Raw genomic sequence first — 144,179 nt, 5'->3', positions numbered from 1 at the left:
AGCTGAGAGGGATGGGAAAACCCTCTTTTTGAGTTGCTTGGCACCGGGCGTGACATCTTTGGTTTCAGATATTGGGGAGGAACCTATACATTAGCACTTTGTGACAAGATTCAACTACCCTGCTGGCTTCCCCAGAAAATAGGGGTCACAGAGCCAGCCTGTACTCAGAGCTGGGGAATTTTTCCTAATTTTCTTCCTGACTCTACTAAGTAATCTTGTAGCAAAGCCTCTCTTGGTATAACTGCTCTTCTTTTAACTCCTGAAGCCCCAAAATGGGATGAATTTGTGGAGGCGGAGATTTTTGGTCCTTAAGGTTTAAAACTTGTTCCCCACTCCAGGAGAAAGTGTGTGGGTTAAGGTAAAGGCAGCAGGATGCTGAGGAGGAGCCAAGAGGTCTTCTGCCTTATCCTTCTGCAAAGGTTTCACAAGTGCTTTTGAGAGGTCTGCTGAAGAGCCAGGAAAATGTAACTTCTTAAAATCTGAGCTTTTAGCATCGCTGAATGGTAAAATAGACTCAAGAGTTTGGGTTACATCAGCAAAAAACCTCCCATCAAGCAGATGTTTGGTGCTGAAGGTGAAGGAGTGTAGCCAGTTCGGGTCAGTTTGGTTTTTTTTTTTTCCCCAAATTAAACAGCTGTGAGGAAATGATCCCCTACTGAAAGCACCACACTGCCAGGTGTGACACAAGTAGTTTGATTTACGGCTCAAAAGTAGAATCATGGAATCATCATTAAGGTTGGAAAAGACCTTTAAGATCATTGAGTCCTAACACCACCATGGACATTAAACCATATCCAAAAATGCCATGGCCACACTTTTTGAACACCTCCAGGGACGGTGACTCCACCACCTCCATGGGCAGACTGTTCCAGTGCTCCTCACAATACTTCCTCACAATGAGAAAAGTTTTTCCTTACGTTCACATCTTCGTATCATCAGAAATCAAGTACCACCAAGCACAGGGTAACCCTTGAAGTAAATGTTTTCATCATATTTTGATGGAAAAGAGCAAAGTAGAAGAAAACACTAAAGAAAAGGAGATGATCAGATTAAAGAAGCTCCTGTTTCCAGCCTTCTCCTCTCACACATTTACACCAGCCCTTATCCACCTCTGAATCCTGGGCTTTAATTAAGCCACATATACTACACCAGGGCCCTTAGTAGGCTCCAAAGAGTCACATTAAATCCAATAAGTCTGAAAAAAAAATAAAAAACAAACCCAACTTGAGTCTTTGCATCAAATCTGATACCCGGATGATCCCTATGGAATGTCAAGATAAAAGACAACAAAGCAAGATGTGTATGAAGTTATCTAATAATAAACCATTCTCCTTTATCCCTTTGTTTCATAGCAAACCCACAGTCACTCTTCACACTGCAGGGCTTTTTAGATGATGAAGTCTTGTGAGGAGTGGCTGAGGGAACTGAGGTTGTTTATTCTGAAGAAGAGGAGGTTGAGGGGAGACCTTACTGCTCTCCACACCTACCTGAAAGGAGGTTGTAGTGAGGTGGGAATCAGCCTCTTCCACATAACTAGCGACAGGACAAGAGGAAATGGCCTCACGTTGCACCAGGGGAGGTTTAGATTGGATATTACAAGAATGTGTTTACTGAAAGAGTGTTCAGGCAATGGAACAGGCTGCCCAGGGAGGTGGTGGAGTCACCATCCCTGGAGGTGTTCAAAACCCATGTGGACATGGCCCTTCTGGACATGGTTTAATGTCCATGGTAATGTTAGTTGGACTTGATGACAGAAGTCTTTTCCAGCAGAAACAGTTCTGTGATTCTGTGCAGTAAATACTGCTCCATCCATCCTTCACAGGAAAAAAAACATGGACCTGTGATTTTCATGGGGGTTTATTTGCAATGCTCTGACCCTAACCTGCCTTGGAAAGAATTTCTTTTCTAAATTATACCTATATACCTATTGCTCCCTACATAATTAAAAAGGACACAATTGATGGATATCTATTCCTGGTCGATGATCTCACTTTATTTACGTAGGAAAATTTCCAGAGGCTTCCAAATACACACACAGACAAAAAAAAAAAAAAAAAAAAAAAAAAAAAAAAAAAAAGGTACTCCCCCCTCAACCGAAATTATTCCCAGACCTCTCCAGTCTGAATGTATTTATTTGCAATAATGATTGCGGCTTTATGCGAGCAGATGGGCAGTCCCTGAGAGGATGATTTGTTTCCCCTCTTTTCTTACTTCATGATGTATTTTATGATTTCAGCAGGTCAGTGGCTGCCATGTGTTTCTTTCTAATCTGCGAGCGCTTTTCGTTTGCCTCATTCTTGGCAGCCGTCGTATTTACCAAAGAGATCAGACACGGACAGATGATGGCAGAGATCCAGGCTCCTTGAGAGTTCAGCACTTGGATGTTGGCAGCAAATAAAGATCTATGGGTTGCTGTTGTTGGTTCAGAGTTGAACAGGGGCTTATTGCCTGGCTGCATCTCAGTTTGTATGTGCACATATATGTATCTACACCCACCCAGCAAGGCGTGCCTGTGCTCACACACATGTGCTCTTAAATTCTTTTTTTAATACCCTCATCCAGGTAGAATACAGATGAGCTGGTGTACAAAGAACAATAGATGTCAACTAGATTACTGCCCCCTCCTTTTTCTTCTGGTTTTTGGTTTTTTGGATGGGTTTTTTTATTTTGGGTGGTGTTTTTTTTTTTTATTCTGTTCTTTCCCCTTCATTTTTTTACAGGCTTGGTTTGTTATAAATCTTCCATGCCCATTAACCTCTGAACCTTAGTGATGATATCTCTTCCAAGCTAAATTGCCTGTATTTCCAGACATTTGTTTGTTCACTTAGAGGTCTGTTGGCAGCAGGGGGGGAGGGAAGGACAACCCACTGCTGAATAGGACTCCTGGATTATAAATGAAAATTCTTCCTCTTCTGGTAAGACGATGCTTTGAGACCTGTAGCACACTAACAGCTCCAGTTTATGGAAACCAACAGCAGAAAGTTAATCACACCAGTACCAAAAATATCCCAGCAGCATAGGGGGATTACTGGATCCATCCCTATCACTGCATCCTGCCCAGTGAAATCTCTGTGCCAATGCATGAGGTCACTTGCTGCCACCACACTCTTGCTGCAGCAACAGCAGCATGCTGGCCCACAGACAGCATGCCCCACAGATATCAAGGTGGAGTAGGACAAAACTTGGACATGCTCTTGTCCCATGGGCAGTGCCAGAGACAGGGCTGGCCCTGTGCACCCAGAAATGGGAAAACTGCAGGTCTGCTTATTTCTCCTATAACTTTTAGCCATTATCACCTAGAAGAGCACAGCCTGCTCATCCCTCAAGGATGCAGAGCTAGCTGGATGCAACAGCAAGCAGCATTGTCACCCCTTGCCCCTGCCTGGGACCCTTCCCTGGACACAGCCTGCTACCAAGTTCCTGGGAGACCTCTGCTCCAGCTTTCCCTGCTGCCCACACTTTGTGAGGTTACACAAGATCCTCTGATCAGACAGCGACCTTTTTCTTCTACCAGGAGGAATAATACCTTGGCAGCTGCATTGACTGGTTGGTTGGTTGGTCTTTTTCCAAAACAAAAAGAACAAAATGTCCATCAGGATCACAGAACTGAGAAGCAGCATTAGATGTAAATTTGCTGTTCCTTCCTTATAGCACAGTATGTCCCTGCTGAACTACAGGCTTGGTGCAGACTTGGGTGGCTTTGCACAGGGTTTGGCCGCCGAGCTATCAAAGATAAACCCCCTGCAGCTGTCAGTAGCTCCCAAACAGCCTCAAACAGGACCTACTGTGGAGTTCCTTAGTAAACATGCCCTTAGCACTTGCAGGAGGCATTTCAGCTCATTGGAAACACACTGAAGAGCATTTCCAGTATCCTGACTTTAAAAGAAACTCTTGGAAGCAGCAAGTCTGCTGGCATTTCCAAGGCAGACCTCCTGCCTTCATTGCTGTTATATATATTTAATCTTATGGTTCCAAAATAACATTTTCCTTCCATACATCATTTCACCCATTTAAGAACAGTTTCCATCTGATCTGTTCTGGAGCCAATTTCTCAGTCTCTACTGCTTGCCATGGGTGGGGGTCCCTCAATGCTGCTGGTGGTAGGAGCAGGAGCAGTTCTTTGAGATCTTCCAGCATGCTGCAACCCTTCTCACAACCCCCAGGCTTTGCATCAGGGACATCCTCCACCAGCCACTGCTGACTTATGGAGACCACCCTCAGCTTTCTGCCCCTGCCTCCTGATTCACTCTGTTCCCTGGGAAGAGATCAGAAAAAGCCTTTTAGGTGGGCTACTCATGAATAATTTGGGACCTTCGTTGCCTAGGGTTTGTCATACTCTGCTCTGACTCATGTCAGGAGCCTCCCAGCTAATTTTCATGTCCCACTTATAGTTCATAGCTCTTCTGAACTAGCCAGTGAACCAAAGCAAGAGCTGCAAGGAAGAGTGTGGGTTAGGTGCAGCCCACAAATCTATGTACAACTGCATACCCACTTTTCCATGCCACAGCATCAGTACCACACACAAACATCTTACCAGCAAGGAATTCAACAAGCTGGGGTGGGGTTTTTGCACAGCAGAGGGTAGGAAGCTATAACAATCCATGGTGTTTCAGACCATTCATGTTTTCCCTGCTCTCTCAGTAACAACTCCTGATTTCCATGGCAACCCTTGCATGCTTTGATACGTGGTACTATTTGCTTATGTGGAGCACTGTTCCCACATACCAGGATGACCAAGCTCCCCAAACAGCCAGAAGAAAGCTCTGGAGGCAAACACTCCACCATCCCCATCCTGCTGTCTTGGTCATGCATCTGCACATTTCCCAGTGCCTGGGAGAGCACAGTATCACCAGGGATGTACACTACTGTCTGCTCCCCATCCAAGAGCTCATTTTAAACTTGGCTGTGGTTTCTATTTTAATCCCACACACACGTTTCTGGAAATGCTTACTAAACCATTAACACATTTATATGAAAGGGAAGATGGTGATTAGCATTCCCCCACCCCCACCCCCCATCATTTCTCTTTTTTCTGTCAATTTTTTGGCTCGCACGCTGCAGCAGGACGTGGTTACAGCCGTGCATACGATGCTGGAGGGTGTGAATTCCTTCACAGCATAAACTTGATTTACCTCTGCCTCATTTTGCTTTGCCTCCAGTTCTCTACACACCGTTTCACCAAGTATTCTGAGCTTGCGATAGGATGAACATCACGAGCTCTACCCAAAGCTAACGTGAGCACTTCACCTGGATCAGCATAGGTTTTTAATAGGCTTGTGTTAATTGTTCATTAAGACAGCTGATTTGCCTGCTCTGGCCCTCATATATCTGCTTTCTGCACCCATTGAGATGTTTTCACAAGTAAGAATGATTTCCAATATAAAGAAGCAGCAATTAGTACATTTATTTGTTTTAGTGTAATTCACACCACAGCACTAGCAAGCTCTGATGGCCAAAGCACAGAATAAATAAACAAAGTCCACTTGAACTATCTTAAATTTCTCCCATATGATGGGTCAAAAGAAAATCAAGGCTGCTGTGGGATCTCTGACCAGATGAGATCATGCACACAAACGGCTGCAAATTAGTGCAGAGGAGAGTGGTGCTAATGGAGCAGAGCAGCTCAGAGCTGAGGAGGCAACCCAGCTACAAAAAGCTCTGGCAGAGCCTTCTTTCTGGGTAGAAAGCTTTCCTGATTTAATTTCCAGTTGCATTTTTGCTTCACTGCATTGAGTCCTCATTTGACACTTCTAGTGGAGGAGCTACATTCATCATGGAGATAGTACCTGTAGCTAAGGGATTGCAGAAGTAAGAGATATAAAGCTAAGGACCACACAAGAAACAATCCACTTCCTCAAGTTGGAGGGGTTGAGAGATAGTCTAGCTGATCGGCTGTTGATCAATTCTTTTTAGCTGAGAGAGAGAGAGTCAGTAAGGCAGCCATTAAATGTTGCTGCAGACAATGCTAACAAAGCCTGCCTTAGACACCCTTCTTAGACAGAAAGGAGTCACTCAGGTTTACATGGGCACCCAGACAATGAAATGAGGGGAGATGGGTCTGTATGGCCTCCATGCACATTTAAGGCTCCAGATCATGGGAAGAAATCTCACGAGATGGGGAACAAAGACACTGGTTGGAGTTTGGAGGCGGAAGTCCTCAGTGTGTTACCACCAGATACAGGTGGTTGCCACATGAGTGAGCAAAAACGTGCCTGTGAGCAGAGTGATGACAGATCTACAGACATGAGCAATTTTGTCTAAGATGCACTGAGGCAGCTGCTCTAGATTAACATTGGTTTACTTAAAATTAGCATTTTGGAGATATTTAAACAGGTAAGTGGTTGCAGCCAGGCATAAGGAGCAGGCATTGGTAAGCAGACATGGGAACACTTTACAAGTTGGGTAAAGTCAGCCTCATCACTGAGATAAACACCAGAGCATATCCTGGACTGTGTCAGGGGACACAAAGAGCAGCAATGGTTGAGATCAGTAGTACAGGATACAATCACTGCAGCAAAACACTGAGTACTTGCAGGAGTTTTGAATAACTGTGATAATGAAAATTGTTGATCTGCTTCGGATAGAAACTGCGAAGCTCAGCCTTTATGACCTGGAGGCAAGAGTCCTTTGGTTTTATGGCAGGAGAAGAGTGCAGATGACTTGCTCTCTGCAGTTAAAAATGAGACTTTTGCCAAGCCAGCCTGGCTGGGAAGGGGCCATGAGCTGGTGTACTCAGCCCATGATCACTTCAGTGTTCTGCATTATCCAAATTTATTTTTAAAGCTCTAAAAACCACCAAATCAAATACCTAAATTAATAACTACACCATCCAGATCCACATTACACTCAAATATAACTAATAACCATGCAGATGATTGGAGCAGGCTCAGGTACGGAAGAGAACTGCTTCAAAGGCTGAATGGTAAGATGTACACAAACACCTAATAAATATGACAAAGACCTTATTAGACCCAGAAGAAACAATCTGACCTCGAGGCTGAGGAAGCAGGAGGAAGCCACTTGCATGGTTGAGAAAAGGGATTGTAAAAGCAGGAAAGGAGCTGCCTGAGGGACAGCCCTGAACAAAGGTCAAGGCAGCTTGTGCAGGGCAGTGACACAGCTCACTCTCAAAAACCAGAGTGGGTTTGGTCCTCTGCAAGTGACCAGTCAGAAGTGACTTCTTTCTCCAGCCAGAGGTACTCCATTCCAGTGGGCAAGATAGGTTAAGCCTAAAATTTTGTCTAAGACAGAACTTCAGCCTTGTGACACCTGATGCAAGAGGAGGGTCTGGGCCCACAGAAAGTTCTCTTCAGTTTTCAGCACCAACTTGTTCACAGCAGTAACACACCACATTCCAGCTTATCCATCCACAGCACCTGACTGTCCCAGCACCTGGAGATGTTTGGCTGTATTGCACATTGCTGTGCACCTAACAAGGGAGGAGGACCCCAGCACCTCACCATCCACATTGGCTCTACAGTGTGGACAGTACACAGGGGAAATGGCCAACCATGGTGCTCATGGAGTGACAGGTCTCTGTGGCTTCACCTCTTCCCCCATATTAAGGCCATCCGAATCCACATAGTCGATGTTCCACTTGCTAACAGATCACTGCTGCATAACAGCAGGGCCATGCCAGGCTCTCCAACCAACCACCATGGTCTGGGTGTCATCAGGTGCATCAAGTCCAGCAGAAGTTCAGGTTTTAAATTCTTAACTGCACTCTTAAAAACCCAAAACAAGCACCTGTAGAGCAGGGACTGCCAGCAGACAGCTCTTGTACTGTCCCCTACTTTTAGTTCCTTCAGCCTGAACCACAGGTCATGGATGGCAGTCCCACTCTGCTCATTTTCAGAGACCAGAGCACAAGGATTTCACATACATGGTCTAGTTCAGGTTTTCCTCTCATTTCTTTAAAAGGTTTATTTCCTTCAGTGCTTGGACTCCAGGGCTGTAAGGGCTTTAGCTATTTCCCCCTTACCTGCTCTGCATCTGATACTTCAGCCCATAAATCTCTGCAAGCACACAGCACAAAAAACAGATAAGCAGAGCTGCACAGCCATAAAATATGCTGGAAAGAACCAACAGAAAACTGAGCCAATACAAGGATTGGAACCAGTGAAAGAAGATGCAGAGAAAGCCAGACTAAGTGCTGCTGTCAAAGTTCAAGCAAGTCTCAGAAAGGGTGTTGTACGATGGCTTAATTAAGCCACGGTAGGTTGCAATCAGTGTTGTATCATCCTGCTGAAGGCAAAGCTTCACAAGAGCAGATCAATACAGGATCAGCTAAGTTTGGGATGCTTTTTGCAAATATGGTGCTGTATTAATGGCTGAAGGTTCCCTCCTTCCTCTTCTCCCACATTCCTCTACACCTCCCCTTTACCAAGGACACACATTTGGAAGTGGTCTGATGGACCCATCTCCTTCAAGGAGGATGGGGATGCCCATTCCCATCTCACCAACCATCCTCTGGTACTGCATGCGTGCAAAGCCTCACACGGCATCGCTGTGCAATGATGGCCACAATTAACATTAATAACTATTTCACTCCATAGATTTAGCCTTTTTCCTCTGGGTAATTATGCTCTTTCTTCCTCTCCCCACCACTCATTACAAACCCTCATGGGTAATGTGCAGCCAGCTGATTTTTTATTTATCTCGGTTCAATTTGTTTGACACATTTCAAGCAAGCTCTGCTGAAAAACACTACAAAGCCAAAAACTCCTGCTTGTTAATAACATGCACATCACCTCCTCCTTAGCTTCTTTAACATGCTGCTTTTGTTTGGTCTAATTGCAACTCTCAGCGTGATTAATCACAACATTTTTGTGGGGAGCTGGGGAATTTGATATCCCTGTCCTCATATGGATCTGATCACATTCATGCTGAGAGTCCAGGCACGCTTCCTGCAGCCTTAATGTAAAAGCTCAGTGTCAAATGATCCTCCCTGTCTAGTACACACTAATTACTCGTGCTGTTCTGTTCACCTAGGTCCCAAACATGGACTGAAGATTGAAGCTAGATAATGTGATTCCACCTTGGAGATAAAGCATTGCTCTTACAAAGGTCTATCTTCTTGTACACAGGCTCTCCTTTTCTCAATTTCACCTTTGGACCCAGACCATTTACCAGCTAAAAGGTTAGTAGGGATGTTGGAAGTTTAAAGAATGAAAATTATATCAAGGAAGATTCTTAAGCCAAGGGGCCAATATCTTTGGAGAGACTGCAGAAATGGTAACAGGCACTATGGAAAGTTTAGAATTAGTCACAGTTAAGTTTGTCAAGTGCAGAAAGAAAGTATCACCCAAAAAAACTCTTCAAAACCAAGTTTGGTTCTTACACTAAATATAGATTTAAAATTAAAAGTTGTGAGTTTTGTTTTTTTTCTTTTTTAATTGGTAGTGTTACTGCTGAGAAGTTCTTAAATCAGTGATTTTGGAATATCCTCTTTTTCTTATAGAAGGTAGTGGCAAAGCTTCCATGGATTTTAAAGAAACATGAACAGCATCAGTATATGTTTCTTAAGCATCACCTGGAGGTCACACATTAATATTTGAGGGTGACACAACCCTGCTTCCCACTGTACTGGCAGTAGCAGCCCAACCACAGTTAGTTTCTCCAGTACAGGCTGAATCTTTCCCAGTTAAGTGATGATGTAATGGTCTTACTTTTTACCTTCCAAAACCCACCTTCCAACTCTCCAAACCAGCAGGAGAAAGAGCCCTGAAGTGAGCTTTCCTCTCCCATTTACTCCCACCAAAGCAGATTGTCAGCCTGGATTAAAACTACACGGACACCAACAAGGATCTCATACCCACTGCTCTCCCAGACTTCATATTATGCGCATCCTTTGTTTTACAAAGTCTTTTAATTAAACAAAAGAGGCCCACTGATTAGCACCTACTCCAGAAACACCATTTGAAATAAGGAAATTAACTACAGGCTCCTACTCAGTAGACACAGAGCTTCATCTTTTTCTTGTTGATGTTCTACAAGTGTGTGTCGGTGTGAGCTGAAATTCCCCCCCCACCAACAATAACCAGGCTAGCTCAGTCTGGAAGCAAATGAAAAGCTGTATTTACAAGCAGAGTCTAAAATCTACAATGAAATGCAATGAATATGTACAAATATACAAAATTCACAACATTCACAAATATATACAATCAACAGAAAAAGCACAACCGATCTCCCTTTGCTTCCCCCCAAGGGGACCCTCCCAAAGGGGGCCTCCCTCTCCCAGGAGCTTCCCCCCCAGACCCCCCTGGACAGAGAAGCACAGTTAGTTAAGCAGAAAGTTGTTAACTTAGCTGCCAAGGTCAGTGTGTTATCTTCAGCCAGAAGAGAAGAAGAAACAGCAGCCAGACAGCCCAGCAACTGCCCCCACTGCCGAACGCAGAATGTGCCGAATGCCTACTTTGTTTTGGGTAATAGTTCTTAAACATTTCTATCTATCCAATGGAAGTGTTTAGAACAATCGTTATTTTGCTTTCTTACACCCAATAGTGACTTATTTACATTCTTTCACTTTCTCTGTTTTGAACTTTGCAAGGAAAAATTAAAAAGACAGTTTCAAACCACCACAGTCCACCCCTTCTAAACAATTCCATTGGCTGCTACTATCATTTATCTAATCTAAAATAATATCTACAACAATAGGTGAATAAAGACCATAGTCCATTCCGGCTATTTCAGATGTAGATGATTCAAAAGAGTCAAATCACAGGAAAAACAGCAAACAGCTTGTTTCCTCGCAGATGGAGCGAAGGAAGGAACAGGGACTCTCAGGTGACTCAGGGCTCTCAGGGTTCGTGCACCGTAGATCTCATGAACTCTCCTCTTGGGCGCGATGCTGTATCTGCGCAACACTCTGAATTTAACCTCTCTCAGCCAAAGTTAGATTTCTTTGTGGAATACACTGAATTTCACCATTTTCTTGCATCACCCAATAGGTGTGACCAGGACCTTCAGCAGAAACCACCCCTCGGACAGGTTTGGCCTCTCCTGAAGGAGAAAATACCCAAACAGTTTTGCCTAACAGATTCTTTTCTCTGATAACAGGAACTCTATCACCTTCTTCCTTTCGCAACAAATCTGATTGGGCAGGTCCAGCTCGATTCACTGAACCTCTACTATTCACCAACCAGGTTGCTTGTGCTAAATGTTTCTCCCAGTTTTTCAATGATCCACCCCCCATGGCTTTGAGAGTGGTTTTCAGCAAACCGTTGTAGCGTTCGATCTTCCCTGCAGCTGGTGCATAGTAGGGAATGTGGAATATCCACTCGATGCCGTGCTCTTTGGCCCAGTTTTTTACAAGATTGTTCTTGAAATGAGTTCCATTGTCCGACTCAATCCTCTCTGGAGTTCCGTGTCTCCACAGGATTTGTCTCTCCAGGCCAAGAATGGTGTTACGTGCAGTTGCATGAGGAACTGGATAAGTTTCCAGCCATCCAGTGCTCGCCTCTACCGTAGTCAGCACATACTGCTTACCAGATGGAGAACGAGGTAGAGTGATGTAGTCAATCTGCCAGGCTTCACCATACTTGTACTTGGACCATCGGTCACCGTACCACAAGGGCTTGATCCTCTTTGCCTGCTTAATAGCAGCACAAATGTCACAGTCATGGATGACTTGTGTGATAGCATCCATGGAAATGTCAATGGATCTGTCACGAGCCCATCGGTAGGTTGCATCTCTGCCTTGATGTCCTGACGAGTCATGGGCCCACCGAGCTAAGAACAGCTCACCTCGGTGTTTCCAGTCAAGATCAGGATCAGGATCAGAGTTTGTGTCCACTTGGGAAACTCTTGCAGCTAGATCTGCCTGATGGTTGTGTTGTTGTTCCTCTGTAGCTTTGCTCTTAGGAATGTGAGCATCAATGTGTCTCACTTTCACTGGGATTCTCTCAATGCGAGCAGCAATGTCTTGCCACAGATCTGCAGCCCAGATTGGCTTTCCTTTCCTCTGCCAGCCATTCTTCTTCCAGTCTTTCAGCCAACCCCACAAGGCATTGGCTACCATCCACGAGTCGGTGTAGAGATAAAGCTTTGGCCATCTCTCACGTTCAGCTATGTTAAGAGCTAGCTGGACAGCTTTTACCTCTGCAAATTGACTGGATTCTCCTTCTCCATCTCTCGCTTCTGCAACTCTGCGCGTTGGACTCCACACTGCAGATTTCCATCTCCGCTTGTTCCCAACAAGACGACAGGAACCGTCTGTGAACAAAGCATATCTCTTTTCATCATCAGACAGATCACTGTAAGGAGGAGCTTCCTCAGCACGAGTTACTCTCTCCTCTGGAGGTTTAGCACAGCTTGTGCCTTCTGGCCAGTTTGTGATCACCTCCACCAAACCAGGCCTTTCGAGATTTCCCATTCGAGCTCGCTGTGTTATCAGAGCCATCCACTTAGACCAGGTAGCATCTGTTGCATGATGTGGTGAAGAACCTTTGCCTTTGAACATCCAATTCAGAACTGGCAATCTAGGAGCTAGAAGAAGTTGTGACTCAGTTCCGATCACTTCAGAAGCAGCTTTCACTCCTTCATAAGCAGCTAAAATCTCTTTCTCTGTTGGAGTGTAGTTTGCCTCTGAGCCTCTGTAGCCACGACCCCAGAAACCAAGAGGACGTCCTCGTGTCTCCCCTGGAGCTCTTTGCCATAAGCACCAGGTTGGACCATTGTCACTCGCGGCCGTGTACAGAATGTTCTTAATGTCTGGACCAGTTCGGACAGGTCCCAGACCCATCGCTTGGACTACCTCTCGCTTGATCTGGTCAAAGGCTGCTTGTTGCTCAGGACCCCATTGGAAACTGTTTCTCTTTCGAGTCACATCATAGAGAGGTTTCACAATCTGACTGTATCCAGGAATGTGCAGTCTCCAAAATCCCACTATGCCTAAGAAACGCAGAGTTTCTTTCTTGTTGGTGGGATTTGCCATGGTGGAGACTCTGTTTATCACATCCATTGGGATGTGACGGCGACCGTCTTGCCACCGCACTCCCAGAAACTGGATTTCTCTGGCAGGTCCTTTCACCTTGTCTCGCTTGATAGCGAAACCAGCTTGCAAGAGAATGTCAAGGATTTTATTACCTTTCTCGAAGACTTCTTCAGCAGTCTCACCCCAGACGATGATGTCATCGATGAACTGAATGTGTTCTGGAGCTCCACCTTTCTCCAAAGCATCATGGATCACTGCATGGCAGATGGTTGAACTGTGAATCCACCCCTGGGGCAAACGATTGAATGTGTACTGAATGCCTCTCCAGGTGAAAGCAAACTGAGGCCTGCATTCCTCTGCTATGGGAATAGAGAAGAAAGCATTAGCAATGTCTATGGTAGCATACCATTTGGCCTGCTTGGATTCCAGCTCATATTGGAGTTCCATCATGTCTGGTACAGCTGCACTCATGGGTGGAGTTACTTCATTCAAGGCACGGAAATCAACTGTCAGACGCCACTCTCCATTCTGCTTTCTCACAGGCCAGATTGGACTGTTGAAAGGTGAATGAGTTTTGCTGATGACCTTCTGACTCTCCAGCTGACGAATCAAGTTTTGAATGGGCACCAAAGAGTCACGGTTGGTTCTGTATTGTCTGTGATGCACAGTTTGAGAAGCAACCGGCAGCTTTACATCCTCTATCTCATGTTGTCCCACAACTGCAGATTCATCTGAAAGCTCAGGTCTAATGGACAACTTCAATTTTCCTCCATCAATTTCTACAGTTGCTATTCCAAAAGCCCATTTGTAACCCTTAGGGTCTTTAAAACGCCCTTCTCTCAGAAAGTCAATTCCCAAAATACAAGGTGCATTAGGACCTGTTACAATAGTATGTTTCTTCCACTGCTTCCCAGTTAAACTTATATCAGCCTCTATCTTAAACAACTCTTGAGATCCACCAGTGACTCCCTGAATAGTTATAGATTCTCCCCCTTGATAATTTGGTGGTATTATGGTGCACTGAGCTCCTGTGTCAACCAAGGCCCTGTACTTCTGAAATTTTGAAGTGCCAGGCCACTGGATGTACACATCCCAATAGATTCTGTTATCTCCATTATCCCTTACCTCCCCCTGGCGGAAGGCAGGGCACCCCTAATGGTGGGGATTACCTCCACATGTACAGCCGGCACAATGTCCAGCACCAGAATTAGGATCACTGTTGGAGCTATCAGAGTTGTTCTGGGAAACTGAGGAAGCGACAGCTACCCTCCTGGTATTGCTACCTCGGGATCTGCCTCTCTGCAGCTCCCGTAACCTCTTGAAAAGATCAGAAGTTGGTTGACCATCCCATCTGTTCATGTTCTCACCAAACTGATCACGCAGAGTTATCCAGATACTGCCACGTGATTGCCTCTGCTGTCTGTTTTGGTTTGACCTATTCTGGAATGGCCTTCTTGGAGCACGTCTGTTCCTAACAGCTGAAACTTGTATCCATCTGGAGGAAGAGGAATTAGAATCATCCCCCTTCATCAAGTTGGATATGGAGGTTTTAAGTTCCTCCTTCAGCTCTTTCATGCAATTCTTCATTTCTCCAGACAAAGTTTCAATGGCTGAAACCAAAGAAGTACGTGCAAGACTATCCTCCAATTGCCTCATTTGGTCAGTGAAATGGCCAACAGTAGGAGGTGCTCCACCATAATTTCTTGCCACAATCCTGCTTGCCAGAATAGTAGCATAATTAGGAGGAGCAAGCTTAATGAGCTTTTTGGCAAGGCCTGTTCCAACAGGAATTTCATCAGGATTCAGAGTCTTATGATCTCCATACATTACTTCTCTCACAGCAAACTCTCTCAGACGCTTGATTCCCTCAGCTATTGTGGTCCAAGGCTTAGGGTTCCATGGTAAATCATCTCTGCTGGGGTACCTCAGCGAGACTGCCAGTAGGAGGCGTGCCCACAGAGAAACTTTACCAATGCACTTGCCTAGATGCCTGTCTATGCCTGTATCCTTTGAGAGCATCCCCAACTGAGAGGCCGACTTGTCGCCTACCACCAATGCTGGGGCTCCCATATCAAAAACATCTGGCTAGCCAAGACAGGACTGGCTCATTATCTCCTCTGATGTAATCCTTCCTCACATGTCTAATTTCCTGTCTGGGTGCATTAGCTGACTGTATGTCATCCTCATCATCATCATCATCATCATCCTGAGGTCGCTGTCCCCATAATCCTATTTTAATCCTCCGTTGAATTTCTTTGAGTTCAGAGGCACTACCAGCAGTTGCTAATCTACCAGGGTCTACATCCTGACCTACATCTCCATCATCCATGTGGGGTCTCAAGAGGTCTACCAGAGTTTTAAGGCTAACCCTCTCTTCCTCATCAGAAGGATCTTTCTTAACAGAGGGACCCTGAGTAGAAGGACCCTCATCTCCATCTGCACCATCTCCTGCAGCATCTGCATCTCCTCCTGCAGCTCCTTTACGCTTTCTGGTGATAGTGGCAACCAAATTTACTGGCTTGGTTTTCACATTCACAGCAGAGTTGGAAGAGCAAGTAGCCTTATGTCTTTCTTGACACAGTGCTATCAGTAGCCATATGATTATTCCAAGAAGCAACAAAATTAAGATTAAGGCTAGTACAAGATATCTAAGGTACCACTGGTTCCAAGGACCCTCTGTAGTTGTAAGAGGAGTAACAAACTCATATGTGTCTGCTAGCAGATCCATAGTTGAGTTACCATAGCTTCTTAGCCCAATAAGACCATAACAGAATTCACCAACATCCAGTAACTTGTTCTTAACCCAAAGGAACGACTTATATGCCACATATCTCACAATCTTGTCTATCATGCAGGAAACAGCCCATCTGTAGACAATCACACTGATAACAGAGGAAATAAAATTACTCAAAATCCAAAACAGCTTCATTTTTGCTTCCTAATCTGAGCAGAAATAAATCAAACAAGCAACCGAGCCCCGAGTTGGAGCGCCAAAAATAAAAAGTGTGTCGGTGTGAGCTGAAATTCCCCCCCCACCAACAATAACCAGGCTAGCTCAGTCTGGAAGCAAATGAAAAGCTGTATTTACAAGCAGAGTCTAAAATCTACAATGAAATGCAATGAATATGTACAAATATACAAAATTCACAACATTCACAAATATATACAATCAACAGAAAAAGCACAACCGATCTCCCTTTGCTTCCCCCCCAAGGGGACCCTCCCAAAGGGGGCCTCCCTCTCCCAGGAGCTTCCCCCCCAGACCCCCCTGGACAGAGAAGCACAGTTAGTTAAGCAGAAAGTTGTTAACTTAGCTGCCAAGGTCAGTGTGTTATCTTCAGCCAGAAGAGAAGAAGAAACAGCAGCCAGACAGCCCAGCAACTGCCCCCACTGCCGAACGCAGAATGTGCCGAATGCCTACTTTGTTTTGGGTAATAGTTCTTAAACATTTCTATCTATCCAATGGAAGTGTTTAGAACAATCGTTATTTTGCTTTCTTACACCCAATAGTGACTTATTTACATTCTTTCACTTTCTCTGTTTTGAACTTTGCAAGGAAAAATTAAAAAGACAGTTTCAAACCACCACAAAGTGCTACTCCTTTTTTGGTGTTCCACCAGATGTTACCACTTCTATGCTGAAAGGTTGAAAAAAAGCAGAAAAGGTTGAAAAAGTGAAGAGCTAAATGTGGGATCCACCATGGTGTGTGCAGGGGGAAAGGACCCTTTGGCAGGAGGCTGAAGGTCATACCAGGTCAGGTCCCCCAAATTGCTGAACCTGCCAGCAGCTGCACACGTGGAGGGGTGGCTTTGCAGCATGGGCAGGGGGCTGGGATGTTGACTGGTGTCTCTCCTCACTGGGGCACTCAAAACACCATTGTGTCAAGTTCAGCTAAGTGTAGAATCCTGCACCTAGGAAGGAATAGCCCCATGCATCACCAGAAGCGAGTGGTTGACCAGATGGACCTGGCAGTGCTGATGGACAAGTTCACCATGGACCATCCGTGTCCAAGAAGGCCAATGGTCTCCCAGGGTATGTTTAGAAAAGTTGGCCATCAGGTAGGGGGAGGTTCTCCTCCCACTCTGCTCTGCCCTAGTGAGGTCACATCTGGAGTACTGGGTCCAACTCTGGGCTCCCCAGTTCAGGAGAGACAGAGGCTAGAAAGGTGAGAAGGGGACTGGAGCACCTCTGTGAGGAGGAAAGGATGAAACACCTGGGGCTGTTTAGTCTGGAGAAGAGCAGCCTGAGATGGGATCTTCTCTATGTTCAGCAAGAGCTAAAGGGCAGGTTTTCAGACCGTGGGGCCAGATTCTTTTCATTGGTGCCCAGTGACAAGACAAAGGGCAATGAGCACAAACTGGAACCCAGGAGGTTCCATCTGAACATGAGGAAAAACTTCTTTGCTGTGAGGGTGCTGAAGCCCTGGAACAGGCTGCCCAGAGAGGTTGCAGAGTCTCCTTCTCTGAAGAAATTCCAACCCGAGCTGGATAGCGTGGCCCTGGGCAAGCTGCTATGGGTGTCCCTCCAGAGGTCTCTTCCTACCTCTACCTTTCTGTAGCACATGAAGAGCTTCATGTGGGCATGAAATCTGCATTTGATGCCAATCCCTGTGCTGCAGACAGGCGCTGTGCAGAACGGCGATCCCAGCCTCCCATGTGAGCATGTGTGAAGCTGGCTGGCAGCTGGCTGGTCACTTGCTTGCCATAAATCACTGCTGCTCCAGCCAGAAATAGCTGACAAGGTGATAGCAGCACAACCACACTGCCAGAAGATGACAGTAACAGGATGTGACAGTCCCCTCTACCTAAAATCTCTGGTTGTTTACTGAGAATTTCTCACACAATGCACACCTGCATCTCTTTGTAGCCCTGACAACAGGCTGTGCATCGAATGGTATCTCTGGGGTTAAGGTATTCACCCAAGTAACAGCCCCCTCACAAAATAAAATGGAAATACAAGCTCTGAAAAGCCCTGCAGAGCACAGGATTGACCTGCCAAAATCAACACCTCACAATTTCTCACTTAGCTGGTCTCCACACCAATGCCTTTTTCCAGGTGCCCAGCTCCCTAACTTTCCCCCCAAACCAATGCTTGAGCAAGATTTGATTGTAACAAACAGCCCTGGAAAAGCATCACTGCTCTGTAATCACATCATTTTGGTTGTATTCTTCAAGAAAAAAAAAAGAAAGACTTTTCTCCACTGCATATTTTTAAACCACCCACCGCTAAGTCACCAGTGATATTCTAACCTCAGGTTAAATTGCATTTACACAGCTATGTGTCATCATGCTCTTGACCATTACATAAAGATAGAATCTGCAGGAAGAGCTTGGGTCACTTCTACTAAAATAAGTTCAAAATAACTAAAAATAAGATAACCAACATCTATCCAGCCACAAGGAATAAAAGAATTTGTGACTTAATCTCCCTAGCCCATAGTTTATTATGAAACCATAGCTCTTCTTCAGGTTCCCCCATAGAGATTTACCAAGTATAAAGGATGGCATGAGCCTTGCATCTTCCATTGGTACAAAGCAATCAGGAGGGGCTGATGGAGGTTTTCATATTCACATAGAACAGCTGCAGGTCAGTGTCTGCGTGAGCTCATTTCAATCATACCATCCTTATCACTCATGGCACAAACCAGGCTCTGATGGAGTTAAAATCAGCCAAGGCTGGGACTTCTTTCCTGCTGTATGCACAGTCAGAAAAATCTATCAAAGTACAAGGCTGAGCAGCCCATTTCAGCTTTTAATGTTACTTAATGCAGACTTCTAAGGAGTATCTTCAGTTCAGACACGGCTAACCTGAGAGCACAGCATGAGTGTTAAACACTGACAGCTTTGAAAGGCAGTGAGCAGTACAAGCAGTGAAGCAGCAGACCCCAAACCAGTGTAGGTCCCCATCAAGCTGGAGAGCTCTGTTAATCAAGTCCCTTGTCAGCCACATCTTCTGTCCCCAAAGGGCACCTTCGCTCTGCAAGGGGCAAGAAACCACCTGGAGTTACATAGTGTGACCTTGTCCTTGCTGCACACCTTACACCCCTTTCTGCTGAGTAGTTTCCCCCTTCTAATCACTCAGACAAGTGCATTTTCAGGTGAGTTCAGTTCTGGGCTCCCCAGTGCCAGAGAGAGAAGGAACTACTGGAGGCTACAAAGATGCTGAGGGGCCTGGAGCATCTCTGTGAGGAGGAAAGGCTGAGAGACCTGGGGCTGTTGAGCCTGGAGAGCAGTCTCAGAAGGGATCTGAGCAATGCTCAGCAAGAGATAAAGGATGAGGGGCAAGAGTATGGGGCCAGACTCTTTTCAGTGGTGCCCCGAGACAGGACAAAGAGCAATGGGCATAAACTGGAACACAGGAGGTTCCACCTGAACAGAAGGAGAAATTTCCTTGCTGTGAGGGTGCTGGAGCCCTGCAGTAGGCTGGCCAGAGAGGTTGTGGAGTCTCCTGTTCTAGAGAAAGTTCAAACCTGCCTGGACATTGTGATCCTTGGCAAGCTGCTGTGGGTGACCCTGCTTTAGCAGAGTGGTTGGACAAGGTGATCCCCAGAGATGTCTTCCAACCCCCTACCATGCTGGAATTCTGTCACCTGTGGCCAGAGGGGAACACAGAGGCAACAGCAGGGGGTACAGTCCCTATGGCACATTGATGGTAAACACAAAGGCACCATGAGCCCTGCATGCTTCTTGGGATAAACACAAGGGCCAGAACAGATACAGATTACTGAGAGGATATCCTCCTGGATGACGGCACAGACCGTACACCAATTTTAGCCTTCTTTCCATCAGCTCAGCATAAAAAGAATCCAAACAACACAAAACACCCCACACATCCTTCCTCCCTACCATCATCCAGCCCACAGGGCTCCTGGCAGAATTTGGATGGAAAAGCACACGAGCAGCATTTGTGTCTCTCATCAACAGAGGCAGGCACCTGCTCCAGGCTGACACCAGCATTGGACATGGTCACCTGTGAGCAGAAAGGATGCTGAGCAAGGAGGGGAACTGAGAAGGGAGCAGAGTACACCCTGAACCTCACAAAACAATGTGAGTGAAAACTGACTGTTGTCATCTCTCTCGAGGACACAGCAAGGATTCTTGGGTTTGTGTGAAATAGGAATGGAGGTTGAGCTGGTCACAAGAAGAAAGATAAAAAGAATCTCCCAAGTTGAAAAGGGTGCTCAAACCAAAACTTTCTGATTTTTCTGCAAAAATCAGAGTTATACCAATCAACATAAACACAAGCAGTTTACACCAGTTTGGCCCAGCATTCTAGAGGGAGCCCCCAGGGATCTGGGTATTGTTTGCTCCATCCTGGCACATGTTCAGACCATCCATTCACCACCCGTGCTGCTGGGCCATGACTCACCTCCTGGTTCTTCTTTTCCTGATGAGTTCAAAGGAAGTTGCATCCTCTCATGCAATTAGCACATCAAGCAGTCCTTTCTGTCCAGGCTTCTACTCTTATCAGTAGCCAGTCTCCTAAAAAAAAAAAAAAAAAAAAAAAAAAAAGTAAGAAGAAAAAAAAATGTAAATAAAAAAAAAGAAAATTAGAGAGAGTAAGAAAAAGAGGGGGAAAAAGAGAAAGAAAAGCCATCAAACTACAATCTGGTGTGTTCTCCATTCTCCTTAAAATATTAACTAGACATTGACATACTGTAGTACTTGTGCACGAAACCTGCTGCGATTGGGGATAACCGGCACGTTACAAAGGGCTATGAATCAACTCAACTGCAGAGGCTTCAAGTCCTTTCACTAGGCAGAAGTGCAATATGCTCCCCTACAACCCAGTGACCATTTCCATATTTTTTCCAGTTATCTCTGGAACATTTATTAGATTAGGAGGTTTTATTTATGGACTCCGAAACTTTGCTGTTTCCTAGCAAAGAGGGCATTCTCTGTTTAATGTTCCTTTTGTTCTTCTGGATATTTGCATTTATTTCTTTTGATTCATTGCTGCACAGGTAGCAGGCTCCAAGGACTCACAGTTTTAAATACACTCACAACACACCCACGTTGAAAATATCTTCCTTCTAACAGCTCTTTGGAGCCAGAATATCTCCATTCCCAGGTGAAGCCCAAGCATCCCAGGATCAAAACTGCTAACACAAACCTTTCCAAACCACTCATACTCTATGTCAGTTTGCTTTAGGGAAAGTCAGAGTTTGCTGTAACTGATTTATTTAAGATAAAGATTCATAGATTTGGTCTGATTCTCCAGTGCTTTACACTAGGATGTTATTTACACCCCCCCCAAAAAAGTCCATCCTGTTCAAAGCTGGCCCTGCTAGCAGGGAAAATTCACCTGCCAGTATGCCTCTGCCCATTGGCAAGGCTAAAATGTCGCCTCCGAGTGATTTCAATTTGGGACTGAAAGCAGAAAATTGGTGCCCAAATCCAAGCCTTCAAATCTGCATGCAAGTTTTAGATTAAATGATGTGTTTAACACTGATGCCAACCAAAACCCAAGCTGCAGGCTAAGGATCTGAACCATACTGCAGGACTGGGGCCTGAGCAAACAGAGAGCCCACTATGCTTCTGCCAGAAACAAAATGAGCCTGGAGCAAGTTTCCAGTGGAAACCAGGCATGAAGAGTGTCTCCACCCCAAAATATTGAATTTCAGCTTTTGCTGGACTGTGTAACGTAGCTCTGAGCATCAATCACCAATCCTGCAGCACTCAGCTGTAACTTTGCTCTGAACAAGTGTGATAGGTTCCTGTGCCTGCCTGTGTCTTGTGTTCAGATCTTCTTCATTGCCATATATACTACACCTCTTGTGAGGTATATTTTAAATTTCATGGGTATTTTTAATGCCTCTTTCAATTAGGGAAAAATCTCAAACAAAGTAATACCCAAGTAAAGGCAAGAGATACGACATGGGATTTGCAAGTTTTCCTGGAATTTGGGTGTAAACTCTGGGGACCCTTGAAATTGGAGTGGATTTAATTGATTAATGCAACCAATGGATTGGAAGTAGTCCTACAAAACAGTTGGAAAATCAATATATTAGGCTAGTTTTTGAGATGTTTTTATTATTTTTCTCTCCAGCATAGCTACCTGTGGTTCAATAGATGGTCATTTGGAGTAACAAGCAGAAAAAGGAAGACACAAAAAAGCATTTCCCCCTTCCTCCAGACCATGATAGAATGACAGAGACAATGCAAGGACAAGGATTTCCAGGAAATTGAAGATGTACTGGAGGCTGCTAATCACCATCCACACTTTGGAAGGGCATCTCAGGAAGACATTAGTTTGCAGAAGAGGTCCTTGTGGGATGAGCCACAGTGGGAAGACTCAACCCCAGGATAGCAACACAAGCTACAGCTGTGCCAGCAGCCTCTGCCTTAGCTAACGGCTCAAAGCCGTATTACCTATCAAGAATGCTACCTGGAAATCCACTAATAAAGAAAGTCAGGCTATGCCCCAGTGGGGGAACTGGAGCTAATCATTAAAAGGCTGCCTTTCGTGCCTGTTTCAGATTGTGAGCACTGGTAGAAGCTGCTCACTGGAAGTTTTAAGTTTACCATCATGTTGGCCACTGAACAGGAACTGGATTTGCTTTGATTCCTGTGCTAATGTCACCAAACCTTGCTGCACCAGGAGCTGCTGCCCTGGCATCAGCCAGCAGTGCCACCAGCACCAACTCACCACTAGCAATCAGGGCACAAGAGGACTAGAGTATTACAGCAGAGGCACATTAAACCTCAGTGCTCAGGAGCCATCATCCTGCATCACAGACAAAACACATCTCCTGCTTCTCAGGTTTTCTGTAAGAGCAATTCCTATCTCTGCAGCACACTGGGCACGCAGCAGGGCATCCTCTCCAAACAAAATCATCCTTAGCTGTGATGATACCAGTTCTGCCTTTGTGGATTCCAAATTCTGCTTTTTAAGCCAGCGAGGGAAGAAAACATGAAGATACAATCCCAGCTGCTACTCCACAACCATCCTTTTTTCCCTGCCTTATCTCATTTCACATATGTAAAGAACTACAGGCAAAACATCTCTGAAAGCAGACAACAGGAACATGCTGCATCCCCTCAAAAACCAGTGGCCACCACAGGCAGTTTTCATTCAGTCAGCAGCAAGTTTTCATCTGTGTAAAGCCTAAAGCAGGGGAGGGGTTGGGGAGCACCTCTAGCACTAAGGATCAGGAAGATCTGCTGAAAAGCTTTAGCTCTAACCTGACTGGTGTTGGAGTTGAGATGGGTGCCTGGATAGTTTTTATGTGTAACCTTCTTTAGGTAAACCTGCCTTGGGGGGGGTGAGGGGATGGACTTGAACTCCAGAAGTCTCTTCCAACCCCTACCATTCTGTGATTCTGTCATCTAAGTCCAGTCTGGGAAAGCACTGCTGGTCCTTAAACATTCCTGAGCAGGAACATCACCATCATCATTCTTACAAAAACCACAAAATGGGCATAACATCCCTGCCTTGAAAAAGAAGAAACAACAAACCACATACAAAAACCCCAATAGAAACAACAAAGATCTACTTCTGAAGCCATTTAAAGGAGGAATTGCATTTAGCACACAAATAACATGGTTGTAGTGGTGAGCTGTGTATGGAAGGATGGGACTGAGGTTGTTGGAGATGCAGGTGGTGAAGGAGAGTGCCTGGAAATGAGCTGTTCTCCATGCTCAACATTCCTCCAATCATTTTCATATTAGCATATCTCTAAGTGCATATAATTTTCACATCAAAGAGTAATTTTTTAGGTATTAAAAAAAAGAAAAAAAACCACACCTGAAAAAAAAAGAACTAGGATTGAAGTAGAGACTAATTTCTTTGCTGAAGTCTTTCATGCAGCTCCTCTCTATGGCATGACAGAAAAATTACAGAGGAGACAAGCATTTAGAAAACTCTTCCCTGGAATTCAGATTATTCTTCAATCACACAGTAAAAAAAGGTTCAGCCAAACTGAGACAGAAAATGCAAAGAGAGCCCTTGGAGCACCATCCTCCCAGCATCTTAACTCAGGAGCAGCCTTGTATCTTCTGCCCCTTGCTTAGGAGCTGAGGCTGAAGTAATCAGCATTTAGGAGCTTGTGGTAGGGAAGGAAAACTGGAGATGAGTCTGAGCTCTTCTTGACTCCCACCAGTCCTTCCCAGGCAAGGCAGTCCCCATGCAATAGCCAGGAATATCCTTTGCCCTTTCGTTCTATGCTGCTCAACCTCTGCTCTGCTTTCTACAAAGACCTTTTACTCCTCTGGGTACAGACAAGAGCAGTATGGACAAGTGCCAGGCACTTCTCTCCACCTCTAACCAGGTCCTTGCAGGGGTCTGTTTTCTCCCCTCTGCCTCTTAAATCGGCTCACAAGGTTGGCCTTTGATGCTCTGTTCCAGCAATCTCAGGAACTGGGCTCGGTCAGGAGCTCTCCTTTAATGAAATTTTATTAAAAGACTCTGTTACAAATAGCCACTTAAGCAAGTGAACCTTTGGAGCCTTTAGTCCGTGATGTCAGTACTGTGGCTGGATGTTTCCCGGGAGTATTAAACCTGATGCTAATATAGGGCTGTTCTATACGACAGCTATAAAACTGCTTAAGCACACCAGGCAGGAGGCCAGAAGGGCTTTTTGTTGCCTATCAGGGCTCAGCTAAAGGTCTCCTGCAACAAGGCAGCAGGAAGTAGGATGCTAGGCAGAGAATCAACCTTCCTTCAAAAGGCTGGAAAACCCCCTGAGGCTGGAAAAATCCATGCCTTTGCATCCATACCCATGTCTCTTTCGCTTGGTGAAATTATCCATCTCCATGCCCAGCATATGGGCCTCCATCTGGAGGTCCCCACAGCAGCACTGCATCATAGAAGCATAGAAGGGTCCAGGCCAGAAGGGACCTCCAAAGGCCATCCAGTCCGACCTCCCTGCAGTCAGCAGGGACATCCCCAAGGAGACCAAGCCAGGGCCTTGTCAAGCCTTACCTTAAAATCATCCAGGGAAGGGGCCCCCACCACCTCCCTGGGCAACCTGTTCCAGTGTTCCACCACCTTCACAGTAAAGAACTTCTTCCTGAAATCCAACCTAAATCTGCCCTGCTCTAGTTTGAAGCCACTGCCCCTGGTCCTGTCACAGGCCTTTGTTAACAGTCTCTCTCCAGCCTTCTTGCAGGCTCCCTTCAGGTACTGGCAGGCTGCTATTAGGTCTCCCCAGAGCCTGCTCTTCTCCAGGCTGAACACCCCCAGCTCCCTCAGCAGCAGAGCTGCTCCAACCCCCTGAGCATTTTCATGGCCCTCCTCTGGACCCACTCCATCAGGTCCATGTCCTTCCTGTCACCCGTAAGTTCCACACCACCTCTCCCTTCCTCACCCCAACCGCAGGCAGCAGCGATAGGAACAGTCAATGTTTATCCTGAGCCAGGTGGGTTTATCAACGCATCCAGCAGCACCATTTACACAAGCCTGGCTTTTAGGTCTGCCCTGCCCTGGGGAGCAGCTCTACCTGCCCACTCCACACACACATAGCTCCCAGGGCTGCATGTGTCCACCAGCAGCTGCCTGCCCACAGCAAACCCTCTTGTTTGCAAATCACGCCCAAGGTACAGGAGGAATGTAAACAGTGTTTGCCAAGGGTAACCGATAGCAAAACCAACAGTAGAACTGGTTTGACCCACCTGTCAGCTGGGGACTGATAAGCAGAGGGCATAATAATGCACATTAATCACGTCCTAATCTGCAGATTTCCACCAATAGGTGGCACCAGCAATTTTTGGATGTGCCACAACATGGTACTGCTGTTCCCTTCCAACCAGGCATCCAGCCCATCAGCGCGGTGCAGAAGATGGATGGACCAGCTACTGCAATGGCAACATCCAGCTCCTCTCTTTTCTGTCCGAGTTAGGGAAAGGTTAGAAATCTGGCAAGACAATTTGTCCTTCACCAGGCAAACTTATTTTCAGGAGTAAAGCTAACTTGAGCAAGTCTTTCAGGGAAAATAAATCTGGAAGTTACATGCCAAGAAATCAGAAAAAAAAACGGATAAACGGAAGCACAGACTGAGCCTCCATAGGAGGCAAACAGCAAATGTTCAAGAGCTGGAATACTTCTCCTATGAGGCTGAGAGAGTTGGGGTTGTTCAGTTTGGGGAAGAGAAGACTCTGAGGAGACCTTATTGTGGCCTTCCAATATCTGAGGGGGCCTACAAGAAAGCTGGTAAGGAAATTTTTAGGGTTCTGGGTAGTGATAGGACTAGGGGGAATGGATCCAAGCTAGAAGAAGGGAGATTTAGGTTAGACATTAGGAAGAAACTCTTCACCATAAGGGTTGCCCAGGGAGGTGGCAGAAGCCCTGTCTCGGGATATTTTTAAGGCCAGACTGGATGCAGCTCTGGGCAACCTGATCTAGTGGAGGGTGTCCCTGTCCATGGCAGGGGGGTTGGAACTAGATGATCCTTGGGGTCCCTTCCAACCCTGATAATTCTGTAAATTTAAAATGCAGCAAAAGCAAAGCTTCTTGTAACTGAGCCTGGCCACATGTGAGAAAACATTGAAGTTACAGCCTAACACACTTTAAAAACATGTGGTGTAAACATGTTGCCTTGACTAGAGCATCCTACAGAAGAAAAACTCAAATCATGTGTGCCCAAGACACGCATGCTCCATCTCCACACACACGATAAAGAAGCAGCAACTCCAGCCAGCTCAGGCCAACCCTGTGGCCAGCACAGCTCCCCAGGCAAAACCCCCTGGAGCCGAGTCAAGGCTAAAAAGAGCTTGACAAGCAAAATTCCATCAGCTGTCCCACACCCAATACAGGTGCATGGCATCTCAGGGCTTCAGCTTACAACTCCACACAGCTGAATCCAGCCTGTATAAATTATTAAAGAGTCTGTGGAACATTACACAGTTCATGTAGTTAATGATTATAGTTCAGCGTCTAGGTCAGATATAATTAGATGTTACATTAAAATAGCTTCACACAGCCATTTATTCTGATTTAATTACTTAAAATGATAGTATAATGAGTAGTGCTTTCAGAGAAAAAAAAAAAGAAATCTTTTAATGAGCTCGTTTTAAGTTAATATAAGGCAAATTAATCATTTAACAAAATGCAGCAAAAAGACAAGTTCATATTTTAAACTCTGTTGTGCCCGTGTCAGAGGAGGTTAGTTTATAGCCATGCTGGGAGAGATACACAAATGAGTGCCTCTTGAAACAACACCACAGCCCAAGAACTGTGCATCTGGAACATCTTTAAACCCTGTTTTCTTCCTTCCCCACTTATACCTTGCTAGGTCAAAGCCCTTTGAAATGCAACCTGAGCAGCAGATTTATGATGATCTAAAGGTGTCTTTATTCCAATGTGAAACGGAGCAACTGCTGTGCAAAGCAGTTACCCGGAGTAGGTGAGCTCGTGATGAAGGGTTAATCGTGGGTTGGTTCATTAATCATTCATTTGCTGGCTCAGAAAATTAGCTTTCACTTGTTTGTTTGCTCAAGAAGTGATAAGCCCATTCCCTCACTAGCTCATCTGTTTTCTTCCCTTTGCATTGTTTTAGAGATTTCAATCCTTTCCAATTTTTGTAATCAGTCATTTTGGTCTTTTAGCAGGAGCATTTCCAAGCAGGCAGCAATTACTGGAGTGAAAGCAAGCAACTCTCTGCAGGGAAGGCAGCAGGCTCTGGTTCATAACCTTGCCAGGAACTGCATCCCTCCTCTCAACCCCCCATATGGCATCCAAACTGAGGGGTTCTCCTCTTCAGAGCCAAAGCCACCCCACTTCTGCAGAAAACAGGCCTCCCTGCACCCACACAAGCATTTTAATAAACATCAGTATCAGGTTAAAGAGCAAGTCAAGACATACTGAGTGGTTAGCAGGTCACCTCCCAGCCACCACCACTCACCCTCTCCTATCCACCCCAGAAACCACCACCACACTAAACTAGAGCTGAAAAGCCTAGGGATATTTGTTAAGGAGGTAAAGGGGTCCTACTTCCACCCCTGATTTTTTTCTCTGCATAAAGGACAAACCAACAATAGCACAAACCTCTCTCAATCCAATGTTTGCAAATATTTCCACAGCATTGCCTGTGGTTTTCCAGTTCAGGCATCACTTGGGTGCCTTGGTGAGGGAGCAGAGGCTGGCTGTCAAACAGCAATTGCTCTGCTCTCACTAGGAACATAAATAATTTGGGGCTACACGTTTCTTTCCTAAGGTATCGCCTCTGTTCCCAATTAAGGTGAAGCCAATGGCTTTCAGCTGCTGTGCTTCCTCAGCAGCAGATGCAGGAGCAGGAGTTTGGTGCTATGACAACACTGTGGGTACCATCCATCTCACAGGTGGTAGAGGCAGCCTTTGGGTGCACCCACCCGTGACTTCCCATCCCCTCCCTCCCAATTAACAGGGCTTCAGTAGACTGGGACTAGGATATCATTCTCCCTTTCTCCCTTCTCTTTTTTTCTCTCTGTTTTTTTTTTTTTTTCCTCTTTCTTTTCACCAGCCCTACCCACTGAGCTTTAGAAAAGCAAAACCACCCTGGCCATTTGCCCACATATGTTCAACAGCAGTGGACCAAAGCAGGATGCGTGCAGCCGAACACAGCCCTCAAACACCACTCACCACAGCTTCCCCTCCTCTAATCCAAACCCCCTGGATTTCGAAGGAGAACCCAAACCTCTCTGAGCTGCAAGGCCCCAGCACGAGGCTCGTGTCACGCAGTCATTAATAAGGCTTTCCAGACAAATCTGACTGAAGAGATAATAGGCTTAAACAATCAGGGGGGAAAAAAAAGGCATTTTCTGTGATGAAATATTTTTTCCTCCTATTCGCTGTAATTATTTGCTAAACGTAGACCATTTTATACCATGCAGGCAGCAGTGTTCCAGAGCTAATCAAGCCATATGTTTTCACATTTGGAAAAAAAAAATCTAATTAAACAGAAATGAAAAAATATTAAAGAAAAAAATGTTTGTAAGGAGGATTGGTAGGTTTGGGTTGGAGAGGAGTGGTGAAGGAATCCTTCAGGAATGTATACATTCACTCGGCTCGGCTCTGCATTTTGTTTTCAGAATTGTTTCTGGCAGAAACCTAAAGAAAAATATGAACCAGATGTATGAGGAAATAGTTTCTTCATCAGAAAGAGAAGAATAGCTCTCTGTCTGCCAAGAGACTTTTAGCCTTTATGTTTTACCAAGGTGATGTTAAAAATACCCTTTTCAGTGATGGCTTCTCCTTCAGCACTGCTGGGAGCAGCCAAGCTGTGGGGAAAGCATCTCTTGGCACTTGGGTTCCCGAGGAGAGGCTTTGCTCATGGAGGAGGTCTGTGATATCCAAGTGCCTCCAAGTTCAGTGGCAGGTCTCTGCCATGCTGGCAAGAGCCTGTCTGCTAGTGGAGACCCCACGGTGCTGGGTGGGCAGCCAGGGCACAGGCAGGGTACTTGGCAGGTGTCTACAGTAGAGTTTTTCAAACCACTCCCAAGGGTTTAACGTGCCATGGGCTTGATCTTGAGCCATGGCCTCATGGCCCAACTTTCCTAAGGGGTTTAGGGACCAACCAGCTGGGAAGACCCCACACAGCTAACAGGTGAAGGGGCCCCCAGCCCAGTGTGCTTCCTATGCACTGCAGTGATGGGTCTGCTAGGGAGAGGGCAGGTGGCTGGGCAGGGGACAGTGATGACCTCTCCCCTGTCTTAGGCAGCTGAGAAAGAAGGGAAGAAGAACAGATAAGGAAAAACTTCTTTACTAGGAGGATGAGAGAGCACTGGAGCAGGCTGCCTAGAAATATTGTGGAGTCGTCTTCTGTGGAGTGACTCCAAACCTGCCTGGATGTGATCCACGGCAACCAGCTCTTGGTGACCCTGCTTTAAAAGGGTGGGGTAGGCTAGATGATCCCCAGAGGTCACTTCCAACCACCACTATGCTGGGAGTGAAGGAAGGTGGGAAGAGTACAGGAGCGCTCTGTCCACTCCTCTGCAAGTGGGATGGGTGTTTAACTGATTTCTCTTTCATTGTCCCTTCTCTTGCATTTGCCACATGAAGCAAATCTCCTCCAACAAGAAGGCACAGCTCCTTTCTCCTGTGCTCCAGGGCTCTGCCTGTATTGGTATCAGGAGAGGTGACAGCTGCTCTCCCAGCCCTGGCACAGACCTGCAGAGTGAGTAGCCCTTCACTGCTGGAGCTCCCCATGCCCGCTACCCCTGGGCAGGGTTGGAAACATGAACAGCATCTCTGCTGACAGAGATCATCCTCTAGCTAAGATAGAAGGTCTCAGAAATAGGTCAGCAGCTTCACCACAGCATCTTAATGGAGGAGTGAGAAGGGGAAGAACTGGAGACCAAGTGGTACAGCAAAACCAAAATACTGATTTCTGATGAAACTAGCCCCAGGCATGAGTGCAGGTGCTTCAGCTCTGACATCTCTCCATGTCTCACTGATGGAGCACATCCAAAGAATGTTGAGGCTGGTGAAGGGTCTAGATCACAAGTCCCGTGAGGATTGACTGAGGGAACTGGGCTTGGAGAAAAGGAGTCTGAGGGAAAACCTTCTTGCTCTCTACAACTCCTTCAGAAGAGGTTGGAGTGAGATGGGAGTTGGATTTTTCTCCCAAGGAAATGATTGTCAAGCACTGGCACAGGATGCCGAGAGAAAGTGTGGAGTCTCCATCCCTGGAAGGATTTAAAGGACATGTAGATGTGGTGCTGAGGGACATGCTTTAGTGGTGACCTATCAGTGCTGGGTTGTATTTGATGATCTGAAAGGTTTCTTCCAACCAAAACAATTCTATGATCTTGTGTCCATGCTGGGACCCCTGTTCCCCTCCTACACTGTGTTCTACATCCCTGGAGCACTGCAAGGTCCCGCTGGGAGAAAGGGACCCCACCACATCAGCTGACCTGCCTGTGGACACCCCACAGGCTCATACTGTCAGCCCTGGGTGCTGCAGGGGTGCAGCTATCTCTCCCTAGCTAGAGCTCCCATGGGCATCCCCAACACCTGTGGTGAGGTTGGCAGCTTCGGAGGGGAGTTCAAGTGGAAGTTAATTAAAACTGGAAGAAAGCAAGAGAGAGTGACTAGGGAACTTTAATCTCATTAAATATACCTCGAGGCTTAAACAGCCCTACCTGCTTCCTAACACTTTTGTCAAGAGGAGTCTCTTTCTCACCCTTAGCCTTGCCTCAGCCTCCATACAGTGGGAATGGGCTTCACAGAGGCATGTCCTTCTCTGCTTCAGGCAGGGAATAAACCTCTCTGATCCCTCCTACTGGCTGGATTTGGAAGGAAAAATACAATAAAATAGAAAAAGATGTCATGAGCACTGATCTATTAAAACCAACTTTGGTGGAACTGCATCATGTCCAATGAACAGACTTTCAGATGAGCATCTCCAGCAGCAGCAGCTGGTGGGTTTTCTGTAGGTGTTTGTTGTCCAGAGTGGATGTATTTCTGTCTCTCAACAGGTTTTAATTTAAAGAGAAAAAGAAGTTTCCCAGGGTTTCACAGTAAAAGGTAAGGAAACCCAAGACCTCCCTACAGCAGTATTACAGGATCTTGGTTTTCTGGCCAGATCTGCTTAAAAACAAACAAATGCTGCAAGCTCTGAAGTTGGCTCAGTAAAATCAGCTTACCCCTCCCAGGCACTAGCTAATACAAAAAGCAAGAAGTGGAGTTTTCTGCATAGAAGAAGGACAGTTTCATCTGTTTGAAAGCCAGCAGTGTCAGCTTCCCAGGCCCATCACAACTCCCTGTAAATGTCAAAAGCTCATTGTATTTCACAAAGCGTCCAAAGTAGCAGAGATTTCATGGGGGGACACCCAGAAGAGAAGTCTAGCAGTGCGTGTTTCATGATGATTGGCAAATTATCAGGTCATTGCTCCAACTTCCACAAACATCAGCAGCCAACAGCAATAAAAATACAGGTTTTGGTCTCAGGAGCCTTCAAACTGTTTTCCAGAGTTCGACTTCCTGACAAGATGCTCGCTATGACGCTACAGAAGCACTGAGCTGCTTAATTAGAGTAACACAGATGCAGTTCAGTCTGTAAGTCAATCAGAACAACAAATATAGAAGCACCAGATTTGAGAGTTGTTTTTTTTTGCAGGAATTACTCCAAAGTTTTGCTTGCTTCACATTTGTAATGCAATTTTTCTATTTTGTCAATTAGTAACCCTGAAGAATCACCTTTTTTTTTTTTTTTAAGGCAAAGTGGCCTCACTGTAGATGGCTACTCTTCAACTCAGCTGGGATTCAAAGATCTCAGCAGCAGGAAAAAACTCCAGCATACACATTTCTTTCAGCTCCCCATCTGTCAGTGGAGCCAGCATACGTACAGAGTGGATATCTCCAACCTCAACATTTCCCTGACAACCATATCAAGGAAAAAAAAAAAAAAAAACTCCAGGGGTTTTGTTAATAGAGAGGAACTTCAAACATCCTTTATTCCTGGATTTAAGCAGCCTGTAATCCTATAGGGTTGATTTCTCTCTGCTGGTGAGAACAGATACCAACGAGTTGTTTCCTGAAACACAATTGTTACTGATGCTTTTTTCCCCCCCATCCTTGCTTGAAAAACTTCAAGTTCTTCAGAATAACCAGGTCCTCTCATTCGTTTCTCCCCATGTTTTTTGGAGATCTTTGCCTACACTGGAGGTAATGGGGCAGAAACTTGTCACATAATTTCTGATCCTGGCTGCCCTATATCCACCCGACCAGTGACAGTTGAGGTTTTGCCCCAAAAGGCACAGCTCAGTGCAGCCCATCTGCTGGAGAGGCCTTCAGAGGCAGAGCATCCTCCTTTCCCCATTCAGTGGTTTGTACCCATCTCTCTAGCTCATGAATTCCTGCCCTGCTGCCTGCTCTGCCTTGTCCTCCTGGGGCTGAGTAGCACCACCAAGGGGCGAAGGGGCTGTGATTAGGTACTGCAGTTCCCTGCTCCTGTGGGCTGGCAGAAAATTACCACTCAGCCAGAGAGGAAAATAACATCTTATTTACTGTCTCTCCTGAGACTTGTCTGAGGTCTGAGCAAGTGCTGGCTCACAGGCTGTGGTGAGGTGCCGAAATGCAAAATCCAGCTGCAAGCATCGTCGCTCACTCCTCATCTTGCCTTTGCCAGAGCCCTGCACCAGTACCCGCACCAGCATCAGCTCTGCCTCCTGGCTGTCCCCGGGATGATGGGGACCTCCTGCCCCAACCACTGCAAGCAAACAAAGGTGTTCTGCTGGGAGCAGGGTGTGGCTGTCACGCAACAGACATGGGCTGGCACAGCTGGGGAGCTAGGATGGGCTGGCTGGGGCAGCAGGCACATAGCAGGATACCTCCACACACTTCTGCCCCATGGCGCTGCCAAGAGAGCCAGGAGATTTAAAAAAGGACCCTGCCTTCCCATTTCACTTTCCTGCTGAAAACATCTGGTCTGCTTGGCACCTATGCTGCAGCAAATATAGCAGAGCATCTTGCTCATGGGCGCAGTGCCACCGCGACAGATGGGTACGAGCACAGGCAGCCAAGAGACCTTGTATCAGCATCAAGTGTGTTTGCTGAGGGCAGGATTCACAGCCAGAAATGTCAAAATGGCTGAGTCTCCATGCCTATAGATATAGGGGAGGTGAGACTGTGCTGAACCAGCTCTGAGCAGGATTAGCTCTGAAATGGGGGGTGGGGAATGAATTTCTGTGGCTACAGAGCAGAAGTTTCTGGACACGTGGAGCTGGGTCAGCTTCAAGCTGGGGGATGCTCCTGCTGCCTTGTCCCACTTCCAGGTGAAAAAGCCCACAGATTGTCCTGGAATTGATGGGACAGTAGCAAGGCAAGAAACCCATGATCCCTTGGCCAAATTTCTCTGCAAAGTGAGTTCAGAGACCTGCTCTCAATTAACCTCAGGTCAGCAAAACAGGCATGGGGAGATGCCAGCAGGTCTCCTATGCTCACCCTGGCAGCCCCAGGCAGAATGATGCCTGGCTTCAGGGGGACAACTGCTGCCTTCGTTATCCATCAGGGAAAGAGTAAAGGCCTAATTGCACTAATTAGCATTGCCCTCATTTCACAGTGATTGCAGGGGCTAGGCTCTGAGCTGCGTGTTAGGTCAGGAAGTGAGGAAGGAGTAGGGAGGAGTGGATGTGCAGCGGGATCGGTGTGGGATGGGATTCCCAGCCCTGCCCATGGGTCATCCTGGGTGACACACATCCTTGGGGCAGCTACTTGGTCCTGACCATCACAGCGATGGGCTGAGCATCCTCTATGACTGCAGCCACTGCCACACAGAGCTCCCACTCTGCCATGGGGGCTCATCCAAGGGCACCTGGACAGCCACCATCACCCATCCTCCACCAGCATCAGGGGAGAGAATGGAGCTGTTCAGGGCAAAGAAAAAGTGAGCTGCCCATGCCACACAACCTGCCATGCACAGTCTGCCCTCCACCGCCCAACCCCTTGTCCCTGCCCACTGTAGTGAGCCCTCTGACAAGTGATGGACTCAGCCATTCTGTTCCTGGGTGATCAGAGAAACTAACACACCTTCATATAAAAATCTCAGCTTTCTAATCCCAAAGGTGCTTCCTGTGGGAAAACTTGGCTGGTTGCTTGGAGCAGGATGCGGCAGCATGGGATGAGCTATTCAGAGGCTGGGGAGAAATGAGGAGTGGGGCAGGGAGATTTTTTTTTCTCTTCACATTGTTACAGCCTGTCTCTCCCTTTCTTCTGCTGGTACTTTAAGAAAAAAAAAGTAATACAACTCACACCCTGAATGGGAAAGGAAGGAGAGTTGGCAGGAACCAGCATGTCTGCACTTGTTTTAAATTTTTATACTTATTAAAATACTCTGGAAGTCGCTTGCATTCCAGCAGCCTTTGGAGCAGCACTGAAATAAGTTACATCCTGGGAAATGCTCCATTTCCAAATGCATCTTCTGAAGGGACCAGTAAGGATGGGCACAGGAGTGTGAACTTTCCATATTCTCCAGTCTGAGCCTTTCTTGCAGAGCCAAGAGTCAGACACAAGCTGGCCTTGAGTCTAACCATGCAGGTGCTGGGACTGGGGTGCTTCTATATCATTTTGTAAAGATTTGAGAATGTGTGAAATGCTCCATGTACACAAATGTCCTTTCCCCCTCTTCCACAGGCTAGGCAAGTTGCATCATTATTAAACCTCCAGATTCTGAGCTTGCACTGAGAAAGAGAATTTATGATCTCTTGCAGCTGCCTCTCTGACCCATGAAGGCAGCTCTGTCTGTGAGGGAGACAGCTCTATTTTAAGTGCTGGGTACCCAGGACCACAGAGACCACCCTGTTACCAGACTCCAGCTAGCCAGGGGCAAACAGCCAGCTAACAGGCTTCTGATTCAGGACCCACAAAGCATCCACTGCCTCCAGTAGCTCTGACACTCTACAACAAACACTTGATCTAGGAAAGATCATAAAGAAAGTCGTTGAATACTAAAAGACCACCAAAAAGAGAAGAGTTGGAAACTGCTGGCAGTGCCCTGACCCTCTCAGCTGGTGCCAAAACCACAGCAAACCCTGAAAAGGAAGGCAAATGCTGACCAGACAGCCAAGATTTGGGGAAAAAAGTGCCACCAGCTTCCAACCTTGCCTATAAAACCCTGAGCAGGACACCAAGGAGGCACAGGAGAGATCTTTGATAGATCAGGAGCAAGCATGCTGCCCAGCACCATCAGTAGCTGCTGTCAGTCTCCAATGCTTTAGGGAAAAGCAGAACAAAATTCTTCTAAACTGAAAGCTAAGAGAGGAAAAAATCCATATATCCTTTCCTCAGGTAAGCAGCAAAGGATGACAGCCCCAGAGCTTACATGCAGTACAAGCCAGCACCCCTCCACCACCTCCAGCTGTGTTTCAGAGAACTCGCTGCTCGAGGGCAGCTTGTGCCACTGCTGAGGCTGGTGGCAGGCATCATGAGTCCTCAGCCTTCCCCAGTCAGGAAGGGACCCAGGGGAGCACAGCCACATCCAGCTCCACTGGCTGTGGCATGGTCTAGGGTGGGCTTTGCTCACTAGTCACAGCAACCCATGCAAGCATGTGCAGGGTCTTCCTTGAAGGGAATTCCTCATTTCATCTACTAGTCTCCAAATCTTCTCTGTATGCTCACACACTGGTGTTGCCTTTGCACTGAACCCATTTCCAGGTAAGAGAGGTGTTTGGGTTTAAGGCTCAGCTAAAATCATCTCCAGCCACACACACTGGGGAAGAGGTAACAGGGACAAAAATTGTATCTGCTCATGCCCCTCAGTGGACATACCATCCACACATCCAGCACAGTGTACACCAAAAGAAGTCCATGGAAGGGGTACAGCTTCCTTAATCCTTTCCAAAATATGCATGGAGTTCTGTCATCATTGCTCTGTGGAGGCTGAACTGGAAAGGGGTAAGAAGAGGAAATCTGCTTCTGTTTAAATAAATGAGATTTGGACTGGGGCTTTTGGATGAATCATAGAGTTACAGAACTGTTTTTGTTGGAAGAGATCTTTCAGATTATCAAGTCCAACTATCAACCCAGCACTGCTGGGTCACCACTGCACCATGTCCCTCAAGATAACATCAACACAGCTTTTAAATCTCTACAGGGACGGGGATTCACCTACTTCCCTGGACAGCCTGTGCTGGTGAAGGCATTTTCCCTAATTTTCAACTTACATCTCCCCTGGTGCAACCTGAGGCACTTGTTACTTGGGAGAACAGACTGACCCCCACCCCTTCATGAAAATAGACATTTAAAGAATAAAGATTCATTAAGGCCTAAATGTTCTTCTCTCTCCCCTTTCCCATTCAGAAAAGGGTTGGCTAAAAGCCACCAGCCAGCATGGGGATGAGGACAGCTCTGGTGGTTCTCTCCTCACAGTGATGCTGGAGAAGCCCATCTCCTTGCCAGAGTGCAAGCTGCTCCTTTCACCCCCCTGAGCACTTGAGCCTCAGACCTCCAAATCATGGTGATGTTTTTGCCTCCAGCAGCTTGGAAGCTGTTCAGAGCTGCAGTCAGTAACAGAAATCACTGCCAGCTCAAGTGGGCAGAGCCAAAGCTGGCACCAGCACCGGAGGAGCTGGCTTTGGCCATTGCCTGCAGCAGTGCAAGGGACAAGCAGGGCTGGCAGGGACCCAGAAACATTGCTTTTCAGTTGTGCTGAATGGGACTGGTGGGTGGCCGAGGATGCCAGCTTGAGATCAAAGCAATGCAATGATGTGAATTCCACTGTGAAAATAGAACCCCCTGCTACAGTCCACACACATACACCCTCCAAAAAAAAAAGTTATTTAAGAAGAAATTCAAAGTGGATCAGGGGGAAGCAGTGAAGGTGCAAGTGAGAAACAGGGAATAAAAGAGCAGGAAGTTGCTTAGGCAGCTGAAGAGGAGAAAATAGGTGGAGGGGAGAAAGCCTGTGGATACATTGTCTGAGGAAGGAATATTTGGCAGAGTAATGGGGTAAAATTGTCCATACCTGAGCACTACAGTTACCCAAGACCCTCTGATTTCCCACAGGCAGATTTAAAAAACAAAACATGTCTGATATCTGGAATGCAAATCCAGTACTGGTTTCAGAAGTGCCTGGCAGCTTTGGAGACACAAGAGCTGGAAGTACCATGGGAGATGCAGCTTTTGGCTTTCATATCAGGGTAAAGAAATGCAGGTCTGTGAGTCCATATATCTGCATCCCCCACATACACACAGCTGGTTTATATACAGCCTGCAGCACCAGCTGACTGCCAAAGCACACTGTGAATATCATGAAGAACCATAAAGTACAGAAAGCTTGTACCCAATAACCATGTCCTATGAGGAAGACACAGACATCCTTTACCCCCTTCATTACCTTCACATTGCTCTGTAGTCTCCAAACCCCCTACATTTACTTTTTTCTTTTTTTTTTCCCCCACTTGTGAATATTACAGCTTCTGAGCTAGAAAGAGGTTAAGAGGAAAGAGAGCCCTTTACCTGGGAGGAACGAACAAAAGGAATAAGAGGGCACAAAAAACCTCCTGAGTTTCTCCACATCCCTTATCTTCCCTGAGATGCAATGAAAGTGGTAAACTGAAAAACCCTGGTCCAGGATATGCTTCCACAAAACATCAGAAAAAGTCTGTGGTGCTCACGGAGCCAGCAAATTAGGAGCATCCAGGAATCCAGAATCTCTTGTTGATTACCAAAATAGACCCAAACATGTTACTGTTAAAAAATTGAAGAGACAGAGACCTGGAAATAGCTATAATCCCTCCAGCTCAGTGGAGAAGGAATCTAACTCAGCTTCCTTCTGGTGCTAATAATTAGAAGGACTTCTAAGGCCTGAGGGGGAGATTAGGTTGTTTACAGTTTTGCCTTTATCAAATAAATTAAGGTCTATCTGAAGTCAGCAGAGATTTCCCAGGAGGGTCTTGTCTCCCGCTGCGCAGGTTCACTGTGCTGCCTGCCACAGCAAGAATGCCCCTGAGACTGATACAGAAAATGGTTTTAAAAGGATAAAGAATGAGAAACTGCCCAAGAAAGAAAGAATTAGCCTAAGGGAAAAAAAAAAAAAAGAAAGATCAATATCTGTATAGCAGCACCCAAAGCCTGAATAAAAGCTATGCCTGCAAAAGAGAAGGAGGCAAGAGCATCACTCCTGTGTCGGCAGTGGGACCTCACCACGGATGGAATAATAACAGTGCCTCCAGTCTGCTAATGGCCTTTCTGAGCTGGAAGGAAGCAGAGGTGGAAACTGGATTGCCCATTTTAATTCTCCCCTCCTGGTTTTGGAGATTTGTACTGTTTTGTCCTAAATGTCTTAAATTGATAAGACAGTCCCTAAGTGAGCTTTTCCCCGAAGATGACAGTTAATGTCATCTGAAGGGCTGCCCAAAGAGGGTTCTTCTGGAAAAGCTCTTTCTCCACCTGTCCTCTCCTCCAATTTAGTACTTTACATCTGAAATTCTGAAGCCATTTTTCTTTTTGCTGAAACTTTAATGAAAGGAGCAAATGATTTATAATGGCCATCGTTACTCTGGGAAGAGGCAAGTAAAGCTCTTAAGACCTTTGCCCTGGACCTCTTGTCACTATTTTGCACTGCAATGTTTTTTACTCCAATGACTCATTTATCCCACACAAATTAACACAAAACCTTATTACAGTAATGCTCTTCCCTCCCTGCAGCATGGAGACTAGTGGGTCACCCTTGGTGAGCAGGAGGCACACGGGAGGGTCTTACACACCTCCAGATGGTCTACAAACATCACCTTTGTGACCAAGCCAAGGGTGGCCCTTGAGAGCAGGCACCCATCAGCCCAAATCCCAATGGGTTTTGCCTTCATATTGTCACAAGGTCTTGCTGTAGCTTCTGCCTCATTCCTTGAGACAGGGCACTTCTCCAGCTGGGTATCAGGAACAGTCCTGCTCCATCCTACAGCCCAGGCACCTAACACAGGTGCTAGCAGAGTGAGTGCTATTGCAGCTCTGGACCCCAGACTGTCAAAAATAACTCATTTAATCCACTTCTAAATGAAGACATCTGGGGACAGGAGCAGCTAGGACCAGGAAAACACCTATTGTTAGTGCATGAGGAGGTGACAAATGCTCCTGGGTTCACCCAGCTCAGTCTCTGGATGTGCAAGGTCAGAGTACAAACATTTCACTGCTGTGCAAAGTTGGATTATTTTTCTAAAGCAGCTCTATCTGAGCACTGTCTGGGACCTGGCAGGAGTGGCCAGGACTTGAGCATCCATCTTCTCTCTTGGTCATCACATGCAGCCACATGAGACCTTCAGTAAACAGTGGGGCTGGTGCTGCTTGGGAGAATCTGGATAGAGACAGGAAACGTGGATCTTGTGGTGAAAAAGCAGACTAAAGGAACCTGAAACTGTAATATTTTTAACTTCTGATTTTCCAGACAATCTGGTGATTTTATAAGCTGAGAAGTGACAGCAGGGTGAATATTATTTAGGTAGACTGAAATATATAGGTGAAAAATACTTCAATGACTTAGGAGAGAAGTCTGGGAAAGGAGAGGCACAGAGGTGGGAAACGACTTACTGCTTTGCAATAAAGCTTTTAAAGAAAAGAGAAAAGGGGTGGGGGGAAAAGGGAAGAAAAGAGCAGCAGGAGGCCAAATAACAAAGCTGATTCTGCCCAAATTGCCAGTGAGAGGCCCACAAGTCAGCAGGGGGCTCATGATGGGGGAAAAAAGGCTCCAGCAGCCCTGAGGATGTTGTGAGAGCTGGATAAAGCCCTTTGCAAAGTGGGAATGGCCTGCCCTACCACTGGGGTCCTTCATTTCCTCAGCTCTTCAAATCACTCTCTAGACAGTATTATGCACAGGCAGCCTTTTCCTGGCGGGCTAGGCTGCTGCTGTCCCCCTCAGCTGATGTCATACACAACCTGCATCCCCTTTTTGCTTTCTCACTTGCCCTCCATGGTTTTCCCTTGAGAGCAGATGATACCAAACAAACCCTTGGTGCAGAGACAGCATCTCAGCCAAACACTGCATCCACTTTATGAATAAGACTTTGACTAAGCCAACGCTTCTTGAAAAATCCCACAAGCTGCTCCCTGCTCGGTGCAAACCAGCAGATTGCTTCAGAGCTCACTCCATATCCTGCTATATCCTCCATGCTTGCAGACAGCACACAGCTATTGCTCTAACAGATCCATGGCTTTACAGACTCGTTTAAAAAGTCACTTGTCAAGCAGTGCCATCAGAAGCCACATCACCCACAAAAGATTGCTCCTGGCCAGGACCAGCCTCTGCAGGGCAATGTCACAAGGAGAGACTTTGAAGTCATGTCCATTCTTCTCTTTCAAGGAGGGATTTATAGCAGAGCTTGCTTCAACGAGATTGATGGACAAAAGGGCTGGATCAGCTACTGTATAGTCAGGGAGTGAAAGCCTGGATCCAGCAAGGTCAGTGGCAAACTCTCACTGAATTTAATGCGGGCAGAAATTCAGCCTTGCTCTGTGCTTCGCTGGACGCTCTTTGCTGGGAAAACCTTGTGCCAGTCAGACAGATGTGAACTTCAGCTTCTCCTTCAAAGTACATTCCACAGTGACCCACTAAACGAGGTGCTTTAGATAATCTGGGCTTGGAATCCACACACACAGACGTGCACATGCAAACACACATGCCAAAGGAGTTTAACTCTTGCAGAGCTGCAGGAAAACGCAGTACAGAAAAAGAAAGGAGCATCAGTTATCCCAGCCTTGGGACAGCAGTGGCTTGTCTTCCTGCCAACAAGCTCTGTACAGTTTGCGTGTTAGTTTACTCTGGTGATTAATAAACATTTGGTACTTAATGGGACTTGACAGCCTCTGCATCCTGGGGAGGGCACATGTCCTGGAAAACAGCAGCAATGTGCTCAATTATATGGCTGGCACCTGAGTGGGCACTCAGGACTCACAGGCAACAGGTGGAAGAAAGGGAGTCTGCCCTTCTACTATGCTAAGACCCCATCTGCAGTTCTGGGTCCTGCTCTTGAACCCCTCAGCACAAAAAGGACATGGACCTGCTGGAGTGGGGCCAGAAGAGGTGATAAAAATGATCAGAGGGCTGGAAGCCCTCTGCTGTGAAGACAGGCTGAGAGAGTTGGGGTCATTCAGCCTGGAGAAAAGAAGGCTCTGGGAAGACTTTATTCCAGACTTTCAGTGCCTATAAGGTTCTGTAGGAAAGACAGGGACAGGTGTTAGCAGGGCCTGCTGTGACAGGACAAGGGGTGATGGTTGTAAACTAAAAGAGAATGGATTTAGACTAGATGAAAGAAATTTTTTACCATGAGTGTGGTGAAACACTGGCTCAGATTGTTCAGAGAGATGGTAGATGCCCCATACCTGGAGCCGTTCCAGATCAGGTTGGATGGGACTCTGAGCAACCTGCTCTAGTTGAAGATGTCCCTGGTGACTGCAGGGGAATGGGCTAGATGACCTTTAAAGGTCCCTTCCAACCCAAACCATTCTATGTTTCCTTGACTTTACCATTGAAACAAAACATTGAGAGTACTGGATGCTGATGTGAAGCTAAGCCAGGTAAGGTTTCAACAAGGTGCTGTGATACTGGAAGCAGCCTGGTTCCAGGACAGGGACAGCTCAGCCCAGTCTGAGCTCAGGACAATGACGCTCAGCAGCCTTCAGAGCCACCTCTGCACCAAGGGCTGATCAGAGAACCCCCAGGTTAACAGAAACTTTGCTGAAGTACCTGTCCACAGTTTTTTATTGACCATATGGTTTCCAGCTACACTTCCTCCATGCAGGCATTCATCAGCCCCACATTTATCTGCATCCTGGCCCATGCTGACTTGGCATTTTTAGGATGTCAGTGAAAGACACATCACACACATGCTTCAGCATCAGCATACGCCAGAAGCTAAAGGTCCACAGATATGCTTCCCCCTTCCCTTGTGCTTTTTATGCCTTTTTACCAAGTAAGCAGTTTTGCTCTTACATTTGCCTTCACAAACACTTATTTTTGAGCTAATCTTAATACTCAGGAGAGATGCAAGTCAGACAGCGTGAGAGACTGAAATTTTCTGCTTCCAGAGGAGATAGCATGTTCCACACCAGCAGGCATGCTTGCTGGTTGCCCCTTTGATAATTGCCGCAGAAAAGCCTCCTGGAGGTAGCCTGCAGAGCAGCCAGCACTTTTTTTCTCTCACTGTCCCACTAAGCCCATGATGAGGGAGGAGGTAACTCTCCTTCACCATTCCCACTCTCTCTGAGCAATCCCTGTGTGGGCAGAAACCTCAAGTTCAGGTTTCTCAGGACACCCAGGGCAGGTGCAAGAGCAACTCCAGCCTGTGGAAGTGAGTCCTGTTCCCATTGGTGAGGAGGAAGGCAAGGAGGGGCAAGAAAGCCAGTGAAGAAGAAACAGGTAGGACTTCAAAGATGCACAAGTGTCTCCAGACCCTTCAAGTTGTACCATACAGTGATGCTCTCTGGCCAAACCCCTTTACTGCAGAGCACTTACATCCCCTTGGCACCCCAGGAACTGGCCAAGCTGTGCCCACTGGCAGCAAATTCCATTGCAGATGGCTTCAGAGGCTGGGGAGGCTTTGAAAATTAATTTACAGGCACTGATCTTTCATAGCAATTATTGCAGGGCTAAATTAAACAAGGGAACTGGATAACATTGACAGGCCACAGCTTTTCAGACAGAGCTTCATCAACCGTGCAGCCTGTGAGAAGGAAAGATCTGGGTGGATAGTCTTGCTAGCTCTGGAGTAAAGCACACTTCATCCAGCTTTTAGTTCAAATTACCTCCTCTTATGTACCACCAGAGATTTCCCCTCTGTTGTTACTGTGCAAAAGGATTTGTAATGGAATGAAGATTTAATCTCTTATTGATTATTGCATTATTAAAAAATAAAAATAAAATTAAGTCAGTCTGTTTAAAGAAGGAGGTAATAAATTTTGAGAAAGTCTTAAGTTTCATAGTAACCCTTTAAAAATCCTTTACTGCTGTTCCCTTTCCCCAGTACAAATCTTATTGCCAGAGACAAAGTTTTACTTTTGTGCTGGTTTAGATCTTGTTGTATTTAATTTGGGAGAGTCCCTGTGATCAGACTGTTCCAAATACCCCCAGCTCTTTCTCCCTTTCTCAACTTTGTCAACATTCCCTTCCCCTTGTATCTGTCTGGAGCTACACCTTTCTGGTCTTCAGATAGACACTAACTTCAGTTACTACCTGAGATTCCCTTTCCATGCCCCCAAAACACCTAAATATACATATACAGAAAAATAACTCTACTTTGATTATAAAATATGAGATCAAATGTTCTACTTTGGAGACACTTGCAATTCTTTGGGGCAAGGGCTGTATGTCCCATACCATGGTGCTACATGACATGGTTTTAGTGCTTCAGAATGGTAAAGTGATGAAGACAGGAGATGGGAATGCCAAACCAAGCCAGCTCTGATGCATTTTTGTAGGCAAGCAGAGGGTTGGAAAGAAGGTGTTGAAGCAAGATAATATCTGCCCACAAATACCTGCAGAAATGAATCTGCATGCTGGAAGAAGGGAGTGCCTCAACTCAGCAAGCACCAGGAGCTTCCTGAAATGATCTGCCAAAGCCCTGTCTCACACAAGGTGTGCAAAATGGTCAGGTCCACCACACATGGCCATGCAGGACCAGGGATACTCACGCAGCTCAGTGCTGCAGGTGCCAGCCCAGCACTCCCCTGCTGCCCTTCCAGCCAGGCTGTGTGTTACTCACATGTTATGGAATTCTTTTTTACAAGCAACCCCATATTAAACCTAGGGTTTTTGGTAAAATGTGTGTATTAGGGTTCACATCATAAAACTGCACAGGATATGCAACACTGTCAAGCTAACAGTCCTGGAACTTTACCTTTTGGTATCTTTTATATTCAGTTGTTTTAACTACAGTTTTAAGTGGACTTAAAAATCTAAGTGCTACTTCCACAGAGGTCTTTCTTTGCATCTTGTACAATCAGACTTCTCAACAGTGGTTTGGGTAAGGGTCCACTGGAGATCAAAGCCTTGCAGCTACTTTCTCCCCCATCACCTGGAAGACCACAAGGAAAACTATGCAGATGCAGATTGGTTTAGAGAAACCTCATTTAAGGTGAAAAATCCTGTTAGCTGTAATCACTAGATTCTTAACAGATGTTGTGCTGGAGCCAGCAGCTTCACACTATGGCATGTGACTGTGGAAGAGCAACATTTAGTCACCAGGCATTGCTTTCAGAGCACACTGAGGTGTTTGAACCCCAAAGTGGGGGGGAAGGATTAATTTACAATACATTTAAAAGGAACCTTGAACCTGGAGCTGCTAAGGACACCCTTGTCACAAGAGCATCTAACTAAGAGTTGTCAAACACCTCACTGCCTCTCCACTGGCTGAGAAATCCAGTCCCAGCTGGGGAAGCCAAAGTGGAAACGATGTGAGTCACAGCAGTGAGGTCACCTCCCTCTGAACGCGCAGGCAGAGGGCTGGGAATGTCTGAGGAGTAAGCCCAGAGCAGGGACAGGCAGGAGTCAAGGCACAGCTCCCAGCAAGATATGACTTCTGTATCCCAGTGTGCTGCTTGCAACAGAGCACTGGTAGCAGCTTCTGCAAATGCTGGAAGGGAGCAATCAAGATGATTTCAGAGAAATGATTGCTCTGAAGATGCTGACTCAAAAACTAATACTAATCAAGCCTGTTTCCAGAGAGATTTTAATCTCAACAGCCAGGTTGGTGCGTCAGCTGGAGAAAAATGAAAACAAACCAGAATTATGACTTTGTGTTGGGACCGTGCTTTCCAAGTCACTCCAGACAACACCGAGACTTTAGAAATTAGTAAAACTCCCAAATGTTGCAGAAGAAAAGGACCCCTGAGGAGCAAGCCCTTAGCTCCAGAGCGCTGGAGCTGAGCAGCTCTGCAAACCCTTTCCTTTTGGGTGCACAGGCAGCAGCAGTGCCATTTGCTAGCCATCAGAGGCTGCACCCTTTCTGTCTGCCTCCTGCTCTGCATGGAGCCCAGCTCCTCGGGTGCGTGCACCATGCCTCCAGCTGAATTTCCAAGCCAGCCTTGCCGCAGAGCCACGCTCCCTCCCGCGGGCACGGCGCTGAGACACGGGGCCCTTCCTATGCTCGGCAGCCGATAAGCAGCACTCGCTTGAAAGCTGCTATAAATCACAGTGTCAGGCAGCTTTTACAGTCTAATTGAGCCCGGAGCCCTTCGATAATAAGCCCTTGAGAAGTGAGGGCAGGAAAACATTTCATAACCCCGAGCTCAGCAGGGTTCTTACCCTTGCCAAATTCTGCTACCCCCCCAAGGCATTTTTTTTTCTTTTTTCTGAGCACAGCCAGCAAAGCAGCAACCACGGGCCAGCAGCGATGGAGTGTCAGGTTAAGTGTGTCAGGTAACTACATAGAAAGAAAACAACGCACATCCATGGGGAGAAAATAAGTCACCCAAAGGCCAGAGAGATAAGGCAAACTCTGCTCTGGATGTCTTCTCAACTCCCATGTCTCCAGTTTGTGAAAGCAAAATATTACAGCCTGTTAACTCCCCAAAGCCTGGAATAAGAGGAGATCTTACCCCTCAGCAGAAAAGGGACTTTACAAGAAGATTACAAGACTAAAGCTACCTAATCCAAGTTTGAAGTTCTGCCTTGAGGATGGCTAGACAGGATGGCCTCCAGAATATCTCCTCCACACTCCATTCTGGTACAATTCCATGAAGGAAAAAACAACAAACCAAACCAAAACACATTTCCACCTGACCACACTGGCCTGCAGCCACATGCTCATTCAGCAGACAGATTGCCTATCATGTCCCCAAGTACATCAGCCCCAGCAGTGACTCCTAACACCCAGGGTGAAATAGCCACCTTGACTTCTCTTTCAGCCAGGCCCAGCTATCCATCAGAAGCCATCACATTTATCCAGGAGATTACCAAACCTCTAGACATGCTCATTAAGCTCTTAGATAGATAAGGAAGATTGAACCCTTTCAGCCTTCGCAGACCTCAAATCACTTCTAGTAGTTCTGTGCACTTCTCACAGCCGATATAATTTCCATTTTAAAATCACAGACACTGGAGCTCAACAACTGATAATTGACTGACAGTTATGACAATCAACCCAGCAGCAATAACCTCTCAGAATCTTTCAAAGAGCTCTCAGTAGACACCTTGGCGAAGGCAGATTCTGGCACAGAGACCACAGTCCTGAGTGGTCCTGAATTGCTTGAAGGGATCAGGATGGGCAACACCATAAGTTTAAGGACCTTCAAGAACTCACAGAGCAGAAAGAAGCAAAGGAAGAAGACAAGCTGAATGAACACAGCCATTGTTTGCAAGCAGGCAAGTGTTAAAATAAGTAAGCAATCAGAGTGGCTAGGCTTCAAATGAACCACACCTTGAAATACTCAATCAGTTAATTGTTAACATTTGCTTCAAGCAATCTGTTAATTAGTCTGTGACTGGCTTCTTTCATCATCTTTTTAAAGGTTTTCTCAGTTCCAAGCATCTTAATTATTTGCCTTCATATTGAATCACCTCAATGTAGACAGACTAAAAGCTTTTTTAAGGAGTAATATGTGTTTTTTTTCCTTTTCCTCTTTTTCTTCTTCAGCATGTTTTTTGTCTTTCATTGTTGCTTTTCCAAGAGTGAGTGCTTACTGGAACAGTGCTGGGAATTTTAGATACAAATGAAGGAGCAGACCTTCTCAGATTTACTGGGACACTGATATGTATGGCAACATGAAACAGGAAAAGATTTCTTCTTCCATTTCATGTATGCATGTCTGGAGGTAAATTTCTTTAATTATTTGATCATTTGCCTTTGCAAAACAGCAGCATTCCTGAAGATGAAAGAGACTGCTGCAAAGAGGTACTGAAACTGGACAGTCCAAAAAGCAAGGGCATGGAAATACCATGGATGAGTTGGAAAAAGTCACTTACACCCTAATCATTCTTTCCTTGACATCAGCTCAGCACAAGAAGGCAGCACAAACATTCAGGCTCCATAATTAAATAGTTTTCTCTCCAGCTTCCCAGCTGGAACAGGTATGTCACACTGCCCAGGCCTCCTGCCAGCCCCCCTGGATGCTTTATGCGGGCTTTTGTTAGACTCCCCAAAATCAGACCCTTCTATTGACTTCAGTGAGGTCAATGCACAAGTGAGAAGAGCCTTCAGCCAAATGTCTCCAAGCCCATTGAGCAGTGGCTGGGAAGGAAAGCTCAGGTCAGCAGATCTGCTCCCACTCCAGGGAGACCAACCTTAAAAGTTCCTGCACAGCGAGGAGCGATAACATCAGTGCCTCTTCTGAGGCAGATTTAAGGCTGGCATTTGGCCCAGGGATTTTGCAATTCCCTTCTCTTCTGTACAAAAGACTGCCTTGAAGTGTGTTCCCTCAATAGATATTCGCATTTTCCTTTTATCCCAACATTAGGTACAAACACTCTGTAAGGAACACATCCCCCCTCTCCACTTCCTACCATCCTTCCTCTTTCCTGCCTGCTCCATCCCCACATTGCTCAGAGCCCTGGGTAAAGCTCTTTTCCATGCTAAATATGCATCCAACCACTGTTAATGAGCTTTGGCCAGCTCGAGAGGAGTTTTGACAGGCCTGTTGAACCGGTGCCAAGCAGAGATGAATGTTTGGCTTGGACCAGCACAATGCTCTGTTTGTCTCATTGTTGCATTGGAAGTGTTAGCAAACTAATGTGACAGGATGGAGACGCACACAACTGAAAAATGACTGAAAATATAATTCTGTGTCAGCAGTGACTCCTGAAGGATTATTTGTCTCCAGTGACTTTTAGGGAACTTTTCTTTACAGGCTCAACATAAAGACAGGTCTGTGTGCTCGGGGAGAGCCATCAATTAGTTTTAAACCTAGATATAAGGAGTTGTATTCTGCTCTTGCTTCCTAAGATTTACTTTTAACTCAACCAGGCACTCTACCACAATTATTTATTTTTTCCTTTCCAAAAAGCCATGCATTTAGCTCCTTCCACAGCCCTGTAAGAGCCTGAGCTCTGCTCTGCTCTCTGGTATCTGGCAGGGCCCCAGCAAAGCCTGTAAGAGGGACCCTCCAACTCTGCAGATACAGGAACTGCCACACTGGAGCTAATGATGTTCAACCCTGACCAGCACTTCCAGAGCAGAGCAATGGATGATTTGCTATGGACCATTCACCATGGACCATTACAGAATTAGGCAGAGCATGAGGAGTGGAGAATGATCCACTCCAAGTAACTTTTCACTTTCTAACACTCTACTGTACAGAGAGACTTGTGGAGCAGGGCACTACCTAAACCATCATGATTAATATCCTTTTTATACCTAACTCCTTACTTTTTTCTTTTGGGTTCTTTATGTGCTTCTTTAGTTTTGGATATGAGCTTCATTTTTGCGTCTGGAGCACTGATTTTCCCTTTACATCTGATGAAGAATTTTACCTTTACAAAAGCAGAGTTCTAGTCAACTTCATGTTGTTCTTTCCCATTAGGAAGGCAGAGTCACCTTGGAATCATTCTAGGCTTACCTCCCAGTGTTTGTCCTCTCCAGACAGGGAGGAGAGATCTTCCCAAGTAGCTTTGGTGTTTAGTCACAGGCTGATCTTTTGGTTAGAGAACAGACACAGGAGTCTGGTGACTGAGATTCAAATAGCTGCTCAGCTGCAGATGTCCTACAGCTTCACCCACTCACAAGATACACTTTACTTTTGGTATACAATGAAATTAATTTTCTTATATGCTTATGTTAGAAGTATTTGCAGAAACGTTACCTTAATGGCAGCTGCCAAATTCCTCCCCTTAGAAAACATCCTTCTTATCTTTTGGGCTATCAGGTTTTAGGCTGTAGGATAATAAGGCAAGGGAGGATTTGTTCCATTTTCTAAAGATGTTTAGACTTCTAGGGGTACAGGTATAAATTCAGAGAGACTTACCAAAGCTACCTAACTCCTGTTGACAGCCAAGAGGAGCTGAGAATCTCACTTAGGCTTTTCTGTAAATCCTAATAAATGCTTATCTATTCCTTTTGAGCCCTACAAGCCTTTGTAAATCTGGACCACGACTGCAGATGCTATGGTCTGTGTGTGATAAAGGGGGATACCACCCCCAGAATGAGGAACTGTTAAATGTACCCACTTACCTAAAGGAATATTCAGCTTCACTGCACATTTGGTAGTTTGCTGCTTTAATTTTTATGGCCAGCATTGCACTGACTGGCTGTTTAGCCAGAGATGATATAGAAGAGGCAGAAAAGAAACAAACCATGGACATTACTTAGATTCCTGGTACAACAGTGTAAATCCTGAAGTTCATTGCAAAAATAATGTACAATAGTGTTTGTAGTGTAAGGCTGCCTTTGCAAATCCTATTAACTGTATCTATATTTCCAACTGCTTGCATGTTAAAAAAAAAAAAAAAAGAGAGAGAAGGCAGTGCTAAACACATCCAGTTTGTTGAGGTGTCCTTCAGCTCTTCATATTACTGAAAGATTTTTCAACTTGGGTCTTCTTATCTTGTCAGGAGTAAGTATTTTTTTTTATTCACATGACAGTTTACTAGCAACTGAAAGTATAAATATACATTTCCAGTCTTAGGAAAATTGCTAGGCTCCCTGTTTAAAGCTCTTGAAGGGACTGACAGGGTAGGCAGGTTGTCATTTGGAGAATTCTATGTGCAGATGCTATTGGCTGCAGCTCTTTGAGGAGGAATATTGGTTGCTGCACGTTCTGTTCATGCAGGAACCAACACAAAAGGGATCCTCTGTAGCCACACCAGAAATGACTACCAACTTGAGGGGAAAAAAAATCATGAAAAGTCTTGTTTCCATTTTGTAAACCTCTGGTCCACTTCTGAGGAGCTTTTCCATGCTCTTCTAATGAAAACTTGGTCCCAGGAGCCATGTATTGCTGTTGAAAGCTGTCCCTTTGGTAAGCACAGGAAAAAAAAAACACCTGAGATTGCATAAAAAAGATAGTGATGGAAACCTTTAACAATGCTGATTGTTTAGACTTTCAAAATGAAACACTTTTTAGATCTTTTCTTTTTTTCACTGGGAGCTCTCTGAGCACATTTTTTCACCTGGTTCCAATCTAGACACTGCTACAACGTGAAGAGCAAGAACATCCAGTGAGGAAGCAGGCAAGAGCGTGCTTCCAACACAGCAAGGTTCACTTTTCCAAACTCCCCACCAAATCTTGTGGTTTATCACGAGAGAACACAGCATTAATGTGGCTCAATACACAATAAACCCTCCAAGGCACGGAGCAGCTTGGAGGGATGGTAGCAAACATTCTTCTCTCCAGACTGCTGGTTTCATGGCTGAAAGGCACTGAAACCTCTTTCTTTCTGCTGATGGCTTAATGGATTTACAGCAAACAATGTGGTAATTGTGGTCCAGCCCTGTTGAAGAACTATCTCCTTCAGAAGAAGCCCAGTAAAGTATCATCAAAGCATAGGACACAGAGGGCTCAAGGGGGGTGAAGACCATCATCCATACCCCTGAACCATCACAGGAGTTGTTGAAATGTGAAGGTGATCCAGACAAAGGACTGTAGCACAAGCTGTGGGGAAGGTCAAACAAACCACCTCTCCATGGAGCAATGTCACCCATGGGGACAGGGGATGGGAACATCCAGGCCCATCCCACTGTGTCTGCAGGTGTCTGTGCCCCAGCTTCAGGTACCCACCCTTGCTGCAACTCTGCTGCAACTCTATAAGGGAAGGGGGCATGAAAACTGACCCCAAAACTCTAATATCCATCGAAGATACAAACCCCTCCTGGCTCAGCTCATGAGCAGAGGAAATGTGAATCCATGGAGGAAAAGAGCAAAGTTTGGTTAAACCAGATCCCTCCAAGATGCTCCGAGTGCCAGCATTTGGGACTCAAGACACCATTCCTGTGTGGCTCTGTGTTCCTCTCCACTGGCTTGTCAAACTTTCTCTTGAAATTATTTTGGCCTTGGACAGATTTGCTGAACAGTATAATATGAAGATCAAGGGATAAAGATGAGGAAAGGCAAAATTAGATTAATGCTGGAGATAGCGTCTGAGTATAAGCGATGCCAAATAGCCAGAGGGCCACGTGTCAACAATTTAATAGGGCACAACATGAAATAATGTTTTCAAAACAAGCACTTCATTGGATGCTTCCCCTTGGAATCAGATAAAGTGTATCACTACGGAGAGATTTTGCTTTGATCTGTTCTGCAGCAGAAGGTCAAGGGTGCCTAAAGCAGCTATTCAGAGATTGTGAGTAATAGAATTAAATGGCTCAAACCACTTGATACATCTCTGGGCTCTCAGCATCTCCCAGATGTGAAGCTGGCCCCCAGGGTGGGGAGCTGAGCCCTGTGTCCCTGGCTGGCTGATAAATTGAGTGCTGGATCTGAGCCCGGGCTGCTTGTGCCACCCCCAGAGCTCGCAAGGAAGCAGCCTGGAGGAGATTGGTAACACAGTCACACGTGGATGGCAGCCAGCTCAGGGGCAGGGTTGTCTGGCAGAGACACCAACCCCAGCTCACCTGTACACTCCTATCAGTTTAAACTACATGTCCAGAAGGTGTGTGAACCTGCTAGGGGGTCGCTTTGGCAGGGGTCTGAAAGCCAGGACCACAGAACCACAGAATAGTAGAGCTTGGAAATAACCTCTGGAGATCAACCAGTCCAACCCTCCTGCTAATGCAGGGTCACCTAGGGCAGGCCACACAGGTTGCACAGAACAGTATGCAGGCATGTTTGGAATCTCTCCAAAGAAGACTCCACAACCTCTCTGGGCAGCCTGTACCAGAGCTCAAACACTCACAAAAAAGAATCTTCTTGAGTTCAAGTCAAACCTCCTGTGTTCTGGACTCAATTTCGTGCAGAAAGCATCTCTGTTTCTAGGAAGCCAAAACAGCACCTACCTCCATAAAGGATTTATCCTGCACTAATTAAGGCACATTAGTTCTAGACATTCATTAAACCTGATCATTGTGGGGATCATTTAACCCCAAAGCAGTTTTCCACCCATGCTGATGGTAACAAGCCTGAACTCTTGCCATGCTTTTTGCTGCTCCTTGCAGATGAGGCAGTCAGGGGACTGTGCACAGCACTTCACATTCAACGACCCATCTTTTGTTGGTCAGCAATGAGGAAAGCACAGCAGTCAGTGCTGGACGGTATAAAGGAGAGCCCAACCCCCATGCACAGCACAGACCAGCAGCACTCCAGTGGGCTTGCCTGGGAAGAGACAGGCAACAGCATATCCCCTTGGAGACAGTACAGTGCCAGGAACCAGTTTCACCTCCTCTCTCCATCTGCTGGGTGAGAAAGATGCCTGTGGGGCACAGCTCCCCCCTGCAAAAAGATAGATGAGGTGAGGGTTGGTGGCAAATAATAGGGAGAAAGATGAGAAGAGCACCAGATGAGTTTCTCACAGCACCACTGCATGCTGTAGTATTTGGCTGCCTATCTCTGCTCTGCCAGCTGTAGAATTTCAGTAGAGGATTAGCCCATCCAATGCACATCTGGCAGAGGAGGTGCCACACAGAACACCTGCAGAAGGTCCCGCCCCAGAAAGTGCCACAGAATCACCAACTAGCTTGGGTTAGAAGGGATCATCTAGTCCAAACCCCCTGCAGTCTGCAGGGACATCCCCAACTAGATCAGGTTGCTCAGAGCCCCAGCCAACCTGACCTGGAATGGTTCCAGGGATGGGGCATCTACCATCTCTCTGGGCAACCTGGGCCAGTGTTCCAACACCCTCAGTGTAAAAAGTTTCTTCCTTTAGGCTTGATCTCAGAAAGAAGTTCTTCACAGAAAGAGTGATTACCCATTGGAATGGGCTGCCCAGGGAGGTGGTGGGGTCAATGTCCCTGGAGGTATTTAATAAAAGCCTGGATGAGACACTTAGTGCCATTGTCTAGTTGATTAGTTAGGGTTAGGTGATCAGTTGGACTTGATGATCTTGGAGGCTACTTCCAATCTGGTTGGTTGGTTGATTCTGTGATTATGCCCAGTCCAAACCTCCCCTCTTTTAGTTCAAAACCATCATTCCTTGTCCTTGCCCCCATCAAGATACCATCTCCCATCCCAGCAGATGACAGCATCAAGGTTTGTTGTTGGTAGGGACACTGTGCAGTAGCCTTGGCACTCTCCCAAAGCACAGGTACAGATTTTAAGAGGTGGGTCAGGTGAAGAGCCCTTGCAGGCACCACCTGTATGGCCAGGCAGAGCCCCACAGGAGTGCAGGAGCAGCCCTGTGTGCCTTGGCCACCATGCTGCTGGGGCTGCGGCAGCTGCTGGAGCTGTGCGTGGGCCCCAGGGGACTGCCTGGGAATGAAGGCAATAATAGGAGTCGTTTATCTTCAGGATGTCATCCTGATAGCACACTGCTGGCGTGGCACCAGCACACGCTGGGTAGCTGCTCTGCTGGCTGACTGCTGGGACCCGACGGGAAAAAGCAGCTGGCACAGAGGCCCTCGGCACAATTCCCTGTGGATCAGAGGGATTTGGAAGATTTATAACCTTACCTCATTTCAAAATGTTAGGAGCTTTTTTAAGTCTGAGGTTTGGGTTTTGTTTGGTTGGTTGGGGCTTTTTAAGCTTTTATGATCCTGAAGGAAGAGACAGATTCCCTCCAGCCCTGCTAAAGGCTCCATCCTTCATCCAGCCCAGCCAGGAGATTCTTCTCACTCAGTTTAGTTTACCTCAGACACAAGGAGTTCACCATTTCTCTTGGCACTCAGGATTGCTCTCCTATCACCCCACTCATCTTTCTCTTCCGTGAGAGATGTCCCAAACAATCTGCCTCCTTCAGCCAGGGCCCCTGCAGTCCTTCAGTGCCCAACAAAGGCTGATCCCAGGAACCAGCCCTCCTGGCCACCAAAAAGCCAAGGGCTTCATCAGGCATTTACCCAAATTCCCTCTTTTGGACACAGGAGCACCCAGTTCACTCAAGCCACCGTGAGAAGAACCTTCACTCACTTGTGATGTTCCTCCAGGAGCTTCTCAAAGCAGCAGGTTCTGCGTCTGTTCATCAGCTTCACACTCTCCAGCCGGTGCTGAGGAGCAGTTTGCTTTCACAAGCTGTCACATCTCAATTAGCTCTGTTCCTCTGGTGGAGGAGTGTGTGACAGGGGGCCATAGGGTCTCCACAGCTTTGTAGCCTTAGCATGGAAAGGTTAAAATACATCTGTAGCACTCAGCAGCACTCACAGCTGCCCCTTCCCTGCAAGGGACTGGCCCTAGACCAGAGACATGGAGTGCTGAGTGCCACAAGTACCCCTAAGATGAAGGCAGAGGCTTCTCCTCATCCTAACTACCCAAACAGAAAGGTAATCCACAGAGGCAACACTCAGCAGAGATCTGCCTGGACCATGTCTAAGGACAGCCCTTAACTGCAGCCCTGTTAATGAGATGATAAAGGCAGGCAGGTCTAAACCTTGCTCCGCCATGGATTTTAGTGCTTTCTGCAGAGCTGCCTGACAAAAGAGGCCCTGCCCTGGAGACCAGCATTTAAAAGAAAAGCAAATACCAAGAGGACCTATAAATTCTCCACCTCCCACAGCTGGAGCAGCCTCAATTGCTCACCCAGCTGCAGCTTCCTCCAGCTCTCAGCTGCACCCCTCCTGCAGACCAGCAGCCCCTACCTTCCTGCCTCTCATAATGCTGAAGCCTTCCATGCTTCCCTCTCTGTCATCAGGAACAGCCTCCTACCATTACCCTGACAGTTATGATGGCCCCGTGGCTCTGACCTTAAAGCCAGAGGCAGAAACCAGGCAGGCAGAGCCCAAGAAAAACTATGGGCTGCAAGGCAAGCTCTGGAAGGAGAACAAATTCAGTCCTGACTCATTCGGCATAAATTTGCCATCTTCAGAGCAGGGCTTGTCATGGGGGTGTGCACCAGCTATGTGTAGCTCTGGGTTAATGGGGAGGATTTGATGGATGTCCCAATCTGTGTTCAGTAGCCCATCACCTCCTGGGAGGGATCAGCTGAGCTGAGGCTTCACACATCACCTGCTTCCCACAGGGTGCTGCAACTGGGACTGGGCTGATGGCAAATTACTGTAGTTGGAGCTCTCTGGGGACAGAGACCAAGCAAGCTGGTCGGAGATTTTGATGCCAATTGCTGAAATGCCTGAGCTAGGAATAGCTTTAATTGATAAGGCAGGTCAGCAAGTGTGAGCCAAGCTGAAATTCAGACAAAAATGGAAATGGAAGTTTGTGAAAATGCAAACAACTTTTCTTCCTGGTCTAATAGCTGGATACAGGTGCTGAGGGAGAATTGAATTTCCACTTGGAGATTTGTGCTCTGCAGAGAGACAGACAAACAGGAGCACTCCAGCTTGGCTTTCCCTTCTACTACACTAGCAGGGTTGCAGTGAAATGTGCTGCTGCACCTCCTCACTGGTGATTGATGGTTGCTCTTCCTTGTGCTCCTAATCTGCTTGCTCCTCACTATAGCAATGCCCCAAAGTATTGGAAGGAGGTAGGTAAGAAGAGACCTTCAGAGAAACCTTATTTGAGCTGTACAGCAAAATCCCTTAAATATGGATATAGCCTTTTACCTTCTTACCTCTCTGCCTTGATTTCCTCTCTGATACAAAAAGAGGGTGGTTTTTATCTAGCTCCAAATTGGATGCCACCTTCAAAGAAGACACCATCAACTCAGCAACAAACCCTGCATAAACCTTGCAGCCCCAGCACAGGACTCCTGTGGGCTGGTGTGGTGGGAGATGTCCCTGCCCACCATCACCTCCTGCAAGGCTTTTGGCAGCAGCATCTCCCCATCACCCCAGCAAGGGCCAGCTCTGGAGCTGCCAGCATGGCTTCAGGGCCTTTTCCAGAGCTGAGCCTCATCTCATCCAGCTTTGCCCAGCCTCACTCAGCAGGATGGTGCAGAGTCAGTCTCAAGCAGGCAGGTCTTTTCCTGGCTCTGCTGGAGCTCTCACACCTCACAGCTTCTCAAGTTTCAGGCTGGCTTTGTATCTTTGTTCTGGCAGTTTTCCCTCCCCACCTCCCACTGCCTGCTGTGCTCAACACTTGATTTGTGATGGTTTAGAGTGGCCATTGTCCCCCCAGCAGTGATTTCCTCTAACCCTGTACAACTGGAGCTGCACAGAACCTGTGAATCCAATTAACTCCAGCATCAGTAAGTCGTTTGGGTTAGTCCCATCTCATGGCTGTTGCAGCTCACCATAAAAGCCAAATGCAGAAGACAGGAGTGAAGGCAGAGAGGGAAATGTGCTGCCCTTCACCTTCCCACCTCTCACCCCTGCCTCCCTGTGCAGCAGAAAGGGAATGAATCCTACCCATTCTGCAGCACTCAACATGGAATTGTGCATGTGGCATGGGCTTCCATTGTAGCATTTTGGGAATCTTATAACTGTTAAGCTTTCATAGAATAGAATTGTTTTGGTTGGAAGAGACGTTTCAAGTCCAACCATCAACCCCGCACTCCCAGGTCACCTCTAAACCATGTCCCTCAAGCACCACATCTATACATCCTTGAAATCCTTCCAGGGATGGTGACTCCACCACTTCTCTGGGCAGCCTGTTCCAGGGCTTGACAACCCTTTCACTGAACAGTGTTTGGTGCAGGTGGTTTGCAAAGGTGGAAGTTGGGCAGCTCAAGATGCCAAGTGGGCTCACAGGGAGCCATAGGCTTGGCAAACTGGCTCCCTTTTGGCAGGAGCCCATGCTGGAGGGGTGGTGGGTTGTGAAGCACCATGCTGAACCCACTTTCTGCAAGGCACTTGGCAGAAGTTCCACATTTTGCATCCCTTGTGCTGGCACAGACCAGGCAAGACAGGATCAAGCCAATGACCACAGTCACCCCAAGCCCATGAGGACTGAACAGGTCCCATCACTACCCACCTCACCCTGAAGTTCATGGCACAAGGGAAAACAGCCAGGGTGGCTTTTGTCCTCCCACAAATCATCCAAGGAGCAGATGGAGGGGAAAATCCCTCCTCTCAGTTCCTGGTAGACTAACATTTTACCTGCAAAATTGAGGTAGGAGGCTTTTAAATGACTTGTAGGTGGATCTGGTTCTAGAAACAATTCTGTTTTACAACAAGTCTTTGCTGTTCGAAGGTGTAACAGCAAACAAGGAAATGGTTAACTGCAGCTTTGGGTTTGTGCTTTCCCCAGGCTGCTGAAACGTGGGGATTCGGGGGGTCACAGTGACAAATTTGCCATTAAAGCAAATGTCCCTTTCATCTGTTTTGAGGGTGGGTTTTCTTTAAAGCTTTCATCCTGGCAGAGATGTTTGAGGAGCTAAAAATAGGCAGCAAAGTCACGTGAAAACCTCCGGATGTGAGAAATCACATAAAAGATAGGAGCGTGAGTCCCTGTTTCCTTGGAAATACTAGTAGTAGTAATTCTTGAATGTGAGGATGCAATGGCAAGATCTGAAACCAGCCCCTTGTTCTCTGAAACCCCCCTCTGTGAGCAGCCAGGGCAGGGTAAAACCCAGGTGCTGAGAGAATAAACTGCCCCAGGCCACAGCACCATGCAAGAAAAATCTTCCTTTGCAGAGCTCTGGAGAATGAGCTGGTGCCTGAGGTTTGTATATGTGCAGGATGGAACCCAGAGGTGCTGTACAGAGGGGATGGTTGAGCTCAGCCAGAGGAGATGGCACAAAGCTCCTGGCTGGTGACATTGTGGCTGAAGGTTTCAGTTTGGGATGAGCGCAAAGGAAACCCTTCAATCACTGCACCCCAGAACTTTGGCTCAGGATTTAAATTCAGCTCCTCGGTGCTGGATGAGAGAGCTGGCTCCAAGCCTGGGACTTAGGCACCTCTGGGGAGATTTCAGTGTGGGAGCAAAGTCTGTGGCACAAGCCATCCCTGGTGGGAGACAGGGAGCTCAGTGACAGCAGGAAAAGGCTCTCACCCATCCACATGAAATTGCTTATAATTAAATTTTAACATCCCCAGACTGAGCACTTGAAGTCATTGCACATGCTTAGCTCCAGCAGATCCCCAGGGAGCTGGGCAGTGCTGAGCACCATTGAGAGAACCACAGCAATTTGTGGGATGAGACAGCTGGTTTCCTGTGGGCACTGTGGCCACAGAGCCACCCTTCAGCCCCAGGAGCTGCAACACAGGGTATGGGCACAGAGCTGTCCCTCAGCCCCAGGAGCTGCCACAGAGGGTATGGCTGTGGCACTACAGCAAACCCCAGCCCCAGGTTCTGCACCCACCCATGTCTCACATTGCATTTTTCATTTCTTCATTGCCACCCTGAGATACATGGTACCTCCTGTAAATACTTTCTAAAGGAGCACCAACATTTAGTTTCTTTCACAAGGACTTACTGCTTTGCATCTGCAGATCCTGTATGGGAAGCATGGGTGAGGGCCAGTATTTGGCTTCCAAAGCCAAATGCTCACCAGTTAGTAAATGCCAGAATTAAGGTTTCATAACCTATTCTGCCAAGTCATAGCTTTGCTTTAAAAAAAAAAAAAAAAAAAAAAAAAAAAAAAAAAAAACCAACAACCAAAACAGTAGTACTCAAACTTTCCACTGAATCAGCTCCCCAAAGCCAAGCATGTTGTTGGGCATCACTGTTAGTTACTTACAGGCAGAAGAGCAGCTATGACTAAAACCCTTCCACTGATGCAACTGCCAAAGAGACTGCTGGCAGGGAAAAGCTGCCACATTTTTCAGATTTTTGAGCTGGACATTTTGCTCCCCTGGGCTAGAGAAACATCACTCTTCCTTGCTCCTCTTCTCTTCTCCTACTGCAGCCAGCACAGCTATCATCGTGTTCTTCCATTCCTTTGGCCAGAAAGTAAGGATGAAAGAGGGTCAGAGGAGGGACCAGCTGTACACACACTGTTGCACACAAGGCCGTGCACCCACACAGCTGTGGATCCATCATTTCCAAATATCATCTGACCAGACAAGCACCCTCACTGACACCCAGGGTTGTTCCTTGGAAGGCTCAGCTGCAGCCCAGGTGGTACCCAACACCCAGCAGGGCTGGCAGAAGGATGCTACAGAGACCCCCTCACCTAAATCTTGTGCTCACTTTCATCATAAAGACCCCAAAATAAGGCACAAGCAGAGATTTTGCTGGAACAATCTTCATGCCTGGTGCTCCACCAGACCACCATGGCCTGTCCATCACTCTGTTTGCCAGATGCCTACACAAGATTTTGTTCTGGGTGACCAGAAACCGAATTAGGCTGCATCCAAAGAGACAGCACAACGTTGCTAGGCAATTAGGGCTGGCTGAAAGAAGCTGACAGTCACCACGAGCTACTGATCTGTGCAGGATGCAGTGATAAGAGGATCTCATTCTGCCTGTGTGACTTGTGCATGTTTATGCTCAACATGACTCCAGCCCCTCCAGTCAAGAAGACATTGGCTCAGCTTCGAAACTAATGAAGATTTGGAGTGGGATGGAGATGCTGGTGGGGCCATTGAACAGTGCCCACAAAGAGGAAAAAAATATGGGATAATAGGTGCTCCAAAATCAGATTCTGCTCCTAAGTTTAAGAAAAAAAATATATATAATTTCCACCTTTGATGTAAAGTGAATTGCTTTTCTGGCAGGAAAATGGTTTTACCTCCCACCAAGATGATGTTGTCATAGAATCATAGAATGGTAGGAGTTGGGAAGGACCACTGGAGATCATCAAGTCCAACTCACCTACCAAAGCAAGATCAAGTAGGGCAGGCTACCCTAGAACATATCCAGATGGATTTAGAATCTCTCCATAGAAGGAAACTCCACAACCTCTCTGGGCAGCCTGCTCCAGGGCTCTGTTTCCCTCACAAGAAATAAATTTTTCCTCACGTTGAGGTGGAACTTCCTGTGTTCCAGTTTGTGTCCATTGCCCTACATCCTAATACAGGGCACCACTGAAGAGAGCCTGGCCCCTTCTCCTTGACACCCACCCTTCAGATATTTATAAACATTAATAAGACCTCTCAGTGTTCTGAGACTAAACAGCCCCATGTCTCTCAGCCTTTCCTCAGCAGACTGATGTTCCAGGCCCTTAATTATCCTTGGACTCCCTCTAGCATATCCCCATCTCTCTTGAACTGGGGAGCCCAGAACTGGACAAAATAGTCCAGATGTGGTCTCACTAGGGCAGCGTAGGGGTGGAGGAGAACCTCCCTCGACTGGCTGGACAGACTCCTCTTAATGCACCCCAGGACCCCATTGGCCTTCTTGGCCATGAAGGCACATTGCTGTCCTGTGTGATGTGAACAAGATCTTTGTCCTAACTAACAGCAAACACCATCTTCAATATGAGATGAGCCCTTTGATGCTGTTCCTCTAACTAGTTGTCCTCACCCGCTGCATCACATGGCAGTGTGGCAGGGTGGCTGCCATCCCTGTCCCCTGCACTGCTGGCAGGCACTGGGAGATGCTACGGGTTAATTAGTTAATTAGTGGTTACTCATTATGGCTGGTGCCAGAGGCCTTTGTGGGGAACAGCAGGGAGATGAAAGTGGCTGCAGGAGCAGTCAGGGCTGGAATGAGAGAAGGCAGGAAGGGACTGAGCCAGGGGGATTTCATCTGGGATTTGGGGAGTCTCCCTTTGAATCCTACCTTTTGCTGATAAAACAACCATTTCAAAAAAATGGAATTTGAAGCTTTGACAAACATGCTTGGTTTAGATCAGGCTGGCCAGGAACTACACAAAGTTCAGTCCTGGAATCCAGCTGGTACCAGACACAGAAACCAAGCAAGAGGAGGCTATTAAGGCAGAGGAGTGGGAAAAGGACATCAAAATGAGCTCCTTGGCAAGCAGCAATGCACTGAAGCCTTGAGTATGTGCTTATCTGCAGGCATGGAAGCTGTCCCAGTTCCAGTGGCAGTGCTGGCATTTTTGACCCTCACCTGGGGATCACAGAGCTGTTGATTCAGTAGGTCCCTTCTGGGCTGTGGCACTACTGCAAAAAATCATGCACTGATAGTTGTGATAAATAAAGTCCTAATTCCTCATATCTCATTGCATAGGGCACCTCCAGCTTCCTTAGAGACCCCAGCTCAGAGGGCACAAAATACAGATGCACCCATGTGTTTTTGTACAGTATATCTCATTTCCCAGAATCCCATCATGATGGGGGGTGGATGGGCCCTCTGGAGTTCTTCTAGTACAATCTGCTTACTAGAGCAGGGTCACTCAGAGCAGGCTGCCCAGGATCACAATGTCCAGGTGGGTTTGGAATCTTTCCAGAGGAGACTCCACAACCTCTCTGGGTAAACTGCTCCAGGGCTCTGCCACCCTCAGAGCAAAGAAGTTTTTCCTCATGATCAGATGGAACTTCCTGAGTTCCAGTTTGTGCCTGTTGCCCCTTGAATTTTGTGCTCTTTTTTGGGTAGAGAAATTTTGACACCAGTGCCTAGGAGGAAAGGATGCAAAGCTTTGCCTTGACACCATCTGAGAAGCTAAAAAATGCATTCCTCTGCCAAGCCAGTGTAGGAGCAAGCTCTGAAGCATCCCAGCAGCAGAGCCAGCCTGCCCACGCTGCACTCCAGTGTTCAGGGGAGCAGTGCAGCACCTTGCTTTCTGCTCCAAACCTCAGGCTGAACCATGGAGGCCTCCAGCTGCTGAGGAAGCAGGAACGTGCTGCTCACTGCCTTGCAGGATCTTGGCTTCTAATAGCAATTGGCGCAGAGTCATCCTTATCAGCTAGCACATTAATCTTAATTAACAGATCGACAGCAACAGTTCCTCCCCGAAGCTCCCCTGAGCATTCCCAGCCTCTGCTGTGTGCTCCAGCATCAGCAGCGTTCCTGCTGCAGGGAAGAAGGCCAAATCCTGCATGGAACTGGAGCAGCTCTGCTGGCTCCAGCCCTCCAGCTGCTCTCCCAGGAGGCCCAGCTGTTCCTAGCCAAGAGCCCACATGCATGTGCCCTCACAGATGGAAGCAGGACCTGGAGCATCCCCTCCACCCCAGCATGTCAGGTTCTGGATTTTCCTGTGCTGTAGCACACAAGATCGTACATCACAGCTCATGATGACACCCAGCTGTCCACCTCCTTTGTGCATGAACAAACCCCAGAGAGGAAAGGTTTCCTTCCTGCACACTCACATATTTCTCAAAAGGAGAAATATTTATTCTTTCATTAAAAACCAAAACAAAACAACAGCAAAACCACACCAGATGATCTGCGAAAATGTGCTAAGATTGCCCTAAATCAACCTCTTCTCAGCTTCTGCTCCCTGCTGCTGTCAGGGCTGGAAAATCAGTGCTTGCTGGTTGTCCCAGGATCAATTCACACCCCTGTGCCTGGAGCTGATCTGCTCCTCATGTATGAACAGAGTTAATGGCCAAGAGCTCCAATGAGCAGGGACCCAAGGTTTACATGGGAATGTCCCATGGGAACAGAGACCCCATGTCCCTGCCACCAGGTTGGCTCAGGGGACACATGTGGACCTCTGAGTTGGGGCTACAGTGTAGAACAGCTCCAAGTAAGCTTAAGTCCAAATGAGAAAAGTCCTGTGTCAGCAGGGAGGCTGGACTAGGTGATCTCCAGGGCTCCCTCCCAACCCCCACCAGTCTATGATTCTGACTGGGTGCATGAGTAAGGAGAAGGAATGAATTGGCTGAGGCTCCATTGCAGGCAAGGAAAGTAACAAGCCCTTGGCTGCTGTGGTGAGAATTTAAGGCACAGTCACTCCTGCCAGGTAATTAAAGGACATGGGGACAGCATCCAGCACACTTTGTCTGAGGGCTGCCCGGGTCAAAGCCAGGACAGCTCAGACCTGGCAGAAACCAGAGAAGAATATGTTTTCCCTAGAAAAATAAACAAACCAATCAACAACAGAAACATCCAATTCCCTTCTCCAGGTCAGCAATTCCCATCAGCTCTGCCCAGTCCAGACCCACACGTGCCACAGCTTTGAGAAGTGGTGAAGCATCATGTTTCCCAGAGCAGCAGGGAAAACGGTCCCAGTGCAGGAAAAATGATCCCAGTTTTAGAAGCCTGGGCCCCAGCTGCCTGGCACTGGGCAGTGGTGGATGTCAGCATGCTGGGCTGCTGCAGCAAACTTGGAGGACCACAGCCATGTCTGTAGTGATCAGCAGTCTGAGCCTCCTGAAGAAACATCATTAATCACTTGCTAAGGTGTCCCTGGATGGCATGTGCCCCCCCAAAACCCCTCACTGACTCCCTTGTCTGTGGCAGTGGCTGGGATTCTGGATGCATTGCTTACCAAGGGCACCCAGAGGGGCTTGTTTTGCCTCCTTGCTTCTTGGCACAGGGCTGGTGCCAAGCCTGGAGTGTCAGAGAGCTGCCCCATGCAACTGTCTGGGTTTGCTGGCAACAGCAGGGGGTTAGACAGGGCCGTGGGGACAGGCAGTGGCGGCAGTTGCGTCGGAGGGTAACTCAGACCTTGCCATATTGCTTTCAACTCCTCATTATTCCCCTTTTCCTCTTGGCAGCCCAAGGCAGGGCTGAGAAATTGGAGCCAGAAGCATGCTGGAAGAGTTACTTTATGGCACATTGCTGCAGCTCAACGCTCAAAACACAGCCAGAAGGTACAACCCCAGGGCAGAGGCTCCAGACATGCAATGAGGGCCCTGAGGGTTAGGGAAAGATGAGCCAGGGGGGTAAATTGGAGGCTTAGACCCAAGATAAAGATACAGAAACTTAATGAGTTGGCACAAAGGGATGGAGGTGCAGAGCTCCCTTCTGCCCAACACAAACTGGCAGATGTGCTCCTGCATCCCAGCCCCAGACTCCCTCCTGAAGCCAAGACCTTGCCCAAGGAAGGCTTTTCAGTTCACCTTACACTAATTGTTTTACTGGAGACACACACATTAATGCTTAAGACACTTTTGCAACCAAAGATGCATTTCATTTTCTTGAAGCCATAATGTCACAGTGCCGCCCTAGAGGTCCAAATCTTTTAAAAATATGAACCTGAAGTTCAGCTTCTGCATTTGCACAGATACCACCAGGAAAGCAGCCTGGTTTTCAGAAGTTCCTTTCAAGGAGTACTCAGTATTTGCAAAAGTTAGACCACTGCATCAAGGCAAGGTTTGCTCCAGGCATTCACTTCTGAAAGCACTGACCTAAGTGCTTTTCCAACACGGGAGGGAGGAGGAGAAAAAAAAAAAAAACTCAGCTGAAATATCAAGGCTTTAAAAATTAGTTGCTGTTCATGTGCAGTAGCTCTTGTTATTAAAAACATCATAAAAGTTTTACTATGCTGACTTAGGGTGTGTGTAAAGAACCAAGCTTGTCTTGACAGACCATAAAGGAACTTTTATGACCTCTTGGGTCAATGATTTGCAAAGAAGGATTTATGCTGCCATCCAGGGCTGGGATGTGTTGCTGGAGGAGGAATGTGCCAAAACGGTGTGGAGGCCTGAGAGGCAAAGTTGCTGTGGTCCCGGTGGGTAAACAATGTGTACCTCCAGTATGACTGTGTGTACCAGCACTCCTGCTTGTGGCATAGGTTGTGTTCACTCAGAAGGGTACAGGATTATGTGCAGAGCAGATTTAACTGGCCCATCCTTACTATTTTGAGGTCACAAGTGGATCTTCAGAAGAAAAAAACACTTACTGGTGCATCAGTTCGGTCCTCGCCCAGGGCTAAAGTTTTGGAAAGCCATCCTGAATCCCCCATGTTGCAATCGCTTTATCTTCTGTTGCAAGATGTTGGGAAAGCATCAGCTTCACTGGTCCAAGGTTCAGTCTAACACACTCAGGAATAACTCAAGGAAGAGAAGGACCTGACTCAGTGAAATAATGCTGCCAGGTCTCCTCAGGACAGATGAAATCATGCAGAGGAAAGCCCTGCCACGCCAGCAGCCTCCTATCTGTGTCAGGGCTCATTTACCTTCATAAAGCACCAGCAGCCATGGGCACGCACAAGGGCAGAGCATTGCAGCTACAAAGCAAAGCACTGGTGAAATGGACACTTCCAGCCTTATTGACTGCAGTGAGTGTCAAAAGCAGCCCTGGGAAAGGGACTAAAATCCTCAGCACCACCCTCCCAGGGCAGCACAACCTGTCACGCAGCCACTGCTTTCCACAGGTAGCACATCTTGTGTCACCCCAGTCCCCTCTGCAGCTTTCGACTGACCCCCAGCACAGGCTCAGCTGCCCAAATTTCATCACTGCTGTTGGATCTATCCCCAGGGCTGGGAAGCAACTGGAAAGGTAACCCAGAGCACATGACCGTCTCCCTGCCCCGGGGCTCTCCTGCACAGAGGACACTCTCGGTCAGTGCCAGCAATGACCCAGCCGAGGCTCCTTGGAGCAGGACGATGCCCGACAGACACAGACACCTGAGCTGCTGCACTCCGGAGCCCGCTGCCTGCGGGAGGGAGACGGCAGCCCAGAAAGATCAAACACTTCAAACGTTTCTCTCTCAAGCTGAACGGAAAGCTAGTCAAGTCTTTTAAGTGCTGGAGGCTTTAGGGCTCTTCCAACCAGGCTCTCACAGGCAGCAGTGCTGCTTCCCAGGCTGAATTTTCCAAGGGATGAGGAACTCCTTTGGCTTCAGCTCACCCAGGTGTCCACACTGCCACGGGGATGTTCGTGCAGGTCAAACACACCAGGACCCTTCAATCCTCCCCAAGGAGCTGAACCCTCTCTCTTCCTTCTCCAGCTCTTGGCCCCATCTGCACAGTCAGCACCACAGGGATTGAGGTGGCTTTACTCTGGAGATCTGCTTCCCCAAAGCCCTTTTCCTTCAGCCCTTGACATCCAGATGGATCGAGACAGATTCACTGTGCGTGTGGCAACCAAATGAAATGGGGCTTTTTGGTACCAATAATGAAAGCTTGAAGAAAATTTTGCTTTCTGTCTCATGTGACTTCAGCAGCCCAGGTAACACAGACTGAGAAGCAGAGAAGCTGCAGAGCACCTGACTGGAATGATGCCTCTGACAGGAATCAGCTGTGCACTCCGGCATGTCTGCTGCACTTTATTTATTTATTTGGAGGCTGATTGATTTAAAGACTCCCTATTGCCTGAGCAGCAGCACAGCACCATAACTCACTTGATCTCTGATTTATATTTCATGTTCAAGTGATGGAGGATGCTTCTGCCCAGCACAGAACCATGCTTAGCAGCTTTGGGGAACATGAGAATGTAGAGAAGTAAAAGCTGAGGCTGCAGAAGGGACCAAGCATGAGATAAGTCCCACTGAGCATCCAAACCCACATGACCAGGTTCACAAACCAAAACTGAGACTCACAGATCCCAGTCACTATTTGTCCTCTTGTATGATGTTCAATCCCAGGCTGAATTTTCCAGCTGGGGTCCATCCCATCTCACCCTCTGCCCAAACCACCACTTCCATCCTGTAGCTTCAACAGAGATCCAGGGGCCAGCCACATGCAGCCCTGAGCTCTGCAGCCTTTTTGGGGCATTATGCTGGAAAGCTTCGAGCATTTTGCAGTTCAGCAGGACAGGACACAAGGACTAAGGCGTCTTTCATGACACTACACTTTTTGGCCATGGTGGGACACAGATGTCACCAGCTACCCCAGCAACTCTGGCTATGGCTGGGGAGGAAATCTAATTAAGTCCCTCTGTGCTTCTGTCTCCCATATGGGGAAAGGATCAAAGAACTCCCCACTGTACTGCAAAGGCAAGTAGGCCCCCAGGAAGGGTGAGACAAGAGAGGTCTCCTGGGCTGGGGGTCAACCAGAGTTTCGTTACTTTCCTCCTGCCATCATCACCTTTCCCCAGGTACTTGTGGCTTCAAGCAGAGCCTGTGAATCCCATGGGAGAAAGAACTAGCATGACACCCACCCCCCTTCTCCCCCCCCACACATGTCCCATCACCCACGTCCCATCACCCACAGGGTACTGGGGGCTGCAGGCACCTCCAGGTGCTTTGCTACCATGCTGGTGGTGTCAAAACCAAGATAGAAGCCATTTCAAATGTTTCTCCCTCCTTTTCACAGAAATCATTACATGCAGCAGAGTTAAGATCTGATATTCTCTGCTCTGTTTCCCACTTGGAAATACCTTCTAGAATTTAAGGAGGCTAAAAATAGCATCATTCAAGGGGAATAGGAACAAGCTCTTCAGAAGGTGCTGTAATCACACAGAGCCAGAGCCGGAGCCCTTAGCCAGCTGATCTCCTTCAAAGTATTGTTGAGTGAGGTCTTAGCCTCATAATTTAAGGGGATGAAGTCCTTCCTAAGGTTGTGAAGATCTGGGCTTTCCAACTTTATTATTTTATATCTACTTCTCCTGGACAGCCTAATTAGACAAGGGGGCAAGGGCTGTTCCCTCCTTCCCCCATTATCCAGGGCCCTTTCTCCTCCCATAAGAGATTTTATTTGTGCTGCATGGAAGATTTATCGACTGCCTTTATAGTCCTCCCTGCACTAAATCACACTCCTAATGGATAGCCTGAGGTAAGAGCACCACTGTTTATTTTATTATTTTCTCTAATCCATTGAACAGCACAGTTACACACACACACAGCTGGGCAGGCTGAGCTCTGACTCCCCCTTCTCCCTGGACTCCCAAGTGGTGTTACTTGCACTGGCCAAAATCACACGATGCAGCCTGTGAATGTCTCAGCAGGAGCATCTCAAGGTCCAAACGTTGATGACAACCCAGGGATGGCTGGAGTGCAGAGGAAGCCTGCCCTCCTCACCCTCCACTTTGGAGGAGATTTCACAGCAGTGTCATGAACTCCAAGCTCCCAAATCTCTGCTTGCACAAGAATATCTTTGCCAGTTACTTGGAAATCATCCAGATCAGAGAGTCATTGATAATGGAAAAGACCTCTAAGACCATCAGGTCCAACCTTCTACACAATACCTCCATGACCACTATAGACCATGTACCAGAGTGCCACATTTACTTGTTTTTTGAATACCTCCAGGGATGGTGGCTCCACCACTTCCCTGGGCAGGCTGTGCCAATGCCTCCTCACTCTTTCAGTAAACACATTCTTCCCAAATACAGAAGTTCAGTTAAAAAAATCCTTCCCATGCACCCTAGTCCAGATGTTGAGTACTGTTGTTAGTGCTGGATAAAGACAAGAAAAACATCCAGAGCACTCCTCACTTAAATCCAGTGATCTGAGCTTCACTCCACCATCCCAGCTCTCAGGAACATCAACATCCTTTTGGCAAAGCTAACTTGCAGGAGAACCTGTTAAGCACCAGAAGAGTCATTAATTCACTACAACTAGGTTGTTAATCTGCTGCTGGGAAAGCATCTCCTGTTGTCCAGCAGAGCAAAGGGCACAGCCCCTTCATGCACAGAGACAGAACTCCTACCCACGTGTAAAATACAACAGTTGACACATCAGTGAGAATAGCTCAGATAAAGCTTCCTCACCAAAATTAGGGGTGATGGTGATCTAGCTTCTCCTGCTTTCAGCCAGGAGGCCAGAGGTTTAAGAACTGCATGTCCTGTCCTGTCCTTCCCGATCCTGCTCCTCCGCTGGTGTACAGATTCGGGGTGGGAAAGGGCCACTGACCTGCAGTCCTTCTTCAGATAAAAAGCTTTTCTCTACTGGTTACAGCTGTCTGGCTGACAGGCAGAGCACAGTGAGACCACTCCACTCAGCTCAGGGCAATCACCACCTCTACAAGAGCATGTGTCAGCTCATCACTGCTCTCATCTCCATCTGTGCAATGCTGCCCAGCAGTCCTGACCCTCCTGCTTTGCATGGAGCACATCAAGTACTACAGCCTGCACAACCCCCAGCCACTCCACAGGCAGGGGAATCACAGAGTCACCTTCCAGTTGTTGTAACTCGTTGCCTTTAATTCCATCTTTTGATTGATGAAACCTTTTGGCACATGAATCTGTGGGATTTACAGCTCTGCTCAGAAGGAAGGGATAATTGGCAACTCTAATAGGACTTGCAAGAGGATAGATGGGCTCAGAAAGGCCCAGAAGCACAGCTGGAGCTGGTCCTGCTCAGTGTGACAAAGTGGTGCAGAAAGCAAGTGTCAAGGTTGGCAAATATGTTGGCAAGGAGTGGCCAGTGAGGCCATCTCCCCAAGCCTGCTCCACGATTGCTGGAGCAACACTGCAGGGTGGACCCGCTGAATTCTTCCTCTCCAGCTGCTTCAGAGGGAGCCCGGCCCATGCTGCAAAGGCCAAGGGGATTGCAGACCCCCCTGGGAGCAGTGGGGAGGGCAGACCCCCCCTTGGAGCAGAAGGTGGAGGCAGGCAGCAGAACCAGCAGCCCGGGCTGAGTCAGAGCCAGCAGCCTGCACACGATTCCCTAAATCTGACTCCCCCGGCAGCCTGGCTGTGCACCAGCCTCTCCCAGGATTTCTCCCCCTCCGAGTTTCATCACAAGTGGGAGCGTTCGCAGCCAGGGAAGTTTCCCATCACTCATCCTTCCAGTGCCATTGTGCTGCAGTGACTCCCAATTAGACGACTGTCAGAGGCTGTCACACACCCATCACGCCTGCCGCTGCCGCAACAATTCAGCCCCCCAGGAATCAGCAGATTCCTTTTCCAGGGAGCGTTTCCGCAACTCCAGTCCACATTTTCCTGCCTTAACTTCACAGCAACAGAACCTGGGTTGAATAAGGAGAACAATAGGAGCAGCTAAATAGATTTCCATCCCCTCCAGCTCCTGGGAGCAAGCACAAATCCTGGGCTTGCAGGGAAGCTGCCAGGCTTTTCCAGGCTTTGCTCTCATGTCTGTTAATGTCTGGGTGCAGCCCTAGCTCTCATCCAGAGCCTCAACCTCTCACAAAGGTTGTGCAGAGAGATTTGGAGAGTGCAGGCAATGAAGAACAGGGCACATGTGCATGTGGGAAATGTTGAAAGATGCAAGCCATGTAATGATAGAATGGTTTGGATTAGAAAAGACCTTTAAAAGTTATCCAGTCCAATCCTGCACAGAGTTTCATTCACCTGACCCAGAATGCTTCCAGAGATGGGGCTTCTACCACTTCTCTTGGCAGCCTGTGTCAGTGTCTCACCATCCTCACTGAAAAAAAAAATAAAAAAAAAATCTCTTCTTTGTATCTCTTCTGAATCCCTGCTACAACAGGCTTAGTTGAAAAAGTCCTTTATTCCTGGGCTTCCCCCTGTTGTAGAGCAGCTTCTCCATCCAGGCTCCTTAAGCCTCTTCCAACTGACATTAGGAAGCTTGAAGCTGATGGACATCGCTTCAGATCTGAGAAAAAAATTCAGATAGATAAATAAATTGACCCTCCCAGAGAGCAGCATCAGCCTTGAGCCCTAATCAGGTTTCTCCTGCCATTCCATAATTTTTTCTTTCCTGGACCAGAAGGAAATATGTTTAATGGAAAACTATATTTTCCTTGCCCTTTCTTCATCTTATTTTTGTAAGCCCAACTGGGAAGCAAAACAATATGCACAAACAGCCTAGCTGCTGCCAAAGTCAACTTGCAGAGTAGGACAGCAATGACCACCTAAAAAGGGTGTGAGGGATTGTTGGCCCTGTTTATACTTGGCTTATGGTGCTGATTCCTCAAAAGAGTCAACATGAGAGTAAACCTCTATTAGAGACAAATTTTGACAACTCATGCTTTTAAAGGTGACCTTAGCAGGTGACCCCATCTATAGCCTGTCACATACAGTATCTCTACAACCTATGCAAAACCTAGCATGCATTGAAGATGACATAGTACAATGGGTATTCATCTCTGGGTGAAGACAGAATTAAAATCTCAGTGGTACTCCTGCTTCTCTACACAACTCTGAGCTTTAATCCCTCCTGTAATACACACACAAACATGAAAACCTCCTCCTGCCAACTCCACACTGAACCTCCCAGGCAACATGAATCATACAGCCCCAACAGCACAGCTTGGGGAGGAACAAAACCCAGCTTGATTCATTCCCATTCTTCTTACCTGGGCAACCACGTGCTGTTTCTGCAGTGTGCCAGCTTCCTCCTGCTCACAGGGATATTTCATACACAAATTCAGCTCCCAGACTTGTTCCTCCCACCCCCCCCACCCCCCCCCCAAGACTTGAGAGCAACTTAGAGCAGCTTAAACACTTCAGACCTCCAGCTCTGGCCAGCTCCAGTAGCTGTGGCTAATTAATACTTCTTAAAAGCTTTTGATGTGCTGTGATCAAGTGTGCATTACACTGGGAATTTCATGGTATTTAAGTGAATGCTGTTGGTGTTAACAGGCTTTGAACACCTCTGCCTCACCTGCTGGCAGGAGGCTGGGGGGTGATTCCCAAAACAGGGCAGGCACAGCAATGGGGACTCTCACACTGAAACTTCCTGGTGGTTAAGTCCTTTTCAGAATGGTTTTGAAGAATCATAGAACCATAGAAGGGTTTGGGTTGGAAGGCACCTTTAAGATCATCTAGTTCCAACCCCCCTGCCATGTGCAGCAATACTTTCCACTAGACCAGGTTGTTCAAGGCCTCATCCAACCTGGCCTTCAACACCTCCAGGGAGGGGGCATCCACAACTTCCCTGGGCAACCTGTTCCAGTGTCTCACCACACTCACTGTAAAGAATTTCTTCCTTGTATGCAGTCTAAATCTCCCCTCTTCCAGCTTAAAGTGACCATGGGTGATGTGTGTGCTGGAACGGCCTCTCAAGTACCTTGTAACAGTTTTGAGAACTCCTAATGCTGGGGGGAAGGTGGAAAAAAATTAGAAATGTGAGAAAGTCAGGAAATCTTCAAGATCCTGGAAATAATAAATAGTCATGTTAGAGAGCAATTTCTCTCCTTTTTTTTTTTTTTTTTTTTTGGTATGGAGACAGAGGGGAACAAAGAAGTATTTGTTTCTTGATTCCTCATCTAGGAAGCCTTACTGGCTCCTGCATTCCATGTTTCCTGAACAGCCAGGGCTGCCAGATCATTTACTGCTCTGCAAGGAGCCATCCCTGTTCAAGGAGCAACAGGGGACTTTAGGCAAGTACTGAGAGATTTGCACTACAACAAGACCTGGCTGCAGAAAGACTTTTCTAGCTTCAGTATTAATAGTAGTTGAAGATCAGTTAGGTAGAGAGTGCTCTTCACTGTTAGAATCTTCCAAGAGATGCCCTAGGGAAGTTGTGCAAGTGGGATAATTGTGCTGATGTGACTTAAAATGCTCCAGTCAGGAATTTCTGGAACATTCCTTTGATGTTATTGGTAATTTCTGCATGCAGCTTTTGCTTTGCTGAGACATCTAGATCAGGGGTGAGTAGACCCTGCACAAGTTTCCAATGCCTTCCCACTAGACAGGTTCAGCTGGGATCAGTATCAGCCTCTGCCCTGGGTAGAAAAGGGCTCCAGACCAAGAGACCAACCATGGTAAGCTGAAAAGCAGCAAACAAGCCTCATTGCACCTACTGACAGCAAGAGCAAAAAGACAAGCAAGACTCATGCAGAGAAATACTCCAGAAAGAAACAGCTGAGACAAAAAAGGTAGACTCAATGTGTCCCTGTCCTTACTACAGAGGCCATGAAGGCATCTAGGTGCAAACTGCAACCACTTTTCTCCTTTCCTTCTGGATTTTGCCTGTTTTCCACAAGACCAAATGCAAACCTTTCAACACAACATGTAGTCCAGTACACACCTTGGGTGCCCTTATTCCTGTAGTCTTCATGGTTCTTCCTCCACAGCAGGATCAGCTCCACAGCTCCAACAATGAATGTGGCTCTCAACGCACGTGGCTCTAAGGCAAGGGATGCCCAGGAGACTGATCAACCAACAATCCCAGTGAAGTAGTGAGTGGGCAACTTCAGCAGATACCAGTGCTGCCATGCAAATCATCTGCTGGTCCATTCAAGCCTCCACCTGGTGATGCAGTAGGTGGATGCTGATGAAGCCTACCTTCTTTGCTTCCCACAGCTCTTGCTGCTTTGCCCAGGCAGACGCTCCAGCACCTCCATCTGGCTGACAGTTGAGGACAGGGACTAGACACTCAGAGGCAAGAATCATTTCTCCACTCACTCATCCAGTATGCCAAGTGCTTTTCAGGTCTGTAGAACAACCATTACCTTTCCTGTTTCTTCTTATTCTTGGCACAAAGGATTGTGGATCATTTCCAGCTGAGGTTAAAAGCATTTCAGAGTCTGTTTGCACAGTGCTTTTCTTCAAGCAACCCCTGGTTGTAACACACACTTCCCCAAGCACAAATATACCCAAACGGCTTTTAGTTTAGGCACTGTCCTCACATTCCTGAGAAAAAGCTCTGGAGTAAGATTCTGTATTTTACCTTTTCCTTGGCTGTCAGATTCCAACTTCATATTTGACCAGTTACATCACACAGGTCCCATCTCGGGGGAGGGCGGAAATAGGAACCAGAAAGAGCAGAGTAATTCTCATCACCTCATTTCCTACGCAGAGGACCAAAATATTGCTGGCAAAATACTGGTATTTTTATGCTACAAAAATGCAATTAGGCTCTGAATTAAGTTTTGTTAATTTTACTCATGGGAATTTGTGAGCACAAGGCAGCTGAAGGAACTCCCAAGGGCTCTCACTAGCATCCTCTGCTCTAAGCCTCATGGTTGCTGCTGCTGCCACAGAAAGGGGAAAAAATTATTAGTTCAAAGTACCAGACCCCAAGTTCTGCAGACACATCCACCACTAACTTTCCCTATGTCGTTAGTCCCAGGGAACAAACTGGATTTGGCGGCTTGTTTTCTACCTGTGTTCGCAGAAGTGGGGCTGCTCAAGTGGTGGCAAGACGTTTAAGGCTGACAAACAGGTTCAGCACCAGGACTCTCTACTTGTTCTGAATCCTGGCATCTCCCAAAAAAGAGAGCTTTCAGATGGAATTAAATTTTACTATTTTATTTGTGAAAAAACTACAAGCAGAATTCATAAATAGACATTTCTATTTAAAGCAGGAAAATGATAAAGTGGCTTCTAATAACAGTCGTGCACATGCCAGTAACAGGAATATATTAACATCTTTTTTTTTTTTTATTTGCTAGACAAAGAGCAGTGTCCAATATAAATTTTCCCAAAAACATTTAAGACCTGTGAATTTCTGACCAGTTCACAAAACCACCATTGACACTTTAGCATGAAGATTAAAAACAAACCTAACAGGACTGTCAGCTCTAAAGACTTTACAGAGCGGAGGAACTTTCCAAAGCGTTATACAAGCTGTCTTTCTGGGCAAATGAAAAATATAGCTCGTATAATACATTAACATAAAAATCCACAAGATAAGATTATGTTTTGACATACTTAAACAAGCATTCTATATTTGTCTCCAACAAACAAAGCTAAGGAAATAATGTAACCATCTTTACACAGTAAATTAAGGTTACAAGTCATACACAAGAACAGAACTGCTTGCGCATTAAAAACTGTTCAGCTCCATTGTCATACTCTAAATGTTGGCTCTTAAAACCATTCGGTTACATACAAGCAAAGGTTATTATATAGTCAGCAATTAATAAATTTTCAATAATTTAAGTTTATGGTAGAGCTTAAAAAAGTAGACTGAGAATGATCTTGGTAAGGCAGGTGAAAACATCTCAGTGTGGAAATAAAACTCACGGAAGCTGCTGCCCAATTTTTCTGTCTGTCCCGATTTGAAACAAGCAAAGTGTTCCAATCAAATTAAACAGCCTGGCGGTGTAAAACGCTGTCGTTTTCCTTTGCAAACTACCTCAAACTGAGCGAGTCAGGCAAGCTGGGTTGGTGTCTGTGTGTGTGTGTCTGTGGTAAAGAGTTGAAAATTCCCAAACGTTAACACTGTGCTTTACTTACCTGCTTTCTGTGCCACTGAACACCACAAATCTGGTCCTTCCCCTAAACTAGTGTTTTGGTTGGTTTGATTCTTAAATGCACTCCCCCCACCAACAGTGGGACAACCCATGGGCACGGGCAATCCCACCCGTGGGTGCGTGCCACAGGGACGCCAGCTTCAGAAATTAAGTGTAAAAGCAAACGCTACCCTTCAAATGCACAACACAACAGTTAGGGATGAGGCTGGGGAGGTTCAATGCTTCGCTAGCAATTCCTACTGAACGCAGAATTACAGGTCACTTGTTCCAAAGAAATTTTTTTCCCACTTTATTTATAGCAAGCTACTTTATGGAGGAGGCACGCCCAAAGAGACAGATGTTACCAACGTCACCAGTAGCCATGAGTAGCTGGTTGCGGCATTAAAGCTTTTTTTTTTTTTAAAACTGATCTACAGGTCCATTTTCACTTGAAAAAGAAGCAATTTCCTGGTACACACAATGCTTTCTCTCTTTTTTTTTTTTTTTTTTTTTTTTTGCACAAATTCCCAGATCCAGCAAAGGTGGCGAGCGTGGGGTTTGACTTGAAGCACCAGAATTAGCCCCCCCGCTGAAGCCGGAGGGACTTGGACCCTGGCTCGCACCCTTCGCCGGATCACAGCCGAGATGCACGCAAGCCTAATCGATAATGGATCATTTATAAAGCAGTGCAAAATATACAAGTTCAAGGGGCATCTTCAAAAAATCTCTCTTAAAAAATTATTCCAATACATTTCAGTAAAATAAATAAATATGGCTGACCAGTTTACCCTCCCTGAGACCCTTAAAGGAATAGTAAAAACTGGAAAAAGGAATGTCTTTGCAATATCCTACTAATGTTAAAATGCAGATTGAGAAATTCATAGTATTTAAAACTATGTATAATAAATTGTCTGGATGCTCATAGGAAGCATCTGGTTTCCTTTGGTTCTTTAATAAATACTTCTAAAAATGCTTATAAAGACAGCCTATACTGTGAATAGAAGCAGAATTAAGTAGGGGTGCCCACCTTAACGTATCCGGAATAAAACCACGGCTGCAAAGGCACCGGCGCAGGACGTACCTTCGAGGAGGGGTTGTAATTGATCCCTTACTCACATGTTTCTGTCACCAGGGTGAAAGGAACCTACATCTGCTACTCAAAACCACACAGATTTTTTTTTAAAGAAATCTTAAATCAGTTGCCTCCACAAAGAGAAATTGCTCTCACTAAGCAAATAATTCACAATATAAGAAGCTGGCACGAAGTTGTCTGAATGTGGCCCTCTTTCCTCACACCCAAAAAGTTATGCATTTGATGTCAAATGAAGCCACAGTCCCTGTGCCTGAAATTACTGCAAAGCACCCTTGGGGCCACGAAAAAAAAGATGAAAAGCCGGAGAGGTTTGGGGTTTGTTTCGCTGTTTAAAACCCCCCAGTTTGTTTCACCTCTTCAGCCTAGTGTTTTAGCAGGATAATGCATGGAAGGTAAACTGTAAAGCAACACTAACAGGCCAGGAAAAGAAATCACAGTCTGAATAGCTTTAGAGCAAGAATGAAGGAGATGCTGGTCATGAGCACATGCCACACGTGTCACTCGCTTTGCCAACATGGAAGCTTTTCCCTACTTTTGCTCCCACAGCAGGAGACCCAGAAGCATCCAAATACTGACAAGCCCACTATCAGCACTGGACGAGGTGCCATTCAGAACCCACTCTTGGAACAGGGATGCTCTTCAAGAAACCCACCCCCCCCCCAACAGTGCGCAGGGGACAGGCGGAAGGGGGCTGACGACAACTGACCCTTCATGCCAGCAGCAGGAAGGAGCACTAGCTTGCTCCCCCAACCCACGATTGCTCCCTGCTGCCCTCCAACCCAAAGCAAACCACTCCAGTTCCAAAATTACCTCAGGCACTGCTGCAGGCAGGTGAAATTCATTAAATCTAAGAACACCAGACATCTGCGGGGTTGGCTATGCACAATATAGCGACGCTCGCGAACCCACAGCATGCCAACACCGGTCCAGTTGTGACTGCTGATGCTCCAGCCAGGCACAAACTCCCACATCACCAATCTGAGCTACCCTTGTGGAAACACAAGCTACCTGGAGCAATCTTTTCTCATTTCAGATCCCAAGCTATCAAAATCAAAACAGTGTGTCCAGTATGTTTTAGCCATTGCTTAGGGAAGAAAAGGGGAAGGAACAACAGAGAGAATGGGTCCCATCCAGGTTCAAACCTTCAGGAACTCTTTTCACCTAAGACCAGTTCCGTTTCAGTATTTTCACAGAAGGGGACTGTCCCAGATCTTGAACTGTTCAATTATTAATTATTTTTGTGTTTTGTTTTGTTTTTTTTGTTTTTCACTTCACAGTGTTTCAAGCACCAGCGTTTCCATGTATTGGTTTCAAATAACCCTTTATATATATTTATTTATATATATATTTATATATAATTTATATCAAAACTGATAGTACACAGTATAACTGGAAGAAGAACTGAACTTAAAAAGGATATGTTGAAAGAGGATGGAGTTTGTGAATGCAATAAATAAAGCCCCCTTCCCTCCCCACCCGCTCCCTCCCCCCAAAACAAAAAGTTGTATGTTCATGGAAAATTGTGCACAGCAGATATTATAAAAAAGTAGATTCAGGAGCACATCCAATTATAAATGATTGTTAGGAAAATCATATAAAACAATGGAATACATAAAAGTGTCAAGAGTAATCATTAGGGTGAGAAATTCCTTGGTGGCCAGATGCCCACGGCAAGCAGAAATTATCCTGGTTGCATCAGTAAGAGGTCGATGTCCCAAAAGTGTGTGTGTTTAAGTGTGTGTGTGTGTATGTGTGTGTGGTGTTTGTGTTCAAGCTCAGAAGAGGCTCTCCAGGATTTGAACAGCATGGGCAGGTGGAGTGTTTGAATTTCATACCCTGATTCATAGTTTCCACAACTCCATGTGCAATTTTCAGAAAGATTCATCGTTGACTGCCGACATGTCCCCCTTCGGCGTGGAGGAGCGGGACGAGCCCTTGTCTGTGCTCTCAGAGCCCGAGCTGCTCTGATTCTGTTGTTCTGATCCTGCACTGGAGGTCACTGTAGAAGACGACGTAGAAGAGGAGCGAGTCTTTTCTTTAAAGTCTGTGATAATTACTGTGACATTTCCCACTGTGACTGCCAGCTGCTGTGCGGTACTTCTGTCCACGTTTTTCAGTCTGGGTCTAAAATAAAAGGAGAAAATATTTATAAAAGGGATAAAAATAAAACAAGAAAGAAAAAGTTTGTTAGAGAAGCATTCGACAACACGGTGTGACTTGTCCTCTGCTTGCCTGCACAGATGGCACTAACTGGGAGGAGAACTGAGGCAGCACTAAGTGCTGCACAGTGGAGGACAAAGGTTTGACCTTCTGCTCCCTGCAACAGCCTGGGCTGCCAAGGCTGCAGCAGAATGTTCAGCCCAGAGGAAAAACCTGTCTCATAGAGCTCTGCAAAGGGTGCTCTGCTGTGGACTTATCCCTGCTCCATCCAGCTCTGCCAGAAAAAAAGGACACTACAGCAGAGCCAAGCGGACAGGAGCCAGACAGGCTGAAGGATCTTCTCCCCAAGGGGCAGATGAAAGAGTTCTCTTATCTCAACTCCCCATCGCATCATGTGCCCTGATGTTATGAGACAAGGCTGTGACTCTGCAATACAAAACCACATGAAAGCGTTTGACCACGGCTCTTTCATTCCCATATTGGAACTCTGCAGCTGCAAACAACACAGGCACTAGGACAACTTGGCTTCTCTTTCAACTGCTTTGAGCTTACACAAATCAGATGCCCAATCAGCCAATGTATAAAAACACTCAAAATGTTCCCTCTGGAACAGGCGCTATTGTAAATAAAATCCAGAATGTGCAACAATATTTCTTGCTGCTAGTGCTTTTGGTTAGGGTTAGGAAAAGAAAAAGAAGAAAAAAAAATTAAAAACTCAGAACCACCAGGAAAGAGCACACTGGTATTTATAGCTCAGGATTACCTCAGTAATTTGCATGCCGTGCTATCATTCAATTAGTAATGTAGCTAATAAGGGTCTAGACTCTAGGAAACTGACATTCATGCACATTTCAGGGGCTGGTCCAATGCTCCGATACCACAAACCTTGGACACTCCTCCAGCTACCAGTAAATTCCAAGTCAGCTGCTGCTACTGCTGCAATTTACAGCTTTTGCTCCTAATTGAGGGTCAGGCTGTAGCAGCGGAATATTCCCAATAGGGAAATTAAAAAGGAGTGTCTTTACACATCAGTGAGAAGTAGCTTGCTGAGAACTGCCTTATTCCAAGGGATGGGGGGAAGGTTAGTTTACTTTGGGAACAAGCTCCAGCTTTTAAACCCATCTGGCCTTCCTCCCCCTCATCCACAGTGCACTAGGCTGGTGCAGTCAAACAAAAAAAAAAAAAAAAAAAAAAGGAAATTAAGCTGACTGTATTTGCCATGCTTGCTCAATGGCTTGCAGTGGTTAACAAGGGTAAAGTCCATAAGTACTAGTTATCCAAGTGGTATCCAAGGAAGAAGTATTAAGGATGAACGTACAGCTTCAAAAATAGAGCAGCTGTACTTCTGCAGACTTCTCACCAAAAACAAAGTTACTGAACCAAAAATAGTATTTTCATACCCACCCTAGCAGAGTTGATACCATTTTTAACAAGTATCACTAGAAAAATAGATAGCAAACACAATTAAAACACTGCTGCACTGGGATAATGCCAGTAAAACCTCCTACTTACAACAGCCCCTTGCTTTGGTGAGCAGACTTTTCAAACCCAGAGCTGTGCTCGATAAAATTCCCGCATCAGTGAGACAGGCGCCCACGCGTATGCACTGTAGAAACACGCTTACAGGAGCTGGCAAATTCAACATGTAACCACAGGCTAGATGAAATGATGTCACCTTGTTCATAGGTAACAAGAAAGGGCAGCTAGCTGAGCAAGTTTTGGGGTTTCCGTTGGCTTTCAGATAAGTGCCTCAGCGGCCGCGGGCTGCCCCCAGCACACCGGCAGCAAGCGCAGCAGTATGTGTTCCCGGAAGCATAGTACGTAGACGTATTTTCCTCTCTAAGCCCCAAGTTCCTCTAGGAAACCCAGTTCTTCCTGTAATTTGCCTGGCTCATTTTGTTTTCTCTTGTACTCAGAAACTGCCAAAAACTGCTGGTGCAGATACCGGAACAGACTTTATTGTCTCCACCTTTCTACAGGGTTGAAAATGCACTCCTGCTATTGCTTGGCAGAAGCAAGCACTGATAGTCATAGTCAGAATACAAAAAAAAAAAAAAAAAAAAAAAAAAAAGAGAAAAAACTGAGTTGACATGACCTAGTCTTCATTAAGTTCTGCCTTGAAAGGCTCCCACTACCAGCCTCTGAGATAAGCCACGCCCAAAGAGCTTCAAGTGAACTCCCCATGCACCTTTAAATGCCATGACTATGTAACATGGAAGGACTGGGGGCAAGCAGGGCTGAGATACAAGATTCCTCCACAGTCCTGCTCACAAACATATTACCAGGGTCAGTTTTAAAGCTGAGTCCTCCAACCATTTCTGCAGGAGGTTTTAGGGGTCTCCCCTGTGCAAAGAGCAGATGAAGCACAGATGGAAACCTCCAGACAATCTCTTCAATGTAAGCACATGCATACAATTTCTCCTTCCTATAGAAGGCAAAGGGATTGGCCCATTCACATTATTTTGCAAAATTAAACACCCTCATGCTTCATGTTTATAAGGTTTATGGCCAAGTAAGAAACTTGTTTCAAAACAGTTGATCTGAAAATGCACAGGAAGGCATGGAATAAAGCAAGATATTTAGTCAGAAACAGGCATGGAATCCAAGAAGTTCAAACAGGATTTCTTAAAAACCCAGAGATCTTTAAAAGAAAATTTACCCAAAACAACTCACAAAACCCCAAACCAATTATGAAATCTGGGCATGAAAAAAATCTGAGCAGATAATTTGTGACTCTAACAATCAGGTCCCTTAAAAATACTCTTGACAGTACTCCTGACGTCAATGAAGTGCAGGAAAAGTTCCAGTTTAGGAACTGAAGATGATGTATCCATTAAAAATAACCAGCTAGACCTGATACTATTAAGGATTAATTAGGAATGACAAGAGCTTGCCACAAAACACGGACTAAAAGACTCTGCAGTAGACAGAGTGACTCCTTTAAGGAGTAAAAAAAAAAAAATATTTGATCTAATCTGTCAATTTAATATTATGTCATTATTCAAATACATCAAGTCTCCTGCATCCTAAGTCTCAAAATAAGTACCATTTCCAAAAGAACAGGACAAGAAAAAAATACCATTGCAATGAAGCTGTATTTCTCTAATCAAATCAGGAATGGACACTTTGTTCCTTGAGGAAGATTTAAAAGCTGCTCCCACCACCAGCAGTGCACACCATACTTCCCATGTGCTTTACAACTCTTTGGTGGATTTACTATCAAATACTTATTACAGCACATTTTAAAGAGATGCAATTCTTAGAGCACATGCAGGCAAAGTGCCCAGTTGAATTCTCTCTGTCCATTAATATAAAACCCTGTTCTTTGATGCTGAATTTTGATTTAAGAAGTACAGGAGGCTGCTTAAAGAAAACAAACATGCAGCATCAGCATAAGACATGAGCATCAACATGAGACAGCATCGGGGTCATCATGCACATGGATGTTTTGCTCCTAACACAGCTCTCAGAAGGTTGTCCTGCTCCTACAGACAAGCCAGGCTGCTATCTGCACAATATATATTATATTTTTACTATATTTATATATAGGGATATATGATAAGAGTGTCCAACAGAGGCTACAAGGATGAGAAAAGGACTGGAACATCTGTCTTGTGAGGAAAGACAGAGACCTGGGGCTGTTTAGTCTGGAGAAGAGCAGACAGAGGGGATTTGATCAATATTTATAAATATCTGATAGGGTGCCAGTCTCTTTTCAGCCGTGTCCTGTGATGGGACAAGGCACAATGGATACAGACTGGAACCCAGGAAGTTCCTCCTCAACATGAGGGAAAACTTTTTTACTGTAAGGGTGCTGCCCAGAGAGGTTGTGGAGTTCTCTCTAGAGAGTTCTCTGGAGACTTTCAAGACCTGTCTGGATGCATTCCCATGTGACCTGCCCCAGGTGATGCTGTTTTGGCAGGAGGTTTGGACTCAATCTTCAGAGGTCCCTTCCAATCCCTACTGTTGTATGATAAGGAAGAGTAGGAATAAACCTCTCTTCATAGCTACTGGTTTGAAGCTCAGATGAACATGAAACCAACCATTCATGCTTTTTGTTGATTTTAGCAAATCTGTTCATGCAGTCTTTTAATTCTCCTATACATGGGAAATTATCTTGGCAATTACAGTGGCTGAATTACAGATAAGGAAGTGAAAAAGTAACCTTTGTTACTGTTATCAGATGATGATAAGACTTTGATAAAGGCCACTGCAATTGCTGGTTAATGTTTTTCCCCCCACTGCGTTTCGCAGCCAGAAGCATTACTGCCCAATTGATGATTATTTTAGCAGAGAAACGAAAACTGAGTGGACAATGCAGTAATTATTTGCAGTGCCTGAGTCTGTCCTCACCAGCAGAGTCTGAGGGCTTGCACATGAGAGCAAAGCTCACAGCTAGGGGTGGTCTTGCCATACTAATACTGGCAGACCCTGTGGGTCAGACACTGCTTGACCTCTGTCCATCAAAGAGAGGTGCCTGCTATTTAACACAGTTCTCAAACACTGAGAGCTTAACTTTAGCATAAAGTTACCTTGAAGTGTGATTTGAGTCGTTGTTCTTTGTTGTAGTATTCCCAGACTGTATGCTGTTTGCTTCGCTAGGAGGATCTTTCACAATATCTGACTTTGGTCTGCAAGAATTGGAGGGAAGAGGCAGAGCATTGTGTTATTTACCTGCCCAATTAATCAGTGCACAGTGCTACCAAAATCACCCCGCCTGGAACAGCGCAGCCTTCAAACTTACTTAGTCTTCTTGTTAGTGTTCTTCTTTGTGACACTTGGACTAATTTCCTTCTCTTTGTCAGGTTTTTCTTTGTCTTGTTTTTCCACTTTCTCCTTCTTCTCCTTCTTAGGTGGTGGTGGGGTTGCATATTGCTGGGCAACTTGTTGTGCCACCAACTGAGAGTTTATTCTAGGTTTTCTGTAATGACAATAAAAAGAGAGATCTATAGTCAATTTTACACAGTAAAAACGACTTCACCAAAAGCAGTATGAAGATTTATTTGGGCAACCAGGGGAGAATGCTCCACATCTAAAGACTCAAATGGATGGCCTTATTTAATGTGCAGTGCTACTACTGCAACCAAACAAGATAGAAATTTTTAAAATAATACTCCAAACTGCGGTTTTGTCATTTTTTTTAGCCTCATCTAAGATTTCTAAGTATAATGATCCCTTCCTTCCATCCACGTCAAGAAATCACAACCAGTTTTGGGGAGATGACAGTGAAAAAGCAGTTTTCAAGAAGTTGCCAGCCATGGCTGGCAATGTGGCTACATTTTAAGAGAAAGAATAGAGAGTGTGGTAAAAATAAGTTTCCTGATAAACATCAGCCTCCTTCCTAGCTTTCAATTTAATTTTTCAAATGAGCTTCTGGTTCCCTGAAGAAGCAAATCTCACACAAATAACAAAGAACAAGAGAAGGTAACTGAGAAGACTTTGTCCCAGGGGCTGGAACTGCAGCTTGCTGGCCGGAGCACAGAAGACAAGCAGGCATTCACACTGCCATGGGGGAATGCTGTGCCAGCCTCCGACACACCATCCTCACACAATCATCTCAGTGCCCAGCAGTGCTCAGACAAAACACACAAGCAAACTGCCTTTCAAAGAATATTTCCATTTCAAATTATGATTTATACACACACATACAAAAGCAGCTTCAAATGTAACCAGTATCTTCTCTACGGGTCCTCACACTTTGCAGAAATTGGTCCCTTCATCTCTCCTGCATTCCTCATTCAAACTCCAATGTCCTTTCAGCTTCACAACCTGAAAATTCTCCCTCCTGGCCTGGCATATCACAGAGCAGTTTATACTCTGACTGTTCATGATCGATTCATCTCCTTCAACGTGCCAGAAGATCTATGCTTCCTGTGTCCACACAGCTCAGAGTGGGGAGGGGGAGAAAACCAGGTTATCAGCTCCATTAGTCATCCATTATGAGCTGAATACTAACTGCTCAAGCTTGTCCATAGCATTATATTGGTTATAAATATGATTCACATTTTCTACACAGATCAGACTACAGCAGACTGTCAATGAAAGAGGCACACAAGTATCACTGAGTCTACAACTGGAGCACAGAAACCTAAGGGGTTGTGCAGTAGAACTGTACACCTGCATCTAGTTTTTACTACAAACATCTAGAGACTTTAAGATGCTATTTAGTGGTTCACATGTTTAAAACAAACACCAAGAGAAACCATTAATTGATCACATGTATCATCTGAATACAGACAACAGAAGACCCAGAGAAGTTCTACTCCCTGCCACAGGAAAATCCAAACACCTAATATGCCTCTCTTGGCATGCATAATGCTACCAAGATGCTCTTACTACAAAGCCAGATACACCCAAATATTTCATTTCATTACCACAGCTTATTATAAAGTCTGTGCAAGAGGTTGCAGTTGGGCCCCTGACTCATCTGAAAGCTGCTGGCATTTGGATTTTTCACCCATAGAAACTCTTAACTCCATTTTAAGCTACAATTTGCATACGATTCTGAATGAACAAAGAAGGCTGAAGACCCCATCATAAATAACTAACATGCTGAAACATTTTGCAGCTACCTGTTCCGCAAAACAGGGAAGATCTTTAGCATCCGTGCATCAAAAGTCCCACATACAGCAATTCCTGACTGCATGACTGAGCATAAACATGTAAGAAAAAGGTGACTGGTTACATGGAAAAGATTTTTAGATTGATGCAACCACACCAAAAGCTGGCAACAGTAGCTTGTGTCAAGCAACCTGTCGACTGCCTACTCAAAAAAAAAGTGGGGGGGAAGAGATAAAGTGTCAAGAAAACTTCAAAGAGAGGGCTGATACCATCTCCCTACATGATGAGACTCGATTAACCTCACCGCATGAAGCTGTCACTTCTGCCCAGGCTTACAGTTATTTGCTGTTTACACAATCAGCTAAGTCAGAAACCTGAGCCATTCATGGGGAAATTCCAAATTCAGAATCTGAGAGCACCTTCAAGTTTTCCTACTTCGCACAACTCTGCTGTGTCTGCCTGTGGTGTTATTTCCAAGCCTTCTGTCCAACCTCTGCAGCTACTGAGCTGCCGTTCCTGTTGGAGGAGTGCTGCACTGCTTGAATGAAGTTACAACTTTTAAAATGGAAACCTCAACTAAAATCAAAAACTACATAAATAAGCCACGATGCATCTCCCTGGAGAAGGCTGGAATCCAAAAAAAGCCCAGCCTTACAGTGCTCCTGCAGAGACACTTCGCCCCATGCTCTTCCACTGCTTATCTGTGCCTGTGACAGAACACTACATTTATTAAGTTTTATCATTTTCTGGCCAACCACTGACAGAACCAGCACAACTTCTCCAAAATCACATTTATATATTCCTCCTGACACACCACTGGTAAGGGCAAACCTAAAACTAAAAGCAGAGTAGGCAGCAGTGCAGGCAGGCAGGGACCTGTGGGAAGCAGGGAGGTCAACCCTGCTGATGGGATTTCTCCTGCCCCACTGAGGAAGGGAGCAGAGAGCTGCTAAGACTTTGGTCAACACCAAGCACGTTTAAGATCTGCTCTACTAATACAACAGATTTAAATAATGCAAATAACCCAATAGCTTTCCAATTCCTCTTTAGCCAGCAAGCTTGGGAGCATTACAAAAAACAGGTAAATTAAACAACTGGCATACAAATAGTAACAATAGCAGCAATAAAATCCTTCATCTAAGTCCCACACTGCCACTACAGCCAGGACACAATGGTTACAAGCCCTTTACAAAAAAAGCCAAGTGAAGCAAGCAGAGCAGAGCATTTTTAACCACAGCAAACCATAACCATAAGACCACTAGCAAGTAAAGTAACCACAATATCCAAAACTTGCTCCAAACTTAACGATTCCATGATTGCAAGAAAACAATTTCAATGCAAGTATCTGAAATAGGTATGCTTCCTTCTACATGAACATCAAAGATAAAAGTTATGCTTTGCTTGGACATTTTCCCCCTAATTTAAGTGACAGCCTCAGTGAGGACTCAACCATTAAGTTCCAACACTGATGCGACAAACAAATGAACGTTACTCTCTTTTTTCCCAAAGTAAAGAGGATTGTCTTCCCCGTAAACTGAGAGCAATGAAACTAACTTAAACTGTGCTTTCAAAGTTATGTCCAATAAAAGGTATGGTTTCACATTAAACTGTAGCTGACATCACAGGAGCAGGTATTTGCACAGTAATTCACAATCTCTGCAGGACAGACAAACTGATGCATGAAAAAGCTGAAATGTATTTGTCCACTCTGAATGTGGGTTTTGCACCCAGGCTTTTACCATTAGCTAACGTAAATGATGCACACAAATACTCTTCACCACCTGTAGTAGCAGCCCTGCACAGAAATATTATGCCTGCAAATATTATATCTTCATATGGGATGTTTGGCTCATGAGAAGTGGAATAAATGCAAGACCATTCCTGAAGGGCTCACTGCCTGTGGTACTGTGCTCTTGGAATTTAAACAAAAACAAACTCAAAACTGTACTTTTAAGCTTCTGGTAAGCATCTTGCCATGTTTCACTACTTGAATTTTCTTCTGGATCTCAAAGCTTCCCTATAAAGCCTGTCTCAGGACCAAATCCTGAGCACTGACACCCAGCAATTCTGCTGCTCCACTCCTAACCCCTGGAACTGAGCTTTGGAGCAGAGCAGCACAAATCACCTCACATCCAACGCACGATTGTTACTCAGACCTGGATTTCAACATGGATAGAGGAGGCTAAGTTACACAGTATTTTCTAATGTAACCCTAATTTGTGTCTCCCTGGGCTTTCTTTGGTCCCACTGCCTGAAGACAAGCCACCTGCCTCCTGCAGACACTGGGGAGGCATGTGGCTGGTGTTACCCCCACAGCAACACACAGAGACCTTGAGGGACTCCAGCAATCCCCAGCAATGTGGATCTAATTACAGTTGTTCTTACTTTCCTACAGCTATGTTATCAGAAGAATGAAAGTGGCATCGAGTGGGATTTCAGAGTCAAAAGCCTCATGTAACATGAAGTAGTGAGGATTTGGGTAATTTCATGCTGTTGTGGCTTTGATGGAAGCAGTGATACCAGCGGATCTCTGCGTGGCTCACTGTTTCTTTGAGAAAATGTTTCACATGCCATGCAGTGTGGAGTACCAGATTATTTTAATAATCCTAGACACACATTGATCTGTCTTTGCTCAAAGTAAAACAAAAACTCCAAGACTAAAAGTATTTACATGTTTATAAACCAGTTTGTGCCAGAACAATAATGTAATAAGCAGACTTCTGAGGGATACTGTAAAGCAAGTTTAGGAATTAACCCATGAACATATTAAAACTTAACATCTCCTTAAAAGATTTTTATATCCAGAAGCAGCAAAGCTTTGGAGAAATTAAGCCACAAATATGATGGGGCCAGCACTTATTCTTGCATGTAGATTTCCCAGCTCATTTGTTATGACCACATGGTCCTTTTCAGCAACAAGAAAAAGGATGAATGGACAAATTGTCCTCAGTGTACAACTGCAAAGCAGTATGGAAGTTGTATACATTTATCTGAGAAGTTCTCCCTGTAGTCCAAGGCCACAAGGCAACAATAACAACAGTAAAACTAGAAGGGCAAATGGCAAGCAATACATGACTGAGACACATTTTGTTGAAGGAACAGAGCTTTCCTTTCACACTGATGTGCTTTGATTTAGAAGACAGATGTTTAAAAATACAGAAGTTAAATCTAAGGAACACCCACTTGTGGGCTGCAGGTGCTGGTTTTTCACAGTGCTGCCAGAAGGACAGGGTTATCTTTCAGCTGAAGAAAACAGCACTTGCTACTAACCTTAGAGAGAAGTGCACAGCAACATGATTAAAAAGCTCCAGGTGCTAAGGCTGAACATTTGGGGAAAAGCATGAAAGAAAGTAACAGCTTCATACAAACAAAGCAACAGTTCACCACAAAATCACCTAATCTATTTAAAAGACCATGGTCACTTCAGAAAGCCTCCCACAAACCATACAACATCCTCCTTGACCACCCAGCCCCACTGTCATTGATCTCCTTGGAAGGGCCAAGAATATGCAGTGAAGAGATAAAGGAGAGTCAGCTTTGGGATAACTATTTCTGGCTATGACAACAAACCTTGAGCTGCTCAGACTGCAGGAGAAGAGTGTTTTAAACTTCATGTTTGTCCACCAGAAGCTTGCAGACCTCAGTTAATTTCTCACAGTTTGAAGACACACACACCCCCCTGCCCCACTCCAGCCCAGTATTTCTGTTGAAGAAGTTCAAACTTACTTGCAGTACCCACTATTTAGTGGCTCACAAAGCTGCCAGCTCCCTGCTGTTTTGGGTGAAAACCTGCTTTTCTTCAATTCCCTTTCCTCTTTCTTTTTTTTTTTTTTTTAATCAAATTAAGAACAGGAAAGTTATTAACTGAAGTGCAAGCTGTCACCTCCATTTACACAACATGACTGGCACTACTGTTTGCCTTTGTGCCACTATGGGGGAGCTGAAGCTCTTTGTCATGTTTGTAGAAAGAATCCTGAATTCTTACTTGTTACAGGAGCCTCAGCATTGCTTATTTTTAATTATTTAGGCCTATTTACAAATCAAAGCATACACAAAGAGCTTTATTCCCAGAGTTTTAGTGAAAATATGTTAAAAATCACAAACCCAGTACTATGAGTCCCAGAATTGATCTCTGAAACTGTTTCAGTGTGACTCCTCAACAGCATAGGGCAGTAGGTTTTTCAGTTACTTCTATAGTTCTTTTGTATAATCCCATTACAAAACAGTCTGAAGTCAGGGCCAGAAGATGCTTGTGGAAGTAGTTTGATCAGAATTTTGCCCTCCCAAAACTGAGTAGTCACAGAATTCCTCCAAACATTCATAGAATCATACAATGGGCTGGGTTGGAAGGTACCTCTGAAGGCCACCTAGTCCAACCCCCCATGCAGAAAGAAGGAGCATCCTCAACTAGGTTCATTCTAACACAGAACGGAACTGGAAACTCCACATACTGCTTGCTGGCACTACCACGAATCCAAATGTGAAAGCACATCAGGATCATTCACCTTCTATCAAATTAAGCAAGAAACATCTTACATGGTGCTCCTTGCAGAGATGGACTTGACCTACTGGGCCACCAGTAAGAAAGAAGCCCCAAGCCACCAGAGAATGAAGTGTTTTGGGAATTTGTTGGAAAAGCTGCAGTGGAGAAGCACCACTGTGACTTTTTGCAAGCATATGGAATTTGCATAGCACTTTCTGGTTTGTTTTGAGGGTTTTGTTGTTTGTTTGTTTGTTTTGTTTTTCCCTCAACAGAAACTGATAAATCACACACTGGGCTGTCTGGTAAAAAAGTACTGACCATGAGATTGGTCACAAATCTGGGTCTTTTCCACCCAGCCTCACAGATTTTGCTTACCTAACTACCCTGGATCTTTGTCCTTCTCTACCACACAACCCTACACAATTCAGAAGGAGATGTCTTAACATTGTATGGTGCACATGTTTTGGACTACAGGTTCATTCTGATATGCCTCCACAGATGGGAGTGCAAGACAGCAGCAAACAAAACCTCCTGTACACTCTGGAGAACGAAGAGCCATCCCGTCAAGGTCTCCTGCAAGGGCAACGACTCTTTCCTTTTGCTGCTCTTTAATCAGAAATCACAAAACAGCAAAAAGAAAAGTTAAATGGAAGCTGTTCTTCATGCTTCTTTAATACCAGAGTGTGGATGGAAATAGCAGTGATGGTGAATAACAAAGCTGAGTATTAGTTATTGGAAGAGAGCCTGAGGTTTACTTAAGTGCTAATACCGTAAAATTTTACCTACTGTGTGTCTGCAGGAGGCAGAACAGAAGTCATGCTGAAGTTTTGGAAGGAATACTGCTCTGTTTCTCCTTTTAGAGTAAGAGCTTGTCTGAAAGCCCATGCAGTGCTGGCAGTCTCACCCATCTTCTCATCTGTAGCACCTAAGCTGCAACAGGAGATAATTTCCTATCTAATCTGCAGCAGCTAACGAGCACCAGCAAAAGCCCCGAGGCCGCCTAGCAGATGCTCACCCTGCAGTTGCTTTCTCTGCTTAGTTCAAACCCCTGGAAGAAGCCTGCTCTGATGAGAAATGACTGTTCCAGGACAGTCTCAGCTCTGTCCCTGACTCTACAGGCAGAGGCTGCAGCCCTCATGATGGTGTGGTGCCAACCTGCATGACTCCCCATAAACATCTAGATGTAGCTCTGTCTATATCCAGATCTGCACACACACCAGCAAGGCAGCACTGAAGAGCTGTGTACTCTGTAAGGATTCCACCTGTGGTCATCTCACAGAATGACAGTGGTTGGAAGGGACCTCTGGAGATCAACTGGTCCAACTGACCTGCCAGAGCAGGTTCACCTACAGAAGGCTGCACAGGATGGTGTCCAGGAGGGTTTTGAGTAACTCCAGAGAAGGAGACTCCACCACCTCTCTGAGCCGTCTGTTCCACTGCTCTGCCACACTTCAAGAAGTTCCTCCTCAGGTTTAGATGGAACTTCCTATGTTCAAGTTTGTGCTCATACCTCCTGTCCTGTCACTGGGCACCACCATCTCCAAGAATAACTTCCCCAGAAAGAACATCTTTTAAGGCCAGGAATAGGGAAAAGTCTATGAAGTTTACACTTCTAAATCAAAATTACTGAAGAACTGGCAACTCACCAAATTTGCCATACTTCAAACATGTTTTGTCTTGTTTGATGGGGAAGCAGAACTTTTATGCTTGCAAATATTATAAAGCTACTTCTGGATTTATGACCATATATAAAATCTAAGACAAAAGCACATAGCCTGGATTAGTTTTTCAGATGCTTTCTTGCTCCACTGTTTTACAAGAAAAACAATTTTCTACTAAGATTTTTTAATGGCCCATTTGAAAAATAGGCAAAAAATTAAGAAAAAAGAGCACAATACATCTCTCCTGCTGAAAACAAAAACTGCAATATGTAATAAATTAAAATAGCATCAAGTCCCAATTGCAACATCACCCTAAATTCCAGATGAAAAAGAATTCAAGAATTCTTGCCCTCTGCCTAAGCATTTGCTTACCATGACTAGTATTTTGGTCCACAGCTAAGCATTCAGAAAAGAGCACTGCCTCCTATTCATTAATTGCATTTGTAGGGAAGAAGTTCTACAGCAGTAGAAAAATTGTGCTAATATCTACAAAGTCCACAACCAAATGTTTACAAAATGAGATGCAACCATAAAGGTCACACCAAGTCCAAACTTGGAAAGATGGCCTTGAGATTACCAAATCATTTTTCTTAGGTATGTGAATTTCTTTGGTCACCAATCATTTTAGTCACATATTGAAAGTGCTGAACAAGCTTCCTTCCTAGAAACAGTGCAACTGACCCTCATCATGCTACTGATCCACTCAGAGCTTCAGCTTAGTCCATCACTGGAAATTCAAATCAGTACTTCAGCAGGTTGTACACTGAAATGGTAAAATTTGTTGTGCTGCTTTTGGTGTTTTTATCTACTGACAGTCCTTCCTGCAAAATAACCCATGTGCCGTGATTTATGAGGACTTACAAAATTGTTATGGAAAATTCACTGATCTCAGCACAAAATTTACTTGCCTGCTACCACCAGAGCGATGATAAAACTAAGGCCATTTTACTTGCTTGACAAAAATAAGCTGCTCTCACTAGCAAAAAAATCTGAAAACAGTTCATAAAGCTGGCACCAACCAAGATGTGTATAGTAAAACACTCAGATTTACAACAAAACCAATTACTTAAATACTTCTTCCTGTTGGACTGTTTATTAAGCTATGTACAATCCTGAGGAAAGAGAACAAGCTCCAAACTTCCTGGTGAGTAACAAGGTGCAGTTGATAGCATGAGGGTATAAACAAGCCTGATGAAAATCTGATGTGTAGATTCCTCCAAGCAATTGCTCATGGCTATTATAGTATGGATTAAAGCAATAAAAATCTGAGGAAGAGAATAGTTTTAGCAACTCTAGCCACAGCTGAAAATTTAGGAATACCAGACCTAGTGTTATGGAAGTGTTTTAACACTGCTGTTAATACATATATTTCTGTTCCAGACACTAAAATCTTGAGGAGAAATGGAAATTGTCACTTATGCACCATCCTTTAATCCAGCTTGATATGTTCCATTTGGGAGCATCTGTCTCCAGGTTCTGGGACACTTAAGTTTCAAAATTCAAAATTTTAAGATTCAAAATCACAGCAGGAGAGAGACCATACTTGGAGAACAAGCAAGAAAAAGAAGAGATGCTGGTAAAATGAACTCCATGCCAAGTATGAGACATCAGCTAAATTCTGAAGCTGATCTCCTCCCCAAAAATTTGTACTGAAACTAAAATTCATTTCCAAAAGCATCCTTCTCTAAAAGTGTGTTGTTGGATAAGCACAGAGGAAAACCTGTTTTTTTATCTCATAGGATGATGAGCTCTAAGAGCATTTCCTAACATGCTGAAGCATCTCCAAATTTGAATAGGTATCAACATACAATACGTAATAATGTGGCACTGCATACACAGTACCACTCCCTAAGAGGCCTGTCAATTTTTGTTTTAAGAGAAAATACCATTTATGGCTAAAAAAAAAAAAAAAAACCAGAAAAAAAAAATCAACGTTTAAATACTGAGTCTACAACATCACCTTGTTGTACAGCTAAAGTTGAACAAGATCTTCAGGTTTTGAAGCTGCACACCAATACCACAGGTCCAGAATTTGTGTTTTGATCACATAATTTCAACATCCTTTTCTTAGTGAAAGGAAGGTAAATTTTAACTTTGAAACAAGGTGAATTTCTATAAGCTGGGAGACTGAAATTTTAAAACTTAGACTCTAAGTTTCAGGATCAGCTCTGATCTGAGGCAGATAGATCAAGAGTTTTGGTTTTCTTTCTGTTGCAGTCACTGTTGCCCTTTCAAATACTGTCCTAAGATCAGTACTTACAGGACTAAACAGCTTATGACCCTGTGAGCTCATAACCAGGCAGGTTAGCCCTTGCATTAACCCATTACAGATGGTCACTAGCAAGAACTACACAAAGGCATTTCCAGTTGCTTAAGCACAGTGCTTAATGTGTGTACTGCTCTTTGAGAAGGGCAGATAACCCCAGTGACCTAACCTGTGGAAAGAAGCAGGAAAGCTCTGCTTAAGACCAACTAAGAAACTCTGAATAACTCTTGCAGAGTTCCCTGGCAATGCAGGGGTGGACTGGTTTAGCACAAGTAACTTTTCACTGTGCTTGCATGGGACTGGAACACAGTGCACTCCTTTACCAACCAAGCTCATACAGAAGCAAAATGAGAAGCTACCATTTCTACAACAGATGCTGAATAGTCTCAATAGGCCCCAAATCTCTAAGGATATCATAAGAAAAAAAAAAAAAAAAGCCACCTGAGCAAAGCAGGAATTTTAATCCAGCCACTGCAGGCATCATCTACATGAGAGAAACTGAGGTTTTCCAGCAAGCAAAACCTTTTTATTAGAGAACAAAACAAAACCCCAAAATAAAAAAACCCACAACACACCCGCAATGATAGGATTTCCTCTCATATAAAAGAGACATTTCAAGAGTCCTTAAACAACCAGGAATGCAGCATCACTGACAAAACTCCAGCAGCTACCCAACTGAGAAGACACATCAGAGCTGCTGCCATGTGGACAGTGTTCTGCTGGCTCTTCAGCTCTGCCAGCAGCACCAGGCAACAGCACAGGGAGCTGGTATCCACTGGTACCAGTGAGGGGTAACCCACCCATTCCTTCATACCTCTGTCTCAGCACAGTCTGAGGTGAAATGGTCACTACCGATGGTGTAATAAATCAATTTGCTTTTCTAAACACAGGAGGAAAAAGATGACACTGAAGGCAGGCAGGGGTACATTTTCAAAAGGCCACCATGTGCTGAGAGGAGCTTCCCCCCCATTGTGTCTTCTGAACACAATCAAGAGAACTGATCACAGACAAACAAGTGACAGTTTGGGGTGTCCAGCTCCATCCAGGTGGCACAACACATGACAATCTTCCACAGGTAAACTGCTGCCCAGGAAAGCCAAAGAAGACAGGCATTGGACTGCCTCAGAGAGCTGCTGTTCAAGCACCATAGGAACAAGGCAGCCTGAGAGCACTGAGAATTTTACTTTCAGAATTATTACTCCTGGGCATGTGGAACTGATCCAGATGGTTTCAAAATCTGTCAGGAAACAAATATTACAATAATCAGTTTGGAAGCTCTTCCTCCCCCTAACTAGGAAGAAACCTACTTCACAGTAAAGTGTTGGTTCCCTGCTTAAGAGTTGCAGTGTGAGCTACCTCTGTATGCCTGCTGAAGGGCAAGGAAACTCAACTACCTTTATAACCAAGATTAGTAGAGAGCACCACCCTACAAAACAAAAAGCCAGGAATAATAGAACAACTGAAACACTTCCAAGTCCTCTGCAAGCCAATTTCTGACCTGCAGGTAACAATGCTAATGACTTGTCCAGACAAAACTGTCTTTTTTTCAATACAGTTCTCAGATTTGGTGATCTTGAACCTAAAATCCTCATTTTGTTGTATTTCTAAGTGTCCTACCACTGGTATTGTCCTGATGACTACTATTTTGCAGCTTTACATACACTCAAATAGCTTCCATTTATTTCTACACACAGATATACACAAACACACAGAACCAAAATCCTGCATGGCCACCACGCTGCTACAAGCCCCAAGGAGAGGAAGCAAGTAAATTCAGTTAGAAGTTCTTTGTTGGGGTTTTTCCCTCCCCTTAGTTCTTCAAAACAATTCTGGTGCTCCATCCTAAAGAAGTGGTTGGTCTCCCTGAACGCTCCACTGTGAACCTGTGCCAGCTGCAAATCACTCCAACTGCCCTGGCACCATCATTTAAAGTCATTTTCCATTTAAAGAGTCTCACATCAGCGCCAGCACAGCCTTTCATTACCCATCCCACTTAATACCCACAATCTCTCCGCAGCTCACTCGCTCGGTCTCCACTGACCAGGCAGCACACGGAGACTGATGTGTGGATTATTGGGATTCCTAATGCCTTTCCTCCCCGCTGGCTGAGCACTTGGCAGCCTGCCTGACCCGCAACACGTGTGGCTTTGTCAGCCTAATGCACTATGTCATCTGGAGAGTCTCGGGACCAAGTGGGACCCAACGGCGTCAGCATAGCAACAGCCAGCAGCTCCCAAAACCTCCAGCTACCACACTTCCCAGCACTGCTGGAGAAAGAGGTACAGAAGTGAGCGTCTGGATGTTTGCCACTGCCTGCCTTCTGAGAGGCAAATGGGCAAGGTAAGAGCAACAGCATGCAGCAGGATCCTTTAACCAAAGGCTGGAGGGTCAGCACAGGGCTTCTCTGTACAAAACACCTGTCCAGACTTCACTGTATTCTTTCCATGACTCAAAAGCTACATTTCAAGATTCTGGATTTGTACAACCCTTTTTCCCATGTAACCCACCTTCTGTTAACTATGTAACAATGAAAATTCACTTTTGGGCCCATAATACATTTTCACAGAATGGTTTGGTTGGAAAGGACCTTGAAGATCGTTTAGTTCCAACCCCCCCCCCCCTGCCCCGGGCAGGGACACCTTCTACTAGCCCAGGTTGCTCAAGGCCTCACCTAACCTGGCCTTCAACACCTCAAGGCAAGGGGCATCCAACAACCTACCTGGGCAACCTGTTTCAATGTCTCACCACCCTCACTGGTAAAGAATTTTTTCCTAATATCCAGTTTAAATCTGCTCTCCTCAAGCTTCAATCCATTCCCTTTCATCCTATCACTCCAAGCCCTTGTAAAAAGTCCCTCCCCAGCTCTCCTGTAATGCACTTCAGGTATCGGAAAGCCACTATAAGGTCTCCCTGGAGCCTTCGCTTCTCCAGGCTGAACAGCCCTAACTCTCTCAGCCTGTCCCCACAGGGGAGGTGTTCCAGCCCTCTGATTATCTCTGAGTTGTGACCAAGCCAGTTGTAACCCATCAGTTTAAGAGGGTGCTATTAAACTGTACCTATGCCTGGCATTTAGGCAGGGCAGGAAGAAATAAGGCTTGGGCATTTTTCTATAGAAAAGAAATAGTGAGATATTTCCAAGCACAAGGCAATACATCAGCCCTGTAAAACCAACTGTAAATTCTTACAAGATTAATATATAAAAGGAGATACCACGCATTGTGCAAACAGCAAATAAATGCAAATTTAACATCATGCCTAACTAAAAGTGTAATGAAAGTGAAACTGGGTTGTAGATGAATGAAATGGAGAAGCCAGAGGAGATCTTACTTGGAAATAGAAGAAAATATATATGCAAAATACAGCTGAAGTTTCACTTCCTCTGTGAAAAAATACAACAGAAAGCTCAAGAACAGCACATGGCACATACTCCATAAACTCCTCAGGCAACAGATGCTGTCCATGCACACCAGGACCTTCTATTTTATACCTGAAGTCAGCTTAGAGTTTTTGTGAATTACCTCAACAGAGAATGACAAAGATTACCAAAACTGTAACCCTAAATACTGAAATTTTAGACAACATATGATAAACATATTTTTATTCTAATAAATACATATTAATTATAACTGCAAACACAAAGCAACTAAAGAGAAGTCTGGAAAAGTATTACTAAGCAGTCCTGTTCTGTTTGGTTTGGTTCTGATTTAAGCATATCATCCAGTTCGCAGCATCACAATACCCAGGCACCTCAGTCTCCGGTGTATTTATCCAGACATCCCTTGGTTAGGTTGATTTCCATTTAACTATGAGGAAATTGACAGGGAGTTGCTTGCTTGAGGATGAGGACAGCAGAAGAGAACAAATGTTTTTCTGAGCCCCAGGACGACACCACACTGATGATCAGATGGGAGAAAATTCTTGCTTCTAGAGATTTACAGAAATGACTCAGTGAGATTCTGCTATGTTCTGTTGCTTCCTCCTCTTAATTTCTTCCTGGATTTGTGCAGCTAATTGCTTATCTCCAGAATTTCCAAGTTAAAGCAAGCTAAAAACAGAACCTTGTTTTTACTCAAAGGCATTGCGGAAAACAGTGTGGACTGGGTTGAGCAACCACTTCCTAAGTGGCTTGTACCCTTGCTCTGCACCAAGACTGGGGAGTGAAGAGAGCCAAAGCTTTTGGAGTTACCATAGCTTTGTGAGCAGTTCCACACATAGAAATTATCTATAAGGAAAAAAAAAAAAAAACAAACACACAAACCAGAAAATACTTGCTCATCATTTTCTCTTTTTGTAATCTCTGGGGTCACTTGCAGCACCAAGTGCCAGGATTCTAAACCAACACAAGACTTCCCCATCTGTCTACGCTACCCATGTGAGAGACAGCTCTGCCTGCTCCTGCCACCAGCTCTTCAAACCCACTTATTCCCATCACCAGCTCTCAACATACACAAAAAGCCAGACAGGTTGACATCAGTACAGCAACAGCTCTGATGCTCACAGTGAACATCAGTGAGGAAGGTCACAAAAATGAAGCCCCACCACAACTATCTGCAGCTTGACCTGGAACCCCAAAAATCTATTTAACATCTTTGAAGACTGAGTGGCAACTCAGAAAAACATGTAGGCTTGAGTTCACTACCTGACAAGTTGCTTCTGCTAGACAACTTGGTGGTGCTAAGCAAGGCAGGAAAGCTTGAAGCAACCATCTTAATGCTGCAATTACACAACTGCTCATTTTTCAAATAAGTTTCCTCAGAAGGAACTGAAAGCAATCAAATAACACAGAAAAATGCATGGAAATTATCATGATGGCACAAAAACAAAAGCAGAAAAGCTTTTCTGTGCCTCCTTTTAACAAAAGAAAGTCTAATTTTGAAACAGCTGCTTCACTAACTCAAGCCCACACCCCAAGGCAAGGGCTAGGTTTGGTTTTGTTTCTGTTTATTTCGCAGTTTCCCTGTTTATTCAGCTTCTTTCCTCTCCCAGTGGCAGCCAGGGCAGTGCAGGACGAGTGGCTTTATCCAAAACCAACAAGCAGTCTTGGACCCCAACAGCCGCTCCGTGCTGCTCTTTGAAACACAGGTAGCTGTGTTCTCCTGGACTTGGAAGGAGCTTCAAGTCTTTTGTAAAGGAAAAGGCAGCAAATCACCCCAGAGCTTGCTTGAAAAAAAAATCCAGGTATTTTTCAGTGTCCTATTAAGCTTAAAGAAGGTAAAAAAGGTGAAGAGGGAAAAGCCAATGAGTTACACAGTCTAAGCTCAGTGTGGCTTAAATGCTACTCACACAACTTAAAAGTGTCTCTGTTCCTTCCCTGGAGGCTGAACACCTCTCCTGGAGATGCTGGCACAGTCACCAAGTGCTTGGGAACTGACAGACTGCTCAGCTTACAGACAAATATGCTTCAGTGCTATTTCATCCTACACTAAAGTTTAACTTCAGTGATATCAATTCCATTATCTTGAAGTGAATGACTTCTGTGTTAAGCACATGAAGGTCCAAGTTCTGCAGGATTGGAGGCTGAAGGCCAAGTAACAACATGAACCTTTTAAGCAGACATCTGTAGCAGGAAAACTGGATACTGAACATCCTTTGCAAACAAGTATGCTCATTTTGACATCCACCATAGAGTTCTTCTCCAGGGATTTCCAAGGAAAGACAGAATTTTGACAGCTCAAGCCTTGATCTACTACTGCCTTTGGGAAAGGTGTGCTTGCACTAAGGTGTAAATCCAGGTCTACAGTACTCTTAATAGTCAGGAATTGTTCTACAGCCACTCGTCCATTCACAGTCTGGTTACACCTTCAGCCTTAATAGTGCTTTTCCATCACAACAGTCCCCTTTGTTCTACTAGACTAAAGCTCTTTACAGTAGCAGCCAGAACAAGAATTCCACCGAAACAGATTCACATCAAAGCATCTGATAAAAGAAGCCACCAAGAGAAGGTGTTTCTCAGAAATGTAGGGTTTTCATTTAAATCTAAAGGCTACCATTTCAGAGACTGACACGTAGTGACAGAAAATGCCTGAAAATAATCTTATCAAAAGAACCTTGAATCATCAAGCCTAATGAAGCTGGCCCCTTAAAAAGCAGCAGACGAAGCATACCCACACATGGTACCCACTGGAAAAACCAGGACCCAAACCTTTCATAAATTATTTCTTCACTGCCTCAAAACCAAATAAAACCACCACAGCAGCTTCACAGACACAATCATCTACCACTTTTACAGGACAGGTTCCAGCAACAAAAATCCTCTTTCATGTTTCTTTTCTCTTTTTTTTTTTTAAATCAGCAAGAACTTTGAGTAATTTTTTTCCCTTCTGGTCCACTCACAGAAGAAAAAAAGACTCTAAACGTTTCTTTCAGACTTTTACAGAGGAGTGATGCAAAGTTTTCTGTGCAGTTAAACTATTTCTATCCTGTAAGGGCACACCCTCCACAGGAGCACAAACAACTTGCCTGGGTTACAAGCACTCCATGATGAGTAAACCTCTTGGATGCTGCAACACCTACAACCACCTTTTACAGAAAGCAGCAACAACAGCAGTACTGGGGCTGTGATGGTTTTAAGTTCAACAATTTCTATAGGAAGATCTAAAGCTTAATCTAAACCAGCCCCAGTCTAAAACTGACCCTCAGACTTGCAAGCCTGCTTTCAGGGCTTCCATGCAAAACTGGGCAAGTTATCCTAAATATTTCATACATCACCGCAGTCACAGCACCTCTCAAATTCTTTCAACTTGGGTAAGACATTTTTACATCAGCTGGACTGGTTTTCATACTAAACTAAACTTCTCCTTTTCACACCTTTCAAGAGCAGCCCACCTGTTACAAGGAGTAAGGGTGGGTCAGGATCATCCCCAGTACCTGGGACCAGAATCCATGACAGAAGACCTGCAGGCAAACACTCCTGGAAAAGTAAGAGCAAGTGAAAGAGCCCATGAATAACTAACACCTGCCTGCCCATTGAAGTACACTAATTACAGAGAGTAATTGAATGACTGCTTCCCTTACTCAGGGAGGTGCAGATAAGAGGCCACAAGTCTCATACTTGGGATGCAAGTTTAAAAGACTCTCAGTTGGCAGCAACGTACAGAAAAAAAGTCACTGGCTGTGACAATTAACAGCTTCATTTTAAGTCTCTTTTGTTCAAGTGAGTAACTCTCCTGAGTTCCATGAAACAACCCTTTCTCAACTGAACAGATATATCCAAGGCACACAGCTAAAATCTGAATGTAAAACCTGCAATGCTCCCAAAGCTGGGAAGCAGCCACACTGTATTTTAATGCAGTAGAGATGGAGCCTCAGCAGTCCTGCTGCATGCACAGAAGGTGAGAAGAGGACGAGGGCTCCAGTGTCCTCCTAACACCCCAGCAAGGCTCCACTGTATCAACTCCTGCTTTTTTAAAACGAGATTCTCAAGGAATCTCAAAAACAAGACCACGCACCAGCCTGCAGAGGAAAAGGAGAGAAGCCTACAAAATGAGTTATTTGAGGACATGAACAGACATGTGGAAAAGGACCTAGGACTTACTGCAAGCAGTAAATCCTTACACGAGATGTTGTAAAGTAAGGTATGGAGAGATTTCCTGTAAGATGTTGTTTACTAGAAATATTCCAGGAAAAATGTATTTCAATTTAATAGACCTATGCTGATTTTATCCACAACACAGCCTGTCCACTCAATCATCACTTCTCAACATCAGATGCATGGTGGGAATTGAATTTTTTCATGGAAGCAGGTGTGAACATTTGCTGGAGCTGTGTTCAGTTCTGGCCTTACCTCTGTTATAACAGAATAAAGCCTTCATTAAAACATCTCAGTTGTAGGATTTATTTTGTGCCACTTGCTGCCTGAATTTATTTTTAAAAAAATATTAAAAATTACACTTCTGTGTAATACACTTTACACAGTGGCTGAAAAGAGACTGCTTGTATAACAAGTATTATGCAATTTCCCAAATAAATAATACCCTTGTAGAGGGAAAGATTACAAAGTCCTGAAGATTTTCAGGCTGCAGATTTGCCTTCAAAAGCAAAAGAGTCTGTAAAAACAGCATGCCATCCCAAATCTTCCTGATAATTATTGACACTGCCTCAGCACCCAAGGATCCCATCAGGAACAGAGCCCCATTGTGTGTTAACAAAGGACAACGTGGCAAAACACTCAATTTACCACCTCAGTAAAACCTATCCAGAACGTAAAAAGCTTGACACCAGCTTTAAAACAAAACCCAGCATGGATGCAGATTCACTTATAAAGCTGTGCTTTGATTTGAATAGCTGTAAGTCCTAAGATTATTTGACTAAATAACAGTAATTTTTAATAACCACACTAAGAAACACCAAAAAAAAAAAAAAAACCACCAAAAAAACCACTTAAACTTTCCAGCTATCTTCAGCCTGGGGTACTCTGTGCAAATCCATTACTAGAGCAGTACTAACCTAAGAAAAAAGCCCACCAAAACACCATGCAACTGAGTGATCATCGTGGAGATGTTTAAAAACCAAAACAGCCCTCACACAAGCATGTGCTTTAAGTCACAAATGGTCCATGTAACACAGAAATCAAACGAAGCCCAAGTGGCAGCAAAGAATAAAAGAGCAAGAGATTTGGCAAACAGACCCTAATGCCACCAGTCCCCTACCTCTAACTTCAATTTCAAGTTGGCTTGAAAAGAAATTTGCTTCTTACTTTTTTTTGCTTTTCCGATTTATAGCCTTTCCTCTTCTCTGGTGTTTCTCATCTTAACTCAGATCCCAGCACAATGTGGTGTCCCCAGTGCACTGCAGCCCTCAACAGCCAACACTGACACCAAACCTGTTCTGGAAGAAGGAAGTTCACATACACCAACTCCTCCTTCTACCATCACACTGGCTAGAAACAGCAAACTTCCACCCTGTGCGCAACTGCAGCCTTGTATTTGCACTGGAAGTAAGTCAGAAAGTGATCCAGTAAGTAAAAGAAGCCCTTATTAAATTAATTTTCACTGAAAACTGAAGAGGTCTATTGCAAATCTCAGATCTTTGAAGTCCTGGGAGATTTTCACCAACTTCAGATGAGTATCATGAAGCAGAAGAGAGGGACATCAAGTTCTGCAAAGGCAGCATTCATCCTGCCAGGAACCACAGACATAAAATTACACTTTTACAGCTGAGCTAATCAGCCACGTTCCAAACATCAACTGAGCTGCATTTATCTCCTCAGAACAGCAGACTTTTTTCTTAATTATCCAAGGTCAATGGCAGCGAATATCGAGCAAACTGACACTTGGGGAAGCAATGGAGATAGAAAACAGGAGGGCAGGCAGCCTTACACTTGCTTAGCTATCACATTTGAATATAAAGCTACTCTTTTAGACAGAAAAATCATCTTCTAATTAATCACCAATGTTTGATATGGTACCTTTTTAGAAAAGCAAATACTAAATTCTTTACCAGCATTAATTCTCCCTTTTTCATTTAATCATTTAGGTTGGAAAAGACCTTTAAGATCCTAAGAGTTCAACCATAAACTAGCACTGTGAAGTCCACCACTAAACCATATCTCCAAGTGACACATCTGCACATCAACTACGAGGGAAAAAAAATATATTTTTAGATGTTGGAGTTAAGGGTTTAAGACAATTAAAGCATCCAGTCAGCCAAGAGAATAATAATGACTTTTTTTTTTTTTAAATCAGACTCACCCAGAATTACAGCAATACCTCAGAGTTTTGCTGACCATCTCTGTGTGCTTAAGATACTCACAGAAGTTCACAGAAACAACTGGAGAGATTACACCTCCAGTTCAAGACTTTCAGGACAGAAGGGCTCAGGTACAGTCTCTCCTGCTGCCTTGCTGAAATAGACAGCTTTACCAAACAGGTCAGAGCTTGTCACAGAAGAGAAGCTACTTCGAAATCTTAGTAATCATTTCAGCTTCCCTAAAAGCACAAGTGGTAAAAAAGCTGGCAGACTTTTACTAGTCCTGTGTTAACAGAAAGGTATTGCAGAATTCCCCTCAAATTTCTATTCAAAAACCGAACAGTGAAAACTCAAATTATTCTCAGGAGCTGAAGAGTTGTTTCGCATAGCATCCATAATTACATGGCAATTAGGGATTTCTGCAATCACAGAAGCCAAAAATAGCTCCAACAAGCCCAAGGTGAGCAGGGTTCTTAGTCTGACCAGGTTCTAAAGAGAAAGGCATCCAAGGAAAAGAAAGGAAGGGGAAAGGCTCAGAAAGGTGCTTCCACATGTGCCGTGATGAAACCAACAGCAGCAAGCCTGCCCTGACAGTAACAACCCCATAAAGGAGTACACACCACCCTTTAAATGCACAGTGGTCCTCAGATGATGCAGGGATTGCACTGGGCTGAATTCCTTCCCAAGTTACATTGTACTTTCCTAAGCTTATTGATGATGTTATGTAACTATTAATTACACCGCTGTGCAGCGTGCTTTTAACTGCAATGATTCAAACTGCTTCCAGTAGCTCACTAATCCAAAGTACAATCCTCTTGGCAGCAACTGACAGATTTGGAGTATTCAGCTTGAGCTGAAAGGAAGGGAAAAAAGGGGAAAAAAAAAAAAAAAATCAAAGCTCTCATCTGTCCACTGGAAAAAAAACCCCAGCCAATATTCCTGCTGCCCAGCCTCACAGCTGGGTCAGGGGCTGGGATATGCTGCTGAAGGGACTCCAAGCTTTGCATTGTGTGATTAATGCACAAAGCAGCTCCCTCAGCCCAACAAACAACAGACAAGGAGCTGCTCACACACAAAAGGTGGGTGAAACACAGATGTTAGAGCAGTGGGACAGGTGAGGAAGCACCATCTCGGAGATTTTCCACACTTCACAAGCTGCCCTGGGAAGGCAGCAATGCTGGACTCCTATGCTCAGGGAACAACAGGTACAAGCTAGAACACAGGAGGTTCCACCTCATACAAGGAGACACTTCCTTAGGGTGAGGGAGCACTGAAACAGGTTGCCCAAAGAGGCTGTGCAGTCTCCTTCTCTGGAGACTTTCAAAACCTGCCTGGATGTGTTCCTGTGCAGCCTGCCCAGGGTGATCTTGCTCTGGCAGGAGGTTTGGACTCCACGATCTCCAAAAGTCCCTTCCAACCCCTACCATTCTGTGATTCTGTGACTGTGACAAGACTCCTCCCCAAATCCAAACAGCAATCCACCAAAGGATGGCTACGCTTGCACCCCAGAGCTCAGCCTCCACCCACCCACAGCCAGCTGGACAGCTCCAAGAAGCAGCTGGAGTCAAGCTGTGCCAACATCGGAAAGGAAGATCGCTTCCCAAAGGCCATCTTGTAAGAAAAGCAGAAAATTGGGTCCCACTTGCATCTTCATTACTGCAGGCACTGAAAGCTTTCAATCATCAGTTACTGGACCCAGCAGGCCCTCTCCTCAAGCATATGCTCTGCTTTCACCCTTCCCATCCACTCTGCAGCACGAATCCTCCTTGCAAGCACCAACACTCTTCCACATGCATTATTTATCTTCTTGCTAAGTCATGCAGTGGGATAATTACTTAACTATTGTAATGATATTTTGCAATGCCTCTACTCTATTATTCTAATTGATTTTCATGGGGTTGCTTTTGCTGCACGCTTTGAGCACAAGAGCATATTTTCCTGGAGTAAAAAAGCAAAGTTTTACACTGATTTCAAGCCTGCATGTCAAAAGTGCATTTTTAGGAGAATACCAGTGTATTTTTAATTAAAACAATGCTGATGTATTACTTGGATTTTTGCTATCTCTGCTAACAACCACTGAAGATAAAGTTCCCCACAATCTAATGAAATTTACAAATGGTTATTAACTATTGTCTTCTCCTTCCATTAGGATATTGTTTCCCTTGGAATACTCTCTCATAGGACTTTAGTTACCATAATTACTAAATTTTTAAAAGTTGAGAGATCTGAAACATTTCTATTTACAAACTGAAAGCCTGAGTCAAAACACATCTGCCTGTCTTGCTTAACACCACATTAAATTTTACTAAGATAAATGCTCAGCTTAAGACTTGGAGAATTGTTACAGTAAAACACTAAATAACATCAGTCCTTTCTATATATTCAAAATGATGTAAGCTGTACAGCAGAGCAGCCCAATTAAACAATTATTTCTATCTCCCTACCCCCAGGATATTCTTCAGGCTATAGATCATTCAAGATGTAACAGTTTTGTGAAGCAATGAATAGGATTTCAAAAACACAATAGTCCCAGCAGCACAAAACTGGGAAGAAAACTTTCCCTGCCTTGAGCCAGAAGTTCTTCCAGAAGGAACCTTACTTTAAAAGTTGCTAATTCTAAAACTCTGAACTAGAGCAGGTAAGAAAAGCAGCAAGCCACTGATAATCAACCTGTCTCACCTAATAAGGATCTGCCAACTATATAAGCAAAGGCATGGATACAACTCCATGGAGGAGGAAAATGATCTTTTGGATCCAAGTGAGTAGGTAGGTGTGTTTGTATGCTAACATTAAACCCAAGAAATTTACACAGTTGGCCATCGAAGGATGAGGCCCACTGAGAAATACAGCCCTGCAAAATGTGATGTGTTGGACTTTGTGTATTTTGTTTCTTTCTGTTAAAAAAAAATGAAAGAAGTTTTGTCACCATCTATGACACTTAGTTTAAAAAACAAACACCGCCAAACAAAAACAACAACAAAACCAAACAAAACCACAAAAAAACCCCACAAACCAACCCCCAAACACACCCAAAAGCCTAGATTCCAGCTTTTAGCAGTCTGAGCCCCCGTTCAAACTGTAGAGGCTCCAAGAGCTGTGAGCAGTCTGAGGAATCCTCTGCTTACATGGACACAGACCAAGCTCTTCCCCTGAGTCCCATTTAGGGCTTTATACAATACAACTCATTTCTCAATTCCTTTTTATCTATTAAAAACATCACCCTGGAAAAAAAAATAGTCTTGGAACAAAGCAAGATCACAAGAGATAACCGTGTTAAGTTCCACATCAGCTTATTCCCTTTCTTCTTGATGCATGGGTCTCAGAGCCCAGCTCCAGCCCTTGCAGCTGCCAATGAAGTGCTGCACCGACTTCTGCAGCCTCTGGACACAATTCAGAAAAATCAATGCAAAGAGCAAAAGGTCACATTCTCCACAAGCATCAAACGACCTGTCGAACCAAGATGGAATTGCAAATGCTAGCAGAGTCAGAAATGTAGTGACCAACTGCTATTAAACTCATATTCCCACAGCTGTGACTGAGTAAACCTGTTCCTTACGCTCCGCGCCTTCACGTAGAAAAACACCACTCATGCTTGTGACAGCCTTGGAAAAACAAGTCAGTGTAGTATGCAGCTGTACTGTGTCAGGGCTTTGAATTCAGAGTGCCAGTAAGAAAGTTAGTCTGACTTACCATGCAAAAAACCATTACCAGTTTAGAAGGGAAAAATATGGAGATCAAACCAAGCTACTGCTATGTGTTACCCTTCATTCTCCTCGCACATTAGGAAAAACCCTGAGAACTGGCACAGAATTGTGACAAGTACTTTTTATGGGCCATTTTCCCTGACTTGCTTGACACACCTGGCAGAGGTTATGCCTCTTCCAAGCACAAGTTGGGAGGCTGTCCTCTCATCTTACATCTTCATAAATGCATCTGCTGAACATGAAGGTGTGATCACTCATGCTTTTACAGGTTAGGTAGGTGGCAGGTGGGCACAATGTTCCACTGACCTTAACTTTGTTGATTTTATTATCAATGACACAGAATCACAGAATGTTAGGGGTTGCAAGGGACCTCAAAAGATCATCCAGTCCAACCCTACTGCCAGAGCAGGACCATCCAGAATAGGTCACACATGAACACATCCAGGCAGGTCTTCATCTCCAGAGGAGGAGACTCCACAACCTCTCTGGGCAGCCTCTCACCCTCACAGGGAAAAAGGTTTTCCTTATGTTTACTTGGAACCTCCCCTGCTCCAGTTTGCACCCGCTGTCCCTTGTCTCATCATTGGACATCACTGAGCAGAGCTTGGCTCCATCCTCCTGACACTGCCCTTCACATCTTTATAAACATGAATGAGGTCACCCCTCGGTCTCCTCTTCTCCAAGCTCACTCAGCCTTTCCTCAAAAGGGAGATGTTCCACTGCCTTCATCTTTGTGGCTCTGCACTGGACTTTTTCAAGCAGTTCCCCAAGCTTATTGTTGAACTGAGGGGCCCAGAACTGGACACAATATTCCAGATGTGGCCTCACCTGGGCAAAGCAGAGGGAGGGGAGAACCTCTCTCGACCTACTCACCGCAGCCCTTGTAATATACCCCAGAAGGCCACTGGCCTTCTTGGCCACAAGGGCACATTGCTGCCTCAAGGGAATCCTTCTGTCCACCAGGACCTCCAGGACCTTTTCCTCAGAGCTGCTCTCCAACAGGTCAGCCCCCAGCCTGTACTGGTACATGAGGTTGTTCCTTCCTGGATGCAAGACTCTACACTGGTCCTTGTCGGATTTAATTCAATTCCTTCCCAACTCTACAGCCTGTCCAGGTCAAATTAGTTAGCTTGTAATTAGAAAAAAGGAAAAAAAATCATCCTCTTCAAAAAGACAAGGAAACTTTTGTTTATCATAGAGCTTCACCATTGCTTCTTTGAATGCAGATTGAACAACAGTGACCCCCAGCATAGCAGTGTAAAGTCACAGAATCACAGAACAGTAGAGGTGGAAGTGACCTCTGGAGATCATCTCATCCAATCTCCCTGCTAAAGCAAGCAGTTCCCAGCACACACTTCTATGTTCCCAGCCAAGAAGCCTCAACGAACCCCTCAGAGGTCTTAACTTTTGAATGCAAATGAGTGGTCCCAGCTTGTAAAGATGCTGCAAAACTGTCACTGCCATTTAAAGAACAGCAAAATGTGACAGTTTGAGTTCTGGTATTACAGACTGTCCATAATGAGAGCCAAATGTTTCAGCAGAAACACACACTTCCAACAACCCAAAGAGCTCCACAGTTCCATGGACACTAATGATGTACCTCTCAGATGCATCAGATCTTCCTGACCTCAAAAGTTAAGCAATTTACAACTAACTTGAGTCACATCTGTTAATAAGTACTTCTAATTAATGTTTCTTAATTGCTGCCAAAGTATTGTGCTCCCACACCACAGGTAAGCATGTTCCTTACCCTGCTAACCCACACTGTGCAACAATCCCATGCCTTTAGTACCTACACAGCACACAGCTGTAACATTCCTCTGGTGCTTTAGGAGTGAAGACATCGCTCTACATGATCCTGAAATGAAGTGTAAAGTCTACCCTCCACACCATTCCAGCAGTTGTATCATCACTGGCTTTCCTGCTGCCCTTGCTCTTAAGGTAGAAGAGCTTTCACACACAAAACTGATGTTCACTATACAGGTGGGAGTGACTTAGGAAAATCCCAAAAGACAAGACAATCCTCTCACCATGAGAGGATTGTAACAGTTCTAGTGTTAACTCAGGTTCTTCTGCAGAGGCTTGCTTTTATCTTCAGCATTTTCAGGGCTGAAGTCAGCACAGATACCATTAGGAGCAGAAAGAGATTAAGTCTCCAAGCCACTCTCAGCTCCCACTGATCAGCAAATGGTCTTCTGCAACATGTGGGTGCAGTTCAGCAAATCTGTACAAGTCGTCATGTGTAATCTCTCCTCTTTCATCTACAGCTCGAAAAAGATGTGCAACATTAATCTGTGACACACTTGTGACAGTGAGCATGAGCTAAATCCTCTTCTGCTATAGTTCCACTTTCTGATTGGTACAGCTGAAATGCCAACTGAATTGTTTCCAGAGCTTTGAATGGCTTACAGACAACTGACAGAGCAACAACAAATTCTGAACGTCAATTATGCCATCTTGATTCTCATCAAAAAGCATAAACATACTTCCTAAAGCATGAGAAACATGAAATTCCAAGTATGCTGAAAATTCTTTAAGAACAACCTTTTCTTTTTTCATTTTCATGGCACTTGCAGCATTATTTTTCAAGTATATAGTTTAGAGAAAGGAAGCCAAACATCACTTTCCAAGTTTGACTTCACCTTCAGTTTCTGAGAAGACATCCCAGGATTTCAAAGCACCTTCCAAAAATTAACTTAACCTCCCATAAGCCATATGTGGTAGAGACTTCTTACTATATTTCCTCTGCAGACAGGCAAACCTATACTTTACTGTCCACATTCACAGCGAGTTAAAAGGGAGAGGGAAAATGTCCCCACAAGCAGCAGTGCCCTGGGTGCCACCTCCCCGCTCACAGCACTAGTAGGTACCCAGCAACAAGCACCAGCTCTCCAGAACTCTCTTTGCTGCCAACATTTACAGTTTCATTGTGAAACTGTAAATCAGACCTGGATGATGCCCACCGCCTGCAGCATACCAAGTGACCTTCAAGCTAACTCACCGCTGCTGCCACAGCACCCAAACCTTCCCTCGGACGAGCCACCTGCTGTCACTGCCACATGCTTCGCCTTTTGCTTTGACAAAGCCCAGCACCGTCAGACGCTATTCGAGTCACTTCTGCAGCCCACCAGCTTCACTTTCAACACTTCTCCTGCCATTAACATACAAGGTCCTTCGAATCCCACGCTGCCATCGGGCAGCTGCCAGTCCTTCCTACACAAAGTCAAGCTGTGTGTGTGGAAAACCAATAAAACAGGCTCCACACCCCCAAAATAATTCACTATTTTTATGGCAAGCAGTTTTACATGATACAAGCCTAGGAATTACTAATGCTATGCTGAACTGGAAACGTTTCCTAAAGCTTATTAAATATTTTTGTTAAATTGATCCACACCCATGACTGTTACAGATAACAAATGAAAATGGGTTTGTTACTCCAGAAGGCACCTGTAATAAACCGAGCATCAGCAGCAAACAGGCACCCGCCAGAGCTTCCTCACCCTATTAGCATTACAGAGGATAAAAAGCCTCCCATTCTGCTGCTAATGATGTGCTCTACCCTGTATCCCCAGGAGACAAATGACTGCACTGGCTGATTGACTCCATCACAGGGCCATCGTCCATCAATGTATTGCCTCTCTTATTGAAATCTCAGCTCTGAAGAGAAAGTGCTCAGTACCACTTCTGAAAAGACAGTGAAAGCACTTTCAGAATAAGAGCTCCAAGACATATAATTAGAGCCAAATGTTTCAGCAGAAACACACATTTCCAACAACCCAGACAGAGATGCATGCTTTGTCCAACAAGGACAAGTAAGATTTATGTCCTTCTGCTAATCTAGATGGCTTTTAGTCTTTTTTTTTTTTTCCTTAACAAAGGAATGAAACACCTACCACAGACAAATTTCTTGATTAAATTAAAACAGAGTGTTAGATTAAAAAATGGCAACTCAAGGACATTTAACTTGCTGGTTTGCTAAGGGGGGAATATTCCAGTCACTTTTATGTGGGCTCAAATCACACTAATATCATCATACTATCCCCACTGGCACCTGCAGATAGAAGTGAAAGAAAACACAAGTCCTCCCATGTATTTATTTAGCACTCGGATAATAAAAAGTGTAAAAGGGAGTACTGCTATTCAGTGAAGGACTACCCCTGCAATTTAAAAACACTGCATGTTTGGGACCAGGGCACAGGGGATAACCCACGCTCAATACTGATCAGGCAAGAGTTCTGATCAACTTCCCAACATCACTTTTACAACCCAAACCATTCTACAATCACTGAAGCCAACAAATTCCAGTGCTTCTACATCCTCTGTCCACCTCCTTGATGTGACCACGGGAAATTGCACATGAACTATCCAGACATAGTTCTACATGCACAGAAATTATTTAGTTCAGGAAAAATATTTCAGATTATGATCAGTCTCACATCTGCCTACTCAGTAATATAAATCTGAAGAAAGCAGCTTTATCTCAGGCATGGCATTTGTCTCACTTAGCACCTCTGAATGTTACAAGCAATCCATCATAACTTTTGAAATCCCAAGCAACAATCTGCTTGTGAAAACAAGTCTAAACATTTATTCCTTGTTTAGACCTAAACAGAAACCAAGACTGACTTGTGCTTCCATTTTATTTAAAGACAACCAATCTGGTAAATTCTCTCCTAAAGCTTCTAGAACTTCTGAAGACAGAATCCTAGAATGGTTTGGGTTCAAAGGAACCTTAAAGATCACCTAGTTCCAACTCCCCTGCCATGGGCAGGGACATCTTCCACTAGACCAGGTTGTTCAAAGCCTCATCCAGCCTGTCCTTGAATGCTTCCAGGAAGAGGGCATCCACAACTTCTCTGGGCAACCTGTTTCAGTGCCTCACCACTCTCACAGTGAAGAACTTTTTCCTAATCTAAATTTACACTTTTCCAGCTTAAAGCTGTTAGTCCTTGTCCTGTCACTACATGCCCTTGCAAAAAGTCCCTCTCCAGCTTTCTTGTAGGACCTCTTTAGCTACTGGAAGGCTGCCACAAGGGCTTAACAGAGCTGTTTTTCCTCCAAGCTGAACATTCCCAATCCTCTGATCTTGTCTTCACAGCAGAGGTGTTCCAGTCCTCTGATCATCTTTGTGGTCCTCCTCTGGACTTGTTGCACTAGCTCCATGTCCTTCATACACTGGGGTCCCCAGAGCTGGACACTACCTCAGGTAGGGTCTCATGCAAGCAGAATAGAGGCACAGGATCACCTCCTTTAACCTGCTGACCGGACTGCTTTTGATGCAGCCCAGGATACAGCTGGCTTTCTGGGCTGCAAGGGTATGCTGTGGGACCATGCTGAGCTTCTTGCCAACCAACAGCCCCAAGCCCTTCTCTGAAGAGCTGCTCTCAAACCATTCTCTGTCCAGCCTGTATTCATGCTTAGGATTGCTCCAACCTGTGTGCAGGACCTTGCACTTGGTCTCACTGAATTTAATGAGGTTCACACAGGTTGACCTGCCCAGGTCCCTCTGGATGACATCCCCTCCCTCCAGCATCTCAACCTCACCACACAGCCCCATGCCACTGGCAAGCTTGCTGAGGGTGCACTAACCACTGCCCATGTGGCCATGTCCATATTCCCATGCAAGTTGTAAATACAATTTCTGGAAGTTTGCACCTCCACGTAGCAACTGACATGAAGCAGACGCCATGTGTACATTAAATATGGAACACTTCAGCTCTCAGCAGATTGCCATAAAATGCATGCTTCAAAATGTTTATCAGTCAGAAGGTTAAAATCAATTTGACTACTACAAGGATTCTGCAATAAAGAACATGATAAAAATTTTTTTGATCCTTGTAGCATAGGGGGTTACTCCACAATCCCAGGTCAGCACCTCAAATAAGACCACATGGTTCAGAATCAGTTCTCCCAATTTCACAATCCATACTTTAGATCACTGTAACCCTTTTTTTCTCATGCATTTCCAGTCCTATTTAATGGAAGATAGGTTGTGGGGATGCTTTTAACTTTGAGAAACACAGCCAGCACTTCAGTAATACAAGACTATCAAAGTAATGCCAAGCTTTAGCCAGTTCATTTTGTCCCTTTTTAGGAAGGAGTTGAGATTCACCAGACTTTGAAGATACAATTACCTAAGAGTCCAATAAAGACCCCCACACACCAGCAAGAAGTAGTGATGCTTTCCCTCTCATCTATATTCCAGCCAGTCAGAATTACAACCTTTCCCATGTTTAACAGGGAGTGGATTTGTTGACGTACCAATTAGCACTCTGTTACAAAGAACAAGCTCCTAATTAATTGCTGGCTTATGGGAAGAGCCATGTCAAGGATTTGGTCTTACCTCCAGACATACCAAAAAAAGTGTGAAAGGAGCTCTGGCTGATGTGAAGAAAATCTGTCTGCACAAAGAGACAATCAATGTATTTAGCATGTGTGAGCTGTAAAAGGAACTTCCATCAATGCAATGGGGGCTTTTCCACACCATTCTGTCCAATCATGTAATCCTGGGCATCTGCTTAGAGTATCACGGGTGGGTTTCTCAGTATTTGTGGTCTGCTTTTTCTGATGTGTTCTTAAACAGCAAGTGGCAGTTAAGGACGATTTTTCCCTCACCTGAAATATGCACACTTGAGACACAGAGCCTCCTGTAAGACCCTCCCCCTCTGGAAACACCCACATTTCCCCTTTTATCTTGTGAAGGAGAAGGCAAGTGCAAAGGAGACATAAAGCACAGCTGCAAGACACAGCCACAGAGAGTTTGTATGAATCTTATTTCAGGCCAGAGCTACGCATTACAAAACTCCAGCACACCTTGTGAGTGACCTACATTGTGGGACTGGAGCCCACTAACCTACAGAACCACCCAAAATCCCACAAAACAGGTCACTGGGTTTCCTCATAAGAAAAATTATGCAGACACAGAGAGATGCACAGAATAAAAGCCAAGCAGGAGCACTCCACCAGCAGCATCTCTCGCCCTGCTACCATATCTCTGCACACCAGCAGAACTCCCCAGAAGTGCCCCACACTTCTGTTTTTCTCACCAATGGACCCTGGAAGGACCTGTCTGCTCATTCAGATGAGTGGGAAGGAAAGTAGCAGCACCCCAGTAAAGCCCAGCAAAGCTGTTTAATTCACGCCACTAAAACAGAGCAGGTCTCACAGCAGCCAGAGCACAAGTGACACCTGATTCACCATCAGCAGTGAATTGGCATGGGGTGTCCAAGCTATAGCACAAAAGCTGGATGTAGCCAGCCAAAAACCAACCACCCAGCCCCTAGCACATTTCTTGACTCCTTTCACCCCTCATGGATCTTGAGTCTCAGGCATTAGTCTAAGGGACCTAAGAGTTCAGCCAAAACAGAGCTCTGCAGCACTATAAGCTGCTAGGGAACGCTCACATGCAGCACAGGACAGTCAGCCAAGATCTCACAGGAGCCAAAGCTGGCCACAGAGAACCATGCTTCACATCCATCACTTCCCTCCTCTCAACCAGTACCCCAAGCAACAGTGCACACTTTCTGATTTCCAGTTCATGCAAGATTCCACCCACTAGATAAAGAGGGTGCAAACACACCCGTCAGTCAGTCCTGCAGTCGTGCAAATGCAGCAGCCCCTCCGCAGCCAGCTGATGGGAACATGGAACAATCAGGGCAATCAAGAAAGGCACGCAGAGAAAGTCGCTCTGCATTCCTCTGCCTACCAGTTCCCGGAGAGGACCTGCCGAGAGCAAGGGCCAGCATCCCAGTGGACTCAATGTCTGTTTACAGCACTACTAGAACATTGCATGCCCTCTCCTCCTACACGCACATACATACTTTGATTTAGATTCCCATCTCCCAAAAAAGCAGCCTATGGAGGAAGGGAAAAATGAGTAATAGCCACACTGCATGTTATCAGTGATAGAGGAACACACTCAGTGCTGCAGTTTTATCTATTAGATCTTCACACAATCTCCAACAGAAATCAGAGATTGATATTAAACCTTACCACCCACGATTATTAAACTCAAATGGGTAATCTCCTTATAAAAGTTATAACACACCTCATCCACATTTATTTTTGCAAAAAGATCTTTTTATCCCCTAAAGAAAAAGCACCACGACAGGTACAGATATTATTCCTTAACAGGACCTGTAGAAACAAAAGGTGGCACAAACAAAGCGAGTCACAGCAGCCACCACACTACCTGCTATGTCACCCAAAGCATTTCAGGTACCCAAATCTGGAATCCTAGCAAAGGGGTATTGCCTTGGTGCTGCACGTCAATACTGAGGATCCTCCCTGCTGAGAATGATTTCCCAGAGGTGCTGAGACTCAAGAGAAATCCTGCGGTGATGGTAATGAGATCATTAGTGCCAGAGCCAAACACCAGCAAAGAGCAAATCAGGACATAACTCTTCTTTCCTTCAAACAGCCCCAGCACAAGACCCAGATCTTATGCCAGGGTTATGCTTGCACCAGAATGACATACTGACAGCTAATCTGAAGCTGAACAGCTTCACCTGCTCAGATGAAGTCTCACAAACTATCTCTATGCTATTTAAAAGAAGTGTAGCACAAATCTGTAATCAGTTTAGAATGGATCAATACCCCAAGCCACATGGCTGAGGCACCTGGGGTACAGCAACACAAGTCACGAAGTCGAACTTAGTGTATCATCAAACCAGAGCCCTGGAATTTGAGATTTGCTGTGAACCATTGGCACTGTCTGCTTGTAAAGTACTGGGTCTGCAAAAGGCTCCTCCTGTCCTTAGCTCTCAAGCCCTGGTGGGTTTGCCAGAGGTAGCAAAAGTACTCATCTACCAATTCTGAAAGTGACTTTTTAACAGTGCTGGTAAATAAGGTATGAGACTAGAGAGATCTCAAGAACTCCTTGCACATGGGCAAGCATTTTGCAAATGTATGGTGCATTCCCACACTCAAACCCAGCCAGACAGAATTATGCTGTTCCCATCCATTACCAGCAAAGCAGTCCCTGAGGAGGCACATCTCCAGGACCTCAATGGCCTTCTGGAGCACTGCCACAACTCCAGGCTGGTACAGACCATGCCTCACTCCACCTGATCCAACTGCCATTTAACTTCAGTGATCAGCAGGAAATACAGGGATGGTCTAACCATAGGTCCAAATGGACAATTAGTAAAATAAATAGTCCAAAGTAAAGGCACCAACATCTCTTCCACAACATTTTTTTCCAGACAATGGGGTCATGTACTCAACTTTTACAAAAAATAACCCACTTAAAGGGCAGGTGTGATGCTAAGTAAAACCCACCTCAAACCAAGTGTAAGTTATTTAATTGAAAAGAACTGAATTAACCACTTTGCTTCCAACCTACAGCACAGCTACACACCAAAGAAAGCATCTGAAGAAGAACAGTCATGCAAACAGAAGGCAAATAAGCAGGGCATATATTAGTTGTATGGAGGTCAGGATCATGAGCCTGATTCCTCATTCCAGAAATAGCAGGACTATCTGGTGTCTATTCTGGTCAGCCCAGCTTGGATGCAGAACAAGAAAATACTTTTCAGTAGTGACACAGACAGTAGCGTACGTCCTTCAAGGTGCCAACATAGATCCTGCAAATGTGCAAAGAAATTTTCTGGAGAACTGAAGGGGAACAAAGGCAAATACCTGAGACACTTGTTCCACACAAAAAATTTCATTGTAAAATCCTGATGAATAGGTTCAGCTTAGCCTCCCCTCAGAAATAAGGATAGCAAAAGAGCGAAGCACTACTGACAAGCACAATTGGAACACTCCACAATGAAACCTCTGCTCAAACCACTTGATGCAAACTCCAAGCCATACAGCTATTAGCAACAGATACAACAGCAATGCTTATCAAGTGCATGCCTTGCAGAGGACATAGACTTGTTCATTCTGTACTCAAAAGTCCCACTGTTTTGCTAATTTACATGCCAGACATCCAGCTGTTGCTCTTCCATCTTCCCCTAACTTTTTTTAGTGCACTTCTCCGTAATCAAGGCACATTCATGCTAGAGGATGTGAAGTTCAGGCAAGGAAAGCACTTATCCTAAAGTTAGAGAAAAATTAACATCTGAGAAGCTCCAGCACATTACACCACTTGCCTCTTTATCCAAAAGGAAAGCTACAGGAAAATATTAACTACCTCTGTGAAATCAGAGAGAGGGGGAAATATTCTCCTTCACAATGATGTCCAAAAGAAGTCCCATGCAGAAACACTCTGCACAGCCATGCCTGGGAGAGAAAGCTACAAGAGATGTACCAACACATGTAAACTATCAGAGAAGCAGAAGGGAAAATGAGCAAGAATACCATTAAGAAAAACAAATGGAGCGAGGGAGCCACTGCCTACCTTCCAACAGGAACACACAGCCCCCCATAACAGGAAATACAAGGCCAAATTCTGCCCTCAAATTCCTAAGAAATCCAAAGTAAACTTTCCTTCTACATTTGAAGAAGTAATGGATATTGGAAGGGAATGTGTCTGTGGAGAAAACTTTCCAGCAGAAGTTTTAATTCAAACCTTCTCCTGTGTGCAGGAGCTGGTGAGGAAAGCAAATCACCAGAAGAGCCACAGGAAGCAAGTGGAAGTGGTGGCTGAGTTCCCTGCACCATTAAATCAGCACAAAAACCTCTGGGAAAGAAGAAAAGATGTTGTACACTCCAGCAAACACATCACCACTGCTCATTCCCAAGCTAACCAGTTAAATCATCATGCAGCCCAACTGTGCAACGTGTTGAGCACAGCTTTTATCTTTGCCATGATCCTCACAGAAGGAAAATGGTAGGAAAGACTCAAGGTACTTGGCTAAATAAAGTGTAATAAAGTTTAACCACAAAATAGCAAGAAAGGTTGAGGAAAGGGAGTTAGTAACATAGTGTAACAAATCCAGTATTCAAGACAGTACTACAGGTTTAATGTAATCTTGACACGACAACTCCTGATTCTCTTGAGATGGATTTGACCTCATTTTTATTTAAAAGTGCAACTGAAATATTTATAAACAGCCCCTTGAAAAAGGATTCAGGTGCAATTTAACAGTTTAGCATCTATAGTGATTTTGACTTAGCAGGTCAACTCTAAAACTCAGTGTGTTTGAAGCTCCTTTTATGAGATCCTAGGGAAAGGGTGATAGTTGGATCTGAGAACGTAAAACTTCCAACTGCTGCCAGCCACCCCTCCCACACACCAACTGATTATATCAAGTCTGAAAAAACAGTGAGAATTAGCCAATGTCCTAACTCGTTCTCAAATCAGGGAATATTTATCAGCCAAAAAAATTCTACAGCAAATAACCAGCTTCACACTGGAGTGGGGGGGCCGGGGAAGTAGGTCATACCAGATCTTAACAAAAAATAAAGTGGGCATGCTGTAATTGCACACAGTAATTCGATGAAAAGCTGTTGCCTCCCCATATCTGTGATGTCTCTTTCAGAACTTTGTTTAAGTTTGTAAAAAGTGGGTCTGATAAAATTTCTGATAGGTGAGACTGAAGTAAGCCTTAATGAAGTAGGGCAGTTCTAAGCATGAAGAAGTGTCATCAACTCATCAAATGGCAACTTAAAAGTCAAGCTCATCAGATACCTTCCATTTGAAGTGATAAATTATCAATCTTAGCTCACTAAGCATCTTAACATCAGTCATTTCTTTTAAACAAATTCATAAGCATTTCCCCAGCATCAACTGGTACATCACATACTGTAACACTCAAAGCAATACCACAACAAAGAACTCTGACCTCCCAGGTCTTCTCAACACAGGAGGCTCCCTCACAACATTCAGTCTCTCCAGCCTTTAGTACTATTTATTTGTACATGATATAAATATGCAAGCAGACATGATGGTCCATTGAGTATTTGAAATACTTTATCAAATTCCACAAACAAAAGCAATTTTAAAAAGGAGCAAAACTGAATAGAAAGCTGATGAATTAAACGAATTAAAATTAGAAGCCATTCATAAGGATCCATTAAAAGCTAGAGGGAATTAAAATGTTCTAGACCCAAGCATCACATCTGCAAGTAAGGCTATAGCTCTTAACCTGAAATCATCAACTGCTGTCTTTCTTAATAGCCCTTTAAAAGACAAAACATCCTACTACCTCAACAAACAGTTTGAAAATTATTATTAAAAAAAATCCAACAAAAAGACACCCAAGTCAGAGCATGTGAGAGAAAGCTGCTGCTCTCAAAATGAACATCAGCATGGTGGCCAAATGAGAATGATCGAGTCTGACACAAGATACAACCCATATGGGCTCCCACATCTCATTAAGGCTCTCCTCCCATGCACATGCTCAACGTGATGCTGCGAGAACTTGTGGTGACTGCAAAGCTACGCACTCTAGCAGCACAGTCTAGAGACCAGGTGCCTGCAGGATCACCAGCTTTCACCTGAGCCAACAGGGAAACCAAGGAAATAGAAACACACAGAAACTGAGAATGCTGACAAGGTTTGGTTGCATGACAAAATGAGACTGAACAAGGCAAGTGAACAATCAGCTACTGTCCTGAAAGCTCAACCTTATTCAATGCTACAACTACACTACTTGAAATTGGTTGAAGTTCAGCACCTCTGCATATTTTATGAGAAGCCTGGAGATACTCGTAACTGACATGCATGGCAAAACTCACAAAGTGAAGCACTACAACACTCTGTTGCTGTAACTCATAGAGAGTTTCAATGGCCCAAAAGCATGCTTCCCATTAAAGATGTAGGCACTTCACATTGTCTAAAGCACACTGCGAACAATAACCGACCGAACACTCTCTCACCTCCTTTGTCAATCAAGTCAAGACAGCTAAGTCATGCAAGCAGCCTGCTGATGAGAGCATCTCAATACACAGCTTCACTGAAAGGAAAATGCCTTCCACAATGGGAATCTTATGAACTACTTCCTTGGCAGAACAGACCAACAGGAACTCAAATTTGGAAGGTACCATATAAACAAAATCAAAAGTCAGCATGCTAAAGCAAATCAGAAAAAGAGTACCACATGCTTCTTTTAGCAGCAAGTGATATTTCCAGGAGCAATTTTCTGAACACATTAACCAAAGCAGTGCAAGTTTTGGGGGCTTTTTTGAGATTAAATTAACTACTCTCTCAGTTTCATCAGCTCACAAAGACTTACAGTTATTCAGAGCATGGCAATCAGAGAGACCTGACAGCTAAAGCTTTCAGAAATCTGCACCATTCCCACACTGAGCACAAAGCCGATTCCTTTCAGATGACAACAGACACCAAGAGATCAACATCTCAGGAAGGCAGTTGTTGTTCTCACAGCATCTTTAGTTTCAGACATTTCCTTTCTGGCTCCCTAAGCCTAAATCATTTCTACATTCCGGTAGAAAACGCAGGTATATCTCTACCCAAACCACAGAAAGACATCTGCCCCAGACCACAGTCATAACGTTTCTGGCTTGCTGTGGACCTCCAAGAGGTCTTCTGTACATCAGCAACAAAAAAGCACAGAACAAAAAGATTCAGGTCGCTGACATATCCATGAAACACATCTTCCAGCTCCAATTAAACGCTTGAAAGAGAATTTTTAAAATCCACAAGCTTTTGAACCGGGACAGAAGTGACTGCACCGGAGGATAGGGGGAATGCAATCAGCCGATATCCGAGCAACAGCAGGGGGGAAAAAAAAAAAAAATCAACAAGTCGGAACAACCCAGCGCGGAGCAAAACCCGTGCAGAAAGGCACCTACCTTGTGGAGGTGCCTTTCCTGACATCGCAGATGCTGCATTTGAAGGCTTCGGCGCTGTTCCTGAAGGTGCACACGCTACAATCCCAAAAGCCTTCGTCGGCTGCAGGTTTGGCTTGCCTTTTCGGCCTTGGGGAGGGGGAGGGAGAGGGGAAGCGCGTGTGTGTACGTGTGTGTTTGGGGAGGAGGCGAGAGGAGGAGGGAGAGAAGGAGGAGAGAAAGAAAACACACACATGAGAAACCATGTTACAGAGCCCCGAACCCCAGAGCCTGCTCTCCTCCCCCCGCCCCGCGCCCGGGAACAGCCGACAAACACCTACCGGGGCCGGCGCTCGCAGAGGTGCGGTGCGGAGCCGCGCTCCGCCCCCGGCCCCGGCTCAGTCCCAGAGCCGCGGGAGGGCCCAGCCGGGCCGGGCCGTGCCGAACCCAACCGAGCCGGGCACCTCCCCCGGTGCCCCCCGCACCGCGTCGGGGGCCGCTCCCCCTCCTGCGGAGGGAGGGTGGGAGGGTGGGTGGGAGAGTTTGAAGGCTGGGAGGCGCGTTCCCTCCTCCACCTTGTTAAACCTCCCTTTGTCTGGGAGCAGCGAGTGCGCGGAGCGGGAGTGCGAGTGAGCGGAGCCGCCATGGCTGCGCTCACACCATACCAGCCCTGGCACCGGCGGCAGGCACGGAGACACCGGCACTCCTGCTGCTGCTGCTGCTGCCCTTCCACGCTCCCTCCATCTTAGGAGCCTCCCTCCAGCCCTTCCCCGCCCGCAGTCGTCCGGCCCCCCCCTCCGCCCCGGCCCCCCGCGTTACCTGGCGGGGCGGCGCGGGCACACCGCCCCCCTCCCCGCCCGCTCCCTCCATCTTAGGAGCCCCTCGCCGCCGCGTCCCCCCCTCCTTCCCCCGCGGCGGAGCACACGCACGCAACTACCAGCCAGGGGCCTACCCACCGCCATCCCCTCCCTCCCGCCGCGCCAGCGCCGAGCCGGGCCAGCCGCCGCTGGCGGGGCAGGGGTGGCCCCCGCCGCGCTCCCTCCATCTTAGGTGCCTCTCCCCGCCCGCCCCCGACGCCCCTCGCGCCCCTCGCTCACCTGGTCGGGCTCTTCTTGTCGCCCATGACCATGGATCGGGGCCGCCCCTGCCCTGCGCACAAAGAAAGAGGCGAGGGGGAGGGGAGGGGGACAGGGCTGCCTCCGTCCAGCGGGCTCCGGCTGCTCCTTACCCCCGCGCCGCCGCTCCTGCCGCTGCCAGGCTCCGCTCCAGACTAGCAGCGCAGCGCAGCCCGGCGCCCTCCCTCTCCCTCCTCCTCCCTCCCCGCGCCGTGCCGCTCCGGCGGGCGGAGCTCGCCGCCGCGCCGCGGCCAATGGGGGTGGCCCCGCCGCCAGCCCTGGCGGGGAGCGCCCCCCGCGCCGCACCGCCTCCCCGTCGGGTCCCACCCCCGCCCCCGGCCGGGAGCCCCTGCGGGGCCGCCTCACTCTCTCTCTCCTTTCCTCCGCACCGCGCTGCGGGCGCTGTCCCTTGCACCGGCACTCCGCCGCGGCAGGAGAGCTGGCTGCTCTCGGCCCTTTCCCGTCCCTTCCCCCTCGGAGGGCTTGTCGCCTGCTTGTCCCCCCGGGGGGGTGGGGGGCTGAGGCCGTGGCCTGCTGCGGGCGGGAGCCCGGGAGGGGAGAGTGCGGACAGACGGCCCCGTCCTGCCCGCGGGGCGGGAGCGAGGTGCGGGCGGCGGGAGGGGCAGCAGGTACCAGTGGTGGGGGACGGGGGCTTCGTAGCCCTGCTCCGTGAGGGGTAGGGCGGTCGAAGCGTGCTCGCCCCGCCCGCGGCTGTGTTGGAAGTTACCCGGTAGGGCTGGGCAGCAGCCGGGAGCAAACTCCGGTTCCGTGCCCTTTCCTCAGGACAGGCTCTTTGTGCCCTCACGAATCCCACGGCTGCCTCCTTTATGATTTTCCTTTCCACTTTGGATCAGGCCGTACAGTCCCAAAGGCATTTTGACAGCACTGCCATAGTCTTCCAGAAACGTTCCCATCAACCCCTCAGTGATCTATCAACTCCACCAAAAGCACAAGCCGTGGTTCTGCAAAACTCCCAAGGTGGCTAAGTGACATTTCCCCAAAAGCAGCAATCCTGCCTCGAGTTTCCTCCCTCCCCACCCACGCCCCGCCCCGCCTTTGGCCTGTGGGCACACTGGCATGGTGAGCTGGAGGGCAATGTTCGGAGGAGAAGCCCTTGCCATCTTTGCCGAGCCGCTTCTTGTGCAGGGCTGATTCCTCAGCAGAGGCGGCAGGAGGAGAAGGGGCAATGAACAGGTGGGGAAGGCCAGGGATAATGAGCCATAAGTAAAGACGAGTTGGTTCTACCTCTCCTAGCTGCACAAGCACAAGTCTGGCAGGGCACATAGTTTTTCACTGAGCTTTCCCGATTTCTCTGTGGCGACTAAGCCAAGCCAACTGAAGAAAAAACTTCATGCCCAGGCAAGCAAACAGCACAGGCAGGAGGGATGCTTGTGGGTTGCACAGGGCCGTGCCCAAGAGCATGACAGCAAGGGCTGCAGGCTGAGAATAGGGACAGTCTGAACAGAGTTAACCTATAGCTGAATACAAGTTAAAAGTAAAGAAAAATGTTACCTAAAAACCAAACCAATATCGTGGCTTATGGCAGGAGGGAAACATACCTATATCCTCGCTTTAAAGCTTTAGTGATATGTGCGCACAAGCCACAGAGATTTTTTTTTCCCTTCACCAAAGCCCATCTTAACAGCCAAATCATGCTGACAGAGTAACCTCCCTGTATTTAAGGTAATCCACTTACCTGACCCAGCGCCCTGGGCCCCACACACAGGTAATTTAACCCTTGCTGGCACCTTCACCAGCTGCTCTAGCTGTGATTTGCACAGGGGAAGACTTCCAATGACTTTCTTTCTATGCTGCACAAGTTCTTGAACAATACAGCAAGAAGCAGACATACTCCAAGGGCAGAGTTAAGGTTGCAGAATTATCACATGTAGGAAGTGTCATTTTCCCATTGCATCTGCTGTTTTCCAAACATTTTTGCTCTTTTAGATTACAGCAGTAACGTTTGCTTTGGGAATCTGTGTGGGAACAGTAACTCAGCAGTGCTCACGGGGTCTGGTAAGTGCAAAGTCCTGGTGTGCAATTGCTACCAGAACTTCATGGCAATGATGCTTAAGGGGACAGCAAGAACAGTGTGTTTGGAGATGAGGTCAGCATGAACCTGAGAAGAAGCACAGAAAGGCAGAAGAGTGCTGACATTTTGACTCTAGAGGAGATCTAGTCACAGTCTGACTCCTATTTTCTGCCACAGCTACTTCCCTTAGCTCCCCGTCGCTGCGTCAAGCAGAGTGAGAGCTACCACAGGCACAGAATTCTTGTGGAGGAGATGCAGCACATTTTTAGAATGCAGTTTCTCTCCTCAGAAAGTTTCAGGGTTGATGTGATGTTTTCATAGGGAAGGTTGTTTTCTTTCCAAAAAGCTACTACATCCTTTATTATCAATTCCCCTGGAAACCTTCCTTCCGCAGCAAATAGTGCTCCCAAAGTCACATGCTAAAAGCTTGGCAACCCCATGTAGCGTGACATCACTCAATCACGTCTCTGCAACAGGAGGTTAATTATTCCCAGTTTGTTAAACACCCTTCAAGCCACAGTTGGGTGTCTCTACCTTCATGGACAGTTCCTGGAGGAGTGCTGTGGCTGGTGGTGGGCTCACAGCTGGATCCAACCAAAGCTTTTAGGATGATGCATCCTGCAGGCAGCACTTCCCTGTTGACCCTTCCAGACATCAACACACCAAAGACAGGAGCCGTTGGCAGAGATCAGGATCCGTTGGCAGAGATCAGGATCCGTTGGCAGAGATCAGGATCCGTTGGCAGAGATCAGGGCTGAAAGTACAGTCAAACTAAATGGCAGTGGCTTTGGTGGGGTATTTCTTCAACACCATGGTATTAGCACAGCGAGAGTTATCCTGCTGGCCTTGAAATTCACCAATGTGGCATGAGCAGGGCACCCCACTGAGCATTTAGGGATCTTTCATGGAGTCTAGGCTATCACATGCTCACCAGGCAGCCTTGGGCAAGCCGTTGAGCACTTCTCATTAACTCCTGCAGTCTGGGTTTTGAAAGTGAAAGGAGAGAATTTATAGGGGCACACATGGATCTATGGCACAGGTTTTCAAAACAATCTCATTCCAGCTAAACATTTTAGACTCCACAGTGCTGTTCAGCTGGTGGTAAATTCACCTGAAGAAGAAATTCCCACTCTTGACACCAGAAGATGCCACTTTCTCATCAGTGCCAACTGTGTGCAACAGCTTGCTTGAGAGCACTCCCAACTGCAAGAAGATTCTGTTAACCCACTTCTTTCCGCTGCTTCCCTTCCTGCACCCTGTGTAATTTTAACAACAAAAACTTCCTGAAGAGGCACTGGTTGAAGATGTTTCCAAGGGCATAACAATCACAACATCAGGGCAGCAGCAGTACCCATGAGAGCAGGGCACAAACCTCTCAGGCCAAACTGTCTGCCACAACCCGTGCTGGGACTTCAAGCACAAATGGCTTTTCGTAGCAAAGCTTTGGCTGTGAGTCAGTACATCCTTCATGTCATGTATGGAGATGTTGGATTGAGACAGATGGAGCATTATTACCCCCTCTGCATCCCTGTCCTCATGGAATCCTAGAGTAATTTTGGTTAAAGAGACCTTTTGGATCATCAAGTCCAATTGTTAACCCAGCATTGCCAAATCACCATTGAACCACATCCCTCAGCACCACATCTATCACCCTTTACTCCCCTTGCATGAATGGTCTCCCACCCTAGTAGCATAACAGCTGCTCCTGCTTCCTTGCTTCAGCTGACATCCCAAACCAAGCTGTTCTCCACAGAGCAGCTGGCCAGGGATGGTAAGAGGCACAAGCATCTAAGAACCCTGTTAGCAGCCTGTTCAGCATGGTGAGACTTCCAAAATCTGGGGTGTCATGAGCTCAGGGGTAATTCCCTGCACCCAGACTGTCACATAAATGGCTTTAAAAGTAAACCAGAATGCTACACATGCGGCCAAAGTCAGTATTTGTGCCTGGGGTTCAATGCCAAGTATAAACATTAACCTGAGCTTCTGAGCCCCCTTGGTCACTGAGGGAACCACACATTTTTGTCATTTTGCATCAGATATGCGTAACTTCTCAGAAGTGATTGCTGGCCTGAGCAGCCTGAAGTCTAACCACTAGTGAATGAGTTTTTCTGTGGAATAATTTGCTACACAGGAGTTGGAATCAGGCTCAAGACACAGGTCTCTCTATTAATTTAGCCAGAGAGCAGAAGTGATGGTGTGGCTCTCTGGGGCAGAGAAGTTGCATATCACCACACAATTAGCACCTTTTAGTAGAAGTGGGCAGAAAAGGAAATGAGCAATTGAGGGTAGAAATGGTGAACCAGCTACACTAGATCACTTTAAGAGCCAGCATTCATTGTGCTGTGTCCTGCCAAAGGTGATTAAAAGGTGTTTGGCCTCTCCAGGTATCCAGGATGAGGAGAAGATATCAAAGGGTGGAAGAAAAAGGGGCTGTGTGAAAGCTGATGGACTTCACACAAAGTAACATAATGTTTGCCATACCATCAGAGCATCCTTGGCAAGGGAAGCAGGAGCCTTTTCTCAGAAGCCTGGAAGTGTTCACCACAAAACAAAATACTGAACCAGAAAGCATGCGTTGGCCAGAGGCACTGGTGGCCAACTGACCGCACCCTCTCTTGCTTTCAAAGCACAGCATTAACTGCTTCAGGTGCTGATGCCAGCAAGAGTCAGGAAGTCTCACTTAACACTTGACAGCACCTTTGAAAACATGGCCTAGGCTGAATTCATAAGCTTTTGGGGGAAAGTGTTGGGCTAGGGATTGTGTAAACACAGTCCTGGCTGATGCATGGCCCTGGTGCACCACAGAGATTTATGTAGGTTCCCGCAAAGGGTACTGAATTAACAAGATTAATACTGGGATGCTAAGAGACTTTACTGACAATTGTGGGAGAGAAACAAGTGATAAGGAAGAGTTAGCACACTGTTCCATTTTCCAGACCTCACTAAAGACTTGGCTGTATGGTCAGGTGGGCTATTTTCAGCTGTGCTGGGAGCACAGGCATGGCAAAGTAGGCAAGGGATGAAGCAAGGAGAACTGTGGGGCTGGAGGAAGGTTGTTTGTACAGCTCCTCAAAACACTGCCTTGTGGTGAACATTATTTGATATTTTCCTTAGTGATCCCATTAGGAAAAGGAGGGATTGTGCTAATAAGCTGAAGATGAGAAGCAGAATGTCACAAGAAGAGAACTTTGAGAGAGAGCAAAATGGAAACAGGATGAAATACAGACTTAGGCAGCTAGATAAATAAAACTTCCTGAATTAAAGCAGAAGCTTGTTGGTATGGCACACAAGAAGGCTAAGACCTATCTCAGGTGTTTGTGTGCCACTGGTGTGACCTAGCTCCTGAAAAGGCCAATGTCAATCGAGGGTATCAGAAGAAGTACCAGTGACCAGAAACAAGGAGGCATATAATGGCACTGTACAGTGCACAGGTGAATCTTGTTGGATTTACCATTCTCCAGACAGTTCTCCAGCTGAAGAAAGAAATACAGTCAGGTTGGCACAAGCATGAAGAATAGTTTTTAAGATGGTCAGAAAAATGAAAAACCTACTTTATGAGAGGGGTTTCTACAAACTCATCTTGCTCAGCCTGGGGAAACAAAGGCTGGGAGGGGATACAATGACTCTTTAAAGTACACTGGGGAAGGAGGCAGCACATTGCAGCAACAAAAGACAAGAATGAAGAGCACAACTGAGCTATGCTGAACATGTAGGCTGGAAACTAGACATCTGTTTCTAACCTTCAGAAGAGAAAGGAACAGAAAGAGCCTCTCAGTGGGAGGAGCAAAGGCACTCAATGTAAAGATGGACCTTGATCACTTACAGAAGGAATCACACAACAGAGGAGCTCATGCAGTCCATTCTGCCCCTCTGATCCTGCTGAGGTCAGAACCTACCACTGTCATCAGAATCCTGCCTCTCCCTTCTCACCCACCCACACCAGTAATCTCATCCAAGAAGTTTCCAGCCAAGGGATTTCCACAGATGCTCTCTCAAGGGAAGAGGAGAGGTACAGGGAGAAGAAAACTCTTCATCCAGCTTTTGTGCCTAGAAATGGATTTCTCAAACACACAGGGATTTCCGATGTGCTTCTAAATTTGTTATGTGGTTTCTTCCTCCCAGAAAACTTAAAGCTTCCTCTGTTCAGCAAAATAAGGGTATTTTTAAAGTTTCCTTTCTTTCTTTTAATATAATCTATTTATAGATAGTCTGTCAGGGGTTCTTTGGAGAATAGTTTTAGAACTGAATTAGCAAGTGATCAAATGCCGACTATCAGGAACTTCAAACGGCAAGCCAAAACCTTTCTATCAGAAACAGCCTGCTGAAGAACAACGTAGTAGAAAAAGGATCTGAAAGATGAGGAGCAATATGCAAGCAACAGCCAGTGCCAAGAATCTCTAGGGTCTGTAAACCCTTAAAATGCCAGACAGGCAGGAGTAGAAAACAGCCTGAAAAGGTAGAGAGGCATAAAAAGCTGTGTGTGCAAGAGCGTTAAATATAAAACAGCCAAGTAGTAAAGAAAGCCAACAAAAACTAGAGGCTGCAGCTAAGCATCCTGCATGCTGTATTCTACAGATAGGAAAGGCTGTGCAATTTAAATCTGTAATCCCTTCCCAAGCAAAGAGGCTTTTGCAATAGCGCAATCTGGATGTCACCAGCGTATGAATAGGCATCTTGGGACTGCTCTGGAGAGCAGAGGTCAAAGTTTAGTGATGTATGTAGTTGTCTCCCTAATGGGCCTTATTGATTATTATCCATAGAAACAAGCAACATCTCCAAATCCACCTCCCCCTTTGTGCTGGATGCTGGCAGCCAAGAAAAAGCTCCTTGATTGTTCAGCTCCAAGCAGTTTGCAGGACATCAAAGCCTACAGTGAGGAGGGACACGAAGTTGCTGAACAGGCCAATGAAACATGGCAAGAGGAATATAAATAGATCTGTAACATCTGCATAGCAGTGATATGTGGCAGCATCCTCTCAAAAAGTAATATCTAATAAAATAGCCATCCACCCCCCCAAAAAAGGAAAAAAAAAAAAGAGGGGGGGGGAGATAATGTGAGGTAGTGAAAGAGGAAGGGAAACCAAAAAGTCAACACTGCAATTCAATCACTTAAGTAGATTATGTGTTGTGGAAGGGATTAAAAAGACCCAGTACTGATAAAGCCCAACTCACACTTGTCCAACCACAGATGTTCCAGCAAGGTGTCTGAAACATTGCAGTGAAATTGCTGTAGTACAAAAGGGTGGTAACAGGTCAGTGTCTTCACAGCACAAGTACAATTCCACTGTAGCAACTTCAACAGGAGAGAAAAAAAAACAGAGAAAGCACCAGAAAGACTGGACCAGAAGTACCAATTCTACTTTTTCCTATTCCGTTGAGCGCTGCTGTGGCAGCCAGCCAGCACAGTCCTGTGAGCAGAGTCATCTCAGGTAGGGCACTGGGAACCCCCTCGGTTCTACTAAACAAGCAAGGGTAAAGATGATGACTTCCTCAAACTTCCCAAGCTTGAAAGACAGAGCCAGAGTAAGCAGGCTCACTCCTGAGACTTTGGTACTTCTCCTTCTGGCTGGTGCTAGAAACTAGAAGTGGGGGAAAAGAAAAAAAAAAACTCTCTACAGTATTTCAGCAAATCAGAAGATATCTTGTTTGGCTTCAGGGTTAGGAATCATTTCAGACAGCAGGGAGGTCCTGGCTCTCTCTGGAGCTGGCTGCCCACCTCCATACGGAAACACAAGGCTATTAAGGCTGGCCCAGCTGATGCACTGCCTGAGATCTGGCTGGTTGCCCATACTCATCCTCACCCTCACTCATGTCACAGCTTTCAGACTGCAAAGGGGCAAAAGAGAGGAAATGCCACTGAGCTCCCTTGGCCAGGCAAGAACCCAACACTGGTCAGCAACAGCCATTTCCTACCAACAGCAGTTCCTGGGTTGTTCCTTGCACACCCATCCCAGCATACAGAAATACAGGATGTGGAAGAGCATCCCCACAAGAGCTCTGTGCACACACGCCTGCTGCCTCTTCACAAGTCCTGCATGCAGGGCGGGGATGAAGCGAGGCTTGTGGCCCAACAGAGAACCATCTAGGTGACTCCTACCCCTGGCTCTGTGGGCCGTGCAGCTTTCTAGCATGGGTTACAGAAACCTAGTTATCTACCCACATTTCCTCACATTGAAAAAGATTCATAGATTCATGGAGTGGTCTGGGTTGGACAGGACCTTGAAGATCATCTAGTTCCAACTCCACTGGCATTGGAGGGACACTCTCCACTAGGCCAGATTGCTCAAAGCCTCAAGATGGGTCTGAACACCTGAAAAAGAGGAAAAGCCTGTGAATATAAAGCAAAGCATAGACTGTGTCATCAATATTGAGGCCGTAGCACAAACCAGCAGTAACTGCACTTACTCCAGTGGAACTGTAACAACATGAGCCCAGCCCTTGACAGGGATGTCATCATTCAACACACATCTAAGTCACAGAACAGCAACAAGCCTGCTGCACTCTCAATTTTCTTCCAGGTACAGCAAATCTGGCTTGCTCTGGGATGTGTGAAAGGACCAGCTCCAGGCAATCAGAGATGCTGTGCTCTGTGCAGCTGGCATTAGGATCACAGGCATCTGGTGAGAGCGCAGCTACTCAGGACTCACCAAAACAACAACAAAAAAGCCTCTTTTCTCGTGAAGTGCAGCTGAATTCCCTTCCTCCCATTCCTGTGACAGATGTCAGGGAAAAAAAAAAAAAAAGCATGAATGGCTGCAGCTCTCTGCTTGACTTGCAGCTTTCACACTTGCTGCAGATCTGGTCTACAGCTTCTGAACCCAGTTTTGGAAGGTGTTGCTTTTTGAAAAGAAAAATAGAGAGGAAGGGGAAAAAAACCCAACTCTTAAACACTTAATAGTAAACTCTTTCAAAAGAAAGCTTGCTTCAAGCCAAAAAATATTTGCCAAGTTTCAACTAAATGTGAATTTTCACGATGCTGTAATAAACACCTCAATATGGAGGTTTCAAAATGAGAATGCTGAGACAAGTTTGCTCTAAGCAGCTCAAAAATATATAACTTTATTTTTTTATTTTAAAGAAAAATCACACTACCCTAAGGAGACATTTTATGGTGTTTCAGTTATATATATATATATATACACCAAAGGAATTTCATCCAAATGAAAAATCCCAGCAAAACACAAAGAAAGCAAAATGAAAAGCCATGGCTTCATCTGTTGCTCATCATCCCAGTCATGCAGGAGGATGCAGGCAGGAGCAGGACTCTCTCCCCAGAAGCAGATCACAGGTCTAGATGCTATTGCAGCAGATTAACTTGGGAGCACTACAGGAAGGAAGCATTTCCAGGAGAGAGAAGTAGTCTGCCATAGAAATGCTCTTGCAGAACCTACCTGGTGATTTTACCTCATCCAGAGTCCAGCCAGGGTTCCTGGGGACTCAGTGCTGATTTCTGAGCCCAGCACCTCCTTCCCCAAGCACCATACTAAGTGATGCCTGCCATGGCCAGGTCTGGCTGCAGACAACTGTAGATTTGTTTTGGAATGTACAAAAATGCCTTTAAATCCAATTTAGGCATCAGGGGGAAAACCACCCATGAGTGCCATATGGCAGCTTTGCAGCCCCACAGGAGTCCACAGCTCCTGAGGGGACAGTGGTGCTGCCATCTCCAGTCCAAAAGTAGTGTCATGGTGATGCCAGCTGCAGCATCCCTGCAGCCATGAGCAGTGGGATTCTGCTGCCAGTGGGACCAACATCCTCAGGCTGGTTCTAATTCTGGCCAGCTTCCTTGTGTTATCCCATTCCCATAGGATGGAATGGGAAAGCTGCACCAAGAGAGCATCTCCTGTTTCTGCAGGGAAAGAGACCATATTTGGGACCACAGCCATGAGTTAGCTAAACTTGTCCAAATAAAAGGAAGGGAGGGGGGAAAGCTGCTTATGTTGTTTCCCCAACCTCAGAGCAATATGTTTCCCTCCAATTCATAACAGGTTGCTATGATCAGAGCTAAAATTAATCTTACACCAGGAGAATGAATTTTAAAAATGAAGAGCTTCCTGCATTCATTGCTAAAAAAATTAATCTTCTGCTGAGAGCTTCCTTTTCTACTTTCCAAGTGGCCACCTTGCTTTCATTCAAGGAAAGCCTGAGTAGAAACATAAAACCGTTTCCAGGTGGTTTTGGTTAAAGCAAACAAAGAGCCCTGAATTGTGTCAGAGCCTGGTTTCAGGCATGGCAGAAGGTGCAGGGTTAGCCAGAAAGAGAGAATCACCGCTGCTGAGATACAGCCACTGGCCTAATTAGGTGGAATAGCTATTAGCAATTCTACCTAATTAGATAATTAGATTAATTATCTAATTAACTGAGATTGTTGTTAGACAAAGGCAGGTAGAGCCTCAGAGGTGATAAGGAAGATATCAGGGCAAGGTTACTCTGTGATTTATATTGATTTCTTTAACAGTTCAAGAACTCCCCTGGTTCCCACATTTATTTACCCAAGTCTTGCTCCTCTGGGGTTGCTTTAAAGTGATTAAAGCAGGGGAGTGGGGCTGGGTTTTAAATATAGGATTAAAAAGAAATAAGAGAGAACATTTCACTACAAGTTCCCCCCATGCTACTGAAAACTCAGGGGAGAAACCAGACTGGGCAGGGGGATGTCCTGTGGGCAACAACTGCCTGCATCCCCCCACTTTTTGTGCCTGAATTTTGCTGCTCATCCTCCCTGCAGACCTTTCTGGCTACCCAGCTTGTTTGTCTTTGGGGAGAGAGACGACACGTGAGCTAATGATGCTCCAGCACCGAGCAGTAGCTGCGGTGCTGGCAGATTTTTCTCCATCGCTTGTTCTTTGCTTGCAGTGCTGGTGGGAACCACAAGCCAATTAAGGAGGCCTCGTTGCGGTAGATGTGGCGTTAAAGTAGCATTAGAGCATCCTGCCCCAGAGACCCAGCAGCCCTAAATACCCAAGGGCTAGCACAAGGCAGGTTTGCAAGTTTAATAAGCTCCATCCTCTTCGCTCAGGCGTGAAGCTAACATTATGCCAGACAGGCTGGGGTGGAGGAGGTGCAGCCAGAGCTCTGGCTTCCATGATGGCAGCCACCTGCCTTGAATTTCACCACCATGGAGTCAAGCCCACAGCAGGGCCCAGATTTCAGGAGACACAGGAGGGCATGCAACCAGATTGACCCTGCCCTTCCTGTCTTGCTTCTATTGTTAGATGCATCAAGGAACTTTGGGAGTTCCTGGTGGTTTTTCACATTCCACTTGTCCCTTCTGACTAACGTTTTGTGCTCGTCTGTCACATCCCTGGCTCTGCTCCCTGTGGTGGATGCTCAGATTGCTGGAAAAAGATCCAGCTGCTGTATCCCACTGTGTTTAGAGCTTCTAAACTCTGAGCAGATCCAAGAAGCTACCCACACTGGGTTTTGAGGCATGCTCTCCACAAGCCAGCTCTACCTAGAATCCTCCCTTCTTGCTGAGCTTCCCTCTTCTAGCTGGCTGCTTGAATTTGGACTTTGCAGGCTTTGCACGCTCACTCCACTCCCACTGAATACACAAGCATCACAGAACACAACATATTTTTTTGCAGAGGTCTCTAAGAAGTGCAGTCCCCGGTGGGCTCTTCCCTGAGTTTCAGAGCTTGGCTGGTCTCTGCTCACAGTGCAGAGCACAACAGCACTTAGAGATCTGGTGAACAGGATGCACACCTCCCTGTGGGAATCCCTCTCAAATCAGCTGTTTGGCAGAAGAAAATGATTTGCACACCTTGTTGAGAGCTCAAAGATGATTTAAGGTTTGTCTTCTCTATTTTGGGTTGGTCCCATAGCTAAAGCAGCCCCTTCCCACTATGAATGCCTAACCATCACTTCCCTAACTTCTCCTGTGCACTTCTGAGGTTTCTCTTTCATACGCCCTCACAGCACTTGAGTTCTTCGTTCAGCCTTAATACCTGGATATAATAATAGCTCCATAACTTTATAATAGCTCCAGCCTGTCTCCTGAGAGGTACAGAAATAAACCTGTCTTTCCTAGTTGCAGAGGCTGCGTTAACAGATCCATTATTGGTCAAACCAGAATCATTAAAATTCTTAGTACTCATTGCCCCTGCTCCAATGAGTATTCCTTGGCATCCTTTTCAACATGATGCTCCACCCAGGCCTCAGCAGCATCCCATGGAAGAGCTGCAGAGTGTAAATGTCACACCAGTGCCTTGGGTACTGCATGGGGCTGGACAGGCTGTGCCCTGCCAGGTGTGGGCCATCAGGCTCCTGCTCTCCTGCCTGCATCCCCTACATCCCAGAGGCCATAGCCACAATCTCAGGCAGAACTTGCTCTTTCCTAACCAAACATTTCTGTCTCCACGGGAGCTAAAGAGTTGCAAGTGCAGACCAGCCACATCACTGCGAGCGGTCGTCCATCTGTTAAGAGTATTGGAGCAAGCCACTTTCAAAGCCAACAGACACTTTTTCAGAGTTTTTCCACTCTACAGAATATCACAAAACCTATTTTGTTGTGTCATAACACTGGTAACTAAGAGAGATTTTTATCATTTTCAGCAAACTCTGAAACCCATCCCGGGCCCAGGGAGCAAGCTTCTTCAACCAGTTGCAGGACATACTGCACAAGGAGAAGACTACCAGTCCCCAGCAAGCCTGGAGAGTCGATTCATCTCCAGAAAATATCCCCCAACAGTTTGGGCCTCCTTGGAAATCTGTCACCAGTATGCTGAGGCTGTCCCCCATTAGCACCAGGACAGAAAGAGAGCAGAGGCTGAAAGGAATGAATTTAAATCATGCCCAGCAGCAGATTTCTAATCCTTATCACAAAATCTGGCTGTTCTGCTATTGTATTCATCCAGTTCAACAAGTTTGCAGGACTCAGACTGCAAGCAACCAGGCAATTTAACTTAAAGCTGGAAGGTGCTCATCGGCAGAATCCAGCAGCGTTCTCCTGCTGATCACATCCTCTGCCAGAGGGCCTGGGTGAACACTTATTTCATTTTGGGGGCTTGGAAATCAAGCAGCAAGTCTGACTGCAACCCCAGGTTCAAACCCCAGAGAACAGTGAACCAGGGAAGGGTGCACAAGGCAGCACATTGACACTCCTCAGCATAAATATCAATTTTCACACTGTGGTCAGGTTCTGTAAGTGTGGGGAATTGGTGTGGCAACGGGATTTTAACAAGGTCTGGATGTGATTAATCCCTTTCGAGGCTGCTGCTCTAAATGACTCGATTCCTTGCGATCACTCAGTAATTACGAGGCTAAAGCAAACTGTAAGGGACCACAGTGAACACGTGCATGAAACTATCCAAGGCTGGAAAACAAAGGTTCTTGCTGGCAATTATTAAACCACCACAACAAGAACATGGAACCTACCCAAAATGGAAGGTGTATTGGAATGGGTAAGAAATATCATATTGCAATTAATTCTGTACAAGGCACTACAGTAGAACAGAGCCTACTTATGAAAGAGCATTGCAATAGTGAGGCAAAACCCATCGCCAAGCCTGGCTGTTGAGGTGTAGCTTGTGTTGGGCTGCTCCTGGCTACACTGCCATTTGGCAAGGGTCAACCATCCAAGGCAGGGGGAGGTAGGAAGCAGCAGCAGCCTTGACAGAGTGAGATAAAACAGAAGTCTGCAAATAAACTGAAATCATCACTCAAGTTCCTGCTCTTACATCATCCATCCTCTTGCTTTTACCCCTGCAGCAGAGAAGACTCTCTGCCCAGAAGGCAGCACTGTCACTGCCAGAGTACGCTGGCAAAAGGGAGAGGCAGTTTGCTTTGCAGGGGAAGCAAACGCCTTCCCCCAGCCCATCTACATCGCTCTTTATCTGCCCACAGCTGCTCACAATCTGGCCCCACAGATAAGGACAGCAGTGCTCCCCATCCTTCCCACTCCTCCAGCCGGCAAAATCTGGCAGCTCCGTGCTTTCTGGAGCCGGGGACAGCAGCACCGCGTGGCAGACGAGCGCATGGCCAAGTCCTGCAGCTTTCCTTGGGAAGTGCCACTGTGTAGCAGCTGGCCATGGGGAGGGCAGGTACAGCAGAGCAGGCACATGGGCTCAGCTCACATCTGCTCCAACCCTGCAGCCCTCCCTGTGCTCCAGGAGGATGGCAAGGGCAGGGGCTGTACTGGATCCCTCCTAGATCCATCCCTCCTCTCCATCCTATTTTGCTGCCTCCTTCCTGGCTGTAGGAGTAACTCAGCGCCCTCCTTTCTTCCAACTCAGCAGTGTGGCTTTGTCAAGCACATCCATGTAAAAGGGCCAAATTCATCCCAGGTGTCCATGCAGAGGCTTAAACAGAGGGACACTTGGGATGGATTTAGCCCATTACACAGCTTGTTAATCATATTACTGCAGAAACCTGACGCAGTTCCCAAAGCACCAGCCGACGAATCCTCCTGGAGCCCGACAGGCCTCGGAGCCTCGTTCCAGCATGCCAGAGGTTCTTTTATTCATTAATCATATTTGCTTAATAACCTTGTATCTCTCCAGTGGAGGGAACTGCCAGGCTCACATAAGGTAATTGTGGGATGGCTCTTCTGGAGAGCTGGAAGTACTGGTGTGTTCAGCTGGCATGTGTGGCACAGCTCCATGGTAATTTCCTTCCCTATCCTCAGCTGCTAGGTCATGGGGAGGGATGCAGAGCCCTGCAGGTATTGCATCCCCTTCTTACTGTGCTTCTTCCTCGATCTGACAGCAAAGTTTATGACAGTGAATTTCTGATATTCTGGGTCTCAGCTGCCTCTTGACTGACAAGCCCACGCGCAGCAGCAGCAATGCTTAGTGCAGGTAATTACTGATGATGTCAAGGAAAAATGGCAGAGAAGATCCTGTACACAGCTGCTAATTGTACCTGTTCCTCTCTCTAAAAGTTTTGATAGGTGCCATCCATCAAATATGCTTTAGGCAACTTCAGAGTGGTTGACTAAAGGCCAATTTTATTGCTGCGGAAATCAATGGGAGCAGCACTGTTGGAAGCAGAAGGTCCCCTTGGTCTTTCATCTCTCTTGTATCAGCCCCCTGCGTGCAAGAGGAAGGTGCTGACTCCAGAGCCTACTTCTCTCTGTGGCTCACTTACTCTGTACAGTGCCTGCTGTTGCTGTCCCAGGAGCATTCCTCGCTCGTGTAGTCCATTAAAGGCGCTGAGATTAGCGCTCGTGTTGTTACAGCATGGGGCCTTGCTTTGTAGCTGAGGTTCAGGAACTTCCCTTTGATTAGGCTCGTTGAGAATCAAGCTGTTTTAATAACCTGTGATTATATCACTGAAAAATCTCTAACTGGCACATTTTCCAAATTCTCTGCTGTTTGTGTGATGTTTATCAATCAGCCTGGGGTTCTCCACCCCCCAGTACACCCATTTCCATACCACATCACCTGGGTGTCAGTCCCAAAGCAAAGCATAGTGATACCTCGCTATAATCCTCAGTGTACTTTTTTCCCCACTGTTGATCAGAGAAAGGATTCCCAGCTGGCAAATACTGTAGCCAGAGTCTGGAAGAAGTGGTATACCTCATTGCTTGTTCCCATGCAGTATTGTCCACCTGTCCCATAATTTGGTTGCACCCCAGCAGACGATGCACCGTTTCTTGGAGGGCCCAAAGCATCTGGCAGCCAGTTTCCTCTCTCTTTTTCCTCCCAGGTAAGGAGCAGTTTCATATCAGCAGCATCATGGATGCAGTTAAACTGCAGCCTGGGCTGGTTTTAAATCAATCCCAGATGGGCCATCTCCTTCTTCCACGGGATGGTAAATCTGTTTCAAGTCCCACTGGCTTTGGAGGTTCTAGATGAGGTGCCTCGGACTGGCAAGATGTTGCTTTTACCTGGCATCCTGCAAGCTACTTGTTAATCTCCATGAGAAGGACAATGAACCCTACTAATTTTATAGTTTACAGATGGGAAAATGAGAGAGGAGAGGCACCCAGGGACACCCAAAGAGCTCACATGAGGGGTGCTGCTCAGGGCACAGTGCAACACTCCTCCTCCCTGGCTCATCCCACCAGAGTAGCACATCCTGCTCCGACGCAAAGCAGAGATGACGCTGATGGAGTACGACGGGAATGTCAGTGCTCTTCCCATCAACAGCACATGGAGACCAGGGAAGCCATATGTGTCTGGAGCTGTGTCACTCTTCTGCCTGAAATGCAGAAATAGAAAAATCAGGGACCTGCTGCCACACACGTATGGCTGGGAACAACTTGGGAAATTCAATTGAAATGCTTTTAAAAAGCAAAGGGAAAGCAGACACCTCCCCAAGACAAGGAGGCTACCAGGAACAGCTATAAATATAGGCAGGCTGGTTCTGGCAGAGCCATGATCTTGTTTAATAACATTGCTGGAAGGCTAATTGCATAGTTTAAAGGCAAACTTAATAAGTAGTAACTATGAACATGTTAGTTCTGAAGCTAGAAGATTATAAACCTAGTCTGTGCTGGATGTTAATGGCTGAACCAAGGTATTAGAGCAATAATCTGCACTTGGTCTAGCTGTAGCAGCCTGCTCAATATTTCAGCAGCCAGATATTTTTGCCTTGGTTCTCACAGAAAAATACACTCATTTATTTCCCTGAAATAGCATATTATGATGGATGCAACTGCCAAGCTATAGCTAATGGATGTAACATGATGGAAAACATCATTATTTAGGTGTGGGAAATTGTTCTTTAGGAATCTAGCGTCTGTAGCAAACCTGCACTCCTTGAACCTCAACTCCACAACGCTTTTCAGATGTGGATTTTAAGTGACTGTTTCCAATTAGTGTATCACAGAGCCCTGTCAAAATACCTTTTGGTGAACAGCAATAATGTGTGCACAGGATTTTAAATCAGCTGTGGAACTCAGTGCTTGGCTGAGCACCAAGAAGACAAATGTGGTGACCAGCCCCAGTGTGGTGACCACCCAGCAGTGAGTGCTGCTGGTCCCGTGGCACTCATCTCCCACACTCTCTTACAGAGAAGGTGCCTGGGGAGAACATGCAGCCGGCAGCCTGGATCAGGTTGGTATCACTACATCTGTGAGAGGCTGCTCCCGAGGGCTGTGCATCTCCCAAGAGCCATGAATCTCCTGTCTGCTGCAGCATGGGAGCCACGCTGTGAGGGTGAGATGCTTGGCACTGCTCAGAGACGTTCCCAGCTGTGCAGGGAAATGGTGAGCTCCTCAGTGACACACAGCACAGGAGGAGGGCTCTCTGCTATTTCCCGCAGGAAAATGAAAAGGAGCTATCGAGGCATGTAAGTGCTGGGGACAGCCACGTGGCCGAGCAGCCCAGATGCTACAGAGAGAATTCATTCTTGCTTTGGGATTTCCCTTGCTGCCCAGACTGATGGAGTCAGCCTGCTGTAACACCTGCAGAGAGCTGCTCTCTGCCTGCTGGGGCTCAGCTTCCACTGGCCAGTTGTTCCAGCACTAATTCACTGTGATGAGCCAGCAATGCACTCTTGGGGGCAAGACAACCAGTGGTATCCTGGGGTGTATTAAGAAGTCAAGGGAGGTTCTCCTCCCCCTTTACACTGCCCTATTGAGGCCGCAGCTGAAGTATTGTGTCCAGTTCTGGGCTCCTCAGTGTCATGGTAGGGCCCTCAAAACACTCAGTTTAAGAGAGACAGGGAACTGCTGGAAAGAGGTCCAGCAGAGGCTACAAAGATGCTGAGAGGCCTGGATTGCCTCTGTGAGGAGGAAATGCTGAGAGACCTGGGGCTGCTTAGCCTGGAAAGGACTGAGAGATCTTAGCAACCTTTATCAATATCTACCAGACAGGTATCAAGAAAATCGGGCCAGACTCTTTTCAGTAGTACCCAGCAACAAGCCAAGGGGCAACAGGCAAAAACTGGAACCCACAAGGTTCCACCTGAGCATGGGAGGAAACTTCTTTCCTATGAGGATGCCAAAGCCCTGGAGCAGGCTGCCCAGAGAGGTTGTGGAGTCTGTTCATCTGGAGAGATTCCAAACCCATCCTGGGCAACCTGCTCTTGGTTTCCAGAGATCCCTTCCTACAAGTCTGTGATTCTGTAATGCCTCATCACACCACTCAACCCAAGCAATAGAGAGCAGAACCCAGCAGCTCCAGCCCAAACACACTTACTTGTAGCTTACACATCACTTCCTTGCAGCAGGAAAAATAAACCCCTCCACCCCCATAGGGAAGGCACAAGTATATATAAACACTTGCAGCTGGCTCCCATCAGCCATGCAGACATGAGCTTCAGGTGCTTAATGAATGTTCCTTGCTCTCTGTGGATGCTTCCGGTGTGCATCAAAAGAGGCATCAAACATGCCTCTCCAGCCTTAGCAGGGGCACTCCTGATGTTTGAGCCATGCTAGAATAACAAACTTTGCTACTTCAGTGCTCATTTGTGCTCCTGGAGGTGTACCCAACAACTGCCATTGAATCTGGGCTGTTCAAGGGATGGGTGTCCAAGAGCTTCGTGGGCGTGTTAGTTTTGGGAGGTGCACAGCATCCACAGGCTGGGTGCTTTGGGATGCTGCCAGAGCCTCTCTGTGCTCAAACAGGAGAGAAACTCAAGCTGTAGTTACATGGGTTGAGCCCTTCTGGCATCTTGGGCTCAGCTGGCACGAGAGTGACCACCAGACCTGCCTCTTACCAGTGCAAAGGGATCTGGCATCATTATTTCTCATTAGCTGGTTGGGAAATTAATTATAATCAACTTGTCCAAAATTTGCAACTTCAGCAGGCATGTCACTGTCATGCATAGAGTCCTCTCTTGCTTGCTCAGCTTACCCCAAAAGCCTTGTCCTTGCATAGTCTCAGTTGACCACAGCACAAAACAAAGCAAGCAGCTAATAGTTACTATTTTAGAATCTCAGTTCTTAGATGACTCTCAATATTTCCAGCACTGACTATATGTTTTTAAGCACTTGGCACTGTCCTGTGAGAGGAAAATACCCTATACTGGGTCCAGCAGCCTGAGAGAGGGGAGGCTGCTGCTGGTCCATGCCCTGAGCAGGCACATGCACTGTACAGACATATCCACACATACATGCATACATCTGTGCAGGCCTGCCTGCACAGATCACACTCAGGCATCCAGAGCAACCACACAAATGGAGCCAGCACCAATAGCCTCATCCTGCTTCTTTCTCTGGCTGCACCAGGGGAGGCTTAGAGCAGATATTAGGAAACATTTTTTCACCAAAAAGGTCATCAGGCACTGGAACAGGCTGCCAAGGGCAGTGGTGGATTCACCATCCCTGGGGGTGTTTATTTGGATGAGGTGCTTAGGAACATGGTCTAACAGTACAGGGAGGTGGTAGGTTATGGACTCAATGGTCTGGTCTTTCCCCATCAGGCAATTCTGTGAAGTGTACTGGTGACAAAGGTGGGTCACAGACCTCTTCTCCTGCCAGCAGCACACCTAATCCCTGCACAGACCTTGCTGAGGAAGCTGTCACGCTGGGAGCAGCTGAACGCAAAGGCTCAGTCAGCTGGCAAGACACAGCACGTGGCCCCTGGAGTTATCCTCATTAGAGCTGGTACCTGTCGTAGAGCCAGGCTGGCAGGAGAATTGCATTAAGCTGTTTAACAATGAGACTGAAGCTGTCAGGAACAGGAGAGCTGAGCAGATAAAACCATCCCAGAGCCACCACAGCCACCTGCCATGGGTGCAGCACCCATACAGAGCCAGCCCCTGCAAACATGTCCCCAGGCCAAAGGACTGGGGACACCTCCTGTGAGCAGTGCCAGCACAGGAGTCAGGGCATTGTTCCTGCCATGCTTTGGGCTGGCCAGCGTGCACGCCTGCCTGCCCTGGGCTGCTGAGCAGCTGCTGCAGGGTTTTGTTTGACTTTTTTTTTTTCTTTCTCTCTCTTAGCTGGGAGCTTATTGTGCATTTCCAACAGCAACAGGGTGACCCAGGTGATAATTCAGCTGCCACTAGGCCTGGCAACAGCACAACTTGGACACATTTCAGACACCTGGCATCACACAAGGAGGGAGGGAAACAAAGGGGATCGATACCCTCTGCCCCAGAGGCAAACAAACTGCATCGATTGACTCCAGCGGCAGCAGAGAGTTGCAGGAATGATCTGGATTTCAGCAAGTCTCACGAAGACAAACTTCTCCATGTGTTTTCCGCTTCTTAGGGAGGTGGTTCAGGATCCCCCTGTGCCTCCTTCCCTGAGGAGAGCCATGGGATCAGCCCCCATTCGCTCCATTGCTCAGATGTCTGAGGACAGACCCTCCAGGAGTACACATGAGGGCAGGAGGACCCAGAAAACATCCACCCCCCGCCTTGGGATCACTCCTCAGAGAAAATATTAAATAGAAAACATGTTTCTTTGCTGCAACCTAAATATGAACAAAGTAGTTACAAGGTTTGGAGACGGGTGTGCAGAGAGAGAAGCAATCTGTGCCTGCAGCTGCCAACGCTTCATTTCAGCTCCAGACATCCATCCTCTGTTTGAAGAGGCTGAGAGGCTGCTGGGATGCACACACAGCTCCTGTTGTCCTGGACTGCAGGCTGGCTCCTGCTTTTGTACTTTCTGGGTCTTGATCCAGAGGCCCTTACATACACTTTCTCCTCCTGGGGTTCAGCTCAGGCTCAAACTCTCCCCTCCACCCTCCCATTCCCCACAGTCCCTCCCAGCATTTCCTGCCATTCATGGCTCCATGCTTGACAGAGGTCAGGATTTAACACTTTTCTCTGAACTGGTCACTTTCAACTGAATTTCTCTCTTGATACTGGACGTGCTGACATTCTCCTGGCATGCATCAATGGGTCCCCCTGGTCAGGCAATGAGCAAAACTCCTGAAACTCTGACTCAGCACTTGCCTATAAGCAGGTCACAGTCCCCTGCGAATGGGACACTGCTTTGCAGGTCAAAATCCTATCCCTGAGCCTGTGTGACACAGCTGTATGAAATGATGAGCAACACTTGCACAAAGCCACCATGCAGGTAAGATGCTGCTCTCTGGGCACACCCCAAAATGGTGCAGGGCAGGAGGGTTTGGGGGAGAAGAGGGCTGCTAACTGGCTCCCAAGAGCCAGGTCTTAGCCAGCAGTGCCAGTGGCAGCCCGTTGCTGCTTTTGGGAAGTCCTGAGGGCTTCCTGCAGAGCTGCTGTGCTCCTGCTGCTTTTCCCTCTCCTCTCCCTTCACCCTTACACTGCTCTTCTGGCTGCCCAGCTTGATACTCAGCCAGTGAGGACATAAGCCACTGATAAAAGGAGAGAAGCTTTTATTTATTATTCAGTCATCTCCAGGGTTTTGGTGCCACAATGCATTACTCTACTTCCCATATGCATTATTTATTTCCTGGTTCAGCACAGGTAAAGCTAAAGTGAATGCAAAAGATGTTTGAAGCTCATACACAAAAGACTAATCCAGCCCAGCTTCCCTGAGCTGAAATCCCTTCCCTGCTCAAAACCCAGCCTAAAGATGAAATCCTGTTCCTGCTGAAGTCAGAGAGAGGTTTTAATAATGGATTTCTGGGGCTCAAAGCTTAACAGATGTCTGAAGGAGTGGCCCTGGATGCATAGGTTCCCTCCCAGGCAGCCCAAAGCATGCCCAATCACCCATCCCTCTTGAGGCAGAGCTGCCCTCACCGCCTCCAACACAAACAGTTACAAGCTTTCAGCAACAGTGACACCAGTGTCATGAATCCCGAACATCTTGGGACCTTGCTGCTACTTCTTTTGTTTTTTGGCATTGAGCATTCGAAGGGAAGCAAATTCAGGAACCGGAGATGTTCCCGAGCCTTTGGGTCACAGACTTACTGCCATCTGCAAAGGAAGCAATCAAATTTCACCTCAACCCCAGCGAATCCCAGGCCAGTACTGGTAGCTGTCCCCACAGGCTGCTGCTCACCATGGCAGGAAGGCTGCTTGTACTGGGCAGCTGCCAGGCTCTCACCTCCCAGACTGGCCAGGATGAGCACCAGCTCTGCTTGTTAGTGCCAGGTTCTCATGGACATCATTTCTCTAGAGAACAAGGGGATTTCTTTGGATAACAACAAGATTGATTTGGATAACAACAGGATTTCTTTGGATAAGCTGTATTACCAAGAAGGAGGAAGAGGAATTTGATCCTCCACACCTCGGTCCCAAGAGGAAAGTGAAAAAAGACCATCTGAGCCTATCCTGGCATTTACGTTCTGCTGAAAGCCAGCACTCGCCTGGAGTTACCCTGCAGGGGAAATGTTCTCTTTTTTGTTGACCCTGCTGCAAGGGATTGACAGTCAGACAGAGTGGGCTTGCAACACTCAGCCTTCAGAAATGTGCTTTGCCATTCCTAGACATACATATAGGGATGATGAAGGGGATCGCCTTAGTGCAGGGACCCACTGACTTCCCTCCCCACCTTCTCCCATCCCTTCTTGCCTGCTGTCCTCCCTAGCACCTTGGTGGGTAAATAGTAAAGCAAGCTCTATTAGTATGCAGGATTTAGAGAGCACTTAGCCAGCATTCCCTATTTTCCTGCTGGGAAGTAAATGAGTCCCTTACCTGAGCCTGGGGCCTTGTCCCATGTGGTGGGACTTCTCCAGGTAATGTCCCTGCAAGGCTGGGCTCCAGGGACCCTACCTCTCTATGCTATCTCCATGTTTGATCCAGTCCCTGTCTTCTGCCTCCTTGCTCCAGGACTGGCTTTTGAATTCAGACTTTTTCCCTAGAAGCAACAGGATCTGGAAAGAAAGGCCACAGCTGCTTGCACTGGGCATGAGCATCATGGAACACCCACCTCACACCTGCTCCCCTCCTCTCTTCCCCCTCAGTCCCCACCCCAGTTAATCATAAAATCATCATGGAATCATCACAGAAATCATCATAGAATGCATTGGGTCTGAAGGGACCCTTGAAGGTCATCTCGTCTAAGTCCCCTGCA

General features: G+C 46.0%; 1 protein-coding gene across 1 annotated transcript; it reads right to left on the bottom strand.

Moving 5' to 3' along the window:
* Positions 1-77,865: 77,865 nt before the first annotated feature.
* On the bottom strand, positions 77,866-121,325 carry RYBP (RING1 and YY1 binding protein). Its single transcript, XM_054387430.1, has 5 exons — positions 121,294-121,325; positions 120,221-120,346; positions 82,899-83,075; positions 82,687-82,785; positions 77,866-78,118 (listed from the first exon to the last, which is right to left on the bottom strand). The coding sequence occupies exons 1-5, from the start codon at positions 121,323-121,325 to the stop codon at positions 77,866-77,868; spliced, it is 687 nt and encodes a 228-aa protein (XP_054243405.1).
* Positions 121,326-144,179: the final 22,854 nt, after the last annotated feature.

Source organism: Indicator indicator, chromosome 15 (assembly GCF_027791375.1).
Source record: "Indicator indicator isolate 239-I01 chromosome 15, UM_Iind_1.1, whole genome shotgun sequence".
Lineage (NCBI taxonomy): Eukaryota > Metazoa > Chordata > Aves > Piciformes > Indicatoridae > Indicator > Indicator indicator.
Note: the sequence above shows the minus strand (reverse complement) of the source record. Positions and strands in the feature narration are given on the sequence as shown.

Excerpts from the sequence above, each read along its gene's own strand:
- RYBP (XM_054387430.1), bottom strand. The coding sequence starts at position 121,325 with ATGGTCATGGGCGACAAGAAGAGCCCGACCAG. Across the intron at positions 120,347-121,293 it reads GACAAGAAGAGCCCGACCAG|GCCGAAAAGGCAAGCCAAAC; the intron begins GTGAGCGAGGGG and ends CCCCTCCCCAAG. Across the intron at positions 83,076-120,220 it reads AGGAAAGGCACCTCCACAAG|AAAACCTAGAATAAACTCTC; the intron begins GTAGGTGCCTTT and ends TTGTCATTACAG.